The sequence below is a fragment of the Lontra canadensis genome, unplaced genomic scaffold, assembly GCF_010015895.1.
Source record: "Lontra canadensis isolate GAN:19392208 unplaced genomic scaffold, GSC_riverotter_1.0 scaffold14, whole genome shotgun sequence".
Taxonomy (NCBI): domain Eukaryota; kingdom Metazoa; phylum Chordata; class Mammalia; order Carnivora; family Mustelidae; genus Lontra; species Lontra canadensis.
The window spans coordinates 16,379,294-16,523,472 of NW_022631008.1; the positions used below are offsets into that span (position 1 = coordinate 16,379,294).

The following is a 144,179-nucleotide window of genomic DNA, read 5'->3' on the forward strand; positions in this document are numbered from 1 at the left end:
GAGATATCAAGACACCTTGTCAGTTCAAAGCATTTTAGGGTTGTTTGAAATCCTCTCCACGTCAACGTAAGCAGCCTCTGTATTTGAACAGCTGCTTTGAACAGTGAAAGGGAATGAGCTAAATCAAAACCTGGAGGTGTCTCCCCGAGACACCTTCAACGTGCTTTTTTATGCGGGTTGGAGAAAGGCAGACAGAGCTGCAGACTCTGCCCTGGCAGGGTCAGCAGCAAAGAAAGGAGCCCGCGACGGTGGGAGGGGGAAAGGAAAGACGGAGAAGCTTTTAGCTCCCATCTGGAGCTAAAACCCCCGATAGTCTGGGTTCCCAGAGCCCCAGGGAGGAGTCGCGCCGGGAGGCAGACAGGAAGCTAAGGCTACCCAGGACCCGGCGTTCGCGCCAACCGGGCCTCCGGCGACAAGCTGGGAGGCGGGGGAAGCGCGGGGGGAGGTGGTACACAGAGCCCTAGTGCGCGCCCAGCCCTGCCCGCCCGGCGATTGGCCCGGCTCCGAGGTTGGGGGTGGGGTGCAGAGGCTGAGGCCCGGGGGTTGGGTACTGCTTTGTGTACTCCCGGGGATTTAGTGGGTGTATTAATCCGATAGAACTACCCGGGTTACCTTGTTGGGAACGTTTTGGAGCCAACGCCTGGCAGCGAAATGAGGTGGGGGCGGGTGGGACGGAGTAGAGACCCGGAACCTCAACATAGTATGGATCTCAGAGTGGTAATCGCCAGTGAAGTCCCGTTGCAGACAGGAAGTTTTGATGCACACGTGCAGCATATCCTTGCCCGCACCCCTGCTCCCCTGCACGACCCAGCCAGCGCCCTTGGCCATGGGTTGGGGGGAGTGGGTAGAAGAAGAGGACCGTGGGGATACTTGTAAACTGACTCGGAGCCCAGCCGCCTCGGTTCTCTCAGAGATGCGTCTGGAAACCCTTTTCTTCCCTGACTGTATCACCCCAAGGGCTGCAAAGGGCCTTGTCCCTTGAGAAATGTGAAATCAAATCCAGAGAAAAGCAGACACCTGCCCTGGTTGGGGGAAGAGGGGGAGGTGAGATGCTGAGTATCCTGACACGGCCCTTCCCGGCGGCCGCTGGATTCTTCCATCTGGGGATCTCTGAGTTTTCCCAGCAGAGAGGCGGGGGTGGGGTGGGGTGGGGCAGAGGGGAGAGGCAGGCCTGGACCCGACGCGACTGGCACGCTGCCCATGCGCTCCCAAAGCCCCAGAAGAGCCGCACGCCCCGCGCGGGGAACTCCGGGCTGTGGTCGCGAGGAGGCGGTCCTGCCCGCCGCCCAGCCCCTCCGCTCCCAGTATAGGAGCCTCAGGCGCCAGCCGCCGAGTCTGCGCGCTCTGAGGCTAGGACTTTTTCTTTTTTTCCTAGCCGGGCAAAGTTATGGGATTCCTAGCAGCCCCCAGGCGCGCGGCCGGAGTGGCTCCGCGCTTGCGCTGGAACCAAGCGCCACTCGGTGTGTGTCCTCGCCTCGCCGCGCGGGTGCGCGCGTGGGGGGATGCAGGTCCGTCCGGTTGGCGGCCTGTGGGATCGCCCCTCCCCTAACCATTTCTCTCTCTCCCACACACACACTCTCATAAACACAGGGCACGTGGAAATCCTCAGCCAAAGCGCCTTGCCCGGGCGGGTGCTCAACGTGGTGATTTATAAACAACTCAGCCACTCCCCGAAGAGCTCGTTCCTCGTTAGTCGTGATGAATTCTCTGGCCCGCTCCACTTTGCTGTCTAGATTAAGATGCTCGGAGGCCCCAAAGTGCTCCCCTTGAGCGTTGTTTTGGCTTCCTTCACGAACCCAAGACCACCGGCAGCGCCGGCGCTACAACGCGCAGGGCGAAGGGTGAGAGGTGGGGACGCGATTCACTTTCCTGGGGTCTTTTTTTTTCCTCTTCCCAGTAGCAACTTTTGATTCTCTTCGCAGCATCCGCGCCCTTCACTTGGCCCTTCGTGGTGGTCCCACTGCGCCAGCCTGGGTCCGCGCCTGAGTGTCTCCTATCCCGCTCGCAGGCTCCTAAACCCGCGGCAGGCACCTGCTCCCGGAGGCTGGGGAACCGACCGCGCGACGCGCTCGCGCTCGGTAGAGCCGCGCAGCCTGCGTACGGTCCCACAGTCTTGTTCTGGAGTTCAAGGCTGAAGGCTAAGCCCGGAGCTTCTTCGCTAGCGAGCGCCTGAGAGCTGAGTTAGACCAGCCCCACCCGCTGGCGTCGGTAGAAGTTACTAATTAGGAAGATTCCCCTAGCATCAGCCCATTTTCCTTCACACACCCTTCCACCCTTTCGAATCAGCTAACGGAAAAGTTGCATCGAAAAACGCCAGCCGCTCCGGGAAGCGCGTACGCAGCCCCAGATCTCGGCTTCCCGGAGTGGCCCTCGGTGCCGCCACCGCACCCGGAGACGGAGCACCTTTAGCCTGCACTCCCGTAGCCTTGCACCAGGTGAAGGTCCGCCCGCCCAGGCTCCTGGTTTACGAAACCAAAAACTGTGTGCGCTCCCAGTGTGTGAATCTGACGGAGACTTTCTGAGTTTTGTTTTGTTTTCAGTCCAGGCCGCTGCGCTGTCAGAGCCGGCAGTTCCGCGCCTTTACAGGAGTTCTCACTACCGGACGAGCGTAGGCTGAGCCAGCCTCTCAAGGGGTCCTCGCTCAGGGGCTGGGAAACAACTGGGCCTGGAACCTAAAGGGAAGAGAGCCTGCGCTAGCGGCGGATTGGTCGGGAAAGAAGAGGACCTTTACTGGGGGCAAAAGTGTCCGCACGTCTTGGAGCACGTGGACACTGAAAATTTAACCATGGGGACGGGGCGGGGGGAAGGATACTTCAACCGGGGGACAAGTCTGGATTCTGGCTCTAGGTTTAAGAAACACTGGTGTGTGTGTGTGTATGTGTGTGTGTGTGTGTGTCCCAAGGTGAATAAAAATGGGACTACCCCTGGCTCCGTGTGACTCTGCCTTTCTTTTTCTCTCTCCTGCACCCCCACCCCAGCCCTAATAGGAAGAGAAGGTAGACCCACACACACCCCCGCCACCTCCCCCCAACACATCCGAGTATTCCAAGTGGCTGTGGTCGAAAGAGGGCTGAGGCCGCCCCACCACCAACACCCCCGCCAGGCCAGCACCCCCGCCGCCACCACACACCCCCCCCCCCGCGCCCAGCTTGTCTGCTAGGGAGACAGATGGGGGGCGGGGCCCATCCAAGAGGGGCGGAGGAGCCCCGGGGTTGTGGAGCTAGGGTGGTGAGAACCAAGAGAATCTGAATTGGGTGGAGAGGGGGGACTGGAGGAGGGCTGAGAGGACTCGGCGCCCGGGGGCGGGAGGGAGGAGGAGGGGGCACCTCTACGCCAATCAGTGGCGCCGGCCTGGGAGGTTGCTAGCGGTATCCACGTAAATCAAAGGGCGCGGAGCCAATGGGAGGGGGCGGAGGGGGCGGGGCCCAGGCGCGTGCCGCTGCGAGCTGGTGCTGCCAAGAGAGCGGGAGAGAGCTGGAGAGAGCAGGGAGAGGGGGGAGCGCGGAGCTAGTCAGAGAGTGAGCGAGAGCAAGAAGGAGGGAGAGGAGGAGAAAGAGAGCGAGGGCGGGCGGGAGGCGGCGGCGGCGGCAGCAGTAATAGCAGGAGCAGCAACAGAAGGCGTCGGAGCGGGCGTCGGAGCTGCCCGCTGGGGGAGAGAGAGAGGAGAGAGAAAGAGAGCGAGCGAGCAGAGGAGCCCGAGGCGAAAAAGTAACTGTCAAATGCGCGGCTCCTTTAACCGGAGCGCTCAGTCCGGCTCCGAGAGTCATGGCGACCGCAGCGTCTAACCACTACAGCCTGCTCACCTCCAGCGCCTCCATCGTGCACGCCGAGCCGCCGGGCGGCATGCAGCAGGGCGCGGGGGGCTACCGCGAGGCTCAGAGCCTGGTGCAGGGCGACTACGGCGCGCTGCAGAGCAACGGGCACCCGCTCAGCCACGCTCACCAGTGGATCACCGCGCTGTCCCACGGCGGCGGCGGCGGGGGCGGTGGCGGCGGCGGCGGGGGCGGGGGCGGCGGCGGGGGCGGCGGCGACGGCTCCCCGTGGTCCACCAGCCCCCTGGGCCAGCCGGACATCAAGCCTTCGGTGGTGGTACAGCAGGGCGGCCGCGGCGACGAGCTGCACGGGCCAGGCGCGCTGCAGCAGCAGCACCAGCAGCAGCAACAGCAGCAGCAACAGCAGCAGCAGCAGCAACAACAGCAGCAGCAGCAGCAGCGGCCGCCGCATCTGGTGCACCACGCCGCCAACCACCACCCGGGGCCCGGGGCATGGCGGAGCGCCGCGGCTGCAGCGCACCTCCCGCCCTCCATGGGAGCGTCCAACGGCGGCTTGCTCTACTCGCAGCCCAGCTTCACGGTGAACGGCATGCTGGGCGCCGGCGGACAGCCGGCGGGGCTGCACCACCACGGCCTGCGGGACGCGCACGACGAGCCTCACCATGCCGACCACCACCCTCACCCGCACTCGCACCCGCACCAGCAGCCGCCGCCGCCGCCACCCCCGCAGGGCCCGCCGGGCCATCCCGGCGCGCACCACGACCCGCACTCGGACGAGGACACGCCGACCTCGGATGACCTGGAGCAGTTCGCCAAGCAGTTCAAGCAGCGCCGGATCAAACTGGGATTTACCCAAGCGGACGTGGGGCTGGCGCTGGGCACCCTGTACGGCAACGTGTTCTCGCAGACCACCATCTGCAGGTTTGAGGCCCTGCAGCTGAGCTTCAAGAACATGTGCAAGCTGAAGCCTTTGTTGAACAAGTGGTTGGAGGAGGCGGACTCGTCCTCGGGCAGCCCCACGAGCATAGACAAGATCGCAGCGCAGGGGCGCAAGAGGAAAAAGCGGACCTCCATCGAGGTGAGCGTCAAGGGGGCTCTGGAGAGCCATTTCCTCAAATGCCCCAAGCCCTCGGCCCAGGAGATCACCTCCCTCGCGGACAGCTTACAGCTGGAGAAGGAGGTGGTGAGAGTTTGGTTTTGTAACAGGAGACAGAAAGAGAAAAGGATGACCCCTCCCGGAGGGACTCTGCCGGGCGCCGAGGATGTGTACGGGGGGAGTAGGGACACGCCACCACACCACGGGGTGCAGACGCCGGTCCAGTGAACTCGAGCGGGGGGAGGGGCAGAGCGCGGGGCTCCCCCTCCCCTACCGTCCACCGCCCTTTCCCGGCCCCCTTGTTCCCTCTCTAACTTCTGATTGTTCTTTTATTTTAATTATTATTTCCCCGTCCCTTAAAAAGAAAAAAGTAATAATAAGGAAAGCAACTAAGGCACTGGACTATCCTTTAAACGGTAGCAGGTGTAATGATGTGTTTTGACCTTTACAGGCTAGTACCCAGGCAATGGAGTGGAGTGTCTCATAGAGAGAGTGAGGAGAGAGTGTGTAATAGAGAGAGAGAGAGAGAGAGAGAGAGATGGCAAGCACTGAGTTAAATACCTGGCAAAACTAAATAAATTACCAAAAAGAAAAAAAAAATCCACCAAACCGTGATAAACACACACAGCTTCCTGATGCTCAGAGTTGGCACATGCTGCTGTGTTAACTCCATGTGGATCCTCATCAGGAAAGAGGGGAAAATACACATGTTCTTTGATGTAGTCAGAATTTAACCACATAAATTTGCACTGCAGGAAAATTGAAGTTTACATGAACAAATTCATGAACATATCTTTCTTTTCAAATTTGAAATTGCCGGGTTTTGTTTTGTTCAGCAGAGTTTTGAAGCCAGCTCTTGGCTACTCTCCATTTCCAACGCTCTCGTGTTGCCCCTTGTTCTTCTCACTGTTGGTGAACTTTGGTTACCTTCGCCCCCCCCCAACATTGGTGTACCATCTATTTGGTTCTTTTACCAAAGCAAAAATGATTGGCTTCGTACAAAATAAATCATTCTCTGCTTTCAGGAAACGTGCATGGTCTACCCGCTTTATCCAAGGCAAGAATCCGGTTTGGAATACAAAAAATGAGTCAAGCATTGGTTTTTGTTACCAGCCACAAAGTAAACTTCATTTTCAGGCAGTGTTTCTGGGGGAGGTTGTGGAGGGGAGAAAAAGAAAAATCGATAGTGAGTGACTGATTGCTTCATTTTATCAGGCGGGCCCATTGTGAAAGAGCTCAGAGGAAGTGTGGAGGTTAAATATATTTCCAGAGTTGTCCAACAGAAAGTGGCACTTTGAAGAGAACAGGGAAATATATATCTTCAGAAACCCCTATATAGTTCTCTGCCTTTGGTTTTAATAACTTAATTATGAGGAATTATTTGTGCTGACAGCAGCAGTTAAACTTTGTTCCTCTAATAGCTTTTTTTTTTTTTTTAGCATAAAGAAAATAATCTGGGAACTTAATGGTGTATGCATAGACTGTTTCTTACCACACAAATACCCACATGAATAAGAGAATATCTCCACTCTAGACTGGTTTTGTCTTCACTAGCTCATTTGTTTATCAAATCACATTTAAGGTCCCACACCCTCTTCTCATAATTTATTACAGAAAATACCAGTTTGACCTGGACAGCTTTTCCCCCCTCTTTCACTAAGGAAGCCAAATGAACTGGGAAAAAATGCTATTTTCTATCCTTCCTTTTCTCCCTTTGTTAATAGTTTTAAGTGCGTTTTTTTACCTTACATTGATGGAAAATGGTTAACTCCCATAACAAAAGACTCTACTGGGAAGTGTAGGTGAAAAAACTTCTAACTGTATTGAAAATAAATACCATTAAACTGTGATCAGTTAAAATATTTAAAAATAATCAGCACAAAAGGGCGCTCAAAGGGAAAACACTTTTTATTAATCTTAAAAGTTTGGGGCTTTTTTTCTGGTTAAGTATTAGGCAAATTTTTATTTAAAAAAATAAATTCTCAGTACCATAAAATTATGGTTCAGCATCAGATTAGCACTGCACTCAGTAGTTAAGGTTTTAGGAAATATGCTTTATATTGTCTTTTCAAACACCTGTGATTGTTTCATTTTCAATGTTTTTGCAAGATAAATGATGACTTTTAATGGGCATATTTATTTGCCTGTATTTCATTTCCCCCAACGAATGTCACAAGGAGATGGGCACGGAGCTGCTGCTTCGGGGTGCGTCACGCTGCTTGTTCCTGAGGTGTGGGGACTGGCCTTTAGTGAAGCAATCCAGAGCAGGGCAAATAGCCAGTGGTAAAGGGAGGAAATGAATTTTCAGATTCTTATTACCAAGTGAGTAAGGTCAGATGCTAGAGTTCAGGGGACCTGTCCATAGCTCCTCTGACTCTCATAGGTTTACGAAGATGAAAGTTACCACTGAACCTTACCACTATGTATATATGTTTAATATCTGTCTTTTGAAATGCAGAAATAGTTTAAATGTTTCTTTGTCTATTTTTCTTTTTTTTAATGCTACCCAGGGAAATATTTTCATATCATTTTTAAGTGGCCTGCCTCAATGTATATTTATTTCTTTCAAAGCAAAAAGGTTCTGGAAACTGTTTTTCTGTAGCTTTAAATGAGTAGATGAGCAAAATCTATATGGGATGTAATTTTTTTTTTTGTTCAGTCTCTTTAAGAATACTTTGTTTTGGTACATTTGGTTGTGCTTGTGGGGAAAATAAAAACGCAGAGATCCTTATATATTTATGTTAAAGTAATATTTTATTATCTACATAAAACAGAAATGCACAATACCTTCATAGTTTGTTCTAATTATTGAAATATCTTTATTTTATTTTTAAAGATAGTGCCAAGTTTTAAGGGGGGAGAAAACCCTAGACCTTATACTGACTGAGTTGAGTTGTGTGTAAAATACTTCCCTTCCTTTATACTTCATAAAGTTTTGGAATAAATTTTATGCGTATACTGCCAGGTTTCATGTTTATAACTTTCAGAGCTTTTTTTTTTTTTTTTAAGAGAGACTACTGTTCTGATTCTTTTTCACTTTTCATTGCAAAAAACTATCAGTCCCAGACCTTTCAGTCACTACACCTATAGCATTAAATTGAAATGGTCATTGGTTTGAGCTTCCATTTGTTTGCCATTTCATGGTCTGACAAAGAGATGTTTATCCCTTTTAAATAAATGCAGATATCCCTACATCTTCTTTCCAGGTCACCTTTACCTTAACTGATTGTGCATTTTTTTTTTTTTTTTTTTTGGAGAGCATCAGTGGAACTAGGTGGACTTTAATTTTTATGCACATGTCCTCACATAATTTGGGATCTAAAAATGCAAAGCTTAGTTAAAGGTATTATTCTTTTTAATAAATAACAAATATCTTTCAACAAAGAGTATCTCTGACAGTATGCAAGATGTGTGTTTACCAAGTGATTATTGGTAGATCCCATGTATTACTTCTGTTAGATTTTGAGGGAAAAAATGGGTTTTGCAATGGTTTATACAGTAGTGTCTGTTTCTCTTCAGGCAAGCAAACAGGCTCTAAAACAGGGTGAGAAAAAAAAGGGGGGGGGGAGAATGTATGGAAGACATTCAAGGCTGTGATGCTAACCACAGATTGTTTCAGATATTCTTAGAGGGAACATTATACTTACTAGAATCAGTTTAGGGTTAGTGCGACATCCAAGCGGTGTTTGGTTAGTTTACAAGTTTGCTGATGTATTTAAAGTCCTCCTTGGAACACTGGTTTAAGTATAAATGTCCATTTTGAAAGGCAGTTTCTGGGCTTATTACATCTGATCATCTTTTCTAACTCCTAGTCAATATGACACAGGTCCCAAACAGATTCAGCCAAATGATCTTATCAATAGTCTGAACGAGAAGTGACAGAAAGAAGAAGTGTTTTGTGACCGCAGACATGCTGATGGGTAAAATGTTTAAGCTGGGTATAGATTTGAGTCCTGGGTCAATATCCTCCTCCACTGTAGGCAGAAAACAAGCAGCATCTGCCCTCTGCAGGGCATTTTAGTGGACCTTGAGAAGGCGGTTTTTGTTCTTAGCCACAGGGGCTACTGACTGGAAACCATCACGTGTTAAATGGACACGCCATGGTTTTGACCCATGCTTGCCGTTCAGATTCTAAAGCTACTCAGGCACTTTCATGCCAGTTTGGGGACTGTCTTACATGCTAAAGTGAAAAGCTCCCATCACTGCCACTGGGAGATATTTGTGGGGCAGTCATCCCTAAGATGTTGGCCAGCCACAATGACAAACGCTTTCTTTCCCCCAAAGACAATAGTGCAGAATGCGGTCTTCCTGCAAGAGCTCCTGTTGTTTCCTCCAAATATGTCACTTTTTAAAATTTATGGTATAAGATGGGGGAGAAACGATCATGTGGGAGAGTTACGTGAAGGTCAGATAGAGGGAATGGCCACAAATAATATTATGCTTGGCACTTGTAGACATTCTCGGTTCCCATGAAGTTACCTCCTGTGTATTAGAGATGGCAGCCACAAAGGAACCCTTCTTCCCCTCCTGCTCCTACCAGTGGAAGCCACACACTGGTTGGCAAGGTTTTCTGATGAAATGGCTTTAGTAGAGGCACTCATCTCTCTTATCTTCTTATTTCTCCAAGAGCAACTAATAAAGAGATGCAACAGCAACAATGGGGGAAACTGGCATGTGAGGGCTTTGGTACCTGTATATCTCTATGCTGCCTTCTTTTGCTTTTCACTTTGCCTTACTGTGGAAGCAGCTTGGGTAGTGCTTGGGTTGCTGGGTGAGAGAAATTATCATTTTGTCACTGGCTTCTGTGATTTGTCTTTGTTGATTTTTCAATCAGTTTATAGAACTGTGTTCTAGATTCTATTGAATTCCTAGACAAGTTAAAGAATGAGATAAAGAATGGAGCTTTTAACCGAAAAAGAAAGACGGATGGTGAAGGGAGGGTCAAAGGTAAAAGTGTTTCTTTGGGTCTGCTTGTAGATTTCAGTGAGGCAAAAGGGACAGTGTCTATTTAAAATGAAAAATGCATCTGGAGGTACGAGCAATGAATCTTGACAATAGGACTAAATGGGATGTTCAGCTAAATTTTATACCAACATTATCCGTATTCAAGAAAGTTTACTTGTTTCAGTGATGCATAATCTCTTAACAGGGGGGCAGATGGTGGTAGGAGAGAACCAGGGCTCCTGGTGTCTATTCTCAGCACTTGATTCAGTACAGGAAATAATGCAAAAGTGGCAGGGGCTTGCCACTTAACTAGAAAATCAAGGAGTGAACTTGCCTACCTTGATAGAACTTGGGCCAGAGTTATTTCAATGCTTCCTTATCTAGAGGTGGATACAGAAGTGCCAGAAAATGGCTTTTAGTTTTCTTAAAGGCTTCACTTGGTTATGGAGATAAACAAGCAGAATATTTTCACATGGTTCTTGTGTTTTGTGGGAAGCTAGGAAATTTATTTCCTCCTTTATTTTTTAAGGAAAAAAAAGTTAATTAACTTTACCACGTAGTACTTTCCCTTTACCTTAATAACAACTCTGCTTGGCTTAGCTGTTAGAGGTTTTACAAACAATATCATATCCCATCAAAACAACCCTGGCCTCTTATTGTTAGAATTCTGGTTGTTGATAACATGAAGATGTATTTCTTAAAAAAAAAAATGTCTGAAATGTTATTTAATACACCAGTAAAAGTGCATCTATATCTTAAAGTTTATTCCTTTCACGTCTTTCTGAGTTTTTATAGCTCTTTGTCTGGGATTTGGAGGGAGGGGGGCAAAAACTTCCATATGCGATTTGTACGTGGAGAGCCTGGGCTCTGGAGTGCGCTGGAGCTGGCGGCAAAGGGCTCTCTGCTCTCAGAATGGGGAGCTGTCATCTAGAAAAAAAGAAGGAAATAAATGCCCCACAAAGACTCACTTGTCACTGATTTTAGAAAGACAGGGGAGCACTAGGACCCCATCTGAGCAATATGGAGGGTATTTTGATTGTTATAAATTGTATACGATTAACTCTCGGTGTGCAGAACGACGGCAATAGGAAATCTCGCTGTGGAGTACATTTGAATCTGCATCCTCTTTGATTTGGGGCGTCTATTTTTCCTCCCACCAGTGTTTCCTCTGGGTTTGTTGTTTAAAGGCGGGAGGTGGGGGGAGCTCACACAACAAAAATATGGCCAGAGTTTGGCAGGAGAGTGGAAAGAAAGAAAAAGTTTCTTGCGGGGTTTGTAACACAAATTAGCCCTTGTAAATCACTGTGCTTTTAGGTTCAGGCAAGTCCTCGTGGAAAGGATGGGGAGTTCTTTCCCTCTTTCTGTTCAGAAATCTCATTCCGTCAGAAGAATTTTGACGTTCCACAGCACACGATTCTGGAGACAATGATTTGACATTAATAACTTTTTGTTTGTTTGCTCCCTTAACAAAATATTCTTTCAAAGTTGTTACAGCGCCTGGCCGAGACTGGCGAGGGTGCTGCCCGGCCGGCTGCAGCTCGGTGCTCGGACGCAGAGGAGGCGCCCCCAGCCCGGCCGGGAACCCCCACCTGGGGGAAGGCCCAGCCGCTGAAAGGAAGGCCCACACCCCGCAGCTTGCCCGCGGAGGGAGGAGAGGGGCGCAAGGGGCCCGACTGTCCCGCCCCCAGCCCCGGCCCTTGCTCCGGGACACGGAGCAGCCCCACAGTGTCTGCCAGGAATCCGGGGACCCTGCGGCTCCAGCGGCTCCGACGTCCGAATCTTTAGGGGAAGGGTTGTCCGCCCCGAAGTCGCGGGCTACTCCAACACTCTCACTCTCCAGGGACACCCTGGGGGGGGGGGCAGTCAACGATTGGTGGGCTCGCCCACCCGAGGCTGAGGATAGAGGTGGTGGCTAGGGGGAGGAAGGCAGAAGCCTTGGGGACAGCTGCCGCCCCTGGGAAAGTTGGTTACAGTCGCAGCGAGTTGGCCGGGCCTCTCTGGGAGCGCGTGCGGCGGGGCCAGAGATGCGCTGGGGCTCAGGGATGACGCAGCGGCGAGGGTCCAGGGGCGAGTGACTCTCCGAGCTTTCTGCCTGCGCGGCTTTTCCGCGTGACTCTGCCAAGTTGGGCCCAGGACATTGCTTCCTGCAGGAGAGAAGCAGTCGTGGGAGAAGAATGCCGGGAGAGAAGGGGGCAGAGGAGGGAAAACTGGGGAGGAGAGGGGAAGTAGAGTAATTTGGGCTCTGCTGGTTTATTTGTTTTCTTGGGGGGCGACTGGGAGGGCAGCAAGGAGTGGATGGAGCAAGGGAGCCGGGAGAGAGCTGGCAAGTGAAGTTCTGAAGCACGTTCCCTTCAGCCCACACCCATGAAACTTCTGGCTACTCCAGACCTCAGCTCCCGGCCTCCAGCGGAGAAGAACCTGCCCACCGAGTGGGGAAGCGTGGAAGAAAGCGAACCTCTAAAGCCCTCGGAAACCGCCCGCTCCCTGCTGAGCCTAAAGTCGCCCTTTTATCTACACTGGAGAAACAGCAGGTCCCCAGCGAAGGGAACCAGGGAGCCCCTCTGGGCACCCCAGCCTCCCAGTCAAGCGAGCGGGGAGGGGCCGCGCCCCAGGACCGCAGGCCTGGGGTTCTGCTCTGCAGTCTGGGTTTTCAGAGCAAGGGCGGACGCCCCCCACCTCCGCTTAGCCCTCCGAGGTGCCCAGGAGGAGTCGCCTAGTGGGAAGAAATCACTCAATTCTTAAAACCCTTGTAGTCGGGCGCTAGTAGTTCTAACACGGCCTTTTGCCTTTGGAGGAGGTGAGGCCTGGCGGGGAACTGGGGGCTCTTGGGGGCTGGGGGCGCGGCGGGGCCACGGGGGCGGGCAGCTGTCTGAGGAGGGCTGGGAGGGCCGCCAGGGACTGAAGCAGGGGCTCTGGCGGGGCGCAGGTCGGTGTTGGCGCCCAGCCCGGCCTGTGCCGGGCGCGCGGGGCCTCCTGCTCGCTCCCGCCGCGCCAGCCCGCGGCCACTCACCGGGCCCCGCGGCCAGCCCGGGCGGGGACGCACGCAAACAAGGATGCTTCTATTTACTCGCCTCTGCCTGTGGATTTCTAAGACATTCAGCAGGCACAATCATTAAACTAATTTGTATTTGATTGTTTGGGCGGACGGAGGGTAGTTTTATTGCGCTAAGCATTCAAGCAGGCACGCATCGCTGATTACCAGTATACATTAAATAAAGTTGTTTGTACACATTGTCTTACCACATATAGGCAGAGGCTTATTATTCTAATTACTCTAATTAGTGCATTGAAATGTTTTCTACTTGATTTGAGGAGACAGTGATTAGTTCTATTACTTCTTTTAACTCGTATTTTATGGAAAACTGTTGGTGCATGTTCAAATTACTTTATTTGCCCCTGGAATATAACGGTGACCCAAACGCAGTGAACTGCACGGTCCTTGCGGGGCCCCAACTTTGATGTGGGCCTCAGCTTGGAAGAGGCGTTCGTTATTTATTATTTCCCTCCCATCCCGCGCGGCGGCGTCTCCCAGGCCCGCCGCCCCCGCCCCAGCCTGAGCCCCAGATGCGCGCCCCGCACTGGCTGAGTCCAAGCAGACGCGAATCCGAAACCGGCTTCGACGCTGCATCGCTGGCCTGCTGCCCCGCTAGTTCCCTGGGTGCGATTACTTTTAAAAGACGCCCTTAAGCATATATTCCGTGAATCTGTTTCTTGAGCTTTAATGTTACTATTAATTGATAAGATCAGCTCATCAAACATACTATTTCGATAGGGAATTGTAATTAAAACCTTAATCCTGTTTGAGACTTTTTTTCCTTTAAATTCCTTTTTCTTATGGACGGGGTGCAAAGTTCACTATAAAAGTATTATAACAGGGAGATTAATTCGTTATCTAAATAACAATCTTTGCTATTGATCCAACGTACTTTCCTCCACCTTTTGTGTTGGTCGGGGAGACCCTTAAAAAGGAGAATATGACAAAGCAGAAGATTTGGACCTAGTTCCGCAGACTCGGATCGACTTGGCAAAACGAAGGGGTCCGCGGCCCTCCCCCTTAACCACAATCTGAGGAAGCTTCCGGGTGGGTCTTGGCCGGCCCGGGGACCCCGCGGGGAAGCGCCGCTCCAGAGCCGCAGGCCTGGGAGCCGGGCCTCCTCCGCGCTCCTCTCCCTTGGCAAAAGGAGATCTGCTCAGTTTCTAGGTAAATATTCCACCGGTTCTGCTTTTACTGTTAATATTTAAACTCGGATTATCCCGTCTCTAAATGCGCGTTCCTAACCTTTGCCGGTGGCTGGGATGTAATAAACCCAGGCGGGGCTCGGCGGTTCAGCCTCCCCGGGTCTCGGCCGCAGCCTCCCTTCCCCCGCCCCCACCCCGCCCCGCCAGCGCCCGCCCTCCGCCCCTCGCCGCCCGCCGCGAGAGCCGCGCGGGAATGAAATCAGCGCCTCCCGGCAGCTGACGGCTGAGCATTCAGGACGCTCGCAGGCGGAGGGAGGCCGCCCTTTATCCCGGCGGAGGAGTCCTCGGGGGCTGCAGGCGGAGTTGGGCAACCCCGCAGCGCCCTGGAGGAGAGAGCGCCCCGGGCCCCGGTGGCCGCAGCCCCCCAAATAGGGGTGGAGGGCGAGGAAGTTGGGCGGGGGTAGCGGGTGTGTTTGTGGGGGAGCAGATCCACTCCTAATCTATCTCCCTCCTCACACGCCCCTTTAAAAGAGGTCGTGGCCCCAGTTTGAGAAGAAGCCCAAGAATGTCTGTAGCGAAGAGGAGCGTCTGCGTTCCGCATCGGTCAGCTCAGTGGTCTGAGGTTGTCTTCTCAGCGCTCTCCCCCATTCACACCCGCCTTCTTTCCTTCCAACAAAGTCTTCTTCCACCACGCACAGACTTGTTATGTAATAAAGTCTTCCCGGCGAGTTTAACTCGAGAATAAAGGACACCCCATCGCCACCCCTCCTTTCCATTCCCTTCCCTCCTTCCTCCCTCTTTTCTTCCCCCAGTGCATCTGTTCTCCAGGACTCCTGTCCTCGCACCTCGCACCACGGCCGCAGGCCTTAGCCGAGTAGAACTTTGGCGCCCCACAGTGGCGCCGTCTCGGAATTACTCGCGATTTTACAGCCTCCTGATCCGTTCCAATGTTTTGTTTGGATCCACTTGCCTTCCCCCTCCTCTTCCTCTCCCTCCTCACTCTACATTCCTTCCCTCAACTCCCAGCCAAATACTCTTGAAGGTGACTTTATACATATGACTCATACAGAGGTTTCTAAACATCCGGTTCTAGATAATTCCCGAGTGGGGATTTGAAATGCTTCATCTGGAAAGATCATACATTTTATAACAGAAAGGTTCCCCCCCAAAAAGGTAAGAAGAAAGAATTATTCCCCAGCCTTCAGCCCCTACGTGTTTGGACTTTGGCAGGTCTTTTCAGTCTCCCAGAGAAGCCCTGGTCCTTTAGGGGCATCAAGACCAGAATACCAGGTTAGAAGCAATGGTTAATAAATAATGAATAAGATACTTAGGGGAAAGTGTGCTCAGTAAATGCTATTTTAATTCAGCCCAGGTTACACCTGTGATTTCTTTCTGTATAGTAGGTTTGTTCAGTCTTAGATTTCAAAAAGTAAGTTTCTAGCTGTTGCTTGAACAGAGACCTATCCATGGAAAAGCTTTGCAAAATAGGGACACCGCCCCCCCCCCAATAAATACCTACCAAAAGCATCAATTCAACATATGGAGCTGAATTTTGTTTCCTTCAAAGCCCAGTGAATTACTCCTTCTCCCACACTATAAGCCATTCTCACCAGAAACGGTGATTTCTCCCTCTGCTTTTATCCCAAGTATCATGATAAAAAGGGAGAAGAGAACAAGGACCCAAGACAGCTCGCAGCAGTGCTCATGGAGCTGGAAATGGGCCTGCACTCCTGTACCTGCTCTGTGCTTAGGTATGAGCAACCAAGAAGTCAGTCAACAAGCCCAAATCTCAGTCGTTCTCTTTTGCAGGATGTGGATAATACCACTTCTTTCTTTCCAACAGGATTTAAGTAAGGCTCAAATGAAATAATGTACCCGAAAGCCTATAAAGTGCAAGACCAATGTGAAGTTCTGTTGTCGCCAACTCCCCTGGAGGCCTCTGCTGTGACTGTCCAGCAAAAGATGTTTTCAGCTTAAAAGTAATGACACAGCCTTATGACTATCAGTGTGGAGAAAGAAAAAAATGCAGGGATCGTCATCAGAATTGTATTATCTAGGAAAGGACCAGTGATTCTGATTAGTTTTAACTCAGGCTACCACGGCAGTGGATTTTTGTTGTTGTTGCTGTATTAGGATGTTCAGGCTTTGGCTTGTGGCTAAAACCATCATTAGGCCTTCAGCGCCCCACAAGAGTAATCCCAGCGCTTACAGCTCCACTGTGATTCCAGGACCAGCCCAGCACTCCAGGAAAACACTCCCCCTCCCCATTTTTTGTTTCTTGGTTTTTGTTTTTGTTTTTGTTTTTGCTTTTGGCTTGTTTTAACATCTTACAACCTCTTGGCATTTATACCGTCCTTGTCGGGTGTCATTCACAGCACCCTGCCTTAGTCAAGAAGAGAATACTGGGATCATATACTTAAACCAGTCACACATATACATAAAGCAGCAACAGCAACTATAGCACCAGCCACCAGCAGGTTCTTTCCAATCGATTCAGGCCTCCCACCTGTGGAGAGCTCCAGTGGTCGCGCGCCACATCCAGTCACTGAACTTGGAAAATAAAGACAGTTTGGACCAAACAGGCTCTCTGCGACACCCGGGAGTTCCCCGGAGGGGCGCTGTGGCGGAAGCCTGTCCTGCACTCTGGGGTACCCTTCACCACTCAGAGGACCCTTGCCCATTCGAAGCGTCCTTCACCACCCTAAAGTTCTTCAGCCGCCGGCCAGGGTGTGGGGGTTGGGGGGCGTCCCTCTGTCACTTGGGCGTAGGAGGAGTGGCCCCGGCCAGTCCCTCCCTTTGCCTGCGTCCAGAGGAGGCCCTCTTGGAGCGCCCAGCCCGCTAGGGTAGAGGGAGAGGTTCTGGGCGTTTCCCCGCCAGCGCCAGAAGCCTCGGGTCGGGTGTTCTGGAGGTGAGGGTTGGAGGGCAGTCAAGGCCAAGTGTGCGCGCAGGTCCCCGCGGGGCGTCCCGAAGGCGCGGGCGCGCTCGGGGCGTCCGAAGTACCCGCGGAGCAAGGGTTTCGCCCCGGGCCGCTTCTGAGCTGCCCCCTTCTTCGTCTTGTTGACAACGCGGGGCAGAGGACGCGTGCCAGGACCAATTTTACACTTTGTCTCCCAGGAGTTGTGGGGAAGCAGGAGGTGGTCGCCGGCCCGCGGGGCCCCACCATCGGGGCACCACCCCCCACCCCGAGACCCGGCAAAGACACCTCGCGCTGACGCCGAGGTGGCCCGACCGAGAAATGACCTGCGCCTTCCTATCCTCCGCCCTGTGGTCCCAGCAGCGCTCCACGGGCTCTCGCCTCGATGGTTACCTTCTGAAGGCCTGGAGGCCCCGGAGGCTTCCCGTGTTTGGCTCACGGGGGTGGGGGGAGAGAGGCGGCCCAGGCTGCCCAAGGCCCCGGAGGGCAGAGGGCTTTGCCAGCGAAGACGGAAAGTGAGGTGGCACCAAGACCTCCCAGATCCTGTCTATCCGGCCTGAGCCAAAGACTGAACACTAGGTGCACCTTCACCTAGTTGTGGAAGAAGCCAGACCACTAGCCCGAGAACAGCAGGACTTCTTCCAAATGCGTGGAGTCCCTGAGCCAAGATGTGTGGGCACTGCTCCCTGCAACAAGGCGTTGATAATGCAGGTACATGAAAACACACGCATTTCCAACAGGATAGACCCATGTTCAATCCATTACGATTCTTCGTTAGAATAATCAAAGTTGGAAGGGAAAGGTAATTTAGCATTTTTTTTTTTTTCTGTTTTGAGAGAGAGAGAGCTTTGGCAGAAACAAGAAGGAAGTCGAGTGGGCACTCTAGGTAGGAGGCAGCTGGCACCGGGCGAGACCAGGGAAGCAGGAAAAGGCAGAGAGGGTGAGCAGGTTTGGTCCGCTGGGCCTGAGAACAGGAGCCGGCGCTGCCCTGAGACGACGCTAAAGGAGCCTGCGTACAGAGTTAATTGGTAGAGGATCTTGAAGAAGTTTTAATTAGATTCAAAAGGCAATTAAGAGCCATTGTAGAGGAGTGATCTGATGAAAATAATGCTTCAGAAAGGAAGAGAGTTGGCGTGGTGCATCAGATAGATTGGAGAGGATAAAAGCAGAGAGGTTGGTGAGGGGGCTGCGGGGAAAGACCTGACTCAAAGTTGTCAGGGAAGGCTGAGAAAGACAGGCAGATGATGGTGCTGACGTGGCTGTAGGCACTAAGAGGAGAGATAAAAAAAATTGCCAGACCATGATTACATTCTTGGGGAATCAGATGGACAAGGAGAGAGAGACAGGAACAAAGAAATTGTGTTCCGTTTGCGATGTACTAGTTTCACTAGTCTCTCTCTCTCTCATTCACACGCGCACACACACAGTATCACAAAGTCATCAGGGTAGCAGGTTTTTCAGCAACACTTATCTATTTGTTGAACTTACCTCTAAGGCTAAGCTGGTTAAATCAATTTAATTTCAATAAAATTCAAATTTAATAAAAATTAAGCACCTATCAGATGCCAGGCCCTTTTCTAAATGATGTCTCTGTAATGTAACTGAGCTGGAAAGAGTTGGAAGGGAGAGAAAATAACATATATCAGAGGTCACAAATTTTTCGTACACAGAAGAGGCCGACCATGTAGAAAAACTTTTATAGACAGACCATAGCCAAGGTTCTTGTAAGTTCCTGAAAGAATGCCTGCAAAAACCTCGTGGCTTCCTTTTTTTCATGTATTTTCTATCACATATTTTCATCCAAATCTTACCTTGCTTCTAGGGGAGTTAAAGAAAGAAGTCTGTTTTGAGGAAATTTTGATATACATGAAATGTTCCTTATTTAACATATCAAGTGTCGAAAACAATGAGGGGTTAGATTTGGGGATAATATATTTACTTATATTTAATACTACTTCCCAGTAAAAGTGTGCAACCCCCCCCCAACATTTCCTAGCCTTAAAAAAAAAAAAAAAAAAAACTAGGAATGGTATACTGGATGATTATGAGTTAGGAAGACAGGAAGGCAATTTGAATAGAGGTCAGTGGAACGTGGGTCTGCCGGTATTCCCTAGAATGCGGTGTAAAGTCACCGAGAATGCCTGTTTTCAAAGACAGAGCATGAACTGACTTCATATAATTTCTCTTCCTCTTTCATATACCACAGATAGTCAACCTACATTGCTTTTATTTCCCACTTCCCATGTAAGTCAACTCACCAGATGTCCTTGATTTTTTTCCTTGGAAGCTCCATTTTTCAGAAAAGAACTTTTCACCTGTAAGTGTTTCTTAGAAATGAATATCTGGGGGATCCTGGGGGAAAAAATGAGAAGCTATTTTCTGCCCTAGTTGTCAGAATACGATTTAATCCTAATTTGTTAAGGGCATTAAAATTCCTACAGTCCTTTCCCAAGCACTTCTTCAGATGCAGACATTCTACTCCCAGCCCACACCACCCTCTGAAACATTTTACAAAATGCATCCTGTAAAGACCTCTCAGGGGCATCCCAGTGGACGGGTGAGACGACTGGGTCTGAGGTAGAGGATGTGTGTGTCCAGTGAAGGAGCTGCCCGTGCGGCCTGCCTCTTCTCTCTGTCATCGGCACAGCTCATTTGGAAAGAAGAGGAAGAGCAACTTTAAAATAGTACAGCATGGGGGCTGAGTCATTAGGATTATTGCGTAGTAAAGCAACGTTTTAGAAACCAGCTAAACAATTATTTCTGAAAGAGTTTCAGGTAGCATAGATTTGAATGGCACTTTAATCAAATAATAAAGTATAGACTTCTCTTCATAGATTTTCAGTCTTCTCAAACAGAATGATCTAAAAAACTAGATCACAAATAACCTGCATACCTACCACACTCTTTGAGAAATTGAACATTGTCATTATGTTCTTTGCCCCTCAGTTCTGGCTCCCTGGTGGACTTCTCTCTTCTCCACCAGAGGTGACTACTATCCTGAATTTAATGTTTTCCACCTATTCATTTCTTTGTATTCTTACACATATTTTTTATTCTTTTTTTAAAGATTTTATTTTTAAGTAATCTCTAACCCAACATGGGGCTCGAACTCACGACCCCAAGATCAGAGTCACGTGCTCCACCAACGGAGACAGCCAGGTGCCCCAGCAGATGTTTTTATTCCTAAGAGTTCTTCATGTTTTAAAATTTTATATAAATGATTTGAAACTGGGGCGCCTGGGTGGCTCAGTGGGTTAAGCCTCTGCCTTCGGCTCAGGTCATGATCCCAGGGTCCTGGGATCGAGCCCCACATCGGGCTCCCTGCTCAGTGGGGAAACTGCTTCCCCTCTCCCTCTCTGCCTGCCTCTCTGCCTACTTGTGATCTCTGCCTGTCAAATAAATAAAATCTTTAAAAAAATGATTTGAAACTTTTGAGTAAACCACAGTTTGTAGAAAAAATGTTAAAGATCTCAAATGCAAAAGACAGGCATCTTTGGATACACTGTTATCCTTTTCAGACTTACATAATGCAATTGGTTCAAAGGCCTGTATGGCTATTCTAAACCAGTTATGCTGGGACATTGTAAAAGGCAGAATGGATAGTAATTGCAGTATTCACGTTTTGCCTTTTTCAATAAGCAAAACCCATATATTTTAAATTATCAGCTTCATTGTGTATAAAAGCCCAATACTACCATATGTGTGTACTTATAAATACCCGTATGTCTCAATACTTGCCACCTCAGAAATATTTATTTCCCAACGGAAGCATTATTTGTTCACTTTGAGTACTTTTATAAGTATTAAATGGTTCAAGAAGGATTCTACTTACAAGTATCGAGAGAATTGGGATATGAAAAGGTAGTTTCTTTCTCCAGCTATGAATAAAAACGACAGGTTGTTTCCAGAGACGGTTCCAACAACAGCCCCCATTCCGCACACTTTGCTGGAGTGAGGCTTCTGCCATGCTCTCATGCATGGTGGTGTTAGACCCCGGACCGCCAGTCCTTTCTAAGCTGGTCCCACCCTGGCTTTGATTAAGAAAACACGGCCATGCAAACAACTCTACATGGCTTGCAAAACTAAGATTCAAGAGTCCATGTCACTTGTATTTTTGAGCTCCTGAAACCCTTGAGGGGGGAGGAGGGATAAAGTCCCTTAGCCAACAACCTGGCTGAACCCAAGCCCAGCCAATCAGCGAGCTGAATGCAGCCACGGGTGACGACAGGCAAGAGCAGAGGGATTGGCGGAACAATCCAGAGCCGTGAGAAATAATAAATCATTATTGTTTCAAGCCATACATTTTGAGGGAACTGCAGTGCAGCAATAACTAACTGGGGGAAAGAGTAATATGCCAATGGACATGTGCTCTAAGGGGAAGTCATTAAAAAAAAAAAAACTCACAAAAGAAAGTCTCACCAGCTCTTCATCTTAGTGAAATTAAATATCTAAACATTCTTAGGGTCCCATTCCTGCCCAACCCGCAGTCCTCTGAGGTGTGTCAATTGTGAGCAAAAGAGATGGTACACTAGATGAAATTTTTCAAATAACCAGTCCACATGGAACTGCACTCGTGGCTAAGTGTGTGGGGAACCCTGAACTCCTCTGGTAGTTTTAGTAATATTTATAATCGCCACAAGGAGTTTATAATCCGAGCACACAAATCTGTACCAATTTCCAGGACAGCAGAAGTATATGAATTTTATGTGTAAGCTGATGCAGAAGTCTTAGCTGGAGGAGAATTCAAAGCTAAGAAGAGTAATATAAGAAAACAATTTAGCAGAGTTTAAGAAAATGAGGAGATGTGATGTGGCCGAAGAAGTGGGCTGATACTTTACAGAGGGAACAACTGGAAAAGGCAAAGGAAACTTGCTCTTTATAGGAAATGGGTGGGAGGAGTAGTCGCTTGTAAGAATATTTTTTTCAGAATACTAGTATTTGACTATTAGAACTCTTCCATTTACAAGTCATTGAAACTAAATAAAGCGGGCTTAACCCACCCCCCCCAAAAAAAACCCCATACAATAAAACAAAGCAAGAAATGTATTAGATCATGCAGCGTAAAAACTTCTGAAATGACTTGACACAGAAGGACAAATGGCACCAGCGGAACAGAGTCGGGCTCGCATCATCTCCTGGCAGGTTAACTCATTCTGGTGACCAAGCCTGCTGGCTTGATGGTCGAAGTTAGGCTTGCATTCTGTCCTACAATGAGCCTTATTATCAAGAGTTCCATTTTGAGGCCAAGAATTAGTCTTATTGCACATTCTTTTTTTTTTTTTTTAAAGATTTTATTTATTTATTTATTTATTTATTTATTTGACAGAGAGAAAGAGAGAGAGAGAGAGATCACAAGCAGGCAGAGAGGCAGGCAGAGAGAGAGGGGGACACAGACTCCCCGCTGGACAGAGAGCGCGACGTGGGGCTCAATCCCAGGACCCTGAGATCATGACCTGAGCGGAAGGCAGTGGCTTAACCCACTGAGCCACCCAGGCGCCCCTGCACATTCTTTTTAAACAGCGTGTGGGGTGTGCCCCTGACCGCATGCATGTGCACGTGCGTGTGGAAAGAGCTGCCGTGCTCTGATTGTTCAGTCCTGAGGTCACATGCCAGCTTCTAAAACTAAGGAATCAGCTTCATCTAAACCACATGCCCCTAGTCTGAGAGGTGTTTTCCCAAAGAAAGTCAGGGTGATGGTGTAAGAAAGGTTAAAATGTAGTGTGAACAGGAAAAATAGGAATGAAGGAAAATAAAGTGTCTACTACAATCAATGTACTTTAATGCATTTTAAACTTGTCTAGGCTAAGAGTTAAAAGTAAGGGCACTTGCAGAACTCTTTCTTTTCCATCTTGACATAGCAACTTTAAAAAATGGGTTATATCATCATGTAAGTGAGTTACAAAAGTGAACGTTATTAGTCTCTTAACCTACAGTTTCCCTATTTCTTACTGTAGAGGTAATAGATTTTTCTAGGAAACAACTCTTAGAAGATTAAAAGATTTCATCTAAAAAATGTACTTATTTGAAATTCCACAACATTCTTAACGAAAAAATATTATCTGCATAATTACATTAAATGGCTTCTGGAATACATTACCACTAATGATGCTAATAGAGTTAGTCCAGATGCAAACTATAAAAACATCCATTATCTTTTGTCCTTGAAGGAACTTCAAAAATTGCTCTTTTTTTTTCTTGCAGGAAGCCTACTAATGCTATATTCTAATTTCTTGTATGTTGTTTTGTAAACTGTTCTACAGACCCTTGGTATCTCACAGAAGATTCTGAAATGATTCAGAAAGTATATTCCATAATTGTTTACTTTTTTCTGTGGTTCAACATAATATGTAATTGATTTAAACAAGGTAGTAGTCAACATATTTAAATCTGATTTTTGTCTTCTTAGTTTGTATACAGTCTACAGATATTAGGTAGGACTGTACATGACAAAAACATATTCTACTATTTTATATAAAAATTTAAGTTACCATTATTGGTAATACATAAAGTTGAAAATAGATTTTATTGTGCAGTAACACTAGCATGTTAACTCACAGAATTTACAAAAAAAAAAAAAAGTCTGCAAGGATAAAGTACCCTAAATATTCAAGTTCATAGAAAAGTAAAAGTTCTAACAAAATGACGCTTATTTAAAAATAGATATTTGTAAGATAAGCAAGTACCTGGTGATAGAAAGCCTATACATTTAAACCTCAATGAGTGGCTAGATCTCTCCTATAAATTATATATATATTGCAAACTGCTGGTAGCTTTAAATGATCATATGACATGTTCATTTGTACATATACAATGTTTTGAATACAGTTAATAGACTGTCTTTATTTTCTTGTATATAATTTGTAGGTCACAAGCTTTTTTGGCCTTCTCGGGAAGTGTAATTTCCAGAGAAATGGAGCCAATGGGATATGTATATATGTATAGATATTTATACAATAGTAAAAGGAATTGGCTCATGGGATTATTGAGGTTGGCAAATCCAGAATCTTAGGGAATGCTGACGGAGTAGAGACCCAAGAGAACAAGTGCTCTAATTTGAGTCCAAAGACTGGTTTGCTGTAGAACTAGGAAAAGCTAATGTTGCAGAGAAAGCCCAAAGGCAAAGGCAACATGTTGGAGAAATTCTGTCTTGCTTGGGGAAGGCCAAGCTTTTTGTTCTATTCACCCCTTCAACTGATTAGATAAGGCCCACTTACATTACGGAGGGCTTTTGTTTTACTCGAAGTCTACTAATTTAAGTGTTAATCTCATCCAAACACTAAGAATGCATCCCAAATGTTTGATCAAATATCTGGACACCTGGTGGTGCCAAATTGGCACATAAAATTAACCATCACATGTGTACTCCTTATAAACTTGGCATCCATACATGTTTTGCAACTGTACTTAACCTTCAAAAAAAAAAATAATAATAAGGTCACAATTCCACCTAACATGATACAATTATCCTGTATACAACCAAAAACCCACTAACATTTTCCCCAGAAAACACAGTCCTGAAATGATGTTTACTTTTCTTGATATCCTGTAATGTAAATACTATGCTATAAAATTAATAGTACTTAAATACTATGATCTAAAGTCAATTCATCTTATATTAGATAATAAGGAAATGAGAGAGAGACTAAAAGTTATTTGCCATGTAAATATGTACACAAACATATTCATAATGAAATAAATGAAAAAAATATATAAAGAAGTAAATAAAGTATTCATGGCAATTACAGTCCTTACTTCTGTAACTGGTCATGTGGTCACAGCTGGTATTCGTGACTACCTCCCTCCCCTCCCCATTGGTATTCCCTTTGCCTTTAGCAAGCGCTTCTGCCAGTCTTGGTTTTTCAGTTGGTGGGGTGACCCAAACCTTCATTCCTGACCGTGTTCTGGCACATACGGCAATTTCCAGACACCAGAGCAGGCGGTAAGTAACAATTCGGGAAATGTAGGCTAGGAGGGGTAAATGTCCAAATAAGTGGACTGTTTTAATGTGGTCTAATCTTTTCTTTTTTTTAAAGATTATATTTATTTGAGGGAGAGCAAGCACACACGCATACAAGTCGGGGGAGCGGTAAAAGGGGACGGAAAGGAAGAGAGAATCTCTCAGGCAGACTCCACACTGAACGTGGAAACTGATGCAGGGCTGGATCTCATGAGCCTAAGGTCATGACCTGACCTGAAATCAACTTGGATGCCTAATGAACTGAGCTACCCACGTGCTCCAGTCTAATCTTGTTTTACAAAAAAATGTTATAAACATTGCAAAGCTATTATTTTCCTCAGTTTTCAAAGTGCTTTAAACCTATTGTCTCAATATCAGTCCTATTCCTGTCAGGACTTTTTTTTTTTTTTAAGTTCTACGTCCAAGGTGGGGCTGGAACTGGCAGCCCTGAAATCAAGAGTCACACAATCAATGGACTGAGCCAAGCCGGGTGCCCCAGTCAGGCAAATTTTTATAGCATTAAAAACTTGTACCGATAAATATGTTGGTTTCAGAGGGCATATATCAGAGGATGCTGAGAAATAAATTATTTCTTTAGTTTGTTTTTTAATCAGGAAGATTTCGAGTTTTCCGAAGAAAGTGTGAACGCTATTACACATTCATATACCTATCCCATATATGTATCACATGAAGATAAGTGCTCAGTTTTATGGGGGTGTAAATCTGGTGCCTTTCACCAGCATTGAATTCATAGTTGGAGTTTCCTATTTCCATTAAGTAATTAAAACTTGTTGAAATGAAATATCACCTTTAAATTGCCATAATTCAAAATAAAGTATCACACATAATTAGAAAATAGACTAGGAAAAGATGGAAAGAAAAGACTTTGCAAAAGGGATGGTAAATCTAAAAGTAATAAATTGAAGTGACTTTCAAAATAGATGGGAAATTAAGAGAAAATAAAACTGCCTTTAACAACATTGCCTATTTTATAAAACTTGGATGTTAATAGTCTTGCCTTAGACTGGCGACAGGCCACGCGGTGTATAATCTCCAAAATTTGTTCAAGCAATATTTACTGAGCCCCTACTCTGTGCCAGGTGTTAGTCTCCTTCCCAGGAGACAGAGCAGTGAACAGAACAAAGCCCTTGTTCTTATTGAGATAAAAATTATAGAGGGGTGGATACAAATCAACATATAGTATGTCAAATAGTCATAAGTGCCCTCGACAAGAATGTAGGGTGCAAAGGCAAGGGACTGATGGGTGGGAGAGAATATGCTACTTTATCAGATTGTCGATAAGGCAGTATTGGAGCGGAGCCCCGAGGAGAGCAAGGTCTCGAGCAGAGAAGACACTCGGGGAAGAGCACTGCAGCAAGGAGCACATGCAGAGGCAAGGGCGGCAGCTGGGGAGAGAAGAGCCTAGAGCATAAGGGTTTTGGTTTTATTATGGAGGGTTTTAAGCAGAGAAAAGGACATTATGGGAGTATGTTTTAAAAGCAGCTAGTAGGTGTGGAGATTAGATTGTGAGGAAGCAGGGGGAGAACCAGGGACACTGGATGTCACCATCTAGCAGTAGTTGTAATTTTGTAGTATTTCAATCTGGGGTGGATCTATCCTGCGGATTTGGAGAATCGAATACTAACCAAAGCACATTCACTTCAAAGGAATAGTAAGATATTTGGTTTCTACGTTTCTACAATTTACATATGAACATAATTCTATCACTTACAGAAGTCCAATATACTAAATACGGTTTTTTTATTAACATATAATGTATTATTTGTTTAAGGGGTACGGGTCTGTGATTCATCAGTCTTACACAACTCACAGTGCTCACCATGGCACATACGTGAATATGGTTTTTTTAAAAAAATTAAATTCACAAAGACGAAATACAACCACTAAATGAGGAATGTTTATTTGGGAAGAATGGTATTAACTAATTTTACATTATAGTATATGGTATCTCAGTATATGGGGTTGTTGCTATTATTATTATTATCATCAATATAATTTATAGAACCTGTACTGCTTAGACCAGTTTGGATACCTGGGGTGTTAGTTAGAAATGTAGTTTTCTGGGTTCTGTCTAGGCTTGGAATCTCCAGGGGCTTGGGGACTGGAAATTTACATTTTAAACAAGGTCCCAGATGATTCTTACATATGATCATGTTTAAACCAGCAAATCTCAGAGTAATGGAAGAATATCAGTTTGAATGTTAAGAGGAAAAACAAGGAGAACTGTACTCTCTTACTTTACCTCAAATCCCTTTGTTAATAGGGTGGAATATGATAAAAAGAAAATTAAGATTCCATCATCCTGCCATAATTCTAGGGGAAACAACGAGTTAAACTATAATAAAAATTGCATCCATTTGGACACTATGAGAGGCATTTCACATTGCTGCCAGTTCTCTTCCATCGATGCCCTTTGACTAGAAGGGCAGATCCCAGTTTAGGGTCTTCTGTCAGCCTGGGTCCTGGATGGAGCCCACCTGCACCTGAACCACATCATGGAGGACAGCTACCCACAGTAACGAATGTGCCACATAAGAAATAGACCAAATGGACCAAATGGACTAAAAACCCAGTTCCTGAGGCAGAAAGATCTCAAAAGTAAAAATTCTGAGGTTCCAAGAATCTTGGTGAAAAAAAATGTGTACATAGCTTGTCAATGTGCCTGCATATACATTAGTGATAGAATGTTCTTATGCAGTTTAGAGTTCAGTATATGATAGGTACATATTTGAGTTATGGTCATTTGTGTTTGGAAAATAGGCGTAATGAATCTCCATGACAATTTCATAATGTAAAATTGCACCGACACGCAGAAAGGAAATGTCACAATTTATCTGGGGATATCATTTTCAAAGTCCATGGAAATATGGGGGAATTTCTTTTTAAAATTATAATCCCCCAAACCCACAATGCTCTGTCAATTTACATGACTGATGTCAGATTTACATCAGCAAAAATAATTTGCTTCTCCTTGTAAGTTTTTGCAAAGTTTTTCTTCTTAGTATTCTTAATTCTCCTACTAGTGACAATTCGATAACAGTTTCAGAAAGTTTGTTTTAACTTTATTCTTACAATGTAGTCAGTGGCAAGGAAGAATGTCCTTGTTTTTGAAGGATCACTTGACACAGATAATGCAACCTCTGAGGGAAAACTAGCGACAGCTTCTGATGCCTCTTCTCCGTCTGGCGGTGGTGAGCTGGGGCGGTTCACATGAACTCAAAAGAACAGTGTGTGCATTTCATCCCAACCCAGCATTGGGTGACTTCACACTGAAAGCCTGAAATCAGTCACACTGGGAGTATTTCCAAATAAACAAAAATTGGAGAGCCCTACAAGTCAGGGCTCCCCCCCTCACCAGAGAGTTGGGGGTTAAACCTTGGTCAAAAGTTTTCAAAAGTCACCTTCTTTAACATTTGGTGTTTTAATGTTCAGAACATCAAAAAATAGATGGCCTAGATTGATTTCTGAGGGAGGATTTATGGCTACCGAGTTAAAACCGAAGCCAGCAGCTGATTACGGAGGTTTAGGACTGTGGGTGCTGAGGAATCAGTCCTAATGATGCTCCTGGAATGCCCTTCTGCTCAGACTCCAGACCATTGTCAAAGTGACGAACTGAGAGTAGGAGATCCTGACTTTGGTGAGGAGTGTCTATAGATGGGGGATCAGAATGTATTTTGAAAGTTAGAAGCAGAACAGTTGTCGAATAGTCTAATATTTTTTCTCTTTTCTATATAGCTACACATGGTCAGACACACTGCTGACAGATGCTAAGGAAACATATGCTAGAAACACACATTTTCAGATCTTTCAATTTTACGAATATTTCTGATTATAAGGACTTATGAATATTTATTTTAGGTTTTACTGGGTGGAATTATTTTTAGGATTCTTAAGCGAAGGGCTTTAACACTATCAATTCTCCATTTGGGGTATCTGTCAGCAAAAACATCTCAAATAAGAACAGTGGTGTGCCAGAGTCTGTGTTGGTATTAATAAATTCTCGAGCTTTTGTGGTTGTAATCTTAGCAGCAGTTTACAAAATGTTCTATATAAAACACTGCAGAAACATAACTCCCCACCAAAAAAGAAATTAACAAAATTAATTAAACACATATTTACTTAAGAGACTGAAATGTATATATGTGTTTTTTTTTAAATTTTATTTATTTAAGATACAGAGTGAGAGAGAGAGAGAGAGCACCAGCAGGGGCAAGGGTTAGAGGCAGAGGGAGAAGCAGATTCCGTGCTAAGCAGGGAGCCTGATATGGGACTCGATCCCAGGACTCCTGGATCATGACTTAAGCTGAAGGCAGTCACTTAACGGACTGAGCCACCCAGATGCCCCTGTGTGTGTGTGTGTGTGTGTGTATAAAACTACACTATACATACATATGTGTGTGTATACATATACTATGTCCCTATACGTGTGTTTTTATATATAGTATATACTTTATATATACTACACATACAATATGGTTCACATAAAAGTATCTTCTTTGGGAAGAAATGGTCTTGTAATAAATTACCTACTTCTTTCATTCACAGACTAGCTAAACAGGTGCTAGTTCTGAATTGTTGTTACTGAAACATAATACATATTCAACATTTTTAAATAGTCACTGATTGGAAGTTAATCTAAAATTTCTTTTTCTATTACTATACAGTTGATGAGTAGAATAGTTTACTGACTAGGACGACATATAAATGTTAAGTAAAGCAGCATAACAGTGAAATCCTACATACAAATAATAAAATTCCTCAGATGGTACAGCAGTTCCTTTAGCCATTCCCACTGACTAGACTATATCATTCATATTCACAAAATTTTAAGGTGCCAGGAGTAAACACATTTCTAAAAATCTAATATAGAAAGAAAAATTGACTTAGAAATTTTGGGCCAAAATAAAAAGTAATCGTGATCAGAAATATTTTTTTTAAATCACATCACCAAAGTGATTAGTCAACTTCCTAATCTTTCTCTTAAATAATACATTTAAAATATTTTTATTAGAAATAAATTATAATGCATGATCTTGAGGAAGTATATTAAAAGCTACTGTAGTGAATTTTTTTAAAGATTTTATTTATTTTGAGAGAGAAAGCATGCAAGTGGGAGGAGAGGCAGAGGGAGAGAGAATCTCAAGCAGACTCCCTGCTGAGCAAGGAGCCTCATGCTGGGCTCAATCCCACAACCATGAGATCGTGACCTGAGCTGAAATCAAGAGTGGGATGCTTAACTCAGTGGGCCACCCTGGTGCCCTGTGGTTAAGACTTTTTATAAGACATCATATAATACTGCTATAGCACTTTCTAAACAGTGCCCTAAGAAACTATAGTTTCCAAGAAATGTTGACACACATTCCACAGAAAATTGGGAAACAGCACAAACCTTACCTCATCTCACCTTCACAGCATCCATTAGATATTAAAGGTTCTGAAGTTCGGCAGTAAAGAAATCTGCCTAGATGTGCTGAATTCATGGTATCCCATGCTTATTTCATCATAGATTTTTTTTCTTGGCACATAACCTCTTCTGAAAATTGCTCTGTGATTATTTATATGCATTCTGGAAAATTCCCCCCACACTAACATGTGCCTAATACGGAGATCTCTGCATATATTTGTGGTCCATATATATGGTCGACTAAGTGGATGGACAAATGTGTCTCATCTTGTGTTATTCTTTCCATTCTAGCTCACCAAAAATAGTTCGGTGCCACAAGATCTGTAGAACCTGGGAACTAATTAGTAAGGAAGGGATTGGCTTCTACAAAAACCAAATGCCACAGTACATGATACCTTATAGGTAACAGCAGGAAAACACTGTGTCAAACTCTGGTTTAAGTAACAAACCAAACAAACTTTAAGTAAATAAATCTTATTTGGGGGAATTACTGAGAAAGGAGAGAGAAGTAAATAACAGCGTGAACACAGTCTGCAGGGTTAATTGCAGACTCGTGTAATTTTAGAGTTTAAAATGAGCTGATGTCATTTCATTACATGAGGATGGATTGTGAGTGTTTAGCACATAGATGATGGTTCATCTACCAGGCTTATCCTCGTCTAATTTCATAGAGGCTGTGAGACAAACCTATTTACCCAAACCTTCCATTATATTCAGCAGTGTCCTGAAATGATCAATTTTGAAAGTGAGCTAATGAGATACTCAAGCTTATTATTCGGAAGTACAGAATAATACAAACAATAAAAATCATTAGACATTGAACAGCATTTTTATACAAATAAAATTTAAAACATCTCAGTTAGTTGTCTGTACAGATTTTCATTTGTAACATTTGTATCAGAAAGAGCTGTTTTATCTTTGGTGTAATCTACTCAATTTATCTGACCATATGACTGCTTTGCTTTTAAATTTTTCCTTAAAAATTTTTTACCTAACACTGCACCAATTTACTTCACCAAATACACTGATAAAAATCTTCCTTCCTCTGAAAATGTCAATTTCAACATAATTACCTTTTTCCCTTCAAAATGTAATAAACCATTAATAGTATTCCTATGTACAAAACTTTAAGCCCAAAATTCAGACTTATAGGCAAAAATCTTAAATACACTTTCTGCTGTGCCAAAGGAAAAATCTTGGCCTCTATCCACATTTATAATATATATATAATAAATCATGATCTCTGATTAAAGTAATTTATCTTTTCCCTTTTGACTTCTAGCTATTGCTGTCAATCATCATCTCATTTGCTTATTGACATTAATGTACTGCTAGAGAACTAGGCTGGAAGGATAATATCACAGTTGCTAGAATAGTTCTTTAGCAATAGCTAACATTCTGTTAAGGGTCACTGACAAAATATTCAGAATGGCTGAAAAGAAAAGTTCTTCTGAAATATTAATTTAGTATTAAATGTGCTAAGAGAGGAGGAAACTAGATATAACACTGAAAAATGTGTGATAAATGGCTTTGAAAATGAAAATTACTAGTCAGAAATAGGTGTCCTTTAATACCGTAAAGTAAAACATGAAAAGTCAAACACTCCTTATTAATATACATGGTAAACAAATGAAATTTTTATTTGGTTTTATATCTCTTTGTTAGTATTACTATACTTATAAATATGGGTTTCTAATCTTTAGTTAATTCCTGGGAAACACCAAAAATAAAAACACTCCTTTAAAAAAAAAAATCACTTTCTCTTCTTTACATATTGGCTCCAAATTAATCACCCCACAAGAAAGGAGGAATGTTATCTTATCTAAATGTTTTTCTGCATTTTGTGTATTTTTTGGGTCTTACTTCAGAGAATTTAAGAGGTTTTTTACTTATGTTCATAGAGTTAGGGAAGTATTTTAATCTACTACTAGCCACTGGGAAGGTAATTTATCTTACCCAATGCTAATAAATATTTAAAAACTTAAGTCAGTTGACAATATTAATAACGATGGGTCATTTGGCTTCAAATTTTAATAGATAAGTCTACATATTTTGTCTTGTTAAGGGAACCCTTATACACTGCTGGTGGGAATGTAAATTGGTACAGCCATTATGAAAAACAGTATGGAGGTATCTAAAAAAATTAAAAATAGAACTACCATATGATTCAGCAATCCCACTTCTTGGTATATATCCCAAGAAAATGAAATCAAGATCTCAAAGAGATATCTGCACTCCCACAATCATTTCCATATTATTCACAATAGCCAAGGTATGGAAACAACCTAAATGTCAACAGACGAATGGATAAAGATTATGTGGGATGTGTATGTTTGTATGCATGTGTGTATGTGTATATAGATCTATATATGACATGATTTATATATGATTTATATCATAACATATATAACACATATAATATGGAATAGTATTCGGCCTTTAACATGGTAAAGTGAGAAAGATAAAGGCTGAGAACAGATTTGAGAGTGGTGTATAAAATTAGGAATGGGCAAACCTGAGCTTAGTAATGATTTGGGAATACCCAAGAACAAAGGTCAAAGATTTGGTCCACCAGCCAAATTCGGACAGCCATTTGAAAATGGCTTTAACATTTTTTAATGGTAAAAAAATAAATAAGAATAAAATAAATCAAAGGAAGAAGAGTATTTTTTGACACATGAAAATTACATGAAATTAAACTTCCAGTGTCCATAAGCAAATAGAGTTTTACTGGAATGCAGCTACATTCATTTTTATGCTGTCTTTGGTTGCTTCCGCACCCCCTTGAAAGGGGAAAGTGGCTCGGGCAGAGACCCGCAGATCTCTCAGCTTACACAGTACAAATGTCAGGGATGTAGTCATTAGCTCTCCACATTCTGAATGCCACACATATTGCCACACCACCATGTCTTATTACCAGTGGACACCCATAATGCCAGAAAAAAAAGAAAAAGAAAAAAAAATGTGGACTCCGAGTTTCCTGTGTTTAAGGCACAGTGCAGTATGGATAATTGTTACCACAGTAGATGGCAAAGCATTGTGTTTACCTTGCAACGACACTGTAGCTGTTCTGGAAGAACACTATACATACAATGGAATTATCAGATGAAGTACTCATCACAGTGGCCAGAAAAATGAGGAAATTTGAAACAAGTAATCTCATTACTCATTACAGAATTTCTTTCTAAAAATAAAAAAAATGAAAATAAAGCTGCAGCCAAGGTAAGCATCCGAGTGGTTCATTCATTAGCCCCGCAAGGAAAGCCTTTTACCAATGGTGAGTTAATTAAATTGTTTTTTGATTCATCAGCTACAGAAAAGTGTCCAAAGTAAACTTGCTTCGATTATTTAATTAGGCTTTTGGCAAGAACAGTGGCTCGAAGAATTGAGAACATTGGGAGTAACATCAACAGTCAATAAAAAAACAAGGCACATGATTCTGAGTCGTTTTCCCTGGCTCTTGCTGAGTCAACAGATGTTACTGCTACCGCCCCGTTCTTGTTGTTTATTGGCTACGTCAGTGGTAAGGCTGAAGTGACTGGAGAGTGAGTTTCTACAAATAGTCTGTGTGGAGCAACTACAGGAAAGAAACTACAGACAAGAGTATTTTCTCAGAAGTTAAGAAAAAGGACTTCAGGGCAACCTGAAGTAGAATCTGCTAAGATGTGTCACATTTGAAGGTCAAAATATGTGGGGAGCAAGAAAAAGGCTGAGTCGGTCAAATTTATAAAACTTGTGAACATGCAAAGTGTTAAAAACTCATACAAATAACAATGGTTATTTACTGTATTATTTATGGCAGCTGTTTGTGGAATACATGTGACCTGACCTTGTGCTAATTAACCTGCCCTCGGCAGTGGAGGTCACGGAACCAGCCTCAGCTGTCATCCGCGGCTATAGAAGCTTAATATCCCGATCTGTCCTACCACACTGCAGCCTGTCGGCTTAACAGTGGTAGTTTTATCGTGAGTTTTTGAGTTCAGAACAGTTATTGCAATTTTTCAATCATGATTACGGAACACGGATTGGCTTTGGAATATAGCCTTTGTTGCAGACTTGATCCTGTTTTGTAATGAATTTTGACCCAGAACTGAAATACTGCAAAACATTGGGAACAGTTATTCCCACTGAATGTGGGATTCAGGAAAAGGTTTCTCCAGACTCAAAGAGCATTCTGGAGTAGTGCTTTTCAAAGAGTGGCCCTCAGACCAGCACGGTCAACTGACTGCTCATTAAAATGTGCATTCTATTGAATCAGAAGCTCAGGAAATAGAATCAGCAGAACACTGCTCATATGCGAAACACACACTAAAGTAATTTTGGTGACAACTAATGTAATTTGAATCACAAAGTAACACCGAGCAGCTTTATATATCTCCTGTGCTATCAGAAGGTAAGACAAGAAGCCGTATCTCCATTCTCACACGAATCTGCAGCATGCATTTTCTGAGCTGAAACCATAGGTCCAGCAGTGGTTTTTTGGGACCCTGATGCAAATGTAAAGGAAATTTACATTTTTCAAATCTATTCAATTGTGCAGTTGAGGAGCTCCACCCAACCTTCAACTGGAAGTGATTAATCTGCAAGGTAATAGCATGCTAAAAGGAAAATACCAAAAGAAGAAGGAATCTAATAGAATTCTATCAGTGCCTTCCAAGCGATAAATATGCTCAGTGAAAATATTCTCATGGATTAACATATGTACTTGGCAATACTTATCTGTCTGAAAAGATATTTTCCAAGACAAAATATGTAAAATCATACTAGAGATCAACATTAACAGATGAATACTTACAATCAATTTTGAGGACAGGAAATAATAACTTTGAATCCCAACTAAGTGAAATATTCTCCTCCTCAAGAGTATTTCGTTCTTCTTGGTAGAAAACCGTTACCACAAAAATTGTTCTCAATTACTATGTTTTGAATTCTGTCAGTCAAAATTTTGTGGAAATTTTTTTTCTATCACCATATAATACCCATACAATAATCTTAATTTTGCCTCATAGTCTGTTACAGAAAATGTGTGCTGACCTAGAGTCAGCACTAGAGTACTCTAGAGTCAGAAGCCACTCTGGACACATAAAACACGGGTTGAAAGCACTGACCCTAAATCCAGATGTCCCAGGCATGTATTATGGCTCTACCACTAGCAGCAATGTGGACATACGTAAGTTCTTCCATCTTCCTTTGCCTCAGTTTCCTCAACTGTAAGTGGGAATAAGTAGTGGTATCTATCTTACAGCGTTGCCTTGAAGATGCAGTGACTTAGGAAACGCAGAGCACAAAGAGTGTGTCTGGCACAGAGTAAGCACTAACCTCGTGCCAGTTGCTAATTTAAGATAAACGTACGACTTCACCCAGTTGGTAGTCAATTTGTAAGTCTCATCCTCCTAAAAGTTCCACTGGATAAAACACTTAAAATGTTTACATACATTTGTGAGTGAAAAGAAAATCCAAGTGCATGAAGGTAACGATGTAGGTCAACCCCCAGACCTGTCCCAACACCCCTTGCTTCTGCCATGAAATAGAAGATAGAATGGTCATAGCCATGACAGCATACATAGCCATGACCTTCATACAGAAGGTTTCTTACATGGAAGACACTCTATTCCCATTTTAATATTTCAAAAGTCACAATATTACCTTCTTTATATTCTATGAAAGAATAAGCACAGTACTAGTACTAGTACTAGTAATAACTTATAACCTTTACATGTTTAAAGTTTGACATATTATATGGTCTAACTCAATAATATATTCTTACTCATTCAACAAATATTTACTGAACACCTAATATTTGTCATATGTATAAATTCACTAGCTTAACTACTTTGGGGGAAATGCTTTCATGTCTATATTGTTGAGAATACCCTCAAAAATTGCCTAGAGACATAAATAAATCATGCTTATTTTTTAGCTGAATGTGCTTTTTCTTAAATGACTACACGAAATTCTAGAATAATGCTGTCCAATATGATAGCCCAGGTGACTACTGAACACTGGAGATGTGGCTAATGCAACTGAGGTATGGAATTTTTTTTTTTTTAAGATTTTATTTATTTGACAGAGAGAGAGACAACGAGAGAGGGAATATAAGCAGGGGGAGTGGGAGAGGGAGAAGCAGGCTTCCCGATGAGCAGGGAGCCGATGTGGGGCTCAATCCCAGGACCCTGGGATCATGACCTAAGCTGAAGGCAGATGCTTAATGACTGAGCCACCCAGGCGCCCCTGAAGTATGGAATTTTTAATTACATTTCAGTTAACTACAATTAAATAATATAGCTACACATGGCTAGTGGCTGCTGTCTTATTGGACAGCAGAGCTCTACAGGATTACTCTAGGATGTGCAGAAGTTGGAATTTAACATTTTGCTCTATGTGGGAAAATAAATATTGTTACACCATATACTTAGTTTTCTAGTCAAAACAGCCTTGTCGGGGAGCCTGGGTGGCTCAGTGGGTTAAAGCCTCTGTGGGTTAAAGCCCCTGCCTTCGGCTCAGGTCATGATCCCAGAGTCCTGGGATGGAGCCCCGCATCGCATTGCATTGGGCTCCCTGCTCAGCAGGGTGACTGCTTCCTCCTCTCTCTGCCTGCCTCTCTGCCTACTTGTGATCTCTGTCAAATAAATAAAAGTAAATAAATAAATAAAAAGGAAAAAAAAAGCCTTGTCTTTTCACACCACAGAACATTTTCTGTTTACTTTTTTAGCAGCAGAACTAAATCAATTCACTATTTAACACAACAATGTTGTTTGTTTTTCCTCCACTGTAACAGATTCCTAATTATTTAAGGTGCTAGGCCATGGGGGTGGAAAATATATATTATATATATATATATATATAAAATAAGTATATAATATATATTTAATATATTATATATAAAATATTTTTATATAAAACATATATATGGTAGTCTATATATATTATATATAAATGAAATCCACATATATATTATATATATATATATAATATATATAAACGAAATCCACATATATTTCAGAAGTCTTAAACCTTTCCCCCTGGCAAATTTTTAAGGCATCTGCTTAACAACTAGAAAGTTTTTTCTTTAGTAGTTTACCTCTGTTTTCTTTAGTAGTTTACCTCTGTTTTTGATTATGCTCACATTTTTATACTGGTATGATCCACTAGTAAAATAGGTATATATGTCAGAAGGAAAATGGAAAAACTAAAATTTTCAAGTCGAAGAGTTAATGTATCACCTTTTCCCAACTAATTCTGGAAATTCTGTATATGCCTAAACAAAACACTGGTCAGGTCATAAGGCTTATTAATAAGATATCCATACATGGAGGTGTGAAAAATTAATTTTATTTTTAAGTATCATGATACTTTCTGGCTCAACATGTTCCTTTAAAAATAAGTTAAAAGGTTTCCATATTACTCTTTTATTACACATGTAATTACTGAATAAAGAATAATATTATTGATTAACATAAGATAAAAATAACGTGAGCCACTCACATACTCTTCAACAAAAGTGCTTGCAATATTTTATGAAAACACTCATTTACATTTTTACGTGATTTAATGGACAATTTCATATTTTTCTTCAAAATCTACAAATGCCTTAATGGGACATTAAGACATTCCCACCATTATATGAACTAAACAGAACCAACCCTAAAATAAAACCCTACAAAAGCACATTGATTTTATTATAGAACACATATTAAGTCACTGTGTAAAGCTCTTTTTTATGAACACTTTTGGAAAGCTCACGTTGAGTTCCAGCACAGCTCTATTATCAATCTGTGAACAGAAGGACACATCAAGCAAGGAAAGATCTTTACAAGATTCCAGAAGTTTTCTTAAGGATGCTGGACTTACCATTCTTGTTCCTGTTAAGACAAAATAAAACACCATAAATATCATATTTAGATAGTATCCTGATAAAGAGTCCCTTTACTATTTATTGTTTAAAATGCACTTAAATTGCCTTTTAAAAATGAACAGCATTTCTTTAAACAAAAGACATGCTTCAATAAACCTGTGAAAAAAAAAAACCATGAACTGAATTCTCCTAGCCCACTTGGCATCTAGGATCTGGATTTTGTCAATACTCTACTCAGTTATCTTCCTTTCTACCTCCTACCGCTTCCAGTCAGCTCCTTCAGACCTTCCTCTCTCTGTCACCCAACTTTCCCTCAACCTGCGGGTCAGATCACATGGCCAAGCTTAGAGTGATTTTCCCTCACAGTCCACACAGTGCAGTTACCAAGCAAGCACCCTTGTAGGAACTTCTGTGTCAGGCACTGGCGATGCACAGATAAGTAAGACACGTGTCTGCCGTAAGGAGCTCACTTACCAAAGCTGAAAGCAAATAACTACAATACAATCTGGTAAGTCTGACAGTAAGCGGTGGGTATAAAATGGCATTACTAGAAGTCAGCTGATGGATGCTGGGTACCGTGTAGCCCATGCTAAATGTGAAGACACTATGGGACGTTCGGAGAGCAGCTCAATTTCATACATTATGAAAACACCTGCTACCTAGCAGGTACTCAGTAAATACCAAATACCATTAGGCTTTAGGATATCTGTTATAAAAAAACAAAACAACAAAAACCTTGCTTTAACTACAGGTTTTCTAGGGAGAAAAAAAAATCACAATCCTATCACATAGTTAATCTATGCCTTTTTCCCTTTAAGAAATCCTTCGACTCCCCTCCCTGCCATGCGCTCTATAAGTGGTAACTATACGGCTCTCTTGACTGTGGCTGGCCCCCGGATGCTCCTGGGATTTCAGAATGGGAATTCAGTAAAGCCTTCAGTGTCCATAGATCTCTCCAACTAAAGACAAGAAAAACTGGTTGGGGCTGTTATATTTAGCCATGTGTACCAAGAAAGAGATGGCCAGCATGACAAGGAAAGAACAAGGCAAAGCCAAAGGGAGAAGCAGATACAAAAGGGTCTGTGAGTGTACAGGGGCAGAGCGGGGAGGGGGCCGGTGCCTGGGCATGAAGGACAGGAAAAGAAAGAAAAAGGGGGAAAAAAAAAAAACAGCTTTCTTGCCTTTTGATGGTTTTCCAGTCTTTCCCAAGGTTTGACCATAGCTAGCTCCTACCTAGGGATCGCAGAGAGACACTTCTATCTTCATAATCATTTCCTTTCCCTTACATGTATGTTAGCTTGAGCCGTTGCTGTTGCACAAGCTCAGAGAACCTCAGCTGAGACCCCCGGCTACATGGTGTTTTTCACCCACCCATTTTCTATTTGGTCATTAGAATCTGAGTCTCCCGATAAATCAGAAGACCCAAAAAGCCTAATAAGAGAATGTCAGGGAAGGCAGTCGGGAGACTGAAAATTGATGTAGGCTAGGGTGTCCTGTCTTGTGCCACGGACGCTCTGCACTTTTCTTTCCTTATCCACTTACAACACAGCTACGTTCTCAAATCGCTCCTTCAGGGCTGGGGCCGCATCTCTCGTTTGCTGACCCATCTCCAGTGTTGGCAACAGTGCCTGACACGGTATATGCTCAATAAGTGTATAATAAATGAGAGAATGAAGGCTGGTGTTTAATTTCCCAATACCATCACCCCGGTTTAGACCCTTATTAGATGGATTACCGCAGCTAATCTCCCTGATTCTGATCTCCTCCCTCTCCAATTCACCTACCACTTGTTTCTAGATTAATATCCCCCAAAAGCTCTAAATATATCACTCATGCCCTGAATTAAAACCTGATAATAGTTCTTCCTTGTTTAATTCTTTGCAGATTCCTCATCCTGGTGTTCAAAACTCTCTGTGAAAGCCTCCATTATACTAATGTTCTAAGTCAAATTAGATTTGACTATTCTCTGAAGATACTCTGTATTTTTAACTCCAATGCTTTTGTTTCATGCTATTCATTCTATTTAAAATGCTCCCCCCATTTCCTATTCACTTTTCAAGGATACCTTTCAAATACCTATTAACCTTTTTAATTGAACTTTTTCTTATTTCTCTAATCATATGTACTCTCCTTTCTTTGAACCCCCAAATGGCCTTGTTTCTGGCATGCATTTAAGTTATTTATATATTGTTTTACTTTTTTTTTTTTTTTTTTTTTGCCAGGTTGTAAACTCTCTGAAGGTAGGAACTATATCTTACTCAGCTTTGTACTGATCAGTAAGCATTTTCGGTATGAAGAAGGTATGCCACTTAACGTTCATTATGTGCCAGTTACAAAATGACAAAATAATCACTGTCAGCTTGGGGTTTAACTAAGAAGCTGTTTTTTTTGTTTTTTTTTTGTCTTTTTCTTTTAATTATTTTTTTAGTGGAGTCAAACACTTAAGGATAAAAGGAAACCATAAAACAATAAAAATGAAAATACAGCATAGTGGTTTAGGAGCATAAACTTTGATTCAAATTCATATGTCCTTACTAGCCATGAGATCCTGGGCAAATCATGTAAATTGTTTCAACCTGTTTCCACTTCTGTGGCTATAAAATAACTCATACAGTTGTGAGGGTTAAATCATTTAATATATGATCACAATAGTATAAACCACACAGTGCATTGTTGTTGACATAATTATTAATTATTATCAATATTTTTACTGTGTCCTTCATATTTGAAATAAGATGTTCAAACACATTTACATGTATGGCCCTCTTTCAGCTATAATTTGTTTTGGCCTGATAATGATACTTCCTTGCTCTTCTTTTCTGAGTACAGCTGACATACAATGTTACATTAACTCCAAGTGTACCAGGTAGTGATTCAATAAGTTTATACATCATGCTATGTTCACCACAGGTGTAGCTACCATTTGTCACCATACAATGCTATTAATATCATCGACTATATTCCCTATGCTGTGCCTTTTAGTCCCCTGACTCACATATTCCATTTTGCCCATCCCTCCACCAAACTTTCCTCTGACAACCATCAGTCTGTTCTCTATAGGTCGATTCGGCTTTTTGTTTGTTTATTCATTTCCTGTTGTTGTTTTAAGATTCCACTTATGAGTGAAATAATGTTACTTATCTTTCTCAGTGTGACATGTCACTTAGCATAATACCCTCCATGTTTCATAAATGGCACAACTGCATCCTTTTCATGGCTGTGTAATTTTCCGTGGTTTATCTCTATACCACATTTGGTTCATCCATTTTTTATTTATAGACACTTAGGTTGCTTCCATATCTTGGCTACAATACATAATGCTACATAAATATGGGGGTGCATATATCGTCTTGAATCTGTGGTTTTGTTTTGAGTAAACACCAAGTACTTTTTTTGTTGTTGTTTTGAGTAAACACCAAGTAGTGGAATTGCTGGAACATACAGTAATTTTATTTGAGGCACTTCCATACTGTTTTCCACAGTGGTTGTACCCATTTACATTCCCACCAACAGTGCACGAGGGTTCCTTTATCTCCACATCCTCACTAGCATTTATTTCTTGTGTTTTTTATTTTAGCCATCCTGGTAAGTGTAAGGTGGTATCCCATTGTGGTTTTGATTTACATTTCCTTGATGATTAGTGTTGTTGAATACCTTTCATATGTCTATTTGCTATCTGCATGTCTTCTTTGGAAAAATGTCAGTTCAGGTCCTCTACCTATTTTTTAATTGTATTGCTTCTTTGGCATTGTTAAGTTCTTTATATATTTTAGATATTAACTCCTTACAGGATAAATCATTTGCAAATAACTTCTCCCATTCAGTAAGTTCCTTTCGTTTATTTTGCTGTGCAAAAGCTTTTTACTTTGATGTAGTTCCAACAGTTTATTTTTGTTGTTTCCCTTGTTTCCCTTGCCTTAGGAGACATATCGAGAAAAATCTTGCTACAGCTGATGTTAGAAAAATTATTGCCTGTGGTTTCTTCTAGGATTTTTATGATTTCAGGTTTCACATTTAGCTCTGTCATCCGTTTGGGTTTATTTTTGTGTAGGGTATATAAGGTGGGCCATTATTACATTGAGGTATGTTTCCCACTTTATTATTATGTTGAAGTTTATTCCACTTTGTTGAGTTCTTATCATGAATAGATGTTGAATTTTATCAAATGTTTTTTCTGCTTCTATTGAGATAATCAGATGATTTTTTAGCCATTTCTTCTAGGATGTCCAGTTTGTTGGCCATATAAGTTTTCACAGTATTCTATTTGTATTTCTGGTGTGTCAGTTATTACTTCTCCGCTCTTATTTCTGATTTTGAGTTCTTTCTCTTTTATTTTTGATGAGTCTGGCTATGGGTTAATTGATTTATCTTTTCAAGGAATCAGCTCTTGGTTTCATTGATTTTTTCTACACTTTTTTTTTTTTGTCTCCATATCACTTATTTCTGCTCTGATCCTTCTATCAAGGTTTTCTAGTTCCTTTAGGTGTAAGGTCATATTATTTTAGATTTGTTTCTTGAGGTAGGCCTGTATCACTATAATTTCCCTTTGAACTGCTTTTGCTATGTCCCAAAGATTTTGGGCCATAGGTTTTTGTTTTCATTTTTCTCCATTTTTTTAAAAATTTCTTTTGATTGCTTCATTGACTCATTCATTGGTTGTTTAGTATCATGCTGTTTAGTCTTCAGGTGTTTACATTTTTTTTAGATTTTTTCTTGTGACTTACTTCTAAGTTTTCTTTCTTGTGATTTATTTTTAGTTTCATACTGTTGTGACTGGAAAAGATGTAAAACATGCATGGTATAACTTTAATCTTCTCAAATTTATTGAGGCTTGTTTTGTGGACTAACATGTGATCAGTTCTGGAGAATGTTCCATGTGCAATCAAAAAAAAAATACATTCTGTTGTTTTCAGAAGGAATGTTCTCTATACATCTGTTATGTCCAGCTAGTCCAATATGTCACTCAAAGACATTATTTCCTTGCTGACTTTCTACCTTGATGATCTATCATTGATGTAAGCAGAATGTTAAGGTCCACTACTACTGCTGTATTACCGTCAATTTCTCTCTTTACATCCACTAATGCTTGTTCTATGTATTTAGGTGCTCCAGTGTTGGGAGCATAGATATTTACGAGTGTTACATTTTCTTGTTGGATTTATCCCTTTCTCATTATGGGATGCCCTTCTCTGTCTCTTATTATAGTTATTGTTTTAAAGTACATTTTGTCTGATATAAGTATTACTACCCTCTCTCTCTTTTTTTTTTTTCCCACTTCCATTTGCATGGTGAATGTTTCTCCATCCCATCACTTTCAGTGTGTTCCTCTACAGGTCTGAGGTGAGTGAGTCTCTTGTAGTCAGCATAAAGATGAGGTGGGTTTTTTGTTTGTTCGTTTGTTTGTTTTCAAATCCATTCTGCCACCCCATGTCTTTTGATTGTGGAGCATTTTGGCCAATTACATTTAAAGTAATTATTGATAGGCACGTACTTATTGCCATTTTATTATCTGTTTTCTGGTTGTTTTTATAGTTCTCCTCTATTCCTTTCTTCTTTTGCTCTCTTTCCTTATGATTGATGCATTTCTATAGTGTTACATTTTTTGTTTGTTTGTTTTCTCTCTTTTTGTATATCTATTATAGGTTTGGGTTTGTGGTTACCATGAGGTTCATAAATACCATCCTAAGTGTATAGCAATCTGTATTAATTTTACGATCTTTAAGTTCAAACACATTCTAAAAACAAAACAGAAAAAGAAAAAAATACCCTTTTTTCCCCTCTTCATGTTTTATGAATATGTTGTGCTACCTTACATCTTTTTATTCATAATTTTCTAATCTCTAACCAGGGCCATTTCTTTGCCGCTAAATAAGTCCCTTTAACATTTCTTGTAAGTCTGGTTTAGTGTTGATAAACTCCTTTATTTTTTGTCTGGGAAACTCTATCTCTCCCTTAAATCTGAATGACAACCTTTCTGAGTAGCGTATTTTTGGTTATAGGTGTTTCCCTTGCAGCACTTTGAAGGTATCATGCCATTCTCTTCTGGCATGCAAAGTTTCTGCTGAGTAATCAGCTCATAGTCTTATAGGTTTTCCCTTGTAGGCAACTTTTTGTCTTTCTTTTGCTTTTAAGATTATCTCTTTATTGTTAACCTTCGACATTTTAATTATTATGTGTTGTAGTGTGGACCTCCTTGGGTTCATCTCATTTAGAATGTTCTTTGATGTGGATGTCTACTTCCTTCCCTAGGCTTTGGAAATTTTCAGCTATTATTTCTTCAGGTAAGTTTTTTTTTTTCTTACCCCTTTTTCTCTCTTCTGAGACCCCTATACAGCAAATGTTTGTGTGCTTGATGTTGTCCAAGAGATCACTTAATCTATCCCCATTTAAAAAAATTCTTTTCTCTTTCCAATGTTCATTTTGGGTGCTTTCCATTACCCTGTCTTCCAGATCTCTGATAAATTCTTCTGCATCTGCTAATCTGTTGATTCCCTCTAGTATGTTTTTTACTTCATTGATTGTAGTCTTCAACCCTGACTGTTCTTTTTTATATTCTGTAACTCTTTATTGATGGTCTCACTGGGTTCTTCCACTCTTCTTTCCAGCCTGGTTATCTTTATGATCATTACTTTACATTCTTTTTCAGGCATATTATTTATTCCTGTTTCGTTTAGTTCTTTTTCTGAGTTTTGTTTTGTTTTTTTCTTATTCTTTCTTTGGAGCATATGTCTCTGTCTCCCCGTTTTGCTTGACTTTCTGTGTTTGTTTCTATGGATTAGACTGAATAGCTACTTCTCCTAAATTTGAAGGAGTGGGCTTGTATTGGTCATTCCCTATATAGACTGTACGCTTGATGATTTTTGCTGGTTGGCTGGAGCTATGGCTGGTATGGGCTGGAGGGGATGGGGGTCCTGGTACTTTCTACATAGTGAGTGCCCTGTCGGGATAGCTAAAACTGAGGTGGATGCAGGCCAGGGTGCCCCAAGGTTCTATGTGCTGAGGGCACCCTAGCAGGACAGCTGAAGCTGAAATGGGTGCAAGCCAGGGTGTCCCACTGTGCTTTGTGTAGGGGGTGCCCTGGCTGGGTGGCTGGAACTGATGCAGTTGCAGGCCAGGAGGTCCCTGAGCTCTCTACGCAGAAGGTACCCTAGCAGGACAGCTGAGACTAAAGTGGGTGCAAGCCAGGGAGATACGGGGCTCTACACAGAGAAGGCATCTTGGAAGGACAGCTGAAGCAGAAATGGATATAAACTGGGAGTGTTCTTGGATTCTCCACACAGAGGGTGCCCTGAATGGCGGCTGTAGTTGAGATGGAGAACAGGCTGGGAGGTTCTGCGGCATCCCACGCAGGAGGCATCCTGGCAGACTGTTTGGATCTGAAGCAGACGTCAGCCAAGATGGTCTGAAGCACTCTGCACTGGGGGTGTCCTAGCAAGTCATCTGAAGCCAAAGCAGTGTGGGCCTAGAGTGTTTTGGGGTGTTTTGCACCTGTGTCACCTTGGTGTGAAGGCTGGGGCTGTAGTTAGAACCAACCAGGTGTGTCCTGGTGTGCACCACTTTGTGACTGCCTTGGTGGGACAGCTGGGGCTGGTGTGGGCTAAGGGCCCAGGGATCACTGAGGCACCAGGTTCGTTAGGGTGCCCAGACTGTGCAGTGGTCTGTGCTTTCAAGGTGGAGGGGGAGTGCAGACCGTGTCCATCAGCCCCACCCACTCTGAGAGCATCCTAGCAGCTCCTCCCACTGTTTGATGGACTTCTAGCACCAACTCTTTTATATACTAGCTGCTCTTTCAGATCATGACTTTCTGGGGAAAGAAAATAATAATAATAATAATAATAATAATAATAATAATAATAGAAGACGAAGAAGAAAAGAAAAAATGAGAAAAGCAAAAAAGATAAAAATGAAAACAAAAACAGAAACAAGTAAGACACACACACAAAAAATCCCACAGCTTATTTTCTATGCCCTAGTGCCATTGTCCCCAAAGGGGACTTGTGGACCCTGGTCTCACTGAGGTCACAGCTTCACTGTGATGACTGGGAACTGTGGTTTCCAAATCCTGCTGGGGTCTAGGCCTTTTTGTGGGGTGGGGTAGGAACATAAACTATGTTGTTCTCCAGTCTCTCCTACCCAGAGAGTAAGCCCCCAGCGCCAATGCAGTTTGGCAGGGTTCCCAGTGTTGTCTCTTTTGTATGCTGGTTGCTCTTCTATACTGAGGCTTTCTTTCTCTGCCCAAGGACAGAGAGATCTGGTCCCCATCCCTCAGTACTCTCCCCCGCCACTGCTGTTGGCATTGTCAGGGCTGGGGGGGGGGTGAGGTTCCTTCCGTTACTGTGTTTCAATTGTTGTTGCTGTTCTATTTCCCGCCTTGCAGAAGATGTTCAGTCAGGCGTCAGCTCTTCTGCAGGATGAACTGTTCTATAAACAGGTATAAATGGGTGTGTTCCATAGAGGTAAGTTCAGGGTCTTCCTATGTTGCCATCTTGGACTGGAACCTTCCATACTTCCTTGCTCTTACATTTAGGAAAGTTACAAATGTTTTCAAAAAGAAGCCATTATACTTCTTACCTATTTTTCTTCTATGTTTCTGTCAAGTAATTCATCCATTAGTTGGCCAAAGTTAGGCCACTGGACCACCTACCCCACTGTTCACCACAACTGTGCTTTTGTTTTAGATCAGTGTTACCGACTATCTTTGTGGTTCTGTAGCATCTCTTTCAGACGCTGGCTACTCTTCATCTCTACTGTATGAGGTTTTGAGGGGGAGGGTTGTAAGACAGGTATTAACCAACAATCCCTACCAATCTCTGAAGCAAAGCCTAATGTGATCAGCAATCCAATTTTAAAGGCCCTGGCCACCACTCCTCATTCTCTCTCATGTTCTTGAACTTCCCCAAATACTTCTCTTACAAAAGGTCTAGACTAATTCAAGGTGGAACGTAGGTAGGAAGGAAAAAAAAAGAAGCAAGAAAATCAGTTGTGGTGGGATGGAAAAAAAGTGCTCACTATGCTGGGGCCCAAAACTTGGCATTTGAACTACTGTTCTGCCATATACTAACTGCCGGCCTCCAGTCCCCCTTCTATGAAAAACAATGATAGCCGATTCCCTGAGCTAGGAAGAATAAAGAAAGTACAACATAGATGAAGTAGCTAGCCCAAACTGTACACGCAAAAGGCAAGAATTTCTTCCTAAATTTTTAGGCAAGAATTTCTGTCTAAAAGTAGCTTGAATAAGTAACATGCAACCTGGACTGTGAGTTTTCAAGGAAACCAAACTCAGAAGCTGAAAATCTTCAGGTTTTCCTGTGGTTGAATGTTTAATAAACAGGAAAGGATATAAACAGCACTTCATGGGCTAACCTACTAATACTCACAGATTATACTAGAGAACACAGTACGAGTGCTATGTGAGTCCCAAAGCACCAACTGTAGGGGCAATTATAACTCTGGTGTTGCCAGCAACACCTCACAGGGCTCCCGCTGACGGACTGCAATAAGGACACAAGGAATCCCAGAACTGGGAAGGTTTTTTCAATAGATCTTCACTGGGGCAGAACTATTCCTAAAATCTAGAATGATCAGGAATGGAGATCTGGCAATATTCCTTAATAACGAGTTTAACATCAAGAAGCTTTATGTATATATATGTGTGTGTGTGTGTGTGTGTGTGTGTGTAATTCATTATAAAAATGGATTAATTTCTTCTCTGTCTTTAATAAAAATGGAGAACATAGCTCATATAAATTCTCACTCTTCTCACTAGACCAAGAATTAGTGTTTGTTTATAACAGCTTTCTGCTAGACTCAACTACAAAATTCTGTTATTTTCCTTACTCTTTTACCCATTATTCTCGGTATCAATTAGCCTATCTTGCACCTCCTCAAACCAAGCAGCCTTATCAGGACAACATTTTACTGTATCCAAGAAGTGTTTTTTGTTTTTTTCTTTCCTTGCAACAAGTCATGTCAAGGCTTTAAAACAAATCTCTCTACTGCACCCTTACCTAATATGTCCAGTTGCCGTAATCTGCTACAATTACACGCCAGCTCGTCGATGTCTGTGTCGCACACAGACCTGTTAGCGGTGAGGAAGAGTTTTTGCAAGTTGGGGAGCTGACGTGCCAGTCTGGTGAAGCACCCGGTGCTGCTCTGCAGCGTGGGGCACCAGCCCAGGTCGAGCTCCTCCAGAAGCGGGCAGCCGGATGCCAGCTCCGCGATCCCATTCTCGGTGATGTTCTTGCATCTCCACAGGTCCAGTGTTCGGAGTTTTTTACACTTGGCTCCTATCATACTGGCTATCACGTCATAGTCTTCAATCTGGAAAGCAAATCATTCCAGTCTCTGACGTATTGTGCTCAGAAATACAAACTGTGTAGAGCAAGTTAAAACACTCTTTTTATTTAAGTTAAAACAGGATTAATCATCTCCTATTGTCTGCTTCCATGTAAACAGACCCACGTTCTTGATAATACAGATCTACCCACTCGTCTCACGGATCTGCTACTGTCTCATGAAACAGCAAGAACCATCACCTACTTAAAAATCCATTTAACAGAACTCCAGACAAGGGACTTCATGAATGAAATCCCAAAGCAGTATGAAACCCTCATAAAGAATGTGAGGATTCTGTGTTGTTCTGAATGCCTTCCATTCTGACCTCGCTGCCGCTTCTCATCGACGGGGCCTAGTTTCTTCTCTTTTATACATAATTTATCAGCTTTGGTGGGTAGAGAAGATCGCCCCGACAAAGCTGTGCACTTCGCCAGGCTCTGAAATAGTATGTGAATATGCTGAGAGTACTAATAATGATACTGGTGTGGAGTCAAATGAGGTATTTGGGGACTGGATATACAGCACAAAAATAACTTAGATCATCATATGCTAGTGTCACTTACCGCAGGTGTCCACTAGTTTACTTCCTGATCACAGGCTACTCCCTGACCAGACAAGGATTAAACATTTCAGTTCATGGGCTTTATACACTTTAATAATGTTTGTTTCAACAGGTTTCTTTTAAGACTTCCATTTGTTTTAGAATCAGGTACCAAAATGATCACCAGAAGTCAAAAGGAAACAAAAGAGCTACCACTTCCAATTACTATTTCCTTTTGCTCATTTGTTTATTCCTTTTTTCAACTGCCATGTGCCAGTATCACTCCAGAGGCTAGGAACAACAGGGAACCAGAATACAAAGACTTTGTTCACATTTTTGGGAAAAGACCGTACAGACAAATGAGCAAAATAAATACAGAGAGTGATAAGTGGTGTGAAAATAATAAAATAGGGTGATCAGCCTGTCAGGTGCTCATTGTAAGGTGTGATGGAAGGAGGGAAGAAGGGAGTGAGTGAGAGAGGGAGGGAGGGAATGGTGATTGCTGGGATTTCCAGAAATGAACCCAGTGCATTCAAGGAACAGATACAGGACCGGGCGTGGTCCAAGGTGAGTGACGAGACCCAAGGGGAGTAAGGAGAGAGGCCGCGAGGGCAGAGAGCTATGCAAGGGCCAGGCCATTAAGCCAAGGAATCAATGGAGGATTTGAAACAAATATGATCTACATTAAAAGAAAAATTCCTCTGGTTTCTGTCTGGAGGATGGTCTATGGTGGGTAAGAATAGAGAGAGAGAGGAAGCCCAGTTGCATGAGCGTATAGAGACAAAGGCTTGGATTAAGCTTACAGCAGTGGAACTGGAGAAATGGACAGATTTGGGGATATGTTTTGAGTCTGAACTAAGGCCTGATGGGTTAGGTGTAGTCATGAGGATTTTGAAGGTTCTGGTCTTCAGAACTGTGTGTGGGAGAATCACGCAGGAGACCATGAGAAAGAGATTTGGGCAGGGGGCAATATAACTACTTAAGTAAGTGTACCCGAACTATACAAACCTGCAGCTTCGAAAATTAGCGCAGTCAATTAACTCCTTTACAAAGAAGTAACTTTCCAAAACCCATGATTCTGATTGTTACTATTTTGATGGTCAAAACTAAAATCGGTCATCTTGTCCTCTGGTCAATTGACAGAAAGAAACTGAAATAAACATGGTATTAAAGTGTCAACAAAGATCCATCCGTGTTACTGTTCTGGTGACCCCTGGACCTGCTGTGAAATGCGAACAGTATTTCTATGACAGGTGCGAATGTTTCAGCCACAACGTCAGTAACGGGATCAGCAGTATTAGTAGTATTTCTGAACTTCAATGTCAAGTCCTTAAAACTTAATTTCCCAGAATACAAATATCAACAGCAACCATATTTTACTGATAACTACATACTTTAATTTAAAAAAAGCCTACTGGGGTGCCTGGGTGGCACAGTCGGTTAAGCATCCGACTCTTGGTTTCATCTCAGGGTCGTGGGATTGAGCCCCATGCTGGACTCCACACTGAGCATGGGGTCTGCTAAAGCTGTTTCTCCCTCTCTTTCTGCTTTTCCCAGCCTTGCTCACGCTCTCTCTCTCAAATTAATAAATCTTTTTAAAAAATTGAATAAATAGCCCATTTATTAAAATGCCTAAGAAAAGTCATGCTTTAAGGAGCATTTTCTACAGTATATCACATATTAGTAGAAGTAATATGGAACTGTGGGTTCGGTGGTCAGTTGGAACTGACCATTAAAGTTGGAAACTGACCACTAAAGTTGGAAAACACAGGCTTACGGAAAGGCACACACTTTCTTTGTTGCAGGACACACCAGTGAAAGCTCCAGGAAGAAGACAGAGAAGCATCATTTCCTAATTTTGGCCAGGAATCTCTATGTCACCCTTCCCCAATACACTGTCCCCCAATTCCTTAACTGAATATCTTTCAGGACTAATATTCCCTGGGTCAACTTGAAAATGCTGACTTAAAACACACCTCATTCTACCGACAAATGTATATAATCCCTAATTTAATGTGTCTGTGGTCAGAGGCCTGCTTTTCTAGAGGATGTTGCTCCAGTTTAAGGGGAGGTAAGTAACAGGCAGAAAAAAGTACCTCTAGCCAAAATTAAACAGGGCACTCACCAGTCTAAAGATGACAGGCTAGGAACAAGCAAAGAGCCAAGTGGCAGTAAGTGGCTGGTCTGTTGTCACAGACAGAGCCATCACATGTCACTGGGCCCATCTAGAAGAATCTTCAGAGGGACTCAAGAGAAGCCCATGAAATGGTTTACTAAGGTAAATATTTGATCAAAAGTAAGGAAAGCCTAATACTGTGTTAGTGGGCTCCCAATATTGTTTCCAGAGACCGGGGTCAGTCAGAGCCCATACGTGGGGTTTAATCAGGCCTAACCACCAGGATGGCTCTCACATGGGGATATGGACATAGACAAGTGGCCATAACAGGCCTCTCTACCCTATATTGCCAAATCTTGGGGCAGCTCTGAAGCCATCATTGAGCTCTAAAAGGTACTCACATGGGATTTCTTTCAGATTGAATCCAAGCCTAGGACCTCAGGAGAACTTCTCTGATCTTGTAACCATCCTGCTAATAACTCAGGTCTTCCTAGTAAGTGGACCCAAAACTGGAATGGTTTGGAATCTCCTGAATCTGTTTTGAAAGGGGGAGGTATGAAAGTAAAGAGGGATGGACTGCTCCGCAGTCAGTTGTCTTGGGAGATGTACTTGCTCTGAGTGTGCACACAAACACCACGACTTCTACTGTCCCTTGAGTCTCAGTAGTATTCACAAGCCACATTACTCAGATGGAAAAAATTTAACTCATTCCATGAAATCTTTCAGTGGAACATAAAGTCATAATTTTAAAATCTGGAAGGACTTTAAAGACTGTCTAGTCTAATAGTCCTTATGCTTTTGGATTTAATGGACCCGTAACATTTCAAAAAAATCTGAGTTCTAACATAGGGTGCCCATCTTTTTTCTCTTAACCAATAAGGACAATAAAACAAACACACACCAAAAACAACAGCCAAAACAAACAAACAAAACAAAACAAAAAAACCCCTACCTAAATCATTAGCATTTCCAGGAAATAATTGCAGAACTTAAAAAACTAAAATTAGCTTTGTGACAAACTTACTGCGCTACTGGTGTGTGGGTATGACTGATCTCTTATTTTGTAAAGAGATCCAGAGAGGTAAATAGCTCGTCTGAAATAACATCTGGCTTGAGGCAGAACCAAACTCTTTTCAACCACGCACACTTCTTCTCTTGCTCTCATAGATAAATAGTGTCAATGTTTCGAAGACATACTCTCCAATTTAAGAAAAATGTTTGAAAGCGGGGGACACCGTAGTTCACCGTAAATCTGAAAAGCTGCAGGTGCGTGGGGAGTGGGCGGGTCAGGATGCCATTAGCCCACGGGAAGAGAAAGAGAACAAGCGAGGGAGGAGAAAGAATTTTCAAATACTCACCATTACACAGCTGCCCAAACTCAGGTGCTGAAGCTCTGAACAGAAGTTCAAAATGCTGAGCAGCGCTGTTTGCTGCCATCAGGGACCGCATTGGCGGCAAATACGGAAAGTGAGAGAAAGTGAAACAAAGAGAAGAGGTCAATTAGACGTTAGAGGCTGTCATTGCTTTTCTCGAAATAGAGCCCACAACCCAGGTTACAGACACCACAAATACCATTTAATGAGTCCCCAGGTGCTCCCACCATTGATTGGCTTGAAGTCAAGGTAATCATTACCAGTTTCCATGTGAGTCCCCATTTCATATATGGTTTTGCATGTCCTACTGATACCTATATTCCCTGTGACCTCTCGGCCCATTTCCCAAAGGTAAGCAATTGGAAAGTCTGGTTAAGACTGAACAATAAGACAAGATAACAGCTCCTCCCTCAAAAAAAAAGGGGGGGGGAAAAAAAGCCAAAACGCAGAGAGGGCTGGTGACACTCTTAAGAATAGCGGCAGCTCTGACATTCACTGACCAGCGGCCGCCTGATGGAGCTGCCAATAAAGTCACCCCAAATCAGGATCGAGCCGGTGACTTTAATGTCAAAGGATTCTCTCTGCTGACAATGATACCAACAACCATTGAGCACCTGTCACTAGCAACATGCTGACTGGAACATATATAATGTGCACTTTCTAGTCATGTTCCTGCCATTTAAGCCCATTTATTCAGTGCAATGAAAACGGTCTCACCACTAAAGAAACCCAAAGGTATGCCGGACTGCTACACAAGCACGGGACCTAAGATCTCTCTAGTCCTAATTCCCTTTGATGAAATGCCCGCCATGAAACATTAAAGAAACAAATAATGCAAAGCATTCAAATTTCACTGGAAATTTAGGGTTTTTTTTAATTCCATAAATTAAGGGGAAAAAAAAACCTACTCAAACTTATGTGGCAAAATTTCTTTCCAGACATTTTAACTCAATCCTATCTAGTTAAATGACAAGTGTTCAGAAAAGTGTCAGTCGGGGAAAGGATAAAGAATGTGTCAATGGCAACACAAAACATGAGTTCAAAACCAGATAAGATTCTCATTGAGAAAATAATAACTATTTCAGATAAAATAAACTTAGATAAGGCAAAAATAAAATAATAGGCCCAGAACAAAACTAGACTTAAGACTAATTGTGTCACTGTCGGGTATTTCTTTAAATTTAAGCAAAAAAAAAAAAAAATGTTTATATTGATTTTACGATTTTATGTTTAAGTTTCAAGACCACTTATATTTATAAGACAATCCCATGTAGCTTTCAGAAGGTTGGCATTAGAACAGCTCTATGAAGTTTAGTTAATTTTCAGATTCTTTATAGTACTTCGCTATTTTAACTTACTAATAGATGGGAAAACGTCATTAGGTTTGTTTTGTTAAAATACCAGATCCTGGGGCACCTAGGTGGTTCAGTCATTAAGCATCTGCCTTTGGCTCAGGTCATGATCCTAGGGTCCTAGGATGGAGCCCCACATTAGGCTCCCTGCTCATGGGGAAGCCTGCTTCTCCCTCTCCCACTCCCTTTGCTTGTATTCCCTCTCTCACTGTCTCTGTCAAAAAAATAAATAATATCTTCAAAAAAAAAAAATACCAGATCCTTATGATAAGGTTGTTTGAAAGATTTTCCCCACGAGCAAGATCCAGAACATAATAGAGAATTTTTAGAGAGAAATCCACATATTTTCACGGATTAGGAATCATTAAAAAAAAATACACTCACTTCGCTCAAGGAACTTGCTGGTAATTTGTTTTAAACTATTACAATGGTAAATATCAGGTATACAGACAAGTCCAGAATCCAAGATAATGAATACCCATGTAGCTGCAACTCAGATTTACCAAATCTTAACATTTTGCTTTCTTTGCTTACTCTTCTGTATTTGTGAATCCCTCCAACCATTCACTACTTCCTTAGAAGTAACCTTTACCACGACTTGGTGTTTAAAAAAATGCTTAAAAATTATGATATTATACATTATGGATCCATAAACAGAATATTGTTTACATGGTTTTCATATAAAGGATGTTATATAAATACGCATATACTTTTGTATCTTCCTCAAAAGTGCTTGTGAGGAATTTGTTCATGTTGATACAGCTTTAGTTCACTGACTTTTTAACTGTTGTATCCTATTTCATTATGTAAATATATTACAGCATATACTCTCACTTAATGAATATTTAGTTTATAAGTTTTAGCATAACGAAGAATGTTAAAATAACCATTCTTATACATGCTTCCTTGTACATTTTCTAGAAGAGTTTTTGTCTAGAGCACATACCAGAGGAAGAATTTCTAGATTTTTAGTATGCTTTGACTATATTAGATTTTGCAAAATAGCCTTCCCGAGTGCCTGCATCAATTAATGCTACCATCAGCAATAAGAGTACTGGGTCCCCACATCTTTGCCAACACAGTCTTTTCATCCTTTTTAACGTCCACTTTTGGTTTCCTGAGTAGTTTAAAAAATATGTCGTATAACGGTATAAATGCATTCATATCATTACTAGTGAGGTTGAAGATCTTTTCCTATGTTAATGGGCCACTCATATTTCCTGACCCATAAATTGCTTAATCATATCCTTTGCTGATTTTTTCCATTAGGTTCTTTCTTCCTTCTTGACTTGTAAGAATTTTTTTCTATGCTGGATACCAATCTTTGTTAGCTATATCCATTACAAGTATTTTCTCTAAATGTGAGACTTGTCTTCTGCTTTGTTTATAGAAGCTTCTGAGACATGAATTTTTTTTTAAAGACTTTATTTATTTGACAGATTGAGAGAGAGAGAGCACAGCAGGGGGAGTAGCATGCAGAGGGAGAGGGAGAAGCAGGCTCCCCACAGAGCAAGGGGAGCCTGATGTGGGGACTCAATCCCAGGACCCCAGGATCATGACCTGAGCCAACTAAGCCACCCGGGCACCCATGAGATATGAAATTTTAAATTTTAATAGAGTCACATCAATCTTTCTCCTTTATGTTTGTATTTTTTTCTCTTTTATAAAGAGTCCCTCTTTGAGGGGCACCTAGGTGGCTCAGTCAGTTAAGAGTCGCTCTTTATTCAAGGAAGATATTCTTCTTCTTTTTAAATGACAGCATTGAAGTTTTTCTTTACACATAGGTTTTCAACCAAACTGTAATGGATTTTTATATATGGCAGGATATCAAACTTCATTTTTTTTTCCTTAAGAATAACCACTTTTCCTGGTTCAACTTATTGAAGATTCTACCTTATTTATAAACCTATTTGTGGTGTCTTCTGTTATATTTCAAGTTTCCGTATATATATGAGTCAATTTCTGGATCATTTTGTTCCTCTTGTCTATTTGCCTCTCCCTGCACCAACACTTCAGTCTTAATTATTATACTTTGTAATAAGTCTGTAAAGGTGGTAAGGCAAACACCTCCTCATTTTTCAAAATTCGTCACTGTTCCCAGTCCTTTGCTCTTCCCTATGAATTTCTAAATCACCTTAAAGATTTTAGTTTACCTTTTTAAAAGTACTACAGAAAGATCGGTTTTTATTTCTTTCTTCCCCCATGGTCATTATCGTTGATCCTTGAAGAATATCAGCATTAGGGGTGCTGACTTCTGCACCGTCAAAAATCCATAAGTATAATTTTTGACTCCCTCGAGTCTTAACTACTACTAGCCTACAGTTAACTGGAAGCTGTACCAAAAACATAGTCAGCTAAACACACATTTTATATGCTGTATTATATACTGTATTTTTATAATAAAGCAAGCTAGACATAGGAAAACGTTATTAAGAAAATCACAAGGAAGAGAAAATGCATGTAGAGTACTATATTTACTGAAAAATAGAGGACTGTATTTATTGAAAAATGTATAGAACTATATTTATTTAAAAATATCTGCTCACAAGTCGACCCAAGTTCTTCAAGGATCAATTGTATTTAACTTATTGGCAGTTTATCAATTTCTGTATCATAACTGTTGATTATATCTGATAACTTCTCACTGAATTTTTCTTCTTGTTGAAGAATATTCTTAATAGTTCTTTTAGAAAAATCTTTGGTAGAATCTTAACAACAACACACATTTATAGAGTAGTTATTAACATGTCAGGTACTGCTAAAAATTATATATATTAATCCTCACAACAACCCCATACACTCATTTGCTCACTTAATAAACATTTATTCAATGTCTACTCTGTATTACGCACTGTATAGACACTTGGGATATATCAGTAAACATAGTTGATAATAACCTATAAGGTAGATACTACTATTCCCATTTATTTACTTATGTATAAAGATTTTATTTATTTGAGAGAAAGAGAGAGAGCATGAGTGAGGCGGGGGAGGGCAGAGGAAAAGGTACCAGCAGACTCCCTGCTGTGCAGGGAGCCCAACCCCTGTGATCTTAACCTGAGCCAAAGTCAGATGCTTAATGGACTGAGCCACCCAGGTGCTCCTATTCCCATTTATTAACAGATAAGGAATGTGAGTCAGAGAAAGTTAAATACCTTATTTAGTCTTTATATTTTCTCTCAATCTTGAATGAAAATTTAGCCAGGCAAAAAATTTTAGGGTGACAGCTACCTTCTTCCATAACTTTGAAAGTGTTACTCCATACCTATTAGCCTCTATTATTTTGGTAAGTTTACTGTCACTCTAATTCCCTTCCTCTGTAGGTAATAAGACCTTTTTTTAGTAGCTCTTATCCCTTTATCTCATATTTTGCAATTTCATGACAATGTATCTAAGGATTTATTTTCACTTACTCTGTTTTGGTTTCCTGAGTGAACATCTGATTCAAAGATTTGTATCTTTCATTATGGAAGATGAAGATTCTTAATAACTTTCTCTCCACATATTACTTCTCTATCATTTGTTTCTTCTTTTTTTCCTTCTGGAACTCCTACTAATGAACACTGGAATCTCCCAAGCCCAGTGCCTAGAGTAGTTTAAAAAATATGTCCACAAACTATTCCATACTTCTTCCTTCCAGAAATGGAGCTTAGTTCTTCTCCTCTAAGAGAGTGCTGGGCTTAGTGACTTACTTCCAACAAAAAGAACATAGCAGGAGTGATGGTATGTTAGGTTATTGTGATGGTTAACTTACATGTCAACTTGACAGGGCCACAGGGTACCCAGGTATTCAGTCAAACATTATACTGGGTGTTTCTGAGAGGATGGTTTGGGATGAGGTTAACATTCAAATCAGTAGACAGAACAAAAGGCTGGCTGTCCTCCACGTTAAGAGAATTCTTCCTGCCTGATGGTCTTCGACCAGGGCATCAGCTTATTACTGACTTCAGATCGACACTGAAACATCAACTCTTTCTGGGTCTCAAGTTTGCCAACCTTCAGACCGAGAACATTGGCTCTCCTGGTTTTCAGGCCATTGGACTTGGACTAAACTACACCACTGGCTCTCCTGCATCTCCAGCTTGCTCACTCACCATGTGGGCCTTCTGACTTGCCAGCCTCCATAATTATGTGAGCCAGTTCCTCAGAATAAAGCTACACACACACCCTCCTATTTCTGTTCCTTTGGAGAACTCTAATACAGTTATAAAAGGGCTATGGCTCCTCTTGGTTCTGCCTTCCCCTGCTGCTCACTCAGGAAAAGCCAACTGCCATGTCACAAGGACACTCGGAAGCCCACGTAGAGAGCAACAGAGGCCTTTGGCCAACAACTAACAAGGAAGTCTGACAGCCATGTGTGTAAGTCTGGAAGCTGGACCTCCAGCTGCAGTCAAGCTCTGAGATGACCGCAACCTTGTTAGAGACCCTGGCCCAAAACTCTCTGGCCAAACAGCTCCCAGATTCCCGACCTACAGAAGCTGTGTGACATCATGAGTGTCAGCTATTTTAAGCCACTCAGTCTGGTGGTAATCTATGTGCAGTAACAAATAAATAATATAGTGGCTGGCATATACAGTAGACACAATATATATTAAGTTAATGAATGGGATTATTATGAGGATTAACTGAGGTGTGTGTGTGTGTGTGTGTGTGTGTGTGTGTGTGTGTATTTTATACATACAAACTACATGCAGTGATGCCTGACATTCATTCAAAGCTTTAACAAGTTTAAGTGCATTCCTAAAAACCTCTTCTAATTCAGCAATTCTATCTTTTGTGTCCAATGTAGAATTTAATCAATTTTTATTACAATAACTATCATTTATTTCCTAGATTTCTAACTAGCTCCTTTCTACAACTGCTTGGTCTTGCTGTTTCAGTGTGTTCCATAATTTCTTATTCCATTTTAAAAGATGCTTTCAGGGGGCGCCTGGGTGGCTCAGTGGGTTTATCCTCTGCCTTCAGCTCAGGTCATGATCTCAGGGTCCTGGGATCAAGCCCCACATCAGGCTCTCTGCTTGGCAGGGAGCCTGCATCCCCCTCTTTCTTTGCCTGCCTCTCTGCCTACTTGTAGTTTCTGTCAAATAAATAAATAAAATCTTTTTTAAAAAAAGAGGCTTTCATTTACGTCTTTGAACTCCCATTTCCTGACCTCATGGCTAATGGTCTTGTAGATTGCCCCCATCCAGAACCACCAGTTCTACTGAAAGGGCGGTGGACCTGCTCTGCAGCAGTCCTGGGGCGACTGCAGAATCAGGAGAGGCTTGGCTCAGTTCTGACCATAAGGTCCAGCAGATCCCAGGTCACTGGATCCTTTTTGGTGCATGGGCCCAGGCCTGAATCCCTCCTTTCTCTAAGATTTCCATCTAACTCCTGGGGTGGCTTGGACAGCCATCTAACCCAGTCACCTAGCCCTGACTATTCCCATGTTGGGATAATATGATTCTCTTGATAAAGTTGGAGAAGAATTCCTGTAAATCAGTATTTCTAATTAAAATTAAGAGTAAGGAAAAAATTTATGGCTAGGAATACCATATTAACCTGTCTGGACTGCTCCTCAGAGGAGCCATATCTATTGCTTACTGTCCAGCTTAAAGATTATAACTTTGAGGCATAGACAACACACTTTTGAATTAAAATTCTCATAAGTATATATCTAGAAAACATTTTCTGTAACGGCAGATGCATTCTGGAGGAATCCCAAGCCACAGAAGTGGAATTCATGGCACACCGTACTTATTCATGCACAGATTTTACAATAACTTATACAGTCTGTGCATTAAATTGGGAATTAAAAATTCATTTAATAGTAAAGAGAACCCTTATTTTCATTCCCCGCCTTAAAGAAGGAACACAGAATAAAAGAGATTTATGCTGAATGATACCACCCAACTTTGCTAAATAAGAGATGGGAGATGAAATGCCGAGACTGCCGTACAAGGGGATGGAGGTGATGGCCACCGGAAACGAGGATGACCCTGGGAGAGATGCTGTGAGGAATGCAATGAGGAGTCAAATAGAGATAAACAAAAGGGCTGACAGGCAGCATTGAGGTGCACAGGGACAAGTTTAGTTTCATGACTTTCTCCAGCAGAGCTCATAAGGAGCCAGAGACTGTGGGAGTACCCAGGTTCGGAGAAGACAACACTAGTTTGCGATCTCTCTAAGTCCAATTAACCAATTTCCTCCTAGAATATCTTTAGGATATTCTTTCTCTATGCTGTTGGTATTCAGAATTAAAGAAGTGCTAGTGATGCTGAAGCAAAGAGGGGAAACTAAAGAGAAATGAACTCTTTGTTTCCAGATATAGAAGGGCCTGATTTGGGGGAATCACAGACTTAATGATTCAGAGCAGGAGTTCATAAACTATTGCCCACAGGCCAAACCCAGCCTACAGCCTGCTTCTGTAAATAAAGGAACAAAGGCACACCCAATCCTCTATATATTGTCTATGGCTGTTTTTACATTATAACAGCAGGGCTGAGTAGTTGTGACAGAGATCATACGGCCTACAATATGTTTAACTGTCTGGGTATTTACTGTCTGGGCCTTCATGAAAAAAGCTTGCCCACCCCTACTTAAGAGTCAACAATTCTACCATAATGAGTACTTGCGGCACTTCTACACATCTAGAACACACAAATGGATGGATTATACCTACATTATCAAATGTGCTATGAAAAAGGAATTCAGAAATAAAAAGTGAAAAATTGTATGAATCTCTTAAGGTATCAGGTCCCCAAGTCCATAAACTCTGCTGGTTAGTTCTATAAAATTCAACAGAAGCACCAGAGTAGCACTATAAAATTAAAATACAGTTTAAACAGTTATCAGCTTTAATAATGCAGGACAGCAGATTCATTTTCAATTGAGTCTGTAATTTTTAAACAAAGGCCCAACCTTATTTAAATCACCATGGAAAGGAATTCACTAAGGAGTGACTGGATCCATGTTAATTTATCCAACAGAATTATCAAAACATCCCCTAGGTGAATGCTGGTATCTGGTAGTACAATATATGCTCCTAAAGAAAGAATCCTTTTGCTTTCCACCTAAAATCTACCTACTAACCCTGTTCAAAAGCTTCAAAATCCAATGGATAACTATATGTTACAGAGAATTATTAATGCTTCTCCTTGTTCCACAGAAATTTATTAAGAGGTAAAAGAAGGAACTGAAATTTTCATTCAGTTTTTTCTAAGAAATACTACCCATAAACTACATAACTGTCCATCCTCCAGACTTCTAAAGTGCTAAGCAAAAATACTTAATAAGATCATAACTGATGTTTATTATACTCACATATAAGTTTTAGACAGTCCAGATTTATGGCTTAATAGAATTATATTTATGCATACCATGTACATTTTATAATACAGTGAGACATTGTTTAATCAATGTGTACAGTACGGTGTTCACAGTTTATATTAATACAGGTTTATAGTTGTTATAACTAGTTTATGACCTTTGTTGCTCAGTTAAAATTAACTGTTACTTATCTTTAATAAAGAATGCAACCCTTAAATATAAAATTCTTAATACAGGAAGATAGGATTCCAAATCAGTATTCTCCACTCTAAAAAATGATTCCTAGAAAACATTCTAAAGGAACACTGTAAGTGTATATATATTACAGACTTATATTAGCTAAAATATAGAGACTAGTGACATCACCTGATCACAAACAAATGTACTTTCACTGATCATTATATTTCAAACACATCAGAACAATATCTACAACTAAATAGATGGGATTTTATAAAAGTATATTCACTATGTGAAAATTTATAAATTAGCATAAAAATACCACCAAAGAAATCCAAAGAACACAATTAATCAGCAGAATTTTAAAATACACCTATAGGTATGGGAGCCCCTGGCTGTTTTAGTTGGTAGAGCATGTGACTCTTGATCTCTAGGTAATGAGTTTGAGCACCATATTAAGCATTGAGATTACTTAAAAAAAAATACACATATATGTATGAATCTTTCTCTAATTTTAATTTTTTTTTTTTGCCCCAGTGTTCCAATCTCAATAAATTTGAGGAAGGGGAATATAGAATAAAATAAGTATTTTGTGGAACACCTGAGCGGCTCAGTCTGTTAAGCATTTGCCTTCAGCTCCGGTCATGAACACAGGGTTCTGGGATCGAGTCCCACATCAGGCTCCTTGCTCAGTGAGGAGTCTGCTTCTCCCTCTACCTGCTGCTCAGCCTGCTTGTGCTCTCTCTCTGACAAACAAATACATAAAATCTTAAAAAAAAAAAAAAAAGTATTTTGAGACCTGTTTAAAGTACCCGCAACTATCTATATGTAGAAATAATCATCATTCTAGAACATTTAAATTCAATTACTTTACAGAGCTTTGCTATGAACCATCTACTACAAATTGTTATTTTTTATACAGTTTAAATATACAATATGGTATAGGTTATATAATGATACATAATCACAACTGAATATAAGAATATGGTTCCAATAATTTGTTAAATTCCCAAAGTCAAAGTGTGTGATAGAACAAAATCGTAGGCTAAATCACACACGTTGGCCCTGCCTCATTCAGAAGCTATCTTCACCACTGTAGTGGATCTCTTCCATAATCATACAGTTGAATACAGTTCTGCTCACAGACTAAACTGACCAATTTCCATATCAACCCATCATGGATGATGGCAGAGATCTGCAGTCACAAATTCACGGCAGTTTCCACACCAGCTGGACTTGATAATAACCTTACTGACTACATTACAAAAAGAATATTTCAATCAGAGGGGTAAGGGCTGGACGGTAAAGAAGCACGTAAGAGGAGCCTGAGGCCTACGCTGGTTGACAATGTTCGTTTAAAGAGAGCGCACTAGTCCAAAGACTTAATCTGTTCTCTTTCCTGTTCAGACGAAAGTGTCCACCTGTTCTGTGCTAATGCCCTCAATCATTTAAGTCGCATAACTCCCAGTGTTCTCATTCTAAACTCACCAAAGAAGTCTGATAACTATAATTTGGTTTCCCCTGTGATATGCCAACAGGGAGAGAATGTGCTAATCAGCTCATCAGCTGTCTCTAATGAATGATGTCCTTGCCAGGTAGACTTCTCACACCTGACTTACCGGTGGCTAATAATGAGTCTGATCCCCAAGAGATGACACTGCCCCCACATCCCACCTCACTGCACTTCACAGGGCTTCTTGGCCCTAAATGAACACCTGACCCTGAACGAACCACAGCCACATACACTCAACCCCACCAAAAGCCTCATATTCCCACTGGAACTTTTGTAAAGCCTATCAAGATAAAAAGAAGTACAGATACATTCTTGCCTGGAGACATATAGTAAAGACTTTAAAAGTTGCTGACTTTTAGTATAGGATAGCAAGTTAAATATACTAAAAGTTATTAAAATTCTTAACTCTTAATTCTGTTTAAGAACGGGGGCACCTGGGTGGCTCCATCGGTTAAGCATCTGCCTCTGGCTTGGGTCATGATCTTGGGGTCCTGGGATCGAGACCTGCATTGGGCTCCCTGCTCAGCAGGGACTCTGCTTGTCCCTCTTCCTCTGCCCCTTGCTCCCATTCGTATTCTCTCTCTCGCTCTCACTCTCTCAAATAAATAAAGTCTTGAAAAAAAAATTCTGTTTCAGAACAAAGTAATTACTAATATCCTTTCGTTTTGTATGTTACCTAGCCAAATTAATCTGTCTGAAGTAGACTGCATTTAAGTGGCAGTTAGCCAATGACCGCCTGCATCAGTCAATGTAGGTGACCAACATAGGTTTTTCCTACATCAGTTTCTCCTCTTGGTCTCAGTTATCGACACCAGCTCTGTTAAGTGAGTGGCCATTCCTTTCGTTTGAGTCTGTTAGCTGCACTGACTCCATTAAAGGAAAGGCCATCCCAGCTTCTACTTACTAGCATAAAATAATGTGTTCTTTAAATCAAATAAGAATGGAGTAAGGAGACCACCATTATCTCGGTGTCAGAAAGCAAATTTATGGCATTAAATCAAATCATACTGTTTTCAAAAGACAGTTTATGTATCTTTTGTGGGACAGCTGAAGCACAGGGCGGTACACATTTTGACTTCTCTATCTCCTCTGCCAAATAAACTGGCACAGAAAGAAAGAAAATATGAGGAAAGTGCTGATATCCAACAGAAGTAAAGATCGACTACTTTTGTCTTCTAGTTGATGAAGATGAAGGCAGCGGGGTCCTTGAAACTGTCGTCTCTGCCCTGGTAGGCCAAGTAAACAGCTGCTGAACCATACTTGCGGATTACTGTCATACACTAGTCCCCCACAATACCTATAATCAGTTTTTTCACTTCTTCAGATTCTTTCAATTTATGCTCTATCATTCTTGAAGTGAGGCAATCAAAACTGGATGCAGGTGTTCCATTTATAACTCCAACTTTTAAAAAACACACTTGGTTTTCTTGTCTGCTGCTAAGCAACAGAAAGACATTCTTACTGAGCTACTATCATGCCCCATCTCACACCCATTCCAGATTTTTATATATATATATATATATATATATATATATATATATATATATTTTTTTTTTTTTTAAACAAACAAAGAAAAGGTAAACAGACTCAAACTTCTAACGCTAACCCAGATTATTTTAGGAAATGCACAGGACTGCTCTTAAAGACACTTTTTATGCAATGTGTTAAAAAGTTATTGTTCTGCCATCCTCTACAAGCTGTATTAGTCGATTAGGGCTGCTCTAACACGTGCCATAGACGAGGTGGTTTAAACAACAGAAATTTGTTTTTGCACAATTCTAGAGGCTAGAAGTCTGAAATCAAGGTGGCGGCAGGGTTAGCTTCTTCTAAAGTCTCTCATCTTGGCTTAAAACTGGCCACATTCTTCCCGTCTTCACATGCTTTTCCGTCTGTGCATGTCTGTGTCCTAATCTCCTCTGCTTATAAAGACACCAGGCATATTGGATTGGGGCCCACCCTGATGACTTCATTTAACTTTAATTACCTCTTGAAAGACCCTTTCTCCAATACAGTCACATTTTGAGCTACTGGGGATAGGAGTTCAACTCATGAATTTGGGGAAGACACAATTTAGCTCCTAACACAAGTGTAAAGAGTAGGTTGCAGATATACAATCCTTTAGAAGCAAAGAACTGTATTTTCCACTTATTTCCAAATGGTTCAGGAAAAAAAAAGTTATGCATATGGTAGGGGAATCTATTTTTTATGTCACTTTTCTTTAAGTCTAAAACCATTTCGAAATAAAAGGTTTTCTTTTAATTTTTTAAAACTCTATTTAATGAGTTAAATTTTTACAGCCCTCCTCTCATGAAAATACATCATCACGTATGGCAGAAGAAGTGCTTGTTTGTAATCAATGCTTATCATACATAATAAGAATCTTGTGAAGAAAGAAGAAAAGCACCAACGGGACTGAAACAAAGTCCTTCCTATCAATATATATCCAACTCTATTATAATTACCTCTTCATCATGAATGGTAGAAGATCCTAAGTTCAAGTTTCTTTCCTGTCTGCTCTAAGTTCCCATCTTTGCCTAAAATGTTGTCTGTACAACCTAAGAGACCCACTAAATTCATTTAAAAAAAAGTTATCCTATATACCAATCCATTTCACCAGTTACTCTGGGATCATGTAGTAAACAAGGCCCAAGTCTTGGCTCAAGGGTCATTTCTTGTAAAAAAGATCGCCCAACATGACTAAGCACAAGCCGTGACATTCTTAGTATGCATTGGGGCTTACTGCACACCAGTCCACTTTGTCTCTATCACAATACTATCTTGTTCTTTACAGACATATGTTTACTGCTCTGCATCCACTGAAATTCAACAACTATGTACCACTAACTCTGCAAATAGCTTATTTAGTGATTTTTTTGGGGGGGGGGGGTTGAGTTATAAGAAGACATTTGTTACTTCTCTGATGAAATAATTTTTCATCTCAAACCTAAACATCTAAAAAATGAAAAAGATCTCTTGAAATAAATGAACAAGTTTGAACTATATTTCACTATCTTTTAGGGCTAAGAATTCTGAACAAATACAGTTCAAATATTTTCTTACAAATTTTTCAAGTTCAGATCTAACCATCCATCTGCTTAATACACATGCTTATCTAATAATGAAAAAAACAAACTGATGAGCTAGCTATTACTCAATCATTCAACACAAGTTTACTGAATACCTACTACATATATTCATGATAGTGAATACCAGACACTGTTTTATGTACCAGTCACGAAGAAGAATATAGTCAAACATGGTCCTTCCAATTACAGAGTCTGCAAGTTAGGAATGAACATTCCTTTCACCAGAAACAGAGCAAAAGGTTGAAAGAGATAATTCAGCCTAAATCTCCCTTAGCACATGATGGGAAAGGTACTCTCTCATTTAGGAAGATCTATAAGAATACTTCACGGAAGTGGAATATTTGTGCGGGATCATGCTGAGTAAATCTATACTATCATTTTCACATTTACACAAGCTCATCTAATTTATACAGTGTATGGTTCTTTTAAACATATAACCTTATTTGGTCTTTCAATAGCCTATGTGATAGGGTAAGCTTGATTTTTTTTTTTTAAATAGACAAACGTTTAGCTTAGTACAAGTGACTTACCCAAGCACCTAAATCTTTTAAGTAGAAAAACGAAGATAAGGACTGAGTTATAGGACTTGGGTCCCCGATACAGACTAAATAACAAATATCTTCCCAGCTTGCAAATGATCAAATAGTGTGTGAATCAGATACCTGAACCCTACTACCAGGTAAAATTTTTAATCACAGCTAGTCACAACAAGATCCTACTGCTGCTTTCTCTCACTGTGGGGTACCAGTTACAGTTAATTAGCCAAAGCAGTGGAGCTGGGCAGAAAAATCTTTTTTTTTTTTAATTTGATGTGTTGCATTCTGTAAGTTTAAGATGTACAGTGTGTTATTTTAATACCTTTATATATTGTAATACGATTACAATTGAAGCAATCAGTATTTGTATTATATCAGTATTTGTATATTATTATTGTCTATATTCATTATACTGGGCATTAGATTTCTTTGGCTTATTGATTATACGTTATACGTTTATACCCTTAAACACCATCCATCTTATCCTTCCCCTACCCCTTAACCCCTGGAAACCACCATTTTACTCTGTTTTTTTCTTTTTATAGGTTTGACATTTTAAATGAACTAGGCCAAATAAAAAGCTGGGCTCAAAAACTGGTGACAATGGGGGCGCCTGGGTGGTACAGTCATTAAACGTCTGCCTTTAGCTTGGGTCATGATTCCAGGGTTCTGGGATCGAGCCCCGCATCAGGCTCCCTGCTCAGGGCGAGGCCTGCTTCTCCCTCTCCCACCCCCCCTGCTTGTGTTCCCTCTCTCACTGTGTCTCTCTCTGTCAAATAAATAAATAAGATATTTTAAAAAATAATTGGTGACAATGACAACTAGATCTTATTTAAGTTTGCTCCCATTTTAGTTTACTACCAAAGCAGCAATCAAGCGTACAAGATATACACCAGGATACAGCCCTGGCTCCTGACAAGGTTATGCATGAGGCTCAGTGGTCAATGCAGCAGTCCTGATGGTAAGATCTGCCCGGGAGAGAGAAGCCCACAGCCCTGTGCTCACTGCCTGTTTCACCACTGGCTCAGGAAGGGGCCCTATCAGTAAGCCAGGATCTTCCTACCAGCATAAAAGGCAATTCTCACCCTATTATGCTGTCATTCTCCTGGGTTCTCACTCTTACTGAGTAATCAGACCTGCAACACGCCTGGCTATGCCTAACCACTTAAGAACATACTAGACATCAGCAGCACATCATTTTACATGCCAATATTATTCGTGGGATTATCTGTCCCAATGCTACTCTCCACTATGGTATAATATTGAGAATTGGCCTACATAAACTATTTGCTTAAAGCAATTTATTACATATTGATTCCACAAACTATTACTTAAATGTAATTTGAGTATACGTAAGTTGAATAACTTATTTATAAATGTAGAACTAAGACTTCAAAGTAAGTTTGTTCATAATAAAAATAAAAGACAAACATTCCACTTCCCTGTAGTAGTTTCAACTAGAAAATATTTATACGGGGTGCCTAGGTGGCTCAGTGGGTTAAAGCCTCTGCCTTTAGCTCAGGTCATGATCCCAGGATCCTGGGATCAAGCCGCACATCGAGCCCCATGTCAGGCTCTCTGCTCATCAGGGAGCCTGCTTCCCCCTCTCACTCTGCCTGCCTCTCTGCCTACTTGTGATCTCTGTCTGTCAAATAAGTAAATAAAATCTTAAAAAATATATATTAAAAAAAAGAAAATATCTATAGAATGTAACTTAGTAGTTTATATTTTACACTGGATTGTGATGTTGTGTGTATTAGTTACAATGTTATACTTTTTTACCTGTTGCAAACTAGAAAAGGAATAGGTAGTAAGGAAAAACCTCTGGTTTAAATAGAGACAGCCAAGATATTAGAATAACCACCATTCTATGCTTTGATATATCTTACAATTTTAACAATAACACTAAGACCGCCAAAGCTGGATTCAAAGCCTGACTCTAACTTACTGCCCTGTGCCACTAGGAAAGTTAATAATCTTTTGGGACCTTCATTTGGACTAGTGTAAAGAAATTAAATTATATGCAAAATGTCTAGGACCGCAAACAGAATATATTCAGGAAACTTTCCCAAACTTTGGGACTAAAACCCAGGTCTCCAATATCGCCTAAAGCTTTGTTCACTATGCACACAGACTTAAGTCATATAAAATGGCACAAATGTGTTATGTTTATTAGTGTAAGTTATATATAGGCACGTAAAGTGTAACTCTACTAAATCATAGATCTAACGTCTCTGAAGTTAAATGCTATAACAGACTCAACATATTGTAACACTCACTTTTGCTTCCTTTAGAACTTTGTAGAATTCAGAAAAATGGGTAAAAGTGGCACTGGATAATTTGTATCCCTTCTTAAAAAAAAAAAAACAAAACAAAAAACAAAAAACCTCTCCCAAGAAGGTCAAATTTGTATCTTTTTTCTTCTACGTATTTCCTTAGAGCAAAGAGAGGCATTTAAGATTAATTGCTATTCCCTCTTTTTCAAAACAGTTTATAACATCTGAATGTACTACCAGTGATCAACGATTACGTGGAAGGCTTCGAGAGAAGCCAGGCCCCTAAATCTTGTCTTCTCATTCCCTGTTCACTCTTCATCCAACACCACCATTGGGTGCAGGACAGGAAATGTACACGCACGGAAGAAAGAAGGGGTGACGCAATGCCTACCATGCTCTTGGATGTAAAACAAGGCTACATGAACGACAGGAAGCCTTATTAAAAAGCAAAATGAAATAAAATGAATGTACTTCTAATAAAATCCTTGCTGAAAGATACAACTAGAAGGAGAATATACAAGGATTAACAAAAATGTTTAAAAAGTGTAACGATGAGATTGTCCCTACCGTAGAGTACAATATACTACAAAACTGCCATGATGATACTATTTGGACTAATATTTATTTATTGAGAGTTTACTATGTTCTAGGTGCCCTCTATGCACTTTACATGTAACCTGTAGTTTACATGTAACTTAATTCTTACAATGATCCTGAGATACGTATTTTTATTCTCTCCATATTAAAGAAAAGAAAACTGAAATACCAGAGGTTGAATACCTTGGTATTTAAGGTGACCTTCAAGACATGCAAGGGTTCACTACAGCAGGAAAGCATCTGGTATACCATCTTGGAAAAGTAATTTGGCTATCTTAGTCATTCATTTAATAAATATTTATCAAATGACCATCTTACCAAGTACCAATCTAGACGTTGGTAATATGGCAATGAAAAAGATGTACAAGGCTCCTACCTTCACGACATTTATATCCCAGGGTAAGGAAACAGATATTAGCAAGAAAACAAATAAAATCGCTTCAGAGTGATACAGATGATAAGAAGGAAATAAAACTGGATGATATGAAAAAACAAACCAGAAGTGGGGGTGGGGGGCTACTTTCTTTTTTATCAATCTCCAAAAAGTGATCTCTGAAAAAAAAAAAGAAAAACTTGAACACTGAGCTAAGAAAAGGGCAGCCATGTAATAAACTGGAAGAATATTCTAGACAAGCAGAAAAGCAAGAGCCAGAACTGGGACCAGATCAGAATGTTCAAGTTATAGAAAGAAGGTCACCATGACTGGAGTAGAGGAAAGGAGAGTATGATAATTAACAGGGTGTTTACTGCAGGAGCCCAGGCGCATCCTCTTAGATCCAGCAATGCCACTCACAGGACTCTGTCCTACAGCAGTAACAGCATGTAGATGCAAAACTCTGCACAAAAGAATGTTATTGCTAGGTAATTTTTAAAAGTAAAACAACTGGAAAAACCTGAAAGTTGATCACTTGGGGAATGGTTGAATGGATTATGGTATAGCCTATACCACAAAGTTAATGAAAAGAATCAGACGCTATAGCTAGTGATCTGGAAAGAAGTCCTAGAGATGCTATGTGAAAAAAGCAAGTAGGTCAATATAAATGACAAGATTCCACTTTTTGTTAATGAGACTTCTAAACTATGGTATGGAAAAAAAAAATTTAAGTTTTATTTATTTATTTGAGGGGGGCAGGAGGGAGAGAGACGGTGCGCAACAGCAGACAGAGGGAGAAGCAGACTCCCTGCTGAGCAGGGAGCCTGACTCAGGGCTCGCTTTCAGGACCCTGGGATCATGAACTGAGCCTAAGGCAGATGCTTAACTGACTGAGCCACCCAGGGGCCCCATGGTATTGAGAATTTTAACTCCCAAGTCTAGCCCTGGATAAATTCCACTTTGCTTCCTCCCCCTCCTGCACACTGTCACTCTACCTCCTTCTCTAATTAATTCCCTGCCAGCATTTCAGCTCACCTCAGCCCACTGTTTACTTCTTTACCTGCAAACATGAACAGTATTACAACAATTTTAAGAACACAGAGAAGAACATTTTCCATAACTATACAAACAATACAATAGACTAAATAATTTTGAAATGACTGAATCAGCTCTATTAATTTTAATACAGTCAGGTGGCATCAAAATCTATTTAAAAATCAGAAAGCGTATTATCATGAGCAATTACAGGCAACTAAATATTCAGTTGGCTATCACACAAGCAAAGATGTAAATGATGATTATTCTTACCTCTACTTTTGTTCTATAGAGAACAAGTCGCCTAAGACCACATAATTTGGCAATGTGGTTGAAAGCTTGAGGTGGTAGTTTATCACAGGATGAGAGATTTAAGTCCTGTAAATTTGGACACATCTCAGAAATAATCTCCAAGCAAGTTTCATTAAGAAAGTGGCTGCAAGATAATTCAAGGCGCACTAATTCAGATCCACAAACCTTCAGAAACCTGTAAAAACAATGTTCTATGTGAATTTTGTAAAATGAAAAGATACTTTTGCGAAGTACATTGGAATTACCTCAACTCTTATTAGACACCTTCAGAAGAATGGATTTCTATTAGGGAAAATGTAAAACTTGTTTCCCTTAAGTTCTCATTTACTACTTACCAAAATAGGCATGATTAGGCTAAAATAAATCAACCGGATAAGATGTATTCATATCTTATAAAAAGTCAGCTAGCGCTAAGTGAAAGATTAAGAAAGCAGAGAATGTATTTATCCTATCTATCTAAAATTCACATCTGAGTTGGTAGAGCCAAAAAATGAAAACATAACAAAACTCTTAGAAGATAGTTCCCCCAAATATCCATACAGTACTGGATAATTTATTTTGAATGTGGCACATAGGGTGAAAGCTTTAATTAAATGACCTTAAAATAAATCAGACTAGCCTCCTCTCAACTAAGGAAATGTCTGATCTGGTTTAACTGTCCTATTGTAATGTTCCTTAAAACTGTTACTATTTACTAGAATGATGTTGAAATTATTACAAGATATTCAATTGCGGCTTCATATAAAATACACAGAAATGATTCAACATGGCAGACATAAAACTCTATTATCAGAGTGGTAATAACAATATTGTAGTTGCATTACAGATGAGGGGGACAGTCCTGCCCATAATCATCATCTGAAAATAATATAAAAGTAAATGTGAGTCTAGAAATATTTGAATCCATGAAACTTTATCAACGAAGCAAATTGACCCTGAAGTGCACCAATTATCCCTGTCCAGGTCTCTTAACATTTTCTTGCCTATCACAGTGCCACATCAGTAACAAACTCTTACTTTATTTATGCCACATCTTTTTTCCTGAATGTATTAATTAGCTTCCAAATACACATATAAAGTAAAATTAACTAAATCAATCCTTTATGAAAATAAAAGACGTTAACACTGGACTTCTAAGTCAAAAGATTAATTTTTAGCCCTGTTCCACTTCCTGGCATGTGACCTTGGAAAAGGTATTTACCCAAGTCTCAGTACTTTCTCAGCTGTAAAAGGCAGACTAGAATTACATAATAGCACTCACCACACTGCCTCCTGGTTTTGAATATCAAACAATATGTGAAAGCAGCTGGTAAAAGGTCAAAGCACCCCACAAACATTAAAATAAAAGTTGAATCTTGGCCAACTCACATTCAAACAACAAAAAATTCAACTGCTACAAATTTATTTTAAATGCTGAAAATAACTATTGCCCACATATCTTATTTATACCTGAACACCTATTTATTCTTAATCCACTGAAATATGTGTTTTGCTCTCCCTAAATTTGCCCTTTCCTTTTAAATGCCAAATTCAATGCCCTTTCTTTTCAGTGCTTGAATTACTTGACTTATTGTGGCATTTCACACAACTGCCCACCCCTTCCTTAAAATTCCCTGACACTACTCAAGCTACTCCCTCTCCCGGATTTCTTCCAACCTGTCTCACTACTGTTACCTTTGCTAAACTGAATTAGCTAAACTGTGCTTTGCATCAAGTGTGTTCACTTATTCATTGAAGGAATATTTATTGAGCTCCTGTTATGATTCAGGCATTACCGTAGGCTCTGAGGAGTTAGCAGTGGATAAAGCAAAGTCCCTGCTCTCATGGAGCTTACCTATATTTTGGTAGGTGAGGCAGGCTATAAAAAGTAAATGAGTAAAACAGTGTATTAGAAAGTGAGAAGTGGGGGTGCCTGGGTGGCTCAATGGGTTAAAGCCTCTGCCTTCAGCTCAGGTCATGATCCCAGGATCCTGGGATCGAGCCCCGCATCAGGCTCTCTGCTCAGCGGGAAGCCTGCTTCCTCCTCTCTCTCTCTTCCTGCCTCTCTGCCTACTTATGATCTCTATCTGTCAAATAAATAAATAAAATCTTAAAGAAAGAAAGAAAGAAAGAAAGAAAGAAAGAAAGAAAGAAAGAAAGAAAGGAAGAAAGAAAGTGAGAAGTGTTGAGAAGGAAATAAAAGCAGGGAAGGGCAATGGGAAGTATCAAGGGTAGACAGGGTGGTCAGAGACTCCTCTCTGAGAAGATGAGTCAAGACCCAAAGGAAGTAAGGAGGTAAGAAAGCAGGTATCTGGGAAAGAACATTCCAGGCTGAGGGAAAGGCAAGCACAATGGTTCTGTGGCAGGATACCACATAGAGTGAGGAAATGTAAAGAGACTAATGCAGGAGGGCAGGAGGTAGAAAGTGAGGGGGAGGAGAGAAGCAGGTCAGAGAGGTATAAGAGGCAGCTCATATAGTACGTGTCCCATAAACATGTTGGCTTTGAGAGAGATGGGATTCTCAGTCATCAGAGGGTTTTGAGCAGAAAAGTGACACAACCTCGTTGTGTTTTAGCAGGATCACTCTCGTTTCTGTGTAGAGAACAGACAGAGAGGAAAGAGGAGTAAAAACAGGGGGACAGTCAGGACACCACTAAAATAATCAGGAAAGAGAAGACTGTGCACTGGATCCAGATGGTAGCACTGAAAGTGGTGCTCAATATTCAGATTCAGGATCTAGGTCAAAGGTGGGCAAGGTATACTAAACTACGACACACCTTCTCTACATGGAATAGAACTCAGGCTCTTTTATTCCTAAATCACTACATTTTTTTTTCCTCTTAACTACAATTTCCTTCCTTAATAATTTGTTTATACTGAGTTTTATAAACTGCCTCAAATCCTATGACAACCGAAAGAGATTTCTGGTGTACCCAATACTTAGCACAACGTCAGGCATGGAAAAAACATTTGATGAGAGTTTACTAAATGTATCTTCCAATTATGAAAATTCACTTGAAGAATTTAAGTTTCCTCTTACTCCAGAATACACTAAGTTCTACGGACTCAGGGTACTTTTCCCTTACTAGGGTGAAACTATTCCCAAGAAATATAATGAAATTAATAATTTCACCTAACTTTGAGTATAAATAGTAGTTATAGGTAGTTCTTCATATTTTTGTAAGCTAGCAACCTAGAAATGGATGTAGGGTTTCAGACTTTGATAATTCTGCAAGTATTGGCAAATTACAAAAGCTAAATGAGCATATTAACTCTTAAAATCTTTAGGCATCTTTTCTCTTAAAGGTCTTCATTTTTTTGGCTAAGCACTTCATTCTATAATTTTTTCTCATACTGGACTTGCAACACTTTGACCTTTCTTTTCCTCTTACCCTCATTACTGAACTTCTCTGAAGAAATTATAGTGATGTCAAGCCAATCAGCAGAATGCCAACTGTTAATAGACTAGAAAACTTCCCAAAATGATTTAATGAATGACAGAATTCGAAAGCACAATAAAGATAATGATCATGCCTATACTACCTTTCTGACTTTCCCTCTCTTTTTCTATATTGCATATTTTTACTCAGAGAAGATTGTTAGTATTACCATACTGTGTCTTCCTAAAAATTTACAGAATCTACACACCTACTTCTTCATGATCTCTGCGGTTCAAGAAGGCAGAAGTAGCAGCAGACTCAATTAATTAGCCGAACACAACTCTTGTTTCTTTCCTTAATGCCCCTCATGTTAGTTTTATGTTATTGCATAATTACATTCATGTTTTTGTCTTGGTGATCTATTTATTCGTCTCAATTGTGATACCGGTTGCCTTACAGGAGGACTACAGCTTCTTTATTTTCTATAGTCTCTTCATTCCATGATATGAATTCTCACAAAGTATTTCCTGATACTGAGGGTATCATGAGAAGACCTAAACTAGGTCTCTTGCTATGGGAAAAGAAAGAAATGGCTTATCCTTATGTGGTGAATTAAATTGTCCACAGTAATACAGGCATGTAAGAAGTAATTTACTATGTGGTAACTTGCACCCTCAAATAATAAAATCATATGAATAAATGATTTAATCTGAGCTTACTCATAAAAATAAAAGGCACCAGTCCTCACAACTTGCCTGATGTATAAAGGTAAGGGGGGAAAAAAGCTAAGGGGAGAATTAGACACAAATATCTATGGCTTCTGATTCCTAGCGATACATTTTGTTAGCTGACTCTGGGTTTTATAAAACAGCATATTTAAGATAACTCTTTAATCCCTTATAATTTGGAACATTATTTAATACATCTGATCCAAAATAAAGCCATTAAAAACAAAACTGTGAGCAGGGGAAAGAAGTCTTAAAGCTGCCTCAAATCTCTGGCAATTAACATTGTAAAAGAGACAACTATATAAAGCATAGGTAGGCAGCTAAAGAAACGAATAAGTAATAAGCCCTTTATCCCATAAAATTGTAGCTCTATGGCAAAACACCCAATAAAGTCTTGAATATAAAAAAGCACCCAAGAATATTTTCTTGGATTTCCTCTTAACAATTAGAGGAGTCAGGGATAAAAATCTCTACATAACTGAGGTGGAGATTAAGGTGATTAATTTGGGCAACTATCCAAAAAAAAATAGTAGTGGAAAAATAAACTGAAGGCTTTTTGAGCATCAGAGTGATATGATTAAGCCTCAAAGCACAAACAGGCAGGGGGACAAAGAAATATTGGAGACTTTAGGGAACTGTATTATAAAAGAAAAATGGAATTATAAAAGATGTGATTCTAATGAGTAATGATATGCATGAGCAGTACTTGAAGTTGCAAATCACAAATCTAGAGATAGAATAGGATTTTAATAACTGATTAAAACTTTTAGGTTCTTGTTATTCCAATTTGATCTATTTTCCTACTATTCTGAATAATATAAATTCCTAAAAATTTCTTTGAAATGCACTTAAACAATTCCAACTTGTGAGGAAAGGTTTTGCCACAACAAAAATAAACTGTATCAAACTTTTCCCAAACGCTTGCTCAAAAGCAGCTCATCATCATTGGGCTCTAGTTTCAAAATGTACTTTTTTTCTTTAAAGTATTATAAATAAGTCTTCTTCACAGTAATGAGCATAAATAGACCATACTTATTCAGAGATTACTCATTAATAATCAAGCCATGAATATTTATTGTTTATTCGGGGAATGCTGCCTACAAGCCATAATGACTATCAATTCGGAAGTCAAGTCAAGGGGGCCAACAGCAATCAGTAGGCAAAACTCCAATATCTCCCACCCATAAAAAGAATTCTCTCTTCCTGGTATTTAAACTTTTTATTTTATTAATGGGAACAAGGACTATGCTTAAAGAAATGCTATCAAGATTTATAGTTTTACTGGCTAAAATATTAGCATAAAATATGGAAAACTTAAATTTATGTATGCACCTTTGTGATTATTCAAACAGCCCACAGCAACTAATGTGGCTGAATTGAAAATGAAAGAGAAATTGCTGGTGAGAAAGTAGACTGGAGTTTTAATCTCACAAAAGAAGATCTTTATCCATTTGAGTCTAAAATTTAAAAAGTAGCATTACTAAACTTTCTTCTCACAACTTATGCCTCTGCTCATGCACCAGAATGAGCAAAGCAAAGGGAGTTTTAAAACAGTGATTTAATATTACTGTTCCATTTTACTCATGATATCATGGTCATATGCAATGTTTTGCCAAAGAAGCTGGACTTCAGCTGTTCACTACCAATGCTTTCTTTAAAGTCTACACTCATGGGGCACCTGGGTGGTTCAGTCGGTTGAGCATCTGCCTTCAGCTCGGTTCACAATCTCAGGGTCCCAGGATGCTGGGACGAGCGCCATGTGGGCACCTCCGCTAAGTAGGGAGTCTGCTTCTCCTTCTCACTCTCCCTCTGTGCTCTCGCTCTTTCTCTCTCTCTCTCACTATCTCTCTCTCAGATAAAACTCTTTTAAAAGAAAAAAGTCTGCACTCATTAGTTATCATCTTGTTATTTCATTAATAAAAATATAGGAAGGATGTTTACATGTTTATAACTTTATCTTTCCTATAGACTGGCGTAGGAACTATGTTAAACATCTCTTTACACAGTCAACACTCACTATAATTTCTTACACACGAAGGGTGAAAACAAACAATAAATTTCTAGTAGTGGGAAACGTTGAAGAAAGAGCTCTGAGAGGAATTAAAATAGCTGAAAGGTCCTTATAATGTAAAATAATGCTGACACCAGTTACTCATCTATGAGTCAGTCGGTCTTGATTTTGAGCCACAGTGTATGCTCTAAACACCCACGGTCATGGTTAGCTTCAGTCCTCCTTGGTCCCATTAGCAGGAAGGAAAACTTTCCAAATGAAGTGTGGGGTGGGGAGGGGAGCAAGGGCAAGTAAAAAGGATTCAGCTGTGTTTCACTGGATAGCTGTCAAATGTCCAGCAATTTTTAAAATGTGGATTCTATAAAAATTCACCAAAATCATTCTGCTAAAAAAGAAATGTCTATTTTTTTTACCCTAGATATCTCCAAAGCAAATTTACGTAATAGAAAACATTTTGTATACATAGCATGTTATAAAAAAATATTTATACTCTCTGACCCACAATACCATGATGTTTTATCTAAGAACTCCCTTCGCTGGCTCTATTTTTGGTGGGAAAGAAAGGAACTCAGGGCATCCAGGGTTTCAACATGTGCTATAAGCCATTACTTACTTGTGTTTATTTTTTACTTTGTTGCATAAACTATCAATATTAGCACTCTGAACACACGGTTACTACCCCAAACATTATTATTTCATCCGAATCTTATGGCATCAAATATTTATTTCTGGAACTGCATCTTTATTTTTATAGTCTAGTCAAGGGAAAACAAGGCTCAATATACAAATTTCTAATTCATAAACCACTGTTCAAGAATGTATCCACTGAGGGTGTGTGAAGGGAGAGCTGTTGTTTATTTTTAACTTCTAAAAACAGGATAGATTATTCATTAATCAAAAATAACAGGTAATTTCCCCAAAGTTTCAACTCCTCCATTATTTAACTTAATGAAATGAAGGGATTATACTGTAATGTACAATGAGAATAACCTCATCAAGGTTAAGAGAAAAACACCTGTTTGTATCATAGGCAGAATTAATATGGCATTACTAAATGAATATGCACTTGTGCAAGCTTTCAAATGTTTAACAGGTGACATTTAATAGTAAGAAAACGAAATGCTTAAATAGAAAGGAGCAGAAACACCTGGGCAGGTCTGCAAGTGTGGCCGCCTACTTAGCATGCAATTGCATTTTCAACATAATTAGTTTAAATGAGCTTCTAAATTTGGGTGATGCATTGCACATGTAATTAAGATTTAATTAAAAATGTTCTATAATAAATTGTTTTCCATTTCTGACAAATCACATTAGAGAGGTGGATTTTGATTTGGAAATAGTTTTTAAAATGTGTTAATCATCGGCGCTGAAAATATGAGAAAGAAAAAAAGGAGCTCTGCTGAAAGTTACTTGGGATTTACAAAATAGGAGGTAAAAGGCAGCGTTTCCCTTCATAGTATTGTGAAGTTTAGCTGAAGAGGACGGTGAAATTCACTCGCTTTGGTAAGTAGAAGCATGCTGAACATGATGATACACAAGACGGATTTCTTTCTTATTTCTGTAAAGGATACGGTAGATACTTTCAAACTTTTCTTACAGAAACGACCCCATTGTTAAGTACTGCTTACTGGTAGAATGAGCGTAGCGTGGCTTGGCACTAACCTGCTAAAGCCCGCCACAGAGATGAAGCCCCTGTTGCCAGTCCAGGATAAATTAAGCCACTGGACAAGGGTGCAGCGAGGCTGCAGAAATTCCAGCGAGGTGTCATTGAGCTTTGCCCAGTATGGCTGCAGGTTGAGGTGGGTGTACTGCAGAGGGTCGCAGCAATGCTGGTTCAGCAGTTTGCAAGTCTGGGCTAATCTACACAGGTCTGGCAGCGTCAGATGATTCAGAATCAGCTGAATGAGCTACATCAAACAGATTAAAAATCAGTATCACTGAAGGACAGCGTACGCTCTAACAAAGAACAGCAACATCACGTATTTCCTAACAGTATTTTCACCTAGGACATCGAGACACCACAGCATTACCCAAAGTCAGAAGAAACCATACTTACATAAGACAAGATAGATTACATTCCAAAATTGTTTCAAGTATACTTGGCTCATGTCTACCACTCATATATATATATATATATATATATATATATATATATTTTTTTTTTTTTTTACAGTACAAACATCTATTTTGGCAATCTGTTGACAAATAGTTTTTCATAGACTCAACATTTCCTGAGCCATCTGCTACACCTCAAACGTGGTGAGAGATGAGAGTTGCCATTTTCGGAGTTTTGCAGAGTCCAGTGGGAACTGGAAAGTACAATGACATGTTTTAATGGCTTTGAAAGACAGGAGCAGAGGTGGCTCGGGAAGACACAGGCCTAACCCCAAAGGGAGAGGCTACTTGTACCTGGAAGGCTCAGCTTTCAAGCGTGAGAGGCAAACTAGGTGAAAGACTAGTTAGTGGTTAAGGGCTGCGTTACAAAGAGCCTCAGAGAGGAGCCTGAATTTACTCGGGAAGCAATAAGGAGTCTGGAAGGATTTACACTGCAGAATGACCTGGTCAGATCTGTGTTTGGAAAGCTCACACTGCAGGGGTTACTCCTGGAGGCAGGGAGGCAGGGAGGGAAACCAGCCAAGGAGCTGCTAGAGAGTTCCCGGAGGAAAGAGAAAACAGGGGCCCGCTGGCAGGGATGATGTAGCAAAGAGATACAAAAAGTCTGAAACAGGAGGAATCCAAAAGATTTTTATCTCTAATTAAAATAACTTCCTTGAACTAGTCCAAGATTTGTTTTTTTGTTTTGTTTTTTTTGACGGTGAGCAGTTTGGGGCTTCTAAACTAATTTTTCTAGAACTACTGCTGAATAGCCTATTCTGGACCAAGAAACAAAGAAAAAAGATCAAATATTTGCTAAATGGTAAAAATCTTTAGATGAGAGGGAATATTGAGTTTCTTGCTTAATGCAATGTATTTGTCTAGCTAAACTTTTTGTTTTGCAAATATGCCCTTTAACCTAAAGGATGTTCTTCAATTTATTTGACTACGTAAGCCCAATTTCATTTCAGGTCAGAATTTCACTGTTTTAGGCCAAAAAATTACAAAACTGTGATAACATGATATTTAAAATAAGCTTAAAGGGTACACAAAATATGAGCATTGCTGACTAGTACATAGATTGTGTTCAGTAAGGCTTGGGGTATTTTTGCTCTTTAAGATTGAACTGGACTTTAAAAAATATAAAAGGTTAGTGATATTTAAAAAGGGGAACTAAAAGGAAATTAAAAATTAGTCTAAATCTCATCACCCCAATAATATGTTAACGTCTAACATCTAAAATACTTATACAAAGAACAAAAGAAAACTGGAGTAAAACATCAGAAAACCCAAACACTGAAGAAAGGTAGAAAATGAGAAGTCTCTATCATCAAATCTAACGAACCTTCTCCCCACTGGTAAGTCCTTATGTTTTTCTGATCTCTTCCAATAAATATGCACAAAATCCCATTTTGGATCTGCACTAAAAGAATGATACTATATACATTGTTCTATACTTTGTTTTTCTCATTTAATGATGTATCTTATAGGTACCTCTTTATCTGCACATAGAAATCCACCAATTTCTTTCTATAGATATGGCATACTGTTAACTAATTTCTCATTGACATAATTCCTGTTTTAATACTGCAGTAACGTTGTGTATGTGCATATATGCATATCCTGGAAAACTTTGCAAATATACCTTAGGGTGATTTAAATTTTGACATAAGCACAAAATTGCCCTTCAGAGTGTTTGCACTGATTCACTACGAACTGTGTAAAAAAGTACCCATGCAGGGGCACCTGGGTGGCTCAGTCGGTTGGGTGACCCACTCTTGGTTTTGGCCTAGGTCATGATCTCATGGGTTGTGGGATGGCACCCCACATCAGGGTCTATGCTCAGAGGGGAGTCTGCTTGGGATTCTTTCCTTCCACCCTTCCCCTCACATGCACTCTCGTTCTCTCAAATAAATAATTTTTTTAAAAAGTACTAATTATTCACTTATGTCCTAGACAGCCCTGGAATCAATAAATTTCATCATTCTCAAAGCAGAAAAAGAAGAAACAAAGACAAAAACAGTTTGGCACTGTTGTTTGTTTATTCTTCTTTTTTTAACTATAGAAATGCAACCCTTTGCCAAGGGAGTTGCCAATGTTTCTTTTCTGTTGGTCTATTTCTGTCTATTCTGTTCCATTTATTTATCCGTTATTTCTCTCACATCAATAGACCTCTGAGTCAAATGAGCTTTGTTCTAATTTTTTTAGAGTTTATGCCCTGGAATGCCCTGGATTGTCTGGTTGCAAAGGAGACTCTTTCTTCATGGTTGACCCACAAATATCATTCCCATAGGTTCAGAATATGTCTTATAATCTGGTAGGACTAGTGCCCCTTCCATCACTCTTCTTTTCCAGAATTTTTCTGAGTATTTTCATGGTTTTTTTCAGGTAAATTTTTCAATTAAAAAACAAAAATTCTTTATTTTAATTGGGACGTCACTGAATACTCAGATTAAGGAAAACTGACACCTTTACTTTATTGTGTCTTCTTAGGCAAGGGCATGGTACAATTTATCATTTAATGATCTTTCATGTTCCTAGAGTTCCTAAAGCTATTGATTTTTGTCTATTAAGTTTGTGACCTGCCAGCTTACTTATTGTTCCTAGTAGTTTTAGCCTAGTCTCCTAAGAATTCTAGTACATAATCATATCACCTGCAAATGATGACTTTATCATGATGATGATGATACATCCGTTCCAAAAATTATGTCTTTTCCTTCTCATATTTCCAGCATTGGCTAATGCTTTAGAATAATGTGAAGTAATACTGTTGTCTTGTTCCTGGCTTTAATTTAAATGTGAGCCACAAATGTGATGCACATAGGTAACTTTGAAAGTAAACACATTTTTTAAAAAGTCAAAGAGTGCAGTTAATAATACTGTATTGTATACTTGAAAGTTGCTGAAAGTAAATCTTAAGAATTTCCAACACAAACATTAAAAAAAAGTTAGCAATACAAGGTGATGTATGTGTCACCCATCTTGATCTTGGTAATCCTTCTACAATGTATATATGAAATCAACACGTTGTACACTTTAAATATAGACAATCGTATTTTTCAATTATTCCCTCACAAAGTTAAAAATAAAGGCAAAAGAACAGTGACATTAACTTTAATAGTTTATTTAATAATATTTTTAAATGATCATTTCAAATGAAATCAATATAAAATCACTGAGATTTTTTTTTTGTATGAAGTATTTGCAATCCTGTATTTTATACTTTCAGCACATCTCAATTCAGACTAGCCATATTTCAAGTGCTCAGTAGTACACGTGGCTAGTGGGTACCACAGTGGAAAACCCACTTCTAGTGTCTGATAACTAAATATGATGTTAGCTTTGGTTAGTAATATTTGGTCATAGACAATTACAAGAAGTTTAACAAGGTATACAATTTTTTAACAGAGATGGATAACAAATTTGGATAAACATCTAGCTGTCATTTGTCAACCAAATTTATGTATCTATAAAGATGAGAGAGGATTTTTCTCCTTTTGACCTAGAACTATGGTATTATAATTCTCTAATAGCAAAAACAATTCTCTAATACCAGAACACCCTTGAATTCCAGGAATACATCCTGAATGATTTTGTTGTACCATCTTTTAAAATAATTCTACTTACTTTATTGTATTTGTTTGCAGAAGTAAAACTGGTCTGTAGTCTTTTTACGTGCTACAATGTTACACCAGTTTCATAAAAATGTTGAAAAATTTACTTTTTCTTTATGCCATGGAAGAGTTCAAATACTATAGGATTTATCTGTTTCTTAAATGTCTGAAAGAACCTATGAAAGCCATCTGGTCTTGGAAACAGTAGGACCTTAAATATTTGTAGAATGAATTAAAAATCTGTTGTTTTAACTACAATATTAAAAGTTGTATCAGGACATTTTTAAGCAGTTAGTACAAGAAGGCATTAAAAATTAAATATATCCCTGCATCAGAGGATCAATAATTCACTTTTTCCAGATGATTTGTAATTTAAATAATACCCAGCAATTTCTGACATCATTCCAAATGAAGGACACCAATGTTAAAAGATGTGCATCTTGTGTGAAAACATCCTATGATACTTAATATTACATTTTAAGCAAATATCAAAACAGAAAAAGTATAATGAAAAGTCACTGAGATCATGATATTACCATGTGAAAAAGCACTTTTGAATTGCGATTAAATAAGAGATAGCTCGGGACGCCTGGGTGGCTCAGTTGGTTAAGCGGCTGCCTTCGGCTCAGATCATGATCCCAGCATCCTGGGATCGAGTCCCACATCGGGCTCCTTGCTCGGCAGGGAGCCTGCTTCTCCCTCTGCCTCTGCCTGCCTCTCTGTCTGCCTGTGCTTGCTCGCTCTCTCTCCCTCTGTCTCTGACAAATAAATAAATAAAATCTTCAAAAAAAAAAAAAAAAAGAGATAGCTCATTTCAGGCCTACAAGACAATACCCATTAATCATTCCATATCTGGTATCTATCACAATGTGTTTTTATATGGGGGTAGCCTAGCATGAAGTACCATTTGATACTACAGTGCATGTAGGATGTGATACTGGGAAGGACTCTCCAAACAGAGTTGGTCTATTTGCCCTCAAAACCCGCTCTACTCCTAAAACAATTATTTTCAACTATGGAAACACTGTCACTTGACATATTTAAAAATGGGGTTTTTTTTCCACTTTAAATAATTTGGATTATCTTAAAATAATTTGGGTAATTTTTTTTTTTAAAGTTTCTCTTTTTAGTCAGTGACAGATCATTCAGTGTTTGGTGCTCTCTCTGCGTGGTGCTTGGCTTTCGTCAGGGCTGCGTAACGTCCTCAGACTACAGATTCCGTCTCCTGGTTTCCTCCCCATGCCTCTGTGGTACTGATCAAACCCCTGACCTGTACTGGAAGCCTTCCGTCTCTGCTGCCCCCTTCCCTTCAGCACAGAAGCATGCTGAAATCTCTCCCAACTTGCATCACAGACAGAAAGCTTCCTACTCCGCTGCTTCCTCCACCATTCACTTGTCCTTTCTCCTTTTAGAAGGTAAGTTAGAACAGATAATTCCTCTAATTCATACTCTCCCTCATTTTGATATGCCTTTTTTGAGTGCCACCCAAAGAGGCGAAGTGTTAGGCAAGATGACCAAGTACTCCCTATTGGTGGACAGTCTTCTCCATGTCACAGATCATAAACAGAGTGTATTAACAGAAACACTTTTCTGCTTATACTCAAAGTAAACAGTTTTTATCTCTGCTTCTCTTACCTCCTTCATGCCCTAATCAAATATGACAAGGTTTTCTCATTCTTTACCTTAGGTTCACGGCTCCACAGAACTGATTATCCTACAGGATTATCAAAGATCTCCCAGCAACCAAAACCTGTGGGCACTTGTAATTTGCTCTCAGCAGCAATGTGGCTATGTCCTTTTTATGTCTTCTATGCCTCTTTCGCTTCCTATTGCTTCAGTGTTAAGACACTGTCATCTTCATCTCAAGGGCCTTTTCTGACATGTCTTCCTCTACGGGACTCCTAGATGTTAGTATTCCCAGAATTCTGCTCTCGGCCCTTGATTCATACTCGAAGACTTTCACCAGTTAATTTTATCTACCACGGTGCCGCTCACCTCTTCCAGGTAGACTCACTCACATATAAAGTCAGACCTTCCTCCTGCATTTCAAACTGAAATACTAACTGCCTACTGTCCTCAACCAGTTGAGGTGCTTTGAGGAATCACAGGCACGTCAAAGTCAACGTGCCCTTCCTACCTTCACCCACTGTTTTATGATTAATGGCATGTCCATCCACCTAGTCATTTTGAGCAGAAAGCTGAAAGTCTCTCTGATGTTCTGCTTCCTCTAGAGACGAACATTTACTAGTTGCTTTCAATTTCTACCGTCTGAGTTCTGGAATATTTCTCCTATTCATCTCCTTTCCAAATCTTCCAATAACCAGGCTTCACCATTTCTTGCCTCAATGACAGCAGTAGTTTCCTAACTGCTGTCCCCTGCCTCCCACCCTGACCTCCTCTCAGTCTACTCTTCATTTGCCAGTGGGGTAATCTAAGATAGAAATCTCATTTTCTTATTCTCATTTTTAAAATAAATTAAATAAAACCTTCAGTGTTTCCCTACTGACTACAGAAAAGGTTCACTGTCTTCTTTATACCATGACACATAGGAAAGATGGAATTTACATGAAGGCCAAAAACTTAGGCAATTACTCTAATTGTGGGCCAACACAGGTGCAAAAATGCCTGCATATTATGGGTAATTCCTGGAACGTTAGCTATTCCCCCACCTTTCTCTCCCTCTCAAAAAAGCATTACAAAGAATACAAGAGAATACAAGAAAGTGAGTGTGAAACTATTATGGGTATATAATCTTGGATCTCCTCTAATTTCTTACCAAAAATTATTTATATAAGGTCTCAAGTATCTAGGAGTTCCCCCAATTAATCTTGCTGTGTACTGAAGAAACACAGCACCCTGAGGAACACGGGTTGAAGGGATAAAACGCAAATCTCTCAGTAAAACCTGCAAGACCTCTCTGACGCAGACTGTGCACCGCCAGTGCTAGGATGTCCTGATCACATCTACACGAACGGTGTGCCACAGAGTTAGGCACCGAGGCAGTTCTGAGCCTCCATCCAGTTTCATCTCCTATGGCCTCTGCTATCAAATCCTCTTCCAGTCACCCTGAAAGGCGGGAGTTCCCAAATAGGTCACACGTGTTCACTTCCTCTCACCTCTGTACATTCTCTTCCCTCTGCCTGAGGTTCCCCTCAGTTATTCATCGGAATGCTCTGTGTCAGCCATTTCTCTAGTCTGGATAAAATTCAAAAACTGTTCAAAACATATTTGCTGAATTTAAATCTCTACTTTGTAGTTTTAGGAAGTGGGTAAGAATCAAAGAAGTGATTTCGTTTCCTCCTGATGAACTGCTCCCACTGTTGTGAGGGCAGATGCTCCCTGAAGCCCTGGGGGACAACCCTGTCAGGATCCCACGCTCCTCTTTCCCCAACTCAACTCTCCCTTCATCTTTCCTCAGTCCTCTCACCCAGGGGCCAGCCGGTCTCATCCAATCTGTGAAGCTTTTTTTCTATAACACAAGACTTGACCTAGACAGCCTGGGTGGGATCCTGGCACATGGCTTACTGACTAAATTACCTTGGATCCTTAACTTCATCTTTTCGTGGCAGCTTTAGCTACTCCACAGGATGTATGGCAGCACTTTAACTGTAAATGTTGTACGGGCATTGTGGTGACCATTAGGTCTTCAAGAGGCCATCTTACTGTTCCATGCAAGTTAAGCTACTTGTGTTATTACAAAGAAACCTGAAATACCTACCAGTTTGGAAGAGGATAGTCTAAATTGGCTAAAATGTGTGTTTATAAATTTTTCCTAAAAAGACTTGGTTATATTGTTTTTAACGACACATAGCAGTCATCAGCGAGGGACAAAAAATGCCTTGTGGTCCGCTTCTGGCATCTGATGCCTGGGAGCCAGGGATGCTAAACATACTGCACAAATGCCCCTGGAGAGACACAGTGAAAACAAGGCTTTCGGCAGAGGCACCTTCCACCTACCTAGACCAAAAATTATAACTAGTCAGTAGATTATAAACGAGAGTTAGTAGAAAAGCATAAAGGACACTTGGAGAAACTGTGGGCTTATCAAGTAGGTAAGCATCCCTTTCACAGTCTTACCAACACTCTAATGCAAGACAAAAGTGGTAAGATTACATAACATAATTTTGTCTAGTTTTCTCAAAATCAAAACATAGCTGACCCTTGAACAACAGCAAAAGTTAAGGCTGTCATCCCCCCACCACAGCTGAAAATCCATATATAACTTCTGACTCCCCAAAAATTCAACTAAGAGCCTACTGTTGACTTAATTAAGCCTTACAGCTAACACAAATAGTCAAGTAACACATTTTGTATATTATATGTATTATGACTATATTCTTTCAATGACATAAGCTAGAGAAGAGAAAATGTTAAGAAAATCCTAAGGAAAATGCATTTACAGTACTACACTGTAAAAAAAAAAACAAAAAAAACTATGTATAAATGGACCCACACAGTTTAAAAACCATGTTGTTCAAAGGTTAATTATATATAATACATGAGATTACATACACTTTACCAACGCTTGCATTTCTCTGATAGTAAAATAAACATTAATACCTAAACATTTAAAAATTATAGTGTTATGTCAATACTGCTACTAATTATCTTTGGCTTACCTCATAAGGCAGTTTATCAAAATATCCATTATTTGGCCCCTCCCCGAGGGCAGTACTACTAAACTTTTTGTTAAGACTATCCATTCCACAAACATCCTTTTCTTCATAGTCATCATCTTCTAAATCATTCATGTCAATAAGTGAAGTCTTGAGAGAAAGCACTGGCTTGTCCTTCATACCATGTAACACGACGGCATCTAATTCAGTGTAATAATCCAGAAGAGAACTATTTACTTCCAGCCGTATGAGGTTCGTGGGAAAATTTATCTGCTTGATACTAGGTTTAAACTGGCGAGCCTGGGAAGCATTCACCTTCGTTGGTTTCTCAGACCAAAGAATCTCCCATCTGCCAAAGAAAGAAACTTACCTATAATACGCTTTGAAATGAAATTTACTGTTACCTTAAGATTATGGCCCCATTCCCAATATGTTCGTGTGATGCACACAGGTATGAAATAAGGTGAACAGAATCAAACACAAGTATTGTTCCAGTACATAAAAGAAATATATACTAAATGCCATATACTTTGAAATATCTATACTGCTTAAATTATTTTTATAATTCCCTAGAAAGTTCTTTCTGGCAAATTTCACATTGGTCAGTTAGAAACTGGCACTGCTAGAGCTACATGAGGAACACCATTTGGTTTTACAGAAAAAGGAAACCCTAAGTCAGAATAAGGTGCACAGGATGAACAAAGCTCTGCTGTGTCCCTGTCCTAAACCAACTGTGGAAACGACACTGAGCGTCTTGTCACACCAGGGTCTCCTTGTCCAGCTTTTTCATTTCTTTACTGGCGTCATATAAACTCAAAACTTCCGTTATCTCTGATTTTCTTTCATCTGGTCATTAAGTTTCATCAAACTTTTCACGAAATTCTTGCTTTTATATGCTTTTCCTCTGAATTCCCATTTTTCTCCTCTTTCAGCCACCTGTATATGTTCCGTATCTAGCAAGTATTTAACACATACCACGTAAATAACATCTTCTCCTACTCCTCCAAGATGAACCCCACGTTCCAGCCAGATTAGTCATTACCTTCTGGATAATAAACTCATTTCCATCATTGTGTCTTTGCTCATGTTGTCTTCCCACAACAAAATGCCCAACCTGCAATTATCGGTCCATTGATTCTTCAAGGTCCAACTCACATGCCATCCCTTCATAGAGTTCTCCTTATAAAACTGTTTTCCAAAATTATTTAAAGATTCTCCATAATGTAGCATCATTAGATATGTAATATTCGCACATATGTGTTATTAGTAACCATTTCTAATATTGTTCCCAAATTTATCAGAGAAACTTAAAAGTGCAGACAAAAAAACACTTTAATAAACATCTTTCCATTTCTAATGACTTTGGTTAGCAGAATTTTTTAAATACAGATTCCATGTCAAAGACTAAGTATTTCTAAGTCTCTCAACACATACTTCAAACTGCTTTCAAAGAAGCTTATGCCAATAGCATTTAAGAATGACTACTGAGGGGTGCCTGGGTAGCTCAGTCAGTTAAGCCTCTGACTCTTGATTTCGGCTTAGGCCATGATCTCAGGGTTATGAGACTGAGCCCTGTGTTTCTACACTCAGCACAGAGTCTGCTTAAGATTCTCTCTCTCTCTTTACCCCCCACAACCCCCTACCCCCTGCACGCACACATGCTCTCTCTCTCTCTCTAAAATAATACATGAACTCTTCAAAAAGAATGACTACTGAAAGTTTTACTTATTTTTTTTAAATAATCTGTAATTTCTTGGTAAGCCACATCTCCACAAGACATAATTTATAATTCACTGATTACCAATAACACTTAAAATGTTTTCATAAACTTATGAATCATATGAGGTTTTTTCTTTTTAATATATTGTCTATTCATTTCCTTGGCTGAGTGGCCTATCAAGATTTAAATAAAAACTGATTACAGCAAGGCATTTAGAAACTGAAATAGACAAAAGAGTGTGAGTCAAAACTACAGAAATCATCAACATGCAGGTACCCTAATGGTCTTTAGGCCAAGATGGCAGGAAGAAAGGCACAGAGCACCAATCTGGAAGCACACGGCAGAAGTTCTTGGGGATTATATAAACAATTCACTAACCATTATAGTAGGAGCTTTCGCAGTTACGAGCACCTTTGTAATCACTTCATATCTGCTACTTTTATAAAACCCATCAAACATAAAGAGCCTGTGAGTGTTATACCTGGAGATAACATGGAAGTAGGAATGGAGAGATCAGTGTCACTCTCTAACCAACCTTGGGAGACTAGGGAAGAGTTCTAAGGAGTAGAGCAAGTTGTAGCAGGTTCAGAGTGAAGGAAAGCACACTGGACATCTTGCTCTTCCTGTGACAAGGCAGTAAAGCCCACCTAGAGTGCCAGGCTAGACCCAAGTACCCCTAGAGCTTAACTGCAAAAATCTTGAGGGTTCCTAACAACAGAACTGATTTCAACACTCTAAGGTAAACCTATGCAATTAAATAGAGCTAGCCATACAGATACAAGGAACTGAAGTATGAATCATTTAAAACCATGTTGGTGAGAAAATGCATTCCTAATGTGGGACAGTATATTTCCAAAAATCATGAGGCAAATGGTTTTACTATTTGTAAACAGTAAACTCTTACTATTTGTTGCCATGCTAAAATGACATCAGATGTTAGAGGAACACTATTATCTGGGAAACAAGGACTACGCAGGACCCTGTAAAGTAATGGCCCATACTGGGTCACGACACATGTGGTCTAACCCTGTCTATTATGATTTAGCTTCACTGAGGAGTTTTCATGAGGCTTAACAGAAACACTGAAAATGTGATATAGAAATCACCTCTGCCAGGTCCTTTGCAATAAATAAACACACAACTAACACATGGTCTTCATGTATAGTTTGAACTGCATTATAATACAAATTACATTATAAATTTACAAACATCAGCTTAAAGAAAACCACTGCCTAGAGAAGATTCTATTTTAATATGGTATTAATCCACTAAACAACTCCCTACCTACCTTGCAGAATGGACAAAGTTAGATGATGCTTTAAATAGACTTCCTTAACCTTTCTAGTATATTTAAACATATCAGGATTAATGTTATTTTAGCAACATTTTTGTTTCTTCTATGTAGCATGAATATTCTATATTTACTTACACATATATCTTAAATTGTGGATATGATAGTACAGAGAACATCATGGTTTTTTTAGTTTTTTTTAATATCACCAGTTTTTAGAAATATTTAAAAATATGTATAAATATAAAAAACTTCCATGTATCTAAATTAGTTATTTATATTTTACTTTTTCTTGATAAACTAAAAAGTAGCAAAAATTATAAAAAGAGAAAAATTATTTCAGATGGTCTGTGGCCATCTGAATTAAACTAACATTAACCATAAGACCAATACAAATTGATCCTGAGGTGTCTGCATTAAAGCGGATTTTTATTTAAATTTTCCTAATAGAATTACAATATATTATTTCAAAGTTAGAAAGAGATAGGTATCTACTTTATTCAACAAGAGAATATGCCAATATTACTTTATTCTGGAAAAATGAAGCCAGAATCTTAAAACCTAGTCAGCAAAAACAAGCAAGCAAATACAAACAAATGTACATGTGCACACATGTGGATGAACACACACACACACACACACACACACACACACTCCTTACTGTGAGACAGCCCAACTCTTTCAATCCTCTTGACCCAGTACAGTGTTAAGGAGATCAGACTGCTTTAAGTCATGCCCTCTGTAGTCTATATACATTTATCTGTTTACTATGTATTCACATACTGTGTGTGTGTGTGTGTGTGTGTGCGCGCGCATGGGACAAATCTAACAGACTCCAATGTCCTATGTAAGTATTTAAATCTACAGTATTACATATGAAAATTCAGCTTGGAATTCCATTCTGGCTGTGCTCAGAGCACTTAATTCTGGGATGGTAACCAAGGGCATTCTCTTCATGGGCCCACTTATTTCCCCATTCTGTTGATTATACTACTGAATGCCTACTATGTGTCCAGTACCTAGAAACAAAGAAACAAACCACTCCATCTCTGTGATGTTAATTTGTTGCTGCCCCCACTGAGAACATCTCTCTAGGGCTCCCCAGAAGCAACTGGTAAATAGAGAAAGAGAGATGTTTACCAATGGAAACCAGAGAAACAAGTTTTCCAGCATACTTAGGTTGGAAACCTGGCACATGGATGCAAAAAGCTTCCCTTCTAATCAAAATTTCTCCTGGTTGGTAAGCGTATCTAGCAGCCAGCACAAAGAAAGTTCTCTTGCTAACACTGCTCCGTTCCATCAGCCGAAAGTGAAAGGACAGAAGAGGAGCACCAACGAGAATAAAAGAAGAGTATTCTGATACACACCTACTCACTCCCTGCCTCCCAGCCCATCTCTAATTGGAACTAACTAGCATCTGCTTTAACAAAATCATGCTTGTTGGCCTACAAAGTCAGGACCACACTATGACCAATTTGTGAAATTGGTGTTTAAGCAACTCCCTTTGGCAGCAAATTCACTCTAGGACAGCCACTTTCTTAACTTCAGTATTATATAACTGAGTGCTTTTAACACTCAGAAAAATCCATACCACTGAATTTTATCCCCAAATAACTTTATTCTAATCAGTTTCTTTAATAGGACCTCAATTTATCCTTTTCTTTTCTTCTCTTTTCCTGTCTCTTTCTTCCAATGTGTAACCCCATGCTAGCCTATCTTCTGACCCTTACACAAGCATCCATTAAGATCTTACCCTCAGGACAGGGACATTGGATACTACCGGTTTTCTTTTCTCTGAATCAGGCACTAGCCAAGATGTCAGAAGACTTTGAGATCTTATAGAACTACCTGTAACTTGTCTACTTCACTTACTGAACAAAAAAAAGGAAACCAAACAAAATGGGAAACGACTGCTTTTAATTTTTGAATGTTCTGGGACTACAAGTCCATTTCATGCCAATTCCTGAGCCACTCCCAACACACTCACTTGCTAACTCTTACGGTAGGCATAAAACCATATGCTCAATTAAAACAATAGGCAGTACAGTCCAGGGGTTCCTAAACAACAGTGTGTGATAGAGATTTCCATGAATAAATGTGAAAAATAAGGAAATGTATTGGTGTATATAAAAATATGCACACATATACATGTAAAATCGCCAACCACTCTTTAGATTCTGATCATGCCAATTTCCCAGTATAAATTGAGGTTTCTTTTATGAAGTGATGGTGATGATAAATAGTATTTCATGGGTTTGCCTTTTTAGGTGTACTTATTTAGCAAAGTAAATAATCCGACAATCTATATCAGTTCTCTAATGTTTACTATTATTATGTTTCCTAGTTTATGAGAGCCAACACCCCCTACCTGTACTCTACTCAGACCTCCTGGGCAGTTCTGTGGGCCCACCCTCCTCACGTCCTTGCTTTGCAGCTAAGGGCTTCCCCCTGCAGCCTTCTTCAGAGAACTACTTGGTCTCCTAGAGCCTCTTCGTCCAGAGAGTGGCCTGTGCCTGGCAGACTTCCATTCCCCTTGCCACTCCTCTAGCCCCCAGTCCAAGACAAACCGGTGTAGAAACCTAAGAGCCCAGCTCCCCAGCAACTTTTCCTCCAGGCTGACTGGGACTTCTTATGAAAGTGCATCCTTGTCTGATTTCTTCCCTTCCCTGCAGTGCTCTCCCCATTCTCATAGTGGTTCCTCCAGGAGCCTTTCCGTTGCAATCCTCCACATAACAACAGTCCTCTCAAGGTCTGCTTCTCAGACACTGGATCTAAGAGCCCTGTGATTTCCAAAGTCTGGAAACCACTAGTCTAGATCTAAAGAATGGCACTTCCATGCTTGTGGTCCTTTGCTAGCTTGTTGTCTACATTCAAACCTTGTCACTTCTTTAAACACCAAGACCTCACCTCACGACTTCACCTTTGCAATGTGCTGCTCTTTCTCCACCTTTCCTATCCAAACTAAAGCTTCACTCAACTTTTGGGTCTCTGTTAAGTCACTTCCTTAAGGAAGACCTCTCTGAGCCCCACAGACTAGGTTTGCCCTCCACCAGCACATGATCTCTATGATCTCCCAGTCTTCTTCCAGGCTGGCCTGTAACACTCAAACAACAAGAGCCAGGTTTGTCAAGTTCTTTGTTTGTTCCCAGCAGTGAAGCGGCAGAGAAGGTGATCAATGTTTCTGTTTAAAGAAATTCACCAAAATGTTAACAGTTACTGAATCTGGGGAGAGTTGTAGGTTTTTGTTTTTATTTTTCCCCCCATGTATTTTCTTTCTTGATATTTTATAACAAGTTTTTTTAAAACAATGAAACCTCTACTGATTTCATAATCAGTAAAATTTAAAAGGTCCTTTTTTATCCTGCAATAACATATATTCGTTAGATTCCTTTTCTCTTAAAATTTAAAGGAATGGTATTTTCTGTGGAATAAAGCTAAAAATAAAATAAGCAAGTTCTAATTATTGCTACATTTGTAAATAAAGTTGTCACTTTAATCACAACCATATACCACAACTCTAGGAACCCAAGAGCATGATTTATATTCAAAATGAGTTATGCAGACATTATGGTTTAAAGATATTACATGTTTCATAGATCTCATTCCCAAATTTACCTAGCTTTTCAGGGGAAAAAGTGCTTAACTTTGTAGGAAAGAGACAAAGAATGACAGAAGCCAATAAAAACAATTCTCACATAAGAAAGGATCCTGCCCAAAGTACTTTTTTTCTCAGAAACAAACCAAAACATATCTGTATATTAAAGGATGTGGTTTTCTGTTGTTGTTTTTTTTTTAAATAGGCTCATTAATAATATTCACGATGAATTACCAAGGTCATTCTGAAAAGACAAATAAAGACTATTCCAGCAGTCTCCACCTTGAGCTGAGCTGTACTCTGCATTTGTTTCCTGAGACTGGGGAGGTGTTCCCTTAGAGTTGAGGGGACGAGGGCCTTCAAGGAAGCAGTGTAACTGATCCTTGTCCCCACTCCTCCTTCAGTGGCAACTGGGGACTGACAACTTAACAGGGGCCCACAAACTGCTCTGGAGTTAGAATAAGTTCAAATCGGCAGGGCTTCTTGTCTATTTTGTTCTTGTTCACTGCTGTATCCCCAGTACACAAATCAATGCTTAGCACATGGAAGACACACATATATTTAATAAATTAATTAGTAAAGTGATAGAAGGATCAGTGGTATCAACAAGTAATAGAAAAATGAGCAAATAATATGATTAGATAATAAATAAATGGCTCTTAAACATGAAAGCATATTCAACCTCAGAGATAATAAATATTTTAACCTAAGGTTTACATGAGATAACATTTTCACCTACCAATGACAAAAATATTAAAATTTATGAACACACTCTGTAGATGAGGTCTGGACAAAACATGTATGCATATACAATACTAGCAGGAATATAAATAAACAGAGCTTCTTTGAAGAGAAATTTGGCACTATATATCAACATGGCAAATGCGCAGACCCCGCCCCCGGCCCAGCAATTCTTTTGGGATCTTAACCCACAGACATACTTGCACATACGGAAACTGATTCATGACACGGTTATTCAATGCATTAATGTTCATAAGAGCAAAAGTATGGAAAAACTAAGTACCCATCAAAAGGTGATTTGTTAATAAGTGGGGACTCATGTACACTGTGCTTTACTTGCAACCACAGAAAAGAATGAGGAACCTCTCTTCACACTTATATGAAAAGGTACAGTATATGCCACTAGGTGAAAAGGGGTAGAGGATGCTGTGAAGAGTCTGCTTACTGTTTGTGTATAAAGAAAACAAAAATATATTTGTATTTGCTTATATCTTCATAAGGAAACTCTGAAAAGAAATAAATGAGTGGATAAAAGTGGTTTCTTTGAATACGGCTGGGCCTTAGGCACAGGGAGAACAGAGTACATGCAAGACTGCATTACGTGCTTTTTAAATTACTGAACCATGTGAATAAATCACTGGATCGGGAATTGTATTTTTTTAAAAAGAGGATGCTGAACTACAAAAAGAGAGAGGGGCATTGCTGCACAAATTGATGTAAATAAATAGGCTTTTAGAAAGAATGTATGAATCAAAGCAACATTTGTTTTTAAATGAATATGCTTGCTACAAAGACATTCTCCTAAGATTAAAACTAATTCCCTAAGTACCCCTCCCAAAGTATCACTCTATATAGATCTACTTTGGAGTTACTGTGTGTAAAAGCAGTAACATGACGCTTGTTTGAAAATATGTTACAGGTCATATTTCCTACTAACTTCTCAGACTGGCCCCCATCCCAATTAGCTGAAATCACGTTTTTTGTTTATAGTAACTTATGACACACAAATCTCATGATCTATGAATATTACAGCATGAAGTGTTAAAGGTATAAAGAATGAGTACAGCTTTAAATGCATGATCTTTCTTTTCCCTATCAGAAAACTAAAGAAAATTTTGAAAATCCAATTTGTTCAAATTACCTAAAAGAGTAAGAAAAGACCTCCATTATTAAAACAAACAAAACCTTTCAGCCATGTAACTTGGTCATTAAAAAATGAGTCTTACCTTACTTCAGCTGGTGGAATTGGGGAATAGGGATTTGCAGAACAAGCCAGAATTCTGATGACTGCTCCAGGATGATAGGTTTCCAGAACATGAACGGCTGTTGGATACACCTGTTGTTCAAAAGCAAGTTCCACGTAGTCCTGGCTTTGAAAATTAGGCGGTGTCCTCTTGAATGGCAAGGAAGCACTAGGACACTGATCCCACCATGTTCCGTAAGTTCGAAATACAGCTGTCTGAGTGAAGTCACCAGAACTTGGAAATACATTTGGTACACCTGCCAAATTCCACATGGTATAGGACATACTGTTCTCACTTCCATAATGGGAACTGAAATCGACTACTTCTTTGGCATACTGGACCACCTCTGCGTTGAGAGGGGAAGTCCGGCTGTTTGATTCTATAGTTCTATGGCTGTTCATCATTTCTCCTCTTGCAGCTGTCCTGGCTCGGCGCCGAAGGCATATATAATAAAACATAGTCAGAACTGTTAACATGGGAAAGACTGGTGACATCTAGGTGTGAATTATGAGGCTTCAAAAGGTCAGGTGTCCTCAGCAAGACGCATGAACTCTTTGAACGATGTTCTAAAAAAAAAATGGATGGCTTGGTAAAGTAAAAATAATTCAAATATACAGAAAAATGCATGGATAAGATAATAATCAGTCTTTTCTCTCAATGTAATTTCCCAGAATGAAACTGGAAAAACCACAATTCACTGTAAATGTAAATCTCTGGTATAATATATGAATGAATTTTTAAGAAACCTAGATATTGATAATGCATATAACTTTATGCTATATGGGAAGCAAAACTGATATTATAAGGTAATGGAAAGTATATGATCCAAAAAACTCTATTTTATACAAAATTATGACTAACTTTCAAAAAATACTAAAGTCCTTGAACTTTTAAAATGAAAATCATTTAAAATATATGGCTAGCCACTGAAACACTGCTTTAAATCCAAAAGAAGGCATTTTATAATTTCACATTTTAACAAATGATTCCCTATTGTTAATTATTACTCACCTCCAAACTTGATAGGTACAGATTTCACATTATGGGAATACAGTTTTCTGGAGCTGACAGTTAATCCAGACCAACTAAATTAACTGCCTTACACATCACAGATCACCAGACAGTGTTTAATTTATAACTCTTAGCAGTATTTGTTAGGGCAGTCCATGGCTGGCTGGCATCTGGTTTGCTGCCAGATACTCTTAGAAATCACTCACCCCAGAGAGAATGGTCACAGGATACACACAGGAAATGCAAAAGTTGGCATTCATCCATGTGGCCTGAAAACTGCATGCTGATTTCAGGTTCAAATGTTGAAATGTCACATTCTTTTACCTATAAGACAACAGTTTTAGAAGATCTTTTTATTTCCAACTTAAGAAGTAAAATATCCCCAAAAGATTACAGATCATCTTTTAGATAATAGACAAACATTGATAAATAGCTACTTATTAAGTAGAACTTTCAAACTGAACAGGTCATATATTTTGGAATTTTGTGGACAATTCTAAATAATTTTAAAATTTTGTGACAGATTCTAATAAAAATGTAATAATGACCCCATTCTATATACACAACATAAACCTATAGCTTATGGGTCCACGTATGTGGCAGACCTATATTACGGGGACCAAAGCATATTTTTTATCTTATTGTTTTATTTTTCTTTTTAAAACATTTCTGAGTGTAGTTGACACACAATGTTACATTAGGTTCAGGTGTACAACATAGTGATCTAACATCTCTACATGTTATGCTATGCTCACCACAAGTGTAGTTACCATCTGTCACCATATGCTATTAGAGTATCATTGACTACATTCCCTGTGCTGTACCTTTTATTCCCACAACTTATTCATTCCATAACTAGAGGCCTGTGTCTCTCACTCCTCACCCATGTTGCCTGTTCCTCACCCTCCTTTCCTCTAGCAACTATCAGTGTTCTCTGTATTTATAGGTCTGATTCTTTTTATTTATTCGTTTTGTTTTTTAAATTCCATATAGAAGTGAAATCATGAGGTATTTGTCTTTCTCTAATTTTTTTAAAAGATTTTATTTATTTATTTAACAGAGATCACAAGTAGACAGAGGCAGGCACAGAGACAGAGAGGGAGAGAGGGAGACAGGCTCCCTGCTGAGAAGAGAGCCCGATGCAGGGCTCGATCTCAGGACCCTGGGATCAAGACATGAGCGAAGGGCAGAGGCTTTAACCCACTGAGCCACCCAGGCACCCCTCTCTGACTAATTTCAACTAACATAATGGCCTCTAGGTCCATCCATGTTTTCCCCACAATGGCAATATAATCCTTTTTATGGCCACATAATATTCTTTTTTATGGCCATATAATATTCCCGTGTGTGTGTGTGTGTATGTGTGTGTGTGTGTGTTTACATCTTCTCTATCCATCCATCTATCAATGGACATTTAAGTTGCTTCCATATCTGGCTAGTGTAAATAATGATGCAAAGAACATAGCGGAGCATAACATTTTGTGTTACTGTTTTTGTTTTCTTTGGCTAAATACCCAGTGGTGGAATTATTGGATTATATGGTGTTTCTATTTTTAATCTTTTGAAGAACCTCCATGCTGTTTTCCAAAGTGGCTGCACCAATTAGATTCCCACCACCAGTGCACAAGGGTTTCTTTTTCTCCACATCCTCACCAACACTTGTTATTTCTTGTCTTTTTGATTTTAGCCACTCTGACAGGTGTCAGGTGATATCTCATTGTGGTTTTGATTTGCATTTCCCTGATGATTAGTGATGTTGAGCATCTTTTCATGTGTCTAGTGGCCATCTGTATGTCTTCTTCAGAAAAATGTCTGTTCAGGTCCTCTGCCCATTTTTTTTAAATCTTTTTTTTAAGGTTTTTATTTTATTTTACCTATTTATTTGACAGAGAGAGAGATCACAAGCAGGCAGAGAGGAAGGCAGAGAGAGAGAAGGAAGCAGGCTCCCCATTGAGCAGAGAGCCCGATGTGGGGCTCAATCCCAGAACCCCGAGATCATGACCTGAGCCGAAGGCAGAGGCTTAACTCACTGAGCCACCCAGACGCCCTCTCTGCCCATTTTTTAATCAGACTATTTCTTAAAGGCAGGATCTAGCCAAAGATCTTCATTTCTCAAAGTACTCAGTACACGGTAGGCACAAAATATTTGACATGTTGACAGAAAGGTGATAAACAAACAAAAAACACTATAAATTTAAAATAATTTAAGATTACATAATAGCATTCTTGTGCCTCTTAATCCCAGCCAGATCCAAACACAGTGAAAGGCTTGACAAAATACAACCAGTAAAACAGTAGAGAATTGAGCTTGAAACAAGTGAGGATAATCCACAGTTGTAAGAAACAAAGGAAAGAGAGCAAGAGCTGAAGCTACTATAACTTCTGGAACCAGGTACAAGCCTTAATGGTTATAAGTGGACTAACACCGTACAGAGAGGTTATTTCAAGCCACAGGTATGTGGAAAGGTCTTCATAAAGCCAAAAAACAGGAAAGATCATCCTATCTGTTAAAACCAGAAATATGAAAACTCACTGACCAGGAAGCCTAAGGAGACATGACCTCAATTTGGGTAATGGGGAAAAGTCCACAGAGGAAAATCAGAATCCTGTTAGGTGTACACCATGCATACAGCATGCGCTGAAATTCACACTACATTCATGAGTTAGAATCTCTACCCCTTCCCCAAGCAAAAAAATTTGAAAAGATAAAGTAGCCCTGAACTGGTAAAACTTTAGAAACTGTCAGGGACAGATGTGAAACCTCTTTACAGGGATACTTCCAGTATGCATGACACAGGACAGACTAAACCCTTACTAAAGATACATCACAGTAAAAACTTACAGACTCCAAGGGAAGATGAACCATGATGAAGGACAGTCAGTAGGCAGGCTCACTAAATGGAGAAATTCGTACCCCAAGAACAAGAAATAACAGAACAGTATTCACTGTTTTTGTACCACACCCAGTGCTCCATGCAATCTGTGCCCTCTCTAATACCCACCACCTGGTTCCCCCAACCTCCCACCCCCTGCCACTTCAAACCCCTCAGATTGTTTTTCAGAGTCCATAGTCTATTAGAGAGGGCACGGATTGCATGGAGCACTGGGTGTGGTACAGAAACAATGAATACTGTTATGCTGAAAATAAATTAAAAAAAATGATTAAAAAAAAAGAAATAACAGAACAATCTGAACAAGACATTTTTTAGAGAAGAGTAACAAAACATGTATTAAAATAAATAAGGTGTTTCTGCAGTGCACATTCCTAGTGCTGATGTACCAGGAATCAAGAAATCAGATTCACCTCAGGAAATATAACACCAAGGGCTAAAGTATAGGTCATGTTATAAATGTGGGAAAAAATAATTATCTAGTATATCACTTCTTTATTCAAATATTTCACCTACCACAAGTATAAATCTATCACAAAAAAATTACAACTGCACAAATCTCAAATCTTTAATGCCAAAATTTAACATGAGACAGCTCTTTTACCATATACACTTTATTTCAAAATACGTCCCCAGGGATATTAACAAGGGTAATTGCTCAAAGAATTTACTTGCTTTTTCTCTTTCTTAAAAGAATAAAATAAACTACAAAAATGAAATTTAGGAAATAACAATTTATAAGTATCCAACTCAACCAACAGACAATTAGAAGACTGCATGTTTTATTCCTGGAAACCTTCAAAAAAAAAAAAAAAACAGAATTCTCTCTGCTAAAGTGGACAGATGAGTTTGGCTATATAATCTTTTTCTTAAGATTTACTTATTTATTTGCAAGAGACAGAGAGGAAAGGGAGGGAGCACATGGGGTTGGGGCAGAAAGAGAGGGAGAAAGTTCCAAGCCAATTCCAAGCCAAGCACAGAACCAGAAATGAGCCTCAATCCCAGGACCCTGAGATCATGACCAGAACCGACCAGAAGGGAAGCTGAAAGCTGGAAGCTTAACGAACTGCGGCCACACAGACGCCCCTGGCTATACGATCTTTGGACATCACTTCTCACTCCACAGTCTATATAAACTGCTTCAAATAGGCTTCTTTCACTTTCTTTACAAAACTGAATTTATCAGAAAGTAGAAATGTTATAAAACATCTGTTTTATAGAAATATCTGTAAAATAAGAAATCATCATTCATGTGAACTTTCATGATCATTCTTGGCATAAAGATTGAGACAAATTGTGAAAAGTCGAATTCTATTTGACACACCAAGCCCCAAACTTTCTGCTTCCCAGCTAGCTTTTACGATTATAAATTATAGGATAATACAAAAGCAGCAAGAATGCAATATAAGCAATATCATCTTTAAGCTGGGTTAAAGTTAAGTAAAATTTTGCACTGAAGCAACATATATAAAAGTGAGTTATAAACTGTAAATATATGTACTATATAATCAAACTTCTGCAGAGTAGAAGAGAAATGTAAATGGATGCTTTATTTTTCCAACTATGAATAACAATAATCATTTTTTGTAAGATAAAGCTAAAAATGACAAATTTTTGAAAGAAGGAAAAGCAGTACACAGTACACTGAAAAAGCAAATATATTTTTTTCAGCCATACCATTCAGAAAAATGTAATAAAATTAAAACCTGTTTTTGAAAATGTAAACAAAGCATAGAAATAAAAAAGGAAGTGTGCAAACCCATTGTTAACCCCTTTCGTTGATTCTACGCTCCTTTCCAATCAACTAAGATGATGCTATTAAAATGTTTTTGATGGGGTAGAACATATGGAGAAGAAAGGATAGCTCACTCTACTCTTCCCTGGGAAATGAAGCTGAAAAAGGTAATAGAGCCATAGTCTCAGGACTCATGTGGGCAGCAACGGCCAATGCTGAAGTCCAAATTGTCCATGTACTGTCTGGACTTTTGCCAAGGCATGGAGGCAATTTGTGATAACCAATGAATATCCCAACAGGCAATGAACCAAATGCAAAAGACACAATAACTCTATTTTATGAGGAGAATGGGATTCAAAGACAAAATGACTTTTCCCACCTGGCGCAAATAAATAAATATTAGTCTGGTACACTCAAGGGATCCAAAAGGGTGATTATAAAATGTACCTTTAGAGACATTTCTTTTCCAATTTACTCAAAATGCTACTTTAATTTTTAAAACTCTCATAACATATAAGAATATTATTTTCCATTTAACAAAAGTCACAATTACAAATAGGATCATCCTTATTTTATTAGTTATTTAATCCAATTACTTATCAACTATGGCTATGAGGGGAGAAATTCTCCACAACACACGGAACTTTTATACCAGCACAATCAAGGAATACAGAACAACAACCATTTTAACTTGTATCCTGAGACTCCCATACTCCTTGGGAAACAACTTGCTTTACACGACATGATTTTATTATAATACAACTTTATTTTCAACTACATCTTTCATATTATAAAATGCTTAACAAAGTTAAATAATACAGAGAAAGCAGTAAGAGTGGAAAAGAGAAATTAAGAGGTATAGACAAGGGAGAACATATGTTTTCTACTGAGATTTGAAGTGAGATGGGGAGTCGATGAGGCGGAGAGAAGCAGGATGGCAGGAACTGCAGAGAAGACGGCTCCTGCTCCTGCTCCAGTACAGGAAAGAGGAGGAAGGAAAAGGACTTCTCTTAAAATAAACAAAAGGAGGCAATCAGAATGAACATGAACCAGGACCATGGCCAGGCCAGGCTCATGGTGGGATGAAAAAACCTAGAGACAAGCTTAAAACTCCAAGAGGATTCTCAACTTAAACTGAAAAGATAGAAGGAAAGAAAAAAGGACAGGCAAAAAGGCTCGGCCAGATACTGAAGTCACCACACAGTCCTGTTGCAGAAGGGCCCACAGAGATAAGCCAATGAAGTGATGGGGAAAGACAAGGGTCTGGGCAGCTCGGCGACCTCACACATTTATAAATGTAACAGAGTGCATAATGTGGTAGGAAATCAAGATAAAAAGGCCAAACTCAGTAATGTTATCACTTATGAATCCTGCTGAAACTGATCAACACTATTTTGAGAAAGGACTCTTCTGGACAAGTCTAGAAATCCAGACATCTGTGAATGGAGGAAAATATCAATCAAGAAGAGGGAAATTATATTTGAATTCAGTGCAGCAGCTGCCACTCATTCCCAGCCCCCTTTCCTGGCCTGACCCCCCCCCCCCCATGCTTCTAGGCCACCACGGGCTCTTCTATATTCTGCCTGTCTGACAACTGTCTGATAACTTCTCCTCCCTGGGCCTTCTTCATTCTCAAATATATACAAGTACCATTAAGAGAAGGCTGTCTTTTGATGAAATGATACCCAAGAATGTTCCACCTACCTTGGCACATCTCCCTCTCCCTTCCATTTCCACACTCCCCATCTTTGCTGTAGTACATCTGCCCCGCCCCCCACCGCACACCTTGCACACCTCAGCATCTCCAAGTCTTCCACTGAGGCTGGGCTGCTCTGGAATGACCTGTTCTTCCCTTGAAGAAGAGCCTTGGCAGCCTCTTACTCATCCGTTAAGGTCAAGTACAGACGTGGTCTATCACTCACTTTTTCTCTGCTCTTACATTTTTGCGTGCCATTTCTTACATGGTGAGAGATTTCCTTCTACCCCAACACACTATGAATTCCTCAAATTCAGAGAATGTGACTTACTGATAACTACAGGACTCAGCGCTTTGCACGTCCCAAGATAAGCGAAATAAGCATTTGTTCTGCTTTTTGAAGGCGGGCAGAGAAGATGGCAGGACAGAATTAAAATAAACACAGAAATGAAACCAGAGACTCTTCAAGATAAGAACACGAGGACCGAAAAATGAAGCAAAAAAAGTTCTGTATCTTGATACAGAGCAAAAGAGGGGGAAAATGGATAATAAAAACCGAATCACAATAGGTAAGAATCAAATGTATGACCTTCTTTGAAGCCATCCAATAAGGAATAGTATACATATTGAAATTTTACTTTTCAAAGAGAATGTGAAAAAGTAGTAACCTCTGTTAGTACAAAAGCAGCCCCTGAACACATAAAAGAGACTTGACCTTGGCTACAAAGAAACTCTGATTGAAATTAAAGAAAGATTCATGAAAGAGATGATTGGAGAGGTAAAAGGAAACTATTTTCTCAAATACAATGAATTTTTTTTAACACTCCAAATCTGTGTTAAGACCACAGAATGATTAAGAAGAACTGGAAAAACTATAAGTAGAAAAGAAGTTCTTAGAAAAAGTGATAACCTAGGAACAAGAGGGCAGAGACAAGTCAAGGAACGCCATAATAAAAGAGCCAGGTTGATGCTATTCTGGTATTAGATGAGCTAGGGAGGAGCAAAGGCCAAGTGCTAGCAAAGCAGCCCTTTTTTCTTCACCATAATTATTTACATTTCAATGTACTATATTAAAATAATGTACGGGTGTCAGTAAGGAGACTACTGGATTACTGAGGATGGAATATTACTACATTACACGCCTCTCTCTTCCTCTAAGTAAATTCTCCTCCAATTGAAACATTTTTATTATGATTACAGTTTTTATTCAGCAAGGCCCCAATATAGAATAAACATTCAAGTTCTTAACTGAGCCAAGTGTATGGACAGGGAAAATAGAGCTTCCTAGCCAACTTCAAAAGTTTTTGAAAATCCAGGTAAATAGAGCAAAAGAAGGGAGGGGAATCACTTGGAAACAAAAAACCTAAAAGGCTGAGGGAAAATCCTGAAAACCAAGAAAGACAAACAGTACTTCTTTCTCTTCCAAGAATCAAAGCAGGACTTATAAATACAAAAAGGATGGCAACAGTAGGCATTTCAGAACATTGGCTGAGTTAATGAACAAATGGTGAGGACCACGTAAGAAGTGCCTAAGAAGGGGCGCCTGGGTGGTTCAATGGGTTAAAGCCTCTGCCTTCTGCTCAGGTCATGATCTCAGGGTCCTGGAATCGAGCCCCCGAATCAGGCTCTCTGCTCAGCAGGGAGCCTGCTTCTTCCTCTCTCTCTGCCTGCCTCTCTGCCTACTTGTGATCTCTGTCTGTCAAATAAATAAATAAAAATCTTAAAAAAAAAAAAAAAAGTGCCTAAGAAGTCAAATGAGGAACAAACTTGTCAGAACACAAGGGAGAAGATTTAGACTCAGTTTAACCTAGATATTGATAATGGTTAGTTCTCTCCCTCTTTCTTTGCTAAACTTTCTTTAACAAGCATATCTCACCTTATGAAATATTTCATGACCATACTTTAGTAGAGAAAGAAAGGAATCAAGGAGCCAATGTTTTCTTTTTGTTTTAAAAAGCAGAGCTGTGGGGTGCCTGGGTGGCTCAGTGGGTTAAGCCACTGCCTTCGGCTCAGGTCATGATCTCAGGGTCCTGGGATCGAGCCCCGAATCGGGCTCTCTGCTCAGCAGGGAGCCTGCTTCCTCCTCTCTCTCTGCCTGCCTCTCTGCCTGCTTGTGATCTCTCTCTGTCAAATAAATAAATAAAATCTTTAAAAAAAAAAAAAAAGCAGAGCTGTAGGGACAGATGTTTGGTGATTTAATACAACGGACCTCAAAACCCTCTTCCTGACAAAAGTGCTATCTCACAAAGTGACAGGAAGGACATGTTTCTAATAACACACATATGATATATAAAGTAACTTGGATAAGATGCCACCATGCCATATTCTCTGTATTTCACCTTTTCTTCCCTTGTTAATGATGAGTAAGAATACATCATTGGAATGGGAAGAACTGTGAATTCAGAATAACTCCAAACCTTTGGCAGATATATAATATATATTTAACTAAACACTAAAATATTAGGGATAGCTGGCTAAGGGCAATTCTAATGGACTCACTGAAGAGAGAAAAAAAATATCTCTAGCCACTAAAACCATAAAGTATATTGAATTTACTTTATTCAAATACTAACTATACATTTTTATACAGTAAAATAGAGAGCTTTTACTTACAGAAATATATTACACTTAGCCTTCCTAACAAAAATCCAACTACAAGATCATAGGTATGTCACTGCTAACCATTCATGCTAAAAGAGAAATTAACTAAAATAGTATAATACTGTTAAATTAACTTTAGTGTGTAATTTACATTCCAAAAAAATGTACTCCATTTTAAGTGTGCAGTATAATGGGTTTCCTAAGACATATACCAATGTAACCAATTCCAGAATCTAAATATAGAATGTTTCCATCAACCCAAAAGGTTCATTGCTGCTCCCTCCCAATCACCAAACCACTTCCTGCACCAGATAAAAAATAACTTGCTTCCCATTGCTATAAATCAGATTGTCCTTTATTCTTGAGTTACATGTAAGTGAAATTATATGTGTGTATTCTTTTGTGTCTAGGTTATTCTGCACAGCCTATCGGTAGATTTATCCCTGTTATGTACATCAGTAGTTTGTCCCTTTTTACTGATGAATCATAACCATTATGTGGACATATCCACTCACCTGTTGATAAAAATTTGGGTTGTTTCTAGTGCCAAAGTGTTTTTAAAATGGCTGCCAACATCGTACATTTCTACCAGCAATATATGAGACTTCTAGTTGTTCCACATCCTCATCAATAGCCAATGCTGTCAGTCTTCAGCCTTTCCAGGAGGTGGGTGGTAAATATCTTGTTTTAAATTTGCATTTCTCAATTGGCTAGTAATGACGTGGAGCATTTTTTCACATCTTTATTTGCCATTTGTATCTTCTTTAGTGAAATGTCTATTTTGCCCATTTTTCAGAATCAGGTTTTTTTGTTTTCATATTATTGAGTTGTAAGAGTTCTTTGTACATTCTAGATATAAGTTTTTTATCAGATATATATTTTGCAAATATTTTCTCCCAGTCTGTGCCTGGTTTCTCATCTATTTGATAATATCTTTTAAAGAGAAAACGTTTCAATTTTTTATTAAGTCCAATTCATCATTTTTTCCCTTTTATGGCATATTTTTGTGAATCCTAGCAAACATTTTACTTAAGAGCAATGTCAAATATAATTTCAAAAATTCTAGAACAGATAGTATTTAATACCTTAAACCTGAGAACAGTTAATTGCACATTAGTGAAATTTTAAGATGATACCAAACTGGATGCCACAAACACTTCTGGTGGGAATGCAAAATGGTATAGTCACTTTGGAAAACTTTGCCAGTTTATTATAAAGCTCAACATACCCTTACCAAACCATTTAGCAATTCCATTCCTACATTATTTATCCAAGAGCACTGAAAACCTATTTTCAAACAAAAATCTGTACACAAATATTTATGTATTTATTCATTATCACTCCAATCTGGAAACACGAAAGATGTCCTTCAAAAGTGAAAGGATAAACAACCATATATCCATACAATGAAATATTACTCAGTAATAAAACAGAATGAACCACTGATTCAGCAAATAGCACAGATGAACCTTAAAATGATTTTGTAAGTGAAAGAAGCTGTACCAAAAGCTACATATTGTAGAACTTCATTTATAGGATATTCTGGAAAAGGCAAAACTATAGGGAAGGCAAACAGATCAGTGATTGTGAGAGAGTTAGAGGAAAAGACAGGTTGCCTCCATGACTACAATGGGCACACACTAAGGAATTCCTTGGGTGATAGAACCGTTCTGTATGCTTTTGATTTCAGTCTTTGTTTTGGACCAAAACAAAGTCAAGTTGAAGATTTAATATCTTCATATTGGCTTATATCATGGGGGTCCTACTTTATTAGTCTGTTCTTGACCAGCACACTCTGAAAGATACCTCTTAGTTGACATGTCCTGCCCATTTTTGTGTCTAGGACAAAGCCCCGTCACAGAGGCCCTTCCACTCACCTGGCTTTAGGGAACTACCTGTCTAGATGAGAGAACATGAAGTGACCTTCATGACTTCACACAGAAACCCAACCAGGAACAAATCAGCCAACACAGATCTGCATTTGTATGTAGAAACAGAATTACCTATCTTAAAAATAAGGAAACAGGTTGGGCCATTAGAGCAAATGGTCTCCAATAAAAGTGAGTGAATAATAGGAGGATAGTTTTAAAATTATAATTGTTATCTTTAGTGTGAATTAATAGAGCATAGGATTCATATAACATGGAGAAACTAATTTAAAAAATTTTTAAGGTCTTTGAAATTAAAAATACAATAGCCAAATTCAAAATTTAAACGAAAAAAAGTGTAAGTAACTTAGAAGACAGATGCAAGAAACCTAATGCCTATATAAAATCAATGTGAAAGACTGAAGCTGAAGGAAATTTAAGGAAATGCTAAAAGTTAATGTACTATTTCAGGAATTCTAAAGAAAAAAACTGACTCAAACTCTTATTTACATAGAAAAACAAACAATACAATGAAAAATATTTCTGGACATGCAAACATACTTCCTGTAACTCTTCTTAAAAAATATTCAAGACCGTATTCCAGTCAAAAACCAAAGAAAGGAAAGTAAATATTTGTAAAAGGGAAAGATGTAATATTCAAGTAACTAGTGATCTGAAGTCAAATTTAAATCTTTACACAGTATTGGTGAAGATGAAAAGGATGGTTAGGGGCAAAAACACAAGTAATGTAAAAAAGAAATCAAATCAATAAAACTAAGAATGTAGGGAAAGCAAGGAGTCACATCCCTTATACCTTCATTACTGAATGGAGGTATAAGGGAACAGTTACAGATGATTTTAGAATTTCTGAACTTGAAAAGGAAAGAAAAAAAAAAAGGTAAATATGAATAGGTTAAATTTTCCTATTAAAAGATAAAGTCTTTTGGACAAGGGATCTTTGTAATGAAAATGTTCTGTATTTTGACTATGGTGGTAGTCACAAGATCTACATAAAATTACAGAGAATTAAATGCAAACACACACAAGTGCATGTAAAAGTCATGAAATCTGGATAAGGTCTATAGATTGTACCAATGTCAATTTCCTGGGTATGATACTGTACTATAATTATGCAAAATGTTACCACAGTTGGTAACTAGATGAAGTATACATAGGACTTCTCTGTATTATCTTTTATAATTGCATGTGAATCTATAATTATCTTTTTTTTTTTTTTTTTCCAGAGGGAGGGCACAGAGCCCAATGTGAGGCTTGATCTCATGACCCTGAGATCAGGACCTGAGCTGAAATCCTGAGATCAAAAGTCGGATGCTTAACAGACTGAGCCACCTAGGCACCCCCTATAATGATCTTTCTTTAAAAAGTTTAAAAATGCAAGAAAATAAACGAACTTTAAAATTAGGAGGAGGGAAGACTAGGGAGAGAAATAAAAGTCCAGCTATATGATGTTTGATGTTTAAAAGAGGCAAGTAAAGCAAAATGATGTGTTAAAACTAAATATATGAGCAATAAGGATCTGGCACACAGAAAACTGACAGGGATGGCAATAGTAATATCAGACAGTATAGACTCCAAGGTAAAAATCATTAAACAAGGCAAAAAGGATATTTTATATTTTGTAAGATGAAAATGCAAACAATTACACACAGGATGAATTCAACCAAATTCATAGTCACAGTAGGAAACCAATCTATTTTGCTTACTGATTTGTCAATTTTGAGGGAGAAAAATAATACAGTATAATAAATGTTTCAGGAAAAACAACAGGGAAAGGATGGCTTATCAAAAAAAAAAAAAATGTTTTAGAGAGATACCACCTCACACCAGTCAGAATGCCTAAAATTAACCAGTCAGGAAATGACAGATGCTGGCGAGGATGCAGAGAAAGGGGAACCCTCCTACACTGTTGGTAGGAATGCAAGCTGGTGCAACCACTCTGGAAAACAGCATGGAGGTTCCTCAAAAAGTTGAAAATAGAGCTACCCTAGGACCCAGCAATCACACTACTAGGTATTTACCCTAAAGATACAAATGTAGTGATCCAAAGGGGCACGTGCACATGAATGTTTATGGCAGCAATGTCCACAATAGCCAAACTATGGAAAGAACCTAGATGTCCATCAACAGATGAATGGATAAAGAAGATGTGGTCTATATATACAATGGAATACTATACAGTCATCAAAAGAAATGGAATCTTGCCATTTGTGACGACATGGATGGAACTAGAGGGTATTACACTGAGCGAAATAAGTCAGTCAGAGAAAGACAACTATCATATGATCTCCCTAATATGAGGAAGTTGAGAGGCAATGTGGGGGGCTTGGGTATAGGAAAGGAATAAATGAAACAAGATGGGATTGGGAGGGAGACAAACAATCTCACAAAACAAACTGAGGGTTGCTGGGAGGAGGGGGTTAGGAAGAAGGTGGTTGAGTTATGGACATTGGGGAAGGTATGTGCTATGGTGAGTGCTGTGAAGTGTGTAAACCTGGCAATTCATAGACCTGTACCCCTGGGGCTGATAATACATTATATGTTAATTTAAAAATTAAAAATTATTTTAAAAATTTAAAAAATGTTTTAGAAAAATGTTCAGATATTTAGAAAAATAAATTTGGAATATTATCATAGCAACCATTCTTCATCTAAATTAATGATACAAAATATCCAGTTAGGGGAATTTGTACGAAGTATTTTAATAATCTTGGGGTAGAAACTTAGCATTCATAAAGGCAGAGAATAATAGAACTGACAACATAAGTGTTATAAAAATTTCTGTAAAGCAAAGTTCCCAGAAAAAGCATTAAAGGAATGGACTAAGAAAAAAATATACTATCAAATGGTGTGCCAAGTCACTAGTAGCCACTACATGTAAAGAGCTATTACAAACCATTAAGACAAAGAGAAACACTTCAGCAGAAATCTAAGTAGATGATGAACATGTAAGTTACAAAAGATGCAAATGACCTTAATTTACAGATATTTAACTCCATCAATAAAAAAAGAAGATGCAAAATTAAAACAGTAAAAAAAAAAAAAACAGCATTTTTCATCCATAAAATTACTAAAATGTAAAACATGACAGTATCACCTTGATACAATTCTTCACAGGTCTCTCATGTTTCTGCATGTCTTATAAGTGGGGCACTGATAGCCTTTGTTCCAGACTATCTTTTCAAGGAGGTCTATATTTAGCAAACATCCATGATAGATAAAGTGAGCTTTCCCTTTGGAGGGGAGGACAGGTTTGTTTATTATCCAGCATAATAAATATAATGCCTCTCCCTAGGACAAAGTTTAGGTGAGTTTATTTGCAGCCCATTATGGAAGATTCGGGTTCCCTAAACTCAGGGTTCCTGTCCTGTAATGTAATCTACTGTGTGTGCTTGAGTCATCTCATCCTTACCACATCACCCAGCAGAAAGTGGGGTTCAAGGAAGCAGCACAAGAAAATGATGATACTCTGGCTACTGTTGTTGCTGTGCCTTGTCTCTGGCCCTGGAGTCTCATGTCTTTTGCCAGTATACATGAAACTGTTGCCTTGCTAGTAGGGTAAAATCTCCAGATCTGTGGCAATCCATGGCAATGATATGGCAGCAGCAGCATTCTACGTGTATAAAATTGACTCTTCCAACACCTTTTCAAGAGCAATATGGCACAATCTATCATAATTTAAAATGTAGGTAGCCTTTGACCAAGCAATTGCTTGTCTAAGCATTTACACCAAGGAAATAAACAAATTGCTAATATACACAAACAAAATGAATAACAGAAATAAATTTCTATTCTGTAACAGAAATAAATTTGAAATAGCTTAAATTTCTATTCTGCAATAGAAATAAATCTGAAACAGCTTAAATATCAACAGGGAATCAGTTAAATAAATTTTAGGTTATTTTTCACTGAAATACCAGAAAGACTTTCAAAAGATAGTATTACATGCGCTGTCACAGAAAGATGTTCATCAATTATTACTAACTGGAAGTTATAGAAAATTCTATACAGTACACTGCCATTTATGAAGCAAATATACACTGATGTACACTGATACACATGTATTTATAGTGTCTGGAAGAACAAATGATTAATGATGATCCCTGGGAAATGGGGTTATTATAGACCAGGTGGGCACACAACACTTTCATTTTCTCCTTTGGCTACTTCTGTATTACCTGACATTTTTTTTGAAGAATGCATATATTTATTTTATAATCTAATAAAGTTTCTAAGCATCTGTTATGGCAGCACTTGAAAATTCATTACATTTAAGACATCCAGCTGCAATGGTAAAGTAGAAATGGACAAGGGGCTGTCCTGGGTGTCACTTCTATGGGCACTTATCCCTCAGAGCTACTGAAACAAGGTACAGAAAGTCCTGAGTCAAAGCTGAGGAAAAACACACTACACTTACTAATAACACAATCCAAAGTTAAAGGGCGTGCAGATTTTGAAAAGCTGCTTTTCTACAGACAACTCGGAGGAGCAACTCTACATGGCAGGTTCTGAGGTACCAAGAGAAGGGATTTATTTAGCAATGGTTAATGAATCAACGCACCATGAAATAGGTTAGCTAGAAAAAATAATAATTTCAAGAATAGACAAGAAACTTTAAAGGGGCGGGAGGAGGCGAGTGGTAAGGACACCTGGGTGGCTTCGTCGGTTAAGCATTCTACTCTTGATTTTGGCGCAGGTCATGATCTCAGGGTTTGGAGACAGAGGCCCTGCTCTGCAGGTTCAGTTCTGTGCTCAATGCAGAGTCTGCATGAACCTTCCCCTCCTCCTCCCTCTGCCCCTCCCCACTGCTCACATTCTCTCTAAATAAATAAATAAATAAATAAATAAAATCTTTTAAAATAAACAGAAAAATAGAAGGGGTAAGGAAATCAATTTAACCCCATTAAGTGGGGTTTAGTGGTCTACGACACACCAGACACTGTTTGAATCAATAGACATTCAACACATTATAAAGCTAGAGTAAGAAAAGCAGCATGGTATCAGCACAAGAAGCCAGAGATCACTGACGAGCCGTTCAGAAAATGTCCTTACAATACACAAGAATCAGGACCTTGGATAAATAGAGTATTTGTTATCGGTAGGGAAAAACAGAATCCAACAAATGATGATGGGGTCAGTGGCTAATAATTTTGGGTGGGGCGAAGCACCTTACTTCATTTCTCACACTAAAATACACTTGAGGTAGGTTAAAGACTTTTGGATAAAGACTAAGATCATTAAAAGCACTAAAAGAAAACAGGTGGATATATATTACAGTCCATGTGGCAAAAAGTCTGAGAGGACATCAAAGTTAGCTACACAAAGTTAAGACAGAATGTTGATCACAGAAAAATCATGATGACGAGGCAGTAGTTAACAATATTTTAAAATGCCACATACACAGTACTATATTTGCATTGCTCGATCACAGCATTATAAGGAAGAAATTAACCATTTTACATAGAGATGACCTCTCTGATTTTCAAGTAACAGAAGAGAAGCGCAGGATATTGCAGGATTCAGAAAAGCCAAAATTTGAGACAGTCTAAAAAGTTGATACTCAAAAGAGATATGAAAAGAAGGATCCAATTCAATGAGCAATTAGAGAGTGCCTAACCACAGAGTGATGCACGTTACCACTAGGAAGACAAGTGTGCTCTTTCCCCCAGTAACTGAGTATCGAATAAAGAACTGTTGGATAGTTGATGTATTAAGTAAATCTCCCTTTACTTAACCAACAGGTATAATATATAGTACAGAACTACAGAGGCATCAAGAAAGCTTTTTAAGGATAAAATGTGCCTGAAACCAAGGACTGCACGCCAGGAAGCAGTAAAGGCAGCTTGTGTCCTGAAACGAATAGGAACAAACAAGATCACCACACATGGTGTTGAATCCTCTAGGGCAAAACGCCAAACACGGTATCTGGTCAACGCCACTGCCTGACCACAGGTTTGTATCACTTTGACTTCCTATTTATTCATATATTTCAATTAGTGGCTGCATCCCGAGGCTATGTGGCAATAAACATTTGGGAACCATCAAGGCAATCCAAAACCACTCCCACTGTAAGCAGGTTGACAAGGAGGCCAAGGGGATGGTCACCATCAACACTACACTCTAAGGGCACCCTTAAACATAGAAGCAAGGTTGCTGCCGGTATCCTGTTGCAGTCCTGAAGACACGGGCCTGGTCAGTTAAACACCAACGATGCCAGGGGAAACCAAGGCAACACGCACAAGAGCAACAAGTACACAGGCGGGCAGGTGGCCGACGCGGGACTGCAGGGTCAGCACTGCCGGCTGACAGCGCGATGTAAACAACCCTGGGCAGGGTGGACGCCGGGACAACGCTTCACGCCGCGCAGAGTGGGGCAGAGAAGCAGCACCCAAGGCACGTAAGCCGCTCGCAGGTGCCCTGCAAGCTCCGAAAGCGCGGCGCGGGCTTCGGGGGGAGGGGCGACCGGTGGGGAACCTCTGCCCCGCGCCCAGGCTCCCCCAAACGCGGCGCTCCGCCCTGGCCCGGCCCCGCCCCAGCGCTGAAGGAGGAAGACGGAGACCCGCAGGAGGAAAAAGTAAAGGAAGGGCCGTACCCTGCAGGGTCCGGGAGAGGTGCACGCCGTGGGGTTCACCACCGACCCAGGCGGCACCGGGAGACGCCGGCGCAGGGGCGGCCCCCAGAGTCCCGCGCTGCGGCGCGCCTGCGGCGAGGCCGGCCCAGCGCGACCCGGAAGGAACACGCAAAGACCGCGAGGAGGGGCGGGGCCGAGCCAGAGGAGGGGCGGGGCCAGAGAGCAGGCGGAGCGCCGCTCCCGCCGGAGTCCAGCGCAGCGTCTGGGCCGCCCTCTCCTAGGCCGAGGGGAGGAGCTTCCTGCTGACTTCCCAGACCCAGTCGTGCCCTACAAATTGCCCAGTTACTGCCCAGCGGGCAGTGGTTGAAATCCACTGCGGGAGTAATCCGTTCCTCGCACCAGCCTGCCATCTGTAGTGTAGTCCTGCTAGGGCTTTTGCTGTCCAGAGTTGGTGGGTCAGGTAATGCATAGGGATTATGGGTGATAAGGTCCTCAGAGCAAAAGTGGGAAATAAATTCTAGGTGCTCTAGAGGCGTAATTCACCTAGTTTGCAAACGTCTTCTGCCCCAGATACAAAGCCGTCCTGCAAAATCATTTCCCTCACGTGTGGAAACCGTGACCATGATCCCTCATGAAACAGATGCTCTCACGTCTCCCTTACTCAGTTACTTTATTTTCAGTAGATACAATATCAACTTTTTAAAGTTTGCATTATACTGATCTCATTACAAGATTTCTAATGAAATGGAAAAACATTGAATAATGAAGAGACGTTAACACATTACTTGTTATCTAGTTGCCCCTAAAGAGGAAAATAATAAAAATATTTATAAATTATGTATATATGAACTGAACTGATACATGATGTGCAATAAAAATGGTATGCAAAACTAGATACTTATAAAAAGAATGTAATGTGCAAAATAAATTGCATGCAAAACTGCACATTTTAAAGCAGTTTGGTTGTTGTTTTTTTTTTAAGATTCTTTTTAAGATTAATAATTTGAGAGACCGAGAGAGAGAGCGCGAAAGAAAGAGCGCACAAGTAGAGGGGTAAGGGTCAGAGGGAAAGGGAGAAGCAGGCTCCCCACTGAGCAGGGAGCCTGATCCGGGGCTCAATCCCAGGATTCTGGGATCATGACCCGAATGGAAGACAGATGCTTGACCGACTGAGCTACCCAGGCGTCTCCAAAACTGGACATTTTAAAAAGGACTTGAAGCTTAATCCTCAATTTCCCTTGAGTGTGGGCACCTTAGTGAGTTGCTTCCAAAGAATGTGGAAGGGAGGAAAAAGTAGCTTTATTGTGGAGAAACGTGGTAAACACTACATTGGCCAGATGAAAGTTAACACCATCAGTGATAAACCAAGTTGATAGCATGCACCCTGATAATGGTGTGATGAGAAAGACACTTCATAATTTTCTTTCTCAAAACCCATAAACCCAGTCTGACCTTGAGAAAACATTAGAAAACCCAGAAAAACCTACAAAATACCTGAACAAACCGTCAAGCTAATGGAAAAAATATAACAAAACAAAGAAAAACTGAGAAATTGTCACAGATCTGATGGGAACTTGGGTGTTAGGACCACTAAATGTAACATGGTATTCTGAATTGGATCCTCAAATGTGAAGTGGATGTTAGTGGGAAACTAGTGAAATAGGAATGGAATTTAGTTAGCAGTGATATACTAATGTTGGTGTCTATTACAATATATGATGTTAACAAATAAGGGGCAAATGGATGAGTGGTATATAGAACCTTCTGTACCACCACTGTGACTTTTCTGCAAATCCCAAGTCTATTCTAAAATCAAAAGTGAATTACAACTAAATTAATTTATTAATGAGTAAATAAAACCTGCTTTTATGATTGCCTGCTTTTATTAGTTGATGCCTTTAGGGCACTGAGACCCAGTCTAACTAAAAAAAATTTCTCATTTCTAATTTTTGAAATAAATAACTTTGAAATAAATTTTTCCTTAAGGTATAAATATATTCAGAAAAGAACACAAAATATGAATGTAGAGTTTGATGAAAAGTAAACACACCCATGTATTCACCATTTAGATCAAAACATAGATAATTACTAGCACTCAGAAGCCCCACACTTGTTTCCTTAAAACTCTATGTTTCACTCCCCACCAAAGGTAACCATTTCTCTGACTTCTAATACCAGAGTGGTTCTTGCTTTTACATAGTTGGATTCATACATTCCAGTCTGGCTTCTTTCTCTCAACATTAGGTCGTTGAGAGCTGTTCATGCTGTTGAGTGTAGTGGTAGTTTCTCAAGTTTCTAATGTATAAATACACTGTAACTTATTTATTCTACTCCTGATGGACACTGAGCTGTTTTTTGTTTTGATTATTATAGACAATGCTGTTATGAACATTCTTGTTCATATGTTTTGTTGCATATCTTTTGAATGCCCCCCTCCATACCTTTTCATCTCCTTGGTGAATAGATACAATAGTTGAGATATAGCAGTTGGTGGTATTATTTATTTTGTTTAGTATTTTGGTTTAGTTGTTTTGTTTTGTTTTGTTTTAAGATAAAGTGCTTCTTGGAAAGTGTGTAAGTTTATATGTAAGGAAAAGGAAAGACTAGGGCAAAGTTCCATTTCTGTGACTATTCTGAATTTTGGTCATCATTGCTCAACCTACCCTCCCTCCAACCTTCTCATCTCAAGTGTCATAACATTGCCATGCTTCATTTACTGAGCAGAAGAGCCAAGTGGGGCCAAGGAAAAAGGGCAATACTTATCAGTTAGTGATGGTGCTGATTTAATGGGTGAACTAATGCCTAGTTATTAAATGGAATGTTGTTTGGAGCTGAATAGCATCCCACGCTGTAACAGCGCTATTACAAATAAAGAAAGTCCCAACAAAGCTTAATTGTGCATAAAGAACCAGCTCAGCAAGCTGGTTATGATCCATTCTATGTTCACTTCAAAAGTTACAATGTTCTACTCAGATGGGGAGGCGGACAAAGAAGGAGCAGGTTCAAAACTCTTCTTTGTCTCTAACTCTTGAAACACTCACCATTATACCCTCCACTGTTTTCAAGTGATTTGTCTTTATCTTAAAATGAAATGTGTACCAATTATAAACTTTCAGGCATATGCATGACAATAAGACACTATATTGGAGGCGGAGATAGCGTATGCTCCTCACACGGCAGAGAGGACCAAAAATGTCTTCACCATGACTCCCTTAAGTTTCCTATCATTGGTTACCAAGTAAAGTCTTCTGTCAAGTCAAGATCTCTCAGAAATTGCAGCTCTGTACATTTTCTGCATAACTCAGCCAAAATAATTCACCTCATTGTGAAATCTTAAGTTAACTAGTTTGTTGAAAAGTGGCTTACCATCAATAATATTAGTCCAAGGTTTTTAATATGCCAGTGACCAAAGAGCAGGAATAAGAGCCAATAGGAGTGATCTCTTGGTGCACTTTTTTTAAACTCTTAGGGTCCATAACACGTTTTATTTTAATATTAATCTACCATGATATTCACCTAGAAACAGTCACAGCCCTATGAAACAAAAATAACATTTTAAAGCCAAAAGTCCACCCCAAAGTCATGTAATCCCAACACCTGTATTACTGATGGAGAAACTAAGGCTCGGAAAGATTGACTTCTCCAAATCATACTGTCAGACTCTCAATGACACCTGCTTCTCTGGCTTTACATCCAGAGGGTTCTTTTTTAAAAATACCGCATTACTTTCTGATTTAACAGAAACTTAGCTAGTCCTATTACCATAACCTTGAAGTACCCTGAATACAGTAGAAGAAAATCGAACTTGGGAGTAGGAAGACCTGTCTATCCAGCTCTGCTATGTAAGTAACTCTGTGATCTTGGATAAGTTACAACTTCTCTGAGCTTGTTCTCCGTTCTGTGAAATGTGTCTAACTCATAGGCACTGGAGGGATTTAAAAGAGATCATATACGTGAAAGCACTTTGTGAGCTATAAAGTAGTATGCAAATGTATGAATATTATTAATATTTATTAAAATTGAAAGGTGAAAGATAAGAAATTGAATCTTTCCAGCACAAAGTTTCAGAATAGAACTTTCACATTCATTCTAGTCTATTCCTTTCAATTGTCACCAGTGGAGAGAAAAGCCTGGAAAGACTGGGTAATTTTTCCAAAGACTTAGGGCAAGTTGCTGGCAAACCAGGACTTGAATTAGGTCTCCCAATTTGCAGTTTCAGTGAACTTCTATTATGTTTGATAAGTGAACACTAACTACGAATCAGCAAGTTGGTTTAAAATAATCCGATAAAATTTTAGACTAATTTACACAGGCCTAGAAAGGATATCTTGAAATACTTTTAAAAGTACTTTTAAGATATATTTAAAAATAAAAACTTTTCAAACTCACAATGTCAGTGCTGTTTTGTCTTGTATTATTCCTCTTCCTGTAGCTTGGATCATTTACTTATTCCTTTTCCTGTAGCTTGGATCATAACTAAGCATTAATAAAACATTGCCTGTGGGGGCGCCTGGATGGCTCAGTGGGTTAAGCCTCTGCCTTCCGCTCAGGACCCTGAGGTCCTGGGATTGAGCCCCACATTGAGCCCCACATTGGGCTCTCTGCTCAGCAGGGAGCCTGCTTCCCCCTCTCTGCCTACCTCTCTGCCTACTTGTGATCTCTGTCAAAAAAGTAAATAAAATCTTTAAAAATAAATAAATTAAATAAATAAAACATTGCCTGTGGTTGGTGCCTTGTGGGTCAGTCAGTTAAGCATCTTTGACTCAGGTCATTAACCAAGGGTCCTAGGATCCAGACCTAAGTTGGATGCCCTGCTTGACAGGGAATCTGGTTCTCTCTCTCTCTCTGGCCCTCCCCCTGCTTGCTATCCTCACTCTCTCTCTCTCCCTCTCTCTTTTTCTCTCAAATAAATAAATAGATAAATCTTACAAACAAACAAACAAACAAACCCACACATACACACACACATTGTCGGTGGTTGAAAATAACATAGGAGAACAACCACCTAGATACAAAGGACAAAACAGACCTCCTCCTGAAGTAACTTCCTGCCTATGCTCCTAGGAGGATGGAAAGCACAGCCACAAAAACGACACTCATGGGCAGGGTCTCAAGTAAAACCAATTGAGGCTACAATCTCTTTTCTTCTTACTTTTTCTTTTTTTAAGTGAAGATGCTTTTGAAAAAGTTCTTGTGTATGTGTGTTAGACAGAACCCTGTGGTCTATTCACAGAGTGACATGGCAATCAATAGAAAAAAAGCAAAGGTTTTCTGTCGATACAGGTAAAACAAATACCTGAGAGTTTCCATATTAATGTTCCATATAATTCAGTCCTTAGTGGAAGGTTCGAGGGGACTGGATCATCCAGATAAACACTCATCATTCACCTATTTATTTGTGCCCTTAACAACAGAGAACGTCCCTTCGCCACTGTAATATAATCTGTGTATTTAAAACAAAAAAATGAAAATACCATTTTCCAGGTAGCCCAAATCCTTTTGAATGCAAACAAGTGCATCCTATTTTTATTATTGAGCCATAAATATGTTCCCCATCTAGTTAATATGAGTAATCAAATGTATATAGAAAATATAAATGACTCAAGAATTATATATTAAGTGTAATTTAAAATGAAATCTTTACAACTGCTGAAAACTTTATAGTAAAGCATCCCCAAACCCAGTACCCTTTGCTGATGCACTTCTTTCATCCAGCATTTCTGCATCTCTCATGGGTGTTATGTGAAAGAGCAAAGGTAATCTGGCAGAAAGCTCTCTAAAAGTACAGCTTTAAATATCATTCTTTGAGGAGCACCTGAGGCTCAGTTGGCTAAATGGGCTCCCTTCTCAGTGGGGAGTCTACTTTCCCTCTGCCAGTCCCCCACCCCTGCTCATGCTCTCTCTCTCTCAAATAAATAAATCTTAAATATATATATACATATATATGTATATATATATACACATATATGTGTATATATATATACATATATATGTATATATATATAAAATTCTTTGAGATACTCCAACTGTTTGGTTTCTCGGTTCTATTCCTCAGTCCCTTACTGGGAAAAATTCCTCTATTTCAAAGTCATTTTAAAAAGAAACATAGAAAATAAATTTACTAATGACTTGCCTCCCCCAGCCCCCACGTTATAAATTGGTAGAAAGTTCCCAAAATTTTGAGAAGAAATTGACTTTTCTTCAATACGTTCTCAGAATGTTACTGAAGATAAAGCTCTCTATTATATACTCTCCTCTAGCTACTTTTTTCCTTGCTTATCATTTCAGCCTTTAATGGCAAGAGATTTGATTGCTTTCGAGTAGGTGTCTTTTCTTCCATATCAAATGACTCATAGAGCGAGTCACTAAGAGAGGAGGGTGAGAAGCCAGGATGGCCTGCTGGCAGCGTTCCTCCTTCCGCCCGCCTCCTGGCCTCCTGCCTCCTGGGAACGCCTCTGACTGCCAAGACAGCACAAACAACTTGGAGATGGGCCAGACAAGATTTAACGATGGTCAGTTGGGATCGATCTTTTATGGAACTGGGCACTTTATTTACTATTTACTAAGTAGATTGCTATTCATATATTGTTGGACTAGCTTATGGGATGAGATGTCTTGAGCTAATTTCATATTTGTATGTCCTATTTCCCTAATAGTGAATATTTTTCCATAACCTTTAGTGCAGCTGGAAAACAAGTTTAATGCAATCACTCAGAAGTACCTCTTCAGAGAACAAACACAAGTGTTTGAGATTCAGATGAGTCTATGATCTACTTTCTTTGAAGGTCATATTTTGAAATTGGAAGGAGCCACCTTAATATTTCTATGGGCAATATTAGTATTTTATTCTTCCACTAATAACTGATGTTCATTTAGACTGAGAGTTGGAGTTCACATACAAATTGTGCTTGGTGTTTTTTTCTATTCCAATTTTGTCTGTGCCTCCAACTACAGATGGAATCCAAGCAGGCATTCTTTTATATGGAATACCTGACAAATACAATTTAGGTAAAAATGGTAGAAGTTCTATAGGCCAATACTTCTAAAACTTTAATGTGCAATGGAATATTTCTCAGCTATGAGAAAGGAAGATATTTTTCATTTGTGACAACATGAAAGTGCCTCGAGCACATTATGCTTAGTGAGATGAGTCAAACAGAGAAAGACAAGTACTGTATAATCACACTTATATATGGAATTTTTAAAAAAGTTAAACCTGTAGGGGAAAAAGAAATCAAATATTGGTTACCAGGGAATGGAGTGGGGAGGATTCAAATGCTGGTGTTCAAGGGTACAAACTTGTAACAGGTAATAAAGAAACCACAGAGATCTAATGCACAGTATCATAAATATAGATAATAATGTTATACCATAACTATACAATGGGATAAATTTTGCTACACTGGCCATCATCTTACAATATATAAATGAGCCAAAGCAACACATTGTACACCTTAAACTCACACAATGTTATATGTCCAATTTATCCAATTAAAAAAAAAACCTTTAATGTGCATATGAATCTTCTGGGAATCATGTTAAAATGTAATTCTCATTATAGGTGGAGCCCGAGTTTTGAACTAATCACAAGCTCCGAGATGATCCAGATGCTGCTGAACCCTGAGATCCACTTCTGGTAGAAAGCTCTAGGCCATTTCCCTGTGGAGTACTGTATCTCAACTGTGAGGGCTTACCATGAGCAGGTACTAATGTTATAAAGCAATACCTCAATTTCGATGGTGACTCAAATAAAGTAAGTGGATAGAATCTTGTTGAACATTTGTGTTGACTCCTTTAGATGGTTTTAGATTTCCTTCAGAATAAAGATAAATAATGTATATTCCCTTTCTGTTTTACTGATAGGGCAGATACAAGAGAAAAATCTATCAAGTGTTGACATAAGTGGGCATCTCTTAAGTCTCAGGAGACGGTGGCAAACCCATCTTGCAAGGTAACTGAGAAAGCCAGCAGCCAATATTAGAACAGTTTGGGGGATAAAATTCTGGCATGTGCCAACACTGCATGAGCTTGACCAATTTCACTTTCTGTACGTCAAAGTTCTCCACCAGTGGTGTCACGTCTCCAGCTGCTGTTCCGCTCCATTCTGGCTTTGTTTTCACCCAGTTCAAGTGCAGCAGGGAAATGAGGGCATAAGAAAAACATCAAATTTGTTATTCACAACAACAGCTCCAAGCCCAGACAGCTCCAAAGTAAATCTAAGCAAGGTCTTGCTGTGACTTTGTGACCAAAGACTTAATGTTCTCATACCATTAGTGGGCTCTGGCACTTTATCAAACCTGTGATATTGACTAACTACCAGTAATTGCTGATTTATGGGCAAAGTTTTCTCAGCCTTGTTTTCTGCAGGACTCTAATATACCTTCCTCTTCTGGAAACATGTTGAATCAGTCAGTTCACGTTCTCTGTGAGCTTTGCTGTTGACATATCTAAATAGAGGACATCTTGTCCTTTTACCTATTGCTGTTGAGATGACTTTGTAGGACTTAACTTCCCTTATCTCTTAAAAAAAATAATCCACACTTCTATGCATTCAGGAAGGGCAATTAACAGAATACAGCATGTGGAAAATAAATTTTATCGTTCTATACTTTTTTAAAGCTCTTTACTTAAGCAGGAGAAGACAATGATATAACTACAAGGATTTCTAAAGAACATCTAGTCCCAGATAGCAAATGGGTGTCACTTCCAGTGTCATAGGACATGACACAGGAATTAGGGCAGATGTGCTTTTATCTTCTGATCCAGAATTAGTATCAACCCTAACTTCTAGTCCATGCTTCCCTTCCCTATTTTTTTTTTCCTTTTCTATATTTCTTTCTTTGTTATCTGGCACTCTCTACCTAGATACAAGTACCAACCAAACCTCAAAATTAGAGCCAAGGAAGAATTAGGGTCATGTCAAGAGCCTAAAACAACTCTGTCAATGTCCCCTCCCTTTCAGACTTCTTCTCCTACCCATTCCACTATTAACCAGCACCTGGGGCTCCCCAGAACCACCTCCATGGCAGGCTGTTTCCTTTAGCATTTCTAAAGGAGTCCATGTTGCTATGGGTGCTTTGTGCCTGAAGGATCATGTTATAGCAAACTTTCAACCATGCTATAAAATTTTTATGACTAAGCCACAGCTCACAATAGTTGCACACATAGAAAAATCCTTGGTTTCCAGTTAATTCCTTTTCCAGAATCAAAAACTCCTATCAGGTGCCTCCTTCATCTCTTTTTCCACTTCCTTATTCATCACATACAGCACTGGGAGGGAGGCAGAGGTTGGTGAGACCAACCGAGACCTTATCATATCTTGGAAGTGTCCAAGTATAGAAATATATTTTGCCCTGTTTATTTCTAGCTTCAGGAGAGCACTAATTGCAGCCAAGACGTCTAGAGCTGATTTAGATTTCTCTCTGGTAGTGTGACCTTGGCTGAGTTACTTCACCTTTTTGATATTTTGTCAAGTGTGGATAATGGCATCTTCTCTTAAATGTGGTTAATCAAAGAAGATATGCAAAAGAACTTTGCTTTCTCCACAGGAAAGGTTCTAGTCTATATAAATACAAGGAATTATTAAGATACTGATATTTTCAGGCTAAGTTAAGTGTGATTGAATTTTACACCATTAACTGTGCATGTTCAGTGATTTCTTTATTGGTAGGCTGATTCTTAGTATGTTAATGAAGACCTATGTATAGTTTTCTTGATTAACTCATGGCTCAGGACTTGTTACTTCAAAGTTTTGAGGCATTGCATCCAATATCTCAATTATTCATCTTAAGAATTAGTGTAAAATTAGCACAGATCCCTGTTCATATGGAAATAGATGGGTATGTTAAATGGAATGCTGTAGCTGGAAAAAGTCTTGCATAATGAAAGGATTAATATTAATATCTTTGAATGGAAGAAGTACATTGTATTATTAGTAAGAAATAATTCATTCATGGTACTTGTCATCTAAACAATCATTTTATGTAGTTTATCTCACATCCAAAGTTTAAGCTATTCAATCCATCGAGGAAATATTTTAAAATGGAAATATGCAAGCACATTTTTAACTTAAAGTAAAAGCTGTGTTAAACACTGAAACTTCTTCCTTGTTTCTTCTCCTCATATTTTCTATCACTTCTCATGTTCAAATATTCACATCAGTCAATGTAGGGTTTATTATTTCTTAATCAGAACTGGATAATTAGGGTACACTTCCACTAATTATACAGATAAAATGCTAGGTATATATGATAGTTTGCCATCACTAAAATCTCTTAGTTCTTTCAGGTAAGTCTCTCAGAGTCTTATCTGAGTTTACGTACAAAAGTAAACCCAAGGGTGCCTGGGTGGCTCAGTCGTTAAGTGGCTGCCTTCGGCTCGGGTCATGATCCCAGGTTCCTGGGATCAAGGCCTGCATCAGGCTCCCTGCTCAGCGGGAAGACTGCTTCTCCCTCTCCCACTCCCCCTGCTTGTGTTCCCTCTCTCTCTGTCTCTCTGTTAAATAAATAAATAAAATCTTAAAAAAAAAAAGTAAACCCAAATTGTGACAACAATAATTTAAAGAAATGCTAAAGGAAATGAAATACCCATGTACATCACATGTATGTATATAAATATAACATATATTTGTATTATATATATAATGCATAATGTATAAATGTACACACATGCACACACCCTAGACTCAAGTTGAGGCTCTAATCAGTTTTAAGTTTCTGAAGCTTTTCACTATTATAATATAGTTTTATTCTAATATTTTGCCATTCCTTTTCATTTAGAAATTAACTCAATAATCTCATATTGAGAATCTGTTAGGTGAAAGGCACTTTGCTAAATGTGTGGAGGAAATAAAAACTAACAAGAACCTCACGATGTAGGTGTACAAACCCATGTATACAAATATTTTAATCACAAGAGGACAGCTCAAAAGCATTTTAAACAAAATTCTGTGTGAACATAAAGTTGGACAAAATTGTCACTATGCATGGCTGCTTAAAGGAGTTGGCATGTTTAACTGAGCTAAAAAGATAACAATTCGAGGGATTTCCAGGCAAAGGCACAACATGAAAAAAAGCTTGTGGGGGTTGGGGGAGGAGGCAGGAAGTGCTTTGGGATTGGTGATGAGAGAGAGTTGCAAAGAGTATCAAAGTATCTCCTACTTCTTTTCTACCCAGAGTACTTTGTGATAATCTTACCTCCTTTTCATCAATGCTGTGAAAATTTGGTTTTGAATACAGATTGATATGTGAAGAAATTCTAAAGCAGAAAGTGATTTCCCAGGGAAAACATACACAATAATTTCACTGCTTTGAATTGCCAAAGACAACTGAGGATGGCGTTAACTAACATTGTAAACATTTATGTGGGCCTAGGGAGTACCCAAAAGGAAAAAAGAACCATCTGATAATACAATGTTGGCAGCCATGTGACAGGCCCGGTGCACGGACAAGATGGCTGCCAAAGCCTAAGAGGCCACTGGCTGAGAGTCTGTCAGCTGAGACACAGGTCTGGGCACCAAGAATCACTTCATACTCCAGTTGAAGTCCCATGGTAAAGAGGACTGGGAGTTTGGGAAGACATCGAGCAAATAATCCTGAAATGGATGGGTTGGTTTCTTCAACCATTTCTAACTCAGAATTCTGGGAAGAGAACCCCTAAACATACTACTTATTTACATATTTGCCCAAAGGGCCTATTTCACTTACTATGACATAGAACAAATTATTCTAAAACCTCAAGGAGAAAAATAGCTATTATGTTCACAGATTCTGTGGGTCAGTTGTTTTGTTTTGTTTTTTTTATTTGACAAAGATCACAAGTAGGCAGAGAGGCAGGCAGAGAGAGAGAGGAGGAAGCAAGCTCCCTGCTGAGCAGAGAGCCCAATGTGGGGCTCGATCCCAGGACCCTGAGATCATGACCTGAGCCGAAGGCAGAGGCTTTAACCCACTGAGCCACCCAGGCGCCCCGGTGGGTCAGGTTTTTGACAACATAGTGATGTCAGCTTGCCTCTGCCACACACTGTCAGGCCTCAGCTGGAAGGCTTGAAGGCGGAGGCCTGGATCATCGGAGGACTCATTCTCTTGCATACTATGCAGTTAACACTGGCTGTTGGCTGGAGAGTTCCTCTTCAATTGAGCTTCTGATTGTGATCTCCCCACAAAAAACCTTGTTTGACTTCATCACAATATGGTGGCAGAGTTCAATGACAAGCATCCTAAGAGACAGAGCCACATGTGGCCACATGTCCCTTCTGTGCCCTTGCTTTGCAAGTCATATAGGATCACTTCTGTCCTATTTTACCTGTGGAAGGGTTGTCAAGCTCCTGCCCAAATTCAAGGTGAGAAAACAGAGATATTGCCTCTTGGGAGGAGGAAAAGCAAGATTCTGAATAGCGTGTCAAACCAGAAATACCACCATAACCATATTTGGAAAATACAACCTGTCACAGGGCCCTAGAGAGCTCATAGGACAAATACTGTTGCCCTCTCTTGCCCTCCCTTATATCTTTTGTAACTATTGTGGTTTCTTAAATGAAGGGAGAGGCAGAGGATTAACAAGAAGTCTGGATTCTGCTTAGGAGAATTATTAATAAAGTTTATTATGGGTTTTCACAATTCGAACTCAACATAGATTAATAATCCCAGAGCATGGGAAAGATAAATGTATTTGAAGAAGTGGCTTGGGATAAATCCTTGAGAACTTTAAATGCCACTCTGAGAATTTAGATTTTATGCTGGACTTGGGACTTTGTTTTGTGGCAGTGGAGAAATGGCTGCACAGAAATGGTTTCTCTGGCTGCATCATGAGTGACATAATCATTTAGGAAAATGACACATTCTTAAAGCCCTGGGCAGGATGGCAAGACATTAGAAACAGAGAAAACAGAAGTTCTCTCTCTCTCTCTCTTTTTTTTTATTCAAGTATAATTAACTTACAGTGTTATAATAGTTTCTGGTGTATAATACAGTGATTCAAGAATTCTATACGTTACTCAGTGCTCATCATGGTAAGTGTACTCTTAACCCTCTACACCTATTTCACTCATCTCCCCACCCACCTCCCTTCTGACAACCACCAGCTTGTTCTCTATATTTAAGAGTCTGTTTTTAGATCTCTTTTTTCTTTAACCGTTTGTTTTATTTCTTAAATTCCACATATGAGTTTTATTTCTTAAATTCCACATATGAAATCATATGGTATTTGTCTTCCTCTGTCTTATTTCACTTATTATACTCTCTAGAGCTATCCATATTGTTGCAAGTGGAAGATTTCATTCTTTTTGTAGCTGAGTAATATTCCATTTTGTATATATACTACATCTTCTTTATCCAGTAATCTGTGGATAGACACTTGGTTTGCTTCCATACCTTGGCTAAATAATGCTGCAATAAACATAGGGGTACATATATCTTTTCAAATTTATGTTTTTGTTTCCTTTGAGTAAATACCCAGTAATGGAATTATGGGAACATATGGTAATTCTATTTTTTATTTTCTGAGGAATGTCGATCCTGTTTTCCAGGGTGGCTACACTGGCTTGTCTTCCCACCACCAGTTCATACAGGTTCTTTTTTCTCCCCATCCTTACCAACACATGTTATTTCTTGTGTTTTTGATTTTAGCCATTCTTATAGGTGTGAAGTAATACCTCATTGTGGTTTTGATTTGCACTTTTCTGGTGATGAGTGATGTTGAACAACTTGTCATGTGTCTGTCTGCCATCTGTATGTCTTCTTTGGAAAAACTGGACAGCTACATGCAAAAGAATGACCACTCTCTTACACCATATACAAACTGGACCACTCTTTTACACCATATACAAAAAATACCTCAAAATGGATAAAGACCTAAATGTGAGACCTGAAACCATAAAATTCCTAGAAGAAAACTTAAGCAATAATTTATTTGATATAAGCCATAGAAACATTTTTCTAGATATGTGTCCTCTGGCAAGGCAAACAAAAGCAAAATTAAACCGTCAGGACCACACCAAAATAAAACAGAAATTCTCTTAACTGACCTCTTCTTAACAGAAATACCTCATTCATCCTAGCTCTAATGTTGTCTCCAAAATCCATGGACTGATTTGCAGGACATCCTGGATGTTGAGCCAGTAAGACACATCCCAACCCTCTCTTGTATTCCTACTCCTTCCAGATGAGTTGCTTGCTTACCAAGAGTCAGAATGTTTGTTTCCAAATGTGTTTATGAGCTTTAGTTGCAATTACATAATTTAAGGAATATTTTAAGACAAAAGTAATGATAAGTGTAAAAGGAAAGAGAGTTGATGTTTCTGTGAAAACTGAACTACCTGCTTTGGGAAAGACTAAAAAAAAGGTATAATAATTGTTGTAGAATTAAGGGTGTGTAGAGCAAAGGCAAAATATTGGGGGGAAAATGAAAATCTGGAAAGATTCTATAGTGAGTCTTGTACTTTCAGAGTAGACAACACAGTGTTGCACAGTGGTTAAGAACCCATAGAGCAAAATTTAATGAAACCCATTCCAATTCTACCATTGCTATCTATGTGACTTTGGGTAATTTAATTAACCTTTGCATGCCTCCATTTCCTTATCTATAAAATAAGAGTTAGTTATCGTGCCTACCTCTTAGTTTGCATGAGGATTAATAGAGTTAAAATTAATAAAGCACATAAAAGAGTACCTGCTACATAGAAAGTATTTAAGAAGACTATTATTAATTATTCATTATTATTACACACTGTGGATATAGTTTTTTTTTAAAGATTTTATTTATTTATTTGACAGATACAGATCACAAGTAGGCAGAGAGGCAGGCAGAGAGAGAGAGAGAGAGGAGGAAGCAGGCTCCCTGCTGAGAAGAGAGCCCTATGTGGGGCTTGATCCCAGAACTCTGGAATCATGGCCCGAGTCGAAGGCAGAGGCTTTAACCCACTGAGCCACCCAGGCGCCCCACTGTGGATATAGTTTTTAGAAGAAGGACAATGTAGGGGCTCCTGGGTAACTCAGTCAGTTAAGTGTCTGCCTTCAGCTCAGATCATGGTCCCAGGATCCTGGATCAAGCCTTGTGTCTGGTTCCCTGCTCAGTGGGGAGTCTGCTTCTCCCGCTGTCTGTCTCCCTGCTTCTGCTCTCTCTCTCTCTCTTTCTCTCATAAATAAATAAAATCCATTTTAAAATTTTTTAAAAAGGAAGAAGAATGCAGAACACCAATAAGTGGATCAATTCAGGAAAATGCTCTGGCTACATTAAAAGATGAATGCATGAATATACGTTCATAAGTTCACAAGGTGTATGTGTATTATTATTTTTATAATTCCCTGCTGAAACAGACCTGATAAGCTATTGGCTTCAATTATCTGAAATAAGAGATGCTTCTCTGTCTGTAGGACCCTTGCCAGGTGGGTGACGCTAGGAGTCTATAGCAGGAACAGGGAGAATGGAGAGTAAGGGGCAGAGATAAGAGACTTGGTAGAAAGAGACTCTAGAGTACCCGAAAATTGCTTGCACACAAAAAGAGAGCAAGGACTCTGATCCCAAGGTTTGAGCCTGAGTACTTGAAAAGAAGTTCATCAGAAAAGAGAACTTGATTTGGGAAGGGAATAATGAAAATGTTTATTTAAATATAATTGGTTTGGGGGGCGCCTGTGTGGCTTAGTGGGTTAAGCTTCTGCCTTCGGCTCAGGTCATAATCTCGGGGTCCTGGGATGGAGCACCACATCAGGCTCTCTGCTCAGCAGGGAGCCTGCTTCCCCCTCTCTGCCTGCCTCTCTGCCTGCTTGTGATCTCTCTCTCTCTCTCTCTGTCAAATAAATAAATAAAATCTTTAATATAAATAAATAAATATAATTGGTTTTTAAACTTTGGTGTTTCCTGGGATTTGTTCGTGGGCCCTCTACATTTCTCCTCCAAATCCTCTCTCTATGTAAACTCATCTCATTGCTTCAGTTAGCATATTCTAATCATGTCACAATTCATCATCCAGCTCAAATCTCTCTGCTGAACTTTAGTGTATGCAGCTGGGTCCCAAATACATAGCTTTTCTCAAATGTTCCACAGAACACCCATTGAACACTCAGTGTGTGTCAAGAAATTTGTCATCTTCCCACCAACAACTGCTTCTTTTCCAAACTACCTTAACTAATGATACCATCATTTACTAAATTATTCAGGCCATGGGTGATCAAGAAGTCAATCTAAATGTCTCCTCTTACCTTACCCTTACATTTAATTGGTCTCTAAGACTTGCCATTTTACCTTGTGAATATTATTTTAATCTGTCCCTTCTGCCTCCTAACTCATCTCTTTGCCTTCATAACTGTTTTTTTTTTTGCCTTCATGCTTCCTCCCTTCTAACCCATTGCTACCAGAGTTATATTTATAAAATGCAATATGATCATATTGCATGAATGGTTAAGACTCTTCAGTGGCTTCTCGTGGTCTGAAAGATCCAGCCCAAAATTCCATAGGTGGCAACAGCATATACATCATATTGTGACCTATTCTCTGCTTCTTTCTCCTTATTCATCTCTGCCCCTTGTGCTCCATGATCAGTCATACAGATTTATCATGAAAATAACACCCCTCCCAGAATTTACCCTTCCAAAACTTGGCACAATGGAATTTTTAAGACAGAAGATTTTAACCTGCTCAACAAAGACCATCTCCACTGGCTTCAAGAAACAGAAAAGAAACTATCCCAATCAAAACCTTCTGAATTCTTTTTAAGAAAGTCTACCTAGTATTAAGCGCCCAAATCTTGATCTCAGCTAAGGTCTTGATCTCAGGGTCATGAGTTCAAGCCCTGCCTTGGGCTCCAGAAAGAAATCTAGTATAATTTCATAGGGAAAAAAAAAATCCTCCAAAAGGTATGTTTTCAATCTATATTTTATTCTAAATATTTGTTTTTTAAATTTATAAATATTTGCTTCTAGTTAACAACTATATTTTGTATTTTTCTGGCATTTATTTCTATGATTAACATTGGTATTTTTATAGTATGAATAGGACCAGAACTCTGATTTGTAATGTTATATCTATAAGACAAAAAGAATTTGTCTAAGAATGACTCAACTTCTAACAATCATATAAGAACTAATTATGCTGTCAGAAGTGCCCTATACACAAAGTTAAAAATGAAAAAGAGAACAAAGAAGTTATTAAAAGAACACCAAGAAAATACTTTGCACAGCTCTATAATAATAAAACCTAGAAGAAATGAACAGTAGTCTAAGAAAATATAAATTTCCAAAATTGGCCCTTGAAGAGGTAGTAAATCTAAATAAATCAATTTTCATGGAAAAAAATAAAGTTGTCACAGAATTACTACTTAAAAATGTGCAGGACCCAGATGGTTTTACAGATGAATTATTTCAAACTTTCCAGGAACAAATTGTTTCTATGTTATATAAACTGGTCCAGAACTTGGATAAAGAAAGAAACTGTTTCTCTTCCTTATATGAAGTTAGCATCCATTTAACAAGGAGAGCACAAACTTCAGACCAATCGCCCTTGAAAGAACTGACACAAAACTCCCAAGTAAAAGATAAACCCATTTACTTTAAATATTTTTCAATGATAAAGAATGACCCAGCAAAGTTAATTTAAAAAATGCAAGGATAGGGGTGCCTGGGTGGCTCAGTGGGTTAAAGCCTCTGCCTTCGGCTCAGGTCATGATCTCAGGGTCCCAGGATCAAGCCCTGCATTGGGGGGCGGGGGGGGGGGTCTCTGCTCAGCAGGGAGCCTGCTTCCTCCTCTCTCTCTGCCTGCCTCTCTGCCTGCTTGTGATCTCTGTCAACTAAATAAATAAAATCTTTAAAAAAAAAAATGCAAGGATAGTTCAATAGTGGGCAATGTATTAATAGATCAAAAGGAAAATCATATTATTATTTTATACTACAAAAAAAAAAAAGAGGAGGCTTTTATTTTTATAAACTTGACCTAGGAAAATGCACAGATACTCTATGGTTGGCATAACTGTGACCTGCCCTTAAAATGAGTATGAAATAGTTTAAAAAGGTGCCTTGAGATGTCACAAGGCAGCATAAACTCCACATGTTCTGTGCAGTGAAGGATCCTGTCTCAATCCGATTCTATCTACACCCTCCTCCCAGAAATGGAGGCTGAAAGGCTAAGTCCGTCACACAGCACTGCCCTGGAGAAGAGTGAGTATAGGTAGAGTATGGGGGGATAGTGCAGGAAGCCATGGCTGGCATTTTAATTACCACGCTCTCAGGGAGAAATACAACTGATGGAGCAAACGCCAGTGCAAGAGTTCCTTCTCTGGAATGGACATTACAGCTCAGGTGTGGAGAAGTCATCCTTGCACTTAGGTGAGAGAGGACCTGAACAGTGGGGAACAGAAAAAAGTCACTGATGTAACTCAATAGAAGAGAAGCATCCAAACTGGGGCAGAACCAAAACCATGACCTTAGCCACACCTGGAACCACACTTGGTATGTGCTCTAGTTGGGGATATTTATTGCTAATTAAGTTCATCCTACAAATTGTAAGGTAAAGGAGAGGGATGCGCCAAGCATGTGACACAAGGCCGTGAAGACCTCAGGGCCTACAGGCACATTGCCACTTTTTAAGGACAGGCTCCTGAACTGCTTTGCTTGGTTTGGTTTTGTCTTTTTACCAGCGCTGGGATGAGAAGTGCCTCTGGCTCTGGCTTCAGGTGAAAACCACCAGCCACTCTAGCCCGTGCTTATAGAGGAAGAAGTTCGTATATGAAGCAAAGGCAGCCTGATTGTGGACCCTGCAGTCATTAAGCAAATAGTAGAGGCTGAAAATTCAATATATTGAAATTTAAGTGAAAAGATGATGTTTGAAATCTGAGCACGTGATTACCTTTTAAAAATATACTTTGACGGGGAGAGCACCTGGGTGTTAAGCGTCTGCCTTTGGCTCAGGTCATGATCCCGGGGTCCTGGGATTGAGCCCCCGCATCAGGCTCCCTGCTCAGCGGGAAGCTTGCTTCTCCCTCTCCCACTCCCCCTGCTTCTGTTCTCTCTCTCACTGTCTCTCTCTCTCTCTGTCAAATAAATAAATAAAATCTATAAATAAATAAATAAATAAATGAATAAAAATATACTTTGGGGAGAGGGCAGAGCTCCTCAGAATCTACCTACCTACCCAGAAGAAAAATGGGTACTTGTCACAAATCACATTTTATTTTTTTAAAATAGGCTTTTTTTTTTTTTTTTTTTTAGCTATTTTGGAATCATAGCAATGTTGATTAGAAGGTACAAATAGTTCCCATATATCTCCTGTCCCACACATGCACAGCGTCCCCTAGTAGAGTGGTACCTTTGGGACAATGGATGCATCCACATTGATGTACCGATATCACGAGGAGCCCATAGTTGACACTAGGGTGTGTTCTTGGCATTGTACATTCTATGAGTTTTGAAAACTTCATAATAGCAAGTATTCACCATTATAGTTATCATACAGAGTTGTTTCATTGTCTTAAATATTTTCTGTGTCCAGCCTACTCATTCATCTGTCCCCCTAACTTCTAGAAACCATTGATCTTTATACTGTCTCCATAGTTCCACCTTTCTCAGAATGTCATATAGTTGGAATCATTTGGATTTATCCTTTCCAGATTGGTTTCTTTCACCTGCTAATATGCATTTACCTTTCCTCCATACCTTTCCATGGCCCGTTCATTTCTTTTCAGCACTGAATAATACTCCATTGTCTGGACATACCACAATGTATTTATCCATTCTCCTGCTGAAGGACATCTTGGTTATTTCGAAGTTCTGTCAATAATGAACAAAGCAGTTATAAACATCTGCATGCAAGTTTTTCTGTGGAAATGTGTTCCATGCCTTTGGGTAAATACCAAGGAGTGCAATTGTTGGATTGCATGGCAAGAAGATGTTAGCTTTCTAAGAAATTGCCAAACCGTCTTCAAAATGGCTATTTTGCATTCCCACCAGCTGTGAGTGAGAGCTCCAGTAGCTCCACATATGAAGCAACTTTTAGAGTAAACTTATTTAGTCAAACAGGTATTCATGGCCCAAGACCTCAGGACCCCAAAACACTCTGATGAGGCAGAATATTCCAAGTTGTCAGAGGTTATCTCCTAGCAGTTAGCCAAGGGCCATCCCTGAAGACAGGCCTTTCTCTGGAATGTGATGAGTTTGAACAACCGAGGTCTCCTGAGTTAACTCTTTTCTACTCCTAAAACGCAAGTCCTGAGCATCCAGCTGTTCCCAGTAAGTACTTGATCTACACCCAGTTGCTCTCAGTAAGCACCTGGTCTACACCTAAGACCCACCATGCATTAGTATGAGAAAGAAAAGCGCATTCTGACTTTCTACCAGGCAGTCTGAAGTAACAGACACAGTCCTTGGCAAGGCTGGGAGTCGACCCTAGAGAACAATGCACTCTAGATGGGGAATGCCCCATCTCTCTCATAACCAGAAAATTTGAGTTCAGGACACAGAGGGTGAAGCTGAAAATGATGGTACTCTTAATGACATCTAAAGGCCCACTCTCAATATTTCAGGTTAGACAAGGCCAGACCGAGAAAAATAATACACACCACTTTAAGGAAGTTGAATTTATCCTGGAGCTAATGAGAAGTTATTGAAGGAATTTACATGGGCCACTGCAGACTAACGTTTATATTTTTAAAATATTGCTCTGAACACAATGAGGATGGAGGGAGACAGGAATGGATGCCAATTTAGGAGGTTGCTGCATTAATTAAGGCCAACACTAAGGACTGAACAAAGACAGTAACCGTAGGAGTGGAGAGGAGTTCAGATGAGAGATATTCAGGGAGTAAAACTGATGTGCAGGTAAGCATCTAGCACAATGGTCACATCCTGGGTTAGATGAGAGAAAGAGAACACCTTAGTCCCAGGCTTCCAGTAGGAAATAAACAGGAAGGTGTAATATGCACATGGTGGACACCACATAGGAAGGGTTAATAGCATCTTTAGTAAGTTGACTATTGGAGGAGGAATTTTAGGAAGATTATTCTGAAAGCAGTAAGTTATAGGCACCAGAGAGAGGGGAAAGCAAAACCTGAGATACCCTAACTAGGGTGTGACAGACTAGAAGAGGCATAAGCACCAGTGAACTTTCAAAAGAAAGATCCCTAAGTTCTGATGTTTGATTAGTAGAATACAATGAATGACGGGGAGAAAAATGAGTGACACTTCCAACTTTTAATTCCTGGCGACATACCAAAGTTACATGACTGGAGTCCCATGGATAAATAATATTATTAATTCCAATAAGAAACTTCCATTTGAATTTTATTGTATGGTTAAATATTTCTCTCCATTTGGCACAAAAGTCTCATTACACTTACAACCATAATCCCCATTGGGAAAAGAAGTTTTCTTGCCCAGAATTGAGCTGATTGCCAAATTCCTGTTTGTGCTGATGATGTTTAAGTGCCATAGCTTTTGTTTCTAGGTTACTCTTGCTCCCTGATGAATGGGGATTTAGTTTGTGGAACCATTTAATACACCAAGTTTTAAAGCCTGATTGTAACTTCTGGTTCGAGATGTTTGACCTTTTATCCACATTTAAATATCTGAAAAACATTTGGAAACTTCAGCTGGGAGATCAAACAAAATTCTGTCACAAAGGTTCCTGACCTTTCTACATCTCTGAGAAAAGGAATTAAGACTTCAGGCTTTCTTAATACACATTTGAAACTAAGCTCATTGAGAGCTTTCTGTTCTGCATTTGGCTCCGTGGCGTCACCCCGTGTCAGTGTGAAATCTGTCGCTCTTTATCCGTTATTTTCGCTTTCTTCCTCTGACCTCTATAAAGTTCAACTGACTTTCAGGTGAATAATACAAGTCCAGATTGTGTTTAGATTTTAGTAGGCATTGCCAAAATGGTCAGAGTCTTAAACTGGGAAGCTAAAATGTCAGTAATTCGAACACTGGCTGGCAGAGGGTTGACTTAAATTTGAGACCTCAGTATTGTTTTCATTTGAGTAAAACTGAGTATTTTCCACTGCTTCATTTATTCGTTCAGTAACTCCTTTTTAGGGTATACTGTGTGCCAGGCACTTGGGATACATCAGTGAATAAAACAAAGACCTTTCATTCATAAAGCTCATACTTGAGTGGGGATATAAAATTATAAGCCTAATAAGTAAGTGTATCTATGGTATGTGAGGAGGTAATTAGTTCTCTGGGAACAAGAAAAGTGTAGAGCAGGCTAGGGAGGAATTAGGAGAGGAGGTGTGGTGGAGAAGTTGCTATATTAAATATAGAGATCAAGGGGGACATTGTGGAGGAGGTGAGATAGGAGCATAAGCCTGAAGGAGGTGAGGAAAATAACCAGAAAGATATCTGGGAAAAGAGCATTCCAGGCAAAGGTAAGAGGAAAAGCAAAGACCTTAAAGCAGGATGCTGCCTAGAATGTTCCAGAAGCAGTAAGTAGGCAGGTTGCCCCGGGGTGGTGGGTGGGGGGGTTAGCCGAGGACATAGGCTGTTGCAAGCATAGGCATGAATAGGTATTCCGAAATACCTGACAACTTTAAGACCATAACTGGCGCTTGATCTGGCCATAACAATGCAACTTTTGCTTCATTCTCCCACTCCCCAAATGAATTTTCTGCTTGTTAAGCTCATATTTTCACCATCCTTCCAAGCCATTCCTGTCTATTTCTACCTCTATGTCCTTGTACATCCCTCATGGCACCATACTTCGGACCTTTATCCTAGTAGCAAAATCCTCCCCTTTGCTAAGGTCACCTCATGGTCCACCCACCCTCGGTGAGGTTTTCCTTAAATTCATTTACCCATTTTCTTTCATTTACTCAGTGCCACACAGTTTAATCCCTTGAGTATCTGCTATCTTGTGTCATGCCTTTATTACGTCATGCGTGCCAATCTTTTCCTAGAAAGTATGTACTTCCTAAAGTCTGAAATCATTCATCTGTTTCTAACAAGGCTTTGCTGTTAAATATAACTGGGAATATAGACGTGAGTAAGACTCTACCACTATCCCGGAGGAGTTCAATCTGGAGAGAAAATGGCTGGCAAATCACGACCAGTGATACTCAGGATCTCTATATAGCTGTGACTCTGAGAATGACAGAGCACTCTGAACACAGAGGAAAAGAGGAACCAATATACATTAGATGCCACACATCATCTCATTTAATTCCTACAATTGTCTTGCAGATAGAAGTTATAAGCTTCATTTTAGAAGAAAAGGACACTGAGGTCCAGAGAGGTGAAGTTTCTTGACCATGGTTCCTCAGGTAGATATAATCAGTCCTGGGACAGGATTTAGGCCTTTGATTTTCATTTAACTACACAATTCTTCCACTCACTTATCCTTTACCAGTCCGAAGAACACAGCAACTAAGAAATATGTTTTATACCAGTCAAATAAAATAGCAATTTCTTTCATTTGTCCTTATGTTGCCTTTCAAATATCAGAGGATGCCCATGGTAAACACACTTTTCTTTATTTTATAAACTTCAATCTTGTCTCTCCTCAGACTTCGATTTAAGAAAAATGAAATCCAGTTCTAGCTATATTTTTCTCTTGCAATTCCTATTATATGTTTGTTTAAAGATCAGTTGTGAAACGAAAATGTCAAGTTTGAATTCTAACTCTGCCTTTCATTTATTACAGGTTACTCAATTTAGCGGTTTTAGGTTGCTCCACTTGTAAAACAGAGACACTGGTATGAGGATCCTGGTAGAATTAATTAATATTTTTAAAATATCTGATACTATGCGACTGAAAAATACTAGTTAAGTGAACACGATTTCAGTTTTCATTGCATGTGTAGGAAACATTATAGGATACATACATTAGCGTGTTAGATAATTAGGTGACTTCTCAAGTTAACTGTTAAGGAAAAAAAGACCATCCAAATGAGAACAAGCAGGAGCCGTATGTTCAGAACTCGCTATCACAAGGGAGTCAGCCACCATCACTTGCATTGCGGCAGAGATACAGAAGCAAGCAGAGAAGTAGGAAAATTTTATAGTACAAAAAAGGGAACTTTTAGATGTGCTCTAACCGGAGGCTGTGGCATGGGGAAGTTGTAGTTAGGCTAAATAGAAGTGGGACATCCTAAGTGAGTGGTTTAGAGTGCATATCTGGTTTTCTCTCATTGGCCATTAGGCGGGAGCAGAGACAAGAATTAGGGAGGCTGTCAGTTATTCATCAAGTCCTGGCCATTTTGTTATGGACATTATTGTTTGGCTTCCTGGATTAGTTGCTATCGGTAATGGTCTTACTTTCCACAAGTCTGACGTCCAGCAGGTTGACTTCCTAGGCTAGTTAAAGTAGGTAATGGATTCATTTCCTGGGCTGGTTGCTGCACATTGTGGGTCAGAGTTCTATTTTCATACAAGGCTTGGCCTTTGCCTGTTTGTACATTCAGTCTCTCAGTGCAGGTTTATTCAAAGTTGAGTTAGCAGGTCTCTATGTTTTACAGGACTCTACATTCACTTTAATGAGTTGCTGTTTTTAAAAATTTTAGTTCTAGAAGCATCTAGAATACATGTGCTAATTTTTCTAAGCATTAACCTCATTAAATTTGATATATTAATAATTTGGGTATGCCCTTCTCTTGTCAAAACTTTTAGCAAATATTCCAAATGTGACTTGGAATTTCTATCATGATTTATTAGAAAATATATGTAGAATAGAAAAGTCACAGTCTTATTGTAAAGAGTTTATTACCATTGTTAGTTACCAGTGTCACCGTTGTTAATTGGTCCTTCAGAAAAGTTAGATTGACCATATATGTGTTCTTATATGTTCTTATATGAAGGCTTATAGGAAAACAAACAAACAAAAACAAACCTACAGCTGGGATTCAAGATGCTACACACTAAACAACAGGAAATTTCTAGAAAATAAAATCACACTTAAAACTCCCCATAACAAAAATCACAGTAGCCAACACAGGAAAGGTAATTCAGGCATGTGCTGAGAGAGTCATAAGACACCATCAACACCGTGGTTTCAGTAAATATTCTCTTGGTCATTTCAAATGAAGGTAGCCAGAAAGACAATAGACGTTTGTCCACTGCTTGCTTGGATAATTTTTGATTAATGACCCATCTCCCTACTACTCTTAGTTCTCATTATCAGAGGTCAGATGAGACCTCTCCTAGCCCTAGGGGGCAAACCCAAGCCTAAGCTAATCAGTATGTCAAATTTCATGACTACAGTGATTGGTTCAAAGGTGGGCTCCTGACCTCACCTGGTCCAACCGGAATAAATGTCAGAACTTTTCATGAGAATGCCAGAACAAATACTCTCATACTTGCCCTGGTGGGCATGAGACACAAAGACTATTTTCCCTAAGGGCAGTGGCAGCCAGCTTGCAAGCACAAGAGTGCAAGTTCAGGAATAAGACCCACAAAGATGAAGCATGGCCCAGCAGTGTACGGGAGAAACTCGGTGTCCTGCCTTCTTAAGAGAAGAAAAACCCAGTTCTTCCCTACTATGAGTCTCTGCCTTTGTGAGTCACCTTTACTACTCACACAGAACACTTGACTTCTGACCCTTCTGGGCATCAAATGTATAGAGGTTTTTCCCGCACAAAAGCAGGCAACTCTCTGTGACACCGGATCAGTATCCTACAATTTAACTCAATGCTGACACTACCTTCCTGGAGATAGTACCTGACCCCAGATCCTACAGGCTAAAGGTTTAGTCTCACAAGACAGTGCTTTCCCACCCTCCCCACCTCCCCTCCCCCCAACCCTGCCCCTTCAGATGCCAGTTCCAAGTCCAGGCTGTCCCCTATGCTACTGACCAACTGATTATGGGTTGTAGGGTCTAACAAACCCCTCCTTGGAGTCAAGTAATTTGAGCAGCTGACAAAACTCAGGGAGGCACTTACTTACATTGACCAGTTTATTTACCAGATACGATAAAGGATACAGAGGAACAGCCAGATGGAGAAATACAGAGAGTGGGGTCTGGGAGATTCTGGAGCTCAGGAGTGTCTGTGCCCATGAAGCTGGGGGTGCGTCACCTTCTGGGACATGAATTTGCCAGCCCGGAAGCTCTCCAAACCACTATTGGTATTTTGTGGAGGCTTCTCCTGTAGTCATGATCAATCATTAACTCCATTCACAGCCCCTGTCTTCCCTGGAGAATGAGGAGCAGGACTGCAAATCATGGCTTTTCCCAGCTTCTCATCAAGGCTTGGTCTTTCCAGTAACCCGCCCCAATCCAGGAGCCAGTCAGCAGCCCCACCCACAGTCACCTCAGCAGAACAAAAGATCCTCCTAGTGTTCTTATCACTTAGGAATTTATGAGGGTTTTAGGAGCCGGGAGTCAGGACCTGGCAGCAGAGACCAATATATGTATTTCTGTTACCTCACAAGCTGTAAAGAGAGAAAAACCAGAGAGTAACTGATGGTATTGTTCGAATCTATTTTCCTAATTATCACTGTATAGTCTTCTCCCAATTAGAAAATAAACATAGGGGCCGCCTGGGTGGCTCAGTGGGTTAAGCCTGTGCCTTCAGCTCTGGTCATGATCTGAGGGTCCTGGGATCCAGCCCCGCATCAGGCTCTCTGCTCAGCAGGGAGCCTGCTTCCCCCTCTCTCTCTGCCTCCCTCTCTGCCTACTTGTGATCTCTCTCTCTCTGTCAAAATAAAAAAATTAAAAAAGAAAGAAAGAAACATAGAAAAGCACAAAGATAACATAAACAAGGCTAAAGAAGTAAATAACCCACTGCCCATAATCCTATCATCTAGAGATGGCCTGGTGAACATTTCAGAGGGCAGACCTCCAATGGACAGGCACCTGGATGACAAGCTTGTATCTAGAAACTGGGGCTGTATTTGAGGAACAAACCAGAAAAGCAACACATATCCTATTTATCACCAATAACAGTGGACTGCGATTGCCATGCAAAATGCTGAATGTTTTTCCACAAAAGCACTGCGGCAAGGATGATTATTTCTTGCAAGGAACAGCTACGGTGGCAAACCAGCAAGCAGTATAAGAAATACAGCAGGTCCAAGCCAGGTCTGATTTGACAAACTCACACAGATAATCTCAGTGTCAAAGAAAAACTGTGAAGTCTCTAGCTGCCGCTGAGGCAAAAGTCTTCCCTTTGAAGAGGAGAGACCTGTTCCAACCCCTAAGGCTGTCCTGCCCTCAGGAAGCTTTCCATCAAGAAATGTGCTTTAGAGCCCCCCAGATGGGAAGGCAAATGAGCAGCCAAGGGCTTAGAGTGATTTATTTGATCCGAGAAGTGCCTTCATTTCAGGCCTTTAAAGCTCCCTACTCCCTTAAGGCGAAAGATCCCACTCCCGGAGACATTTCTGGGCAGTAAAAGAACAAAGCTTGGTGCCCTAGTCCTACAGAGACATTTTCTTTACATGTGAAAGAAACAAACTGTGACTGAGCTAGAGTTATGTAAATGAGCCGGAGACAGCCCCTGTTCACCGAAAATGGCCCCATTGCTATTTACTTCCTCACAGCAGGCTAAGACCTTTAGCCCCAAGCCTGCCCGGTGCCAACCTTCAGCGCTCACATATCAAATTGCTTTAAATAGAATCCAAATAAACATAATTTTAGCCTTTTGGAGCCTACCTACTTTACAAACCCGTGAAACTGCACCCAGTATCTGCTAAGCGTAGATAAGACAAAGCCTGCAGCCGTAAAGGAAGCCAACCCCTAGTTGCCCTTCAGAGTTCTCTGACCCAGAAACTCTCCCTCTTACTGTTGAACCACAGCACCCAAACACAGAGCCCCCACTCTGATTTCCCCCTACCTCTCTAGGACTTCCTCTGCCCTATTCCCCTTCTGGGTGGCGGCCCCACGGTGATGCTTCTGGAAGGTCTCTTGCCGGAAGGGGCTTTCCCCGCCATGCTGCCCTGTCTATGCCCTCCCCAGCCAAGTTGGTTGTATGTGACTGTGGTCCCTTCTCTACCTTGTTCAACCCTGGCATCTCTGAACTTACCAGAGCCAGCCGAGTCCAGTCTTTCCTAATGTATTTGTGCTATTTTGTTCAGAAACAATGTATCCCCCAAATCTTATCAATGAAACGAATTTCATTGTATGTTAATATACTTCTCCTGCTCCCCCAAGTTTTGAACCAACTGACAGATAAACGAGTCAAGAGGACGGTGATCAAATTTCTGAAACAACTATGAAGACTAACGCGTTGGTGCGTGGCAACAAGGGCCGTCCCCATGCTCCACCAAGAATTAGGCGCAGTTAGTCATTGGGTCTCGTCTCAGGAGGGGATGGAGATCTGACTCTCCTACTCCAGCAGCAGGTCGGATCTCAATCCCTCCAGGCAGCCAGGCAGGTGCACCCTATGCGACAGGCAGAGGCTAGAGCTCGGGCTTTCCTCAGCTGCCCCAGCCAGAGAAGCCACTAATGACTGGGCAGAGAGAAGCTAAGAGCTTCCTCATGGATGGCTTCCCCACAGGAAGAAATAGCAGGATTGGGAGTCAGTGTTCTCAAGAGCACATTCTCTTCTATGACTGTAACTGTAAACATAAAATATTGCTGTGGAACGAGTTTAGCTTCCAGATGATTCGGTTTTCCTCGAGAACCACCACCTTGACAGTCCCACGTTTAAAGGAGGAATACTACACCTTCTTCTCATGAAACCATTGATTCAAATACTCAAGCTCTACCAATGAAAAGGACTACGTTTATTTTTACATTTAGGGTAACAACATACATGCCTAAAAATACATCAGCTAAACTAACAGTTACATCAAAAGTTAATCAAAATCTTTAAGCTAGGGGTCATTGACTGAGAACCCCTAGCTTAGGGTTATGAAACTTCCGGGTTGTCTTTTCTAGGAAAACATAGCACAGTTTGGGGTGGGTTTAGAACCTCTTGTAGGGATGACTTTCTGGTTCTTCAAAATGAACAGGTCCATCTCAGTTCGAAGAAAGAAGAGGCCGAGAGCTCCAGCAGTGGCGACAGCCTAAAATACAGGAAAGGAAAGTACATGTGGGAACACCTCATCCTAAGTGTCTTGAAGGCAGGTTGTCCTATGATGTTTAGCAAGTCACAACCTGGATGACTAATTCCATAGGCTCACGTATCTGCCTGGCACGCAGGTGTTCCGAGGTGCGCTTGTAAATAGTAATCTGGTGGAAATGAAGTACACAGAACTTCAGTGACAGGAAATAAGGATGGAAAAGTTTTGAGCCCACAAGAACAAGAGGTTATATGAGGGTACTGTGGCTTTAACTCTAAGCCCTGAAACCCGGAGCGTGTTGTGACACTGTTGTGACATTTAAGAAGAGTTACACCAGACAATTTAGATTTCACTGTGACATATGCTGTATAAATTCTTTAATGTTTAGCTTATCTTGCACTAAACAGCAGAAGAATACTTAGTAAGTGCAAGTAGGTCAACATCACTTTAATTTGCATTATCAGTTCAGAAGAACATTTTACACTATATGTGTTGTGATAAAACACTGTGTCATTTCTGTCACCCGATGTGGAGTATTTTTAGGTCTTTGCACATTATGTGTAGAGATATTTGGTATTGCCTTTAATGTAACTTGCCATCTGTGTTCTAGTTTCTAAGCATTGGCAGAAGTGAGCTAAAAGCATTGGCCAAACTTCAAGGGGTTAAGATTTTTGCTAACAAATATGGACTATTTGATATGAAAACCATCATTGTTTGATATGTCAAATAAAACATTTGTCAATCAAAAGTCTTTAAGCACTGGGCTATGTGACATTTACTCTTTTATAAACCAAC

General features: G+C 40.0%; 2 protein-coding genes across 2 annotated transcripts; one reads left to right on the plus strand and one right to left on the minus strand.

Annotated features, from left to right (window-relative positions):
- Positions 1-3,416: 3,416 nt before the first annotated feature.
- Positions 3,417-5,490, plus strand: POU3F2 (POU class 3 homeobox 2). The gene has a single exon (XM_032858173.1). It carries the CDS (start codon positions 3,766-3,768, stop codon positions 5,095-5,097), a length of 1,332 nt encoding a protein of 443 aa, XP_032714064.1. The 5' UTR covers positions 3,417-3,765; the 3' UTR covers positions 5,098-5,490.
- Positions 5,491-37,606: 32,116 nt separating this feature from the next.
- Positions 37,607-114,641, minus strand: FBXL4 (F-box and leucine rich repeat protein 4). Its single transcript, XM_032858174.1, has 9 exons — positions 114,499-114,641; positions 97,304-97,421; positions 96,069-96,652; positions 87,499-87,844; positions 78,834-79,078; positions 71,035-71,248; positions 52,494-52,565; positions 48,151-48,463; positions 37,607-38,150 (listed from the first exon to the last, which is right to left on the minus strand). Exons 3-9 carry the CDS (start codon positions 96,578-96,580, stop codon positions 37,987-37,989), a joined length of 1,866 nt encoding a protein of 621 aa, XP_032714065.1. The 5' UTR covers positions 96,581-96,652; positions 97,304-97,421; positions 114,499-114,641; the 3' UTR covers positions 37,607-37,986.
- Positions 114,642-144,179: the final 29,538 nt, after the last annotated feature.

What these genes read in the sequence shown, in the direction of transcription:
- FBXL4 (XM_032858174.1), bottom strand. Translation starts at nt 96,580, where the DNA reads ATGTCACCAGTCTTTCCCATGTTAACAGTTCTGACTATGTTTTATTAT. An exon ending in ATTCCACCAGCTGAAGTAAG is followed by an intron (nt 87,845 to 96,068) that starts GTAAGACTCATT and finishes TTTCTTTGGCAG; the next exon opens with ATGGGAGATTCTTTGGTCTG. An exon ending in TCTGTGGCGGGCTTTAGCAG is followed by an intron (nt 71,249 to 78,833) that starts GTTAGTGCCAAG and finishes TTGTTTTTACAG; the next exon opens with GTTTCTGAAGGTTTGTGGAT.
- POU3F2 (XM_032858173.1), top strand. Translation starts at nt 3,766, where the DNA reads ATGGCGACCGCAGCGTCTAACCACTACAGCCTGCTCACCTCCAGCGCC.